Genomic DNA, 142,276 nt, shown 5'->3' with positions numbered 1-142,276 from the left:
CTCAGTTTTCAGAGGGCCAGAAACCCAGGCGGAAGTCTCAGGGTGGGAGGAGGGGGGCGAACCGGGATCGTCAGCCTAAGAAGGGCCTGAGTGGAGTCTGTGGGGCAGTAGAGTGGATGGAGTAGCCGGGTTGCAATGGAAGGGCAGGGCTCCCTTGGGGGATAATTTACCAGGGCCTAGTCATGAGCACAACCACACATGTAGGTTTGCATTGCAGCTCTCCCACTTTCTAGCTGGATGTTCATGAACAGAGTACTTCCCCGTGCCTCAGTTTCCCCGTGTAAGAAATAGGATACTAAGATACTAATGCTCACTGTTGGGGCCTCCTGAGGAAGAGGCACCGTGTGCCACTTTCCAGGTGGCTCTAAGCTGGTAGCTGTTTTTCTTCCTTTCCTTTCTCGACTGTCAGCCTGCAAGGTATCAGGAATTCTTGGTCCAGAAGCAGGGGCAGGAATGAAAAGCTCTGGAAGCCCCATCTGTGCTGTGTCTTTACAAAAATCACCATGGTAACCATATATAACCATCCAGGATCATGACGAGACCTTGGCCTATCGAATTCTCACAGCTGGGTTGTGACTGAGGCAGGACTTGAACTCGGGGCTTCCAAGCTTCACAGATCCTTCTCAGCCTCCCATGGGCTCTAGGACCCTCATTTTCCTCTTCTCAGACATGGCTCAGGCGCCTTGGCTGGCCATGCTTCCACGGGTATCCCGTGATATGTGGATGAGAGGTACTTAGTCAAGTGTGCCTGTTGCGGGTGGGGGAGCTGTCTGGCCCTGCCAGGCAGGTGACTCTACCCTGTGCTTGGCGTTTTGGGTTCAGCAGCTCTATTTTAAGCCAGCAGAGGTTAGAGTTTTGAGTATGTGTGTTTCTCAGCTTGGAAAGTCATCCGCTGAGCAGACACCAAAAACAGCAACACCCCAAGCACCCCCTCCGAGCTCCCCTCCGTCTGCCAGCTCCTCTCCCTCCTCCTTCGGGGACTAGAGAGGACCTAGTGATTTTCCTCTGACCCATGGTGCCAGTGTTATGCCCAGGGCCCCTCCTCCAGGCCCCGGGGGGTTGTTCTTCCATCATTACAATGTAGTCATAGTTGAAGACCACCACAGAATCCCCAGCTGGGCTTTGAGCAACCTTCCAGGGGTGCCATACTCCTTCCAGGTCTGTGAGTCAGGCAGGCCTGGCCATTCCCATCCAGAGAGAGAACTGAGGCCCGGAACAAGAGAGAGGGAGAACTGAGGCCCAGAACGAGACAAAGAAATAGGAAATGACGTGGGTTTCTGAGGGAGCACACCCAGGTTGCATCTTGACCAGACGACTTCACCTCCCAAAGCCTTCATTTCCTCCTCTGCTATCCAGAGAAGAGGAATATCTGCCCAGAAGGGCAGCTGCCCTTGCGATCAAATAGAAACATGTGGGGAATTATCATCCCACACCCTTCCCGCCCGCCTTCACCCGGTTTCTTCTTTCCCCCTTTCCACACTGCTTACTCTGCAGGCCTGTGGAGACCTTAAGGGACTGGTTTTTATAGTCAGAATATAGTTCAGTAACTTTCCACCAGGCCCAGGAATTTTCCCTGATAAGATCTCTCTCATTTCCCTCTGGAAAGAATGGATTCTTTTGAATGCTGGGGGCATTAGGTGTTCCTTAGTGATGGCAGCTGTGGCCTGATTTACCATTCAAGGGTCTGGGCTGCAGGAATGACAAGATTATGCCTCTGACTAATTAAATAATTGCCATTGGCAGGAATGTAGGGTCTTCCAGAATGTTTTGGGCACTAGATAACCAACCATGTGGTTTGAAGAGCCTAGAGAAACTGAACCTCTATCGCCCAGTGTCCAGTGTGGAAGGCACCCCTGTTCCCAGGAAGATGCCGGTGCTCCCTTGGGCACAGATGACACTGCACATTGTCACCTGGGCAGCGCTGGATGCCTAACATGAATTTGTAACCCATGGCATGGAGTTGCCAAGATATGAAAACCTTTATGAATCATCAATATAGGATGATTTGGTAATAGTTACTCATTCAAAAATGGTCTTCCAGTTCATTTCCACTTTGTGTTCATTTAAAGTGGAGCAAGCAGCCAGCGCTGGTGGCTCCCACCTTTAATCCTAGCTACTCGGGAAGCTGAGATCTGAGGATCCTAGTTCAAAGTCAACAGGAGCAAGAAAGTCTGTGAAACTTTTATCTCCAGTGAACCGCCAAAAAGCCAGAAGGAGAGTGGGGGCTCAAGTAGTAGAGTACCAACCTTGAGTAAAAAAAAATGCTAAGGGACAGTGCTCAATGCCCTAAATTCCAGACCTAGTACAGGCACCCAAAAATAAGAAAGAAAGAACGGGGGAGAAAAGAAAGAAAAGAAAGAGAAAAAGAAGGGATGGAAGGAAGGAAGGAAGGAAGGAAGGAAGGAAGGAAGGAAGGAAGGAAGGAAGGACAGACCTGCATGCACTGTGTAGCAACATGAGTTCAGGGTCCCTCTGGGTCTCATGGTTCTTTCTTTCCTGATCTTTTGTAGTCATTTCTTCCACACCCAATTTAACAGTATTTTTTAAGTGACTAGTCTTTATTGACTTTTCATGAAAAGAGAAATCTCGTTCTTTTGCACTCGTATTTCACCAGCTCATAGGATATTTAATCCAATAGCTTCCTTACTATAAAGACGACAACCGGCATAGACTAGTTTGGAAACAAACTCAACAGATTGTTGGCAAACATGCCCTTGGTATGGCAGAGAGCCAAAGGGAACCAGGTGACAGGGAGGGCCTGCTAGCCAGGAGCAGAAGTGTGGCATTCTGTCAACACAAAGAGCACTGGTTAAATAGATTGGCGAGGAGATGTCATGGCCACGCTCATTCTGGAAAGACTCCCAAGTGTGAAGTTGCTAGAAGATATCTCCCCAGCCAGACACTACATTTCCCAGCCTCCCTTGCAGCTGCACATGACCATGTGATTAGTCTTCACCAATGGAGTGGACTGGGAGTATCACCTGTAGGCAGGGCCTTTAGGATACAGGCCAGCCTCTCCAGCCCTGGCTGCAATCTAGACACAGAGGACACTAAAGCCCTGGGGATTAATGACATCAACACGCAAGTCCCGCAGACCACCACAGGAAGCCTCCACAGAACTAGGAGCTCCTGCTTGGCTTGTTATAGCAGCTAGCATTACCTTGCTTGACACACTTAGCAAATGGGGCTGTCATGAAGATCAAATCAGATGACAGCTGTGTCACAGACTCTCAGATGGGACTTTCCTTATGGCCTCAGATTTCCAGCAGAAGCCCCAAAGCACAGGACAAACACAGGGTGCTAAACACCCCCATATCCCAAAAGCCACAAGATTCACACCTGCAGGGCTTTTCTTAGGAACATTGTACTCATTTTCTTCCTCCTCTTCGAGCCCTCTCAGCCTACACAGAGAAGTCAAGGTTAAGCTTCTAGGCCAGACAACTTCTGTTTGAATATTATACCCATTACTTGGTAACTGTTGAGCCACTCTCTGGGCTGCAGCTTCTTTAAGATGCCATTAATAGCAGTATTTACTGATTATTAACAGTACTAATTATTAACAAACAATATTTGCTGTTGGTGAAATTAAATAACAACAGAATCTTGAGGTGAAGGGTCAAGCTTGACTTAGGCAATGTTAACTGGATAGTGGAAGTGAACCTAGAGGCTTAGGCAGGAAGGAGGGATAAGATCCAGGATGGACCCACTTATGTAGGTTCATCACCAAGTTCAGATTATTAATGAATCAAGGGACTCATCAGTGAGCACATCTTTATTCCCACGCTTTCTGACATCTAACGTTTCCTTTGATTATGCATATAGATGACAAAGTAGTATTAACAGTACCTATCTGTTGCCAATAGAAATCACAGATATTTTCATATCACTTGGGAGTTGTTGCAGATATCTCTAAGTACTGTTTATACTGTCACTACATTGGAATTATGGTAATTTTGACTAGAAGTTGTTGAATCTCATGTTAGTAACGAAGCACTGTATTGCATGCTTTAATATTTTCTGTTTGGGTTAGGATATTTGTGTTGATTTAGAGAAGGGGTTGAGGTTTGCTTTGTGGTTTGCAGAAGCGGTTTCAAACCCCTGAACTGCCCATCTAGAGAAGGGGTGAGTTTGGTATGGATGCCACACTGCTTTAATCATGGCAAGCACAGAGCAACTTTCAGGAGAGGAAGGGAGGCTATGAATGTAGGTCAGTGAGAGTGCTTGAGTGCTTGCCTACCATGTGCAAGTCCCTGGATTTTTTTTTTTGCGAGTCTAGGGGCTTGAACTCAGGGCTTAGGCACTGTCTCTGGGTTTCTTTTGCTAAGGCTAGCACTCTACCACTTGAGCTACACAATGCCACTTCTGGCATTTTCTCTTTATGTGGTATTGAGGAATCAAACCCAGGGCTTCCTGCATGCTAGACAAGCACTCTACCACGATGCCCATTTCCAGCCCCAAGTCCCTGGATTTGACTCCTAACATCACAAGGCAAGAGAGAGGGGAAGAGGGTGGAGGAGGGCAAGGAAAGAGACTTGAATGGGAGGTTTCAGCAACTGAAAGGTTCCCCCAAACTTAGGAGACATGGAGGGGCAGTCCTTGAGGTGAGCAGTGGGTAGGAAGTCAAAGTCAGCTCCCTGTAGTCAAATGTTTGGGTCTCTAGGCCTGGAAGGAGAGCTGCTGAGAGGCTCAAGCAAAGAGGAAGAGACCCAGCCAAGCTCTGAGATCTGAGCTGTCCTGATGAACAACAGGATGGGGAGCAGGGGCAGTGAATGCTCCACAATTTAAGACCAGGTTTCTCAGCCCACCTAGACACGATCGGTTCTCCCTGATGCCATAATTAATTGCAGTAAAACACACACACACACACACACACACACACACACACACACACACACACACACACACACACCCTAGTTTGGGGCCAAACCGACATCTGAGTGATTAAATAATAGTTGCTTTTCTACATCCAGCACAAGGATGAAAAAATTCTGGGCGTAGTTCTAGCACCAAGGCAAGGCTTTACCTTGTCCCAACACAGGATGCACTTCTTCATGGCGGCCACAGGAGGCGGCAGAGGGCCCCTCTCCCAGGCCTCCTCCTGCCTCTGTGAGGTTCATGCACGCAAGTGCCACTAGGGGGCAGCAGTACACTGGTGATCCTCTCCCAAACGCATCTGAAACCAGGTGTGGTAATTTTACAGATTTTCTAAGAGGTGGGAGGTTTGTAAAGACACCAATTCCACGCCCGCATGTCTAACAAGTTCCCAGGCGATGGCTAATGCTCTAAATCTGGGGACCAATCTTTGAGAACTACTGACGTTGGGTATGAGAGATGACCTCTGGTCCATATCATGGCTACTGGGAAATCCTGAGACAAGGGCTGTCAACTCCAGGTTTTCAATGATACCACATATTTACTCCTTGAAGCCCCATCAAAAATCTCCCTTTAAAAAAAAAAAAAGATAGAGTTGCTGGGCACTAGTGCCTCCTGCCTGTAATCCTAGCTACTCAGGAGGCTGAGAGTTGATGATTGTGGCTCAAAGCCAGCAGGGGCAGGAAAGTCTGTGAGATTCTTATCTCCAATTAGCAATCAAAAAGCTGGAAGTGGAGCTGTAGTTCAAGTGGTAGAGTGCTAGTGTTGAGCAAAAATGCTGGGGACAGACAGTACCCAGGCCCTGAGTTTAAGCTCCAGGACTGGCTCTCTCTCTCTCTCTCTCTCTCTCTCTCTCTCTCTCTCTCTCTCTCTCTCTCTCTCTCTCTCTCTCTCTCTCTCTCTCATTATTGTGTATTGGAAATTGACAAATTATAATTGAGGTACAAAGTAATACTGTGATACATATATACAATAGAGGATGCCTAAATCAATCTAATCAACATACCTTTCACCTCCAAATCTGATTTTTTTTTTTTATAATGACAGCATCTGAAGGGAAGAGAAGAGAAAAGAAAAACATGGAAGGAAGGGAAAAGAAGGTCCTGGGTCCAGCTGACCCTTCCAGCCCTGGGTGGTAAGTGTGCTTCTCCAATTCCAGCCTCAGTTTCTCCTCTGTGGAATGGGGATCAGTCTGGTTTTTACCTATAATCTTTGAATGGATGACCTTGGTCCCACACCACCTCCTCTTGACACACGGAGGGCAATTGCAGAGGCCCACTGCCCTTTCCCGGTGCCTTGCTCTGGGTCTCTGGGAAGGGGGCTGTGGGTCCCTTTTCCCCCCTGCCAGGTGGGCTTCAGGACCTGCTCACTTGGATGAGCTCACAGCCCCCTAGTTGGCCTCCCAGCTAGGTCCTGACCTTGTCTTTGGGCACTGAGTAGAAGGAGTCACTCCCTGGGCATCCCCACTTACTGCGCTGTTTATGCAAAGCGCGAGCACAGGCAGAACTCACCGAGGGTGACAGAAATTGTATCGGAATGTTGGTTGCATGGTCAGGATGAGGGGATGGGAAAGGCCTCGGGAGCCTCCTGAGACACTGGCAGAGTGTCACCTGGGATCGAGATGTGGAGCACACATTTGTTACCATGCATTCACCCATAAGCTCATGATACGTCTGTGCAGCTGTGGGAACTACATGTACAACAATCCGTTTCAATCCCACCCACCCCCACACACCTTTCTTTTTCTTTTTGCCAGTCCTAGGGCTTGAACTCAGGGCCTGGGGACTATCGCTGAGCTTTTTCACTCAAGGCTAGCCTCCTGCCACTTGAGCCATAGCTCTACTTCCACTTTTATTTTTGCTAGTTAATTGGAGATAAAGAGTCTCATGCACTTTCCCACCCATGGCTGGCTCTGAACCACGGTTCTCAGATTTCAGCCTCCTGAGTAGTACAGACATGAGCCACCAGTGCCTGGCTTAGAAATCTCCTTTTTACAGTGTTTTCTTTCTTTCTCTCCCTCTTTCTCTCTGTCTCTCTCTCTCTGTCTCTGTCTCCCTCTCCCCTTCCTTCCTTCCTTCCTTCCTTCCTTCCTTCCTTCCTTCCTTCCTTCCTTCCTTCCTTCCTTCCTTCCTTTCTTCCTTCCTTTCTTTTGCCAGTCCTGGGGCTTGAACCCAGGGTTTGGGTGTTGTCCCTGGAGCCTCTTTGTGCTCAAAGCTAGCGCTCTACCACTTAAGCCACAGGCCACTTCCAGATTTTTTTTTTGAGTAGTTTATTGGAGATAAGAGTCTCACAGGAACTTTTCTACCCAGGCTGGCTTTAAACCACAGTCCTCAGATCTCAGCCTCCTAAGTAGTTAGGATCATAGGCTTGAGCCACAGGTACCTGGCTAACAACAGTGTTTTCAAATTGTCTGTTTGGCTCCTGATAGAAACACAGACTATGAAGGATATAAAATGTCCATCTGGTATTTTATGTCCATTTTTTTTCTCTCTTTTTAACAATAAAAAATAGCATTGTCAAACAGAATTGCACGCCTGGCTTGGTTTATTCCGGTGCAGGCTCCGCCCCTGGGCGGGGCCTTCAGGCTCCCTGCCTTTCTCCAGGTGGGCTCAGGGTCTGGCTCACTGTGGGGCCCAAGAAGGATGGTGTTCGAAATACAGAGTGGGGTTGGCCGGTCTTTCTTTCTTCTGGACAGTGTTGTTGTTGTTGTTTTGCCTTGTGCTGTGCATAAATAATTCCACCGCGGAGTTCTTCCTGGGTGGAGAGGGGACCTGGGCCAGCACAAGCCCACACTTGCCTTCCTCCTGTTTTGGGATGACTTTGCAGAACACTTGCTGCGGCCTAGGTGTTAAAGTGATGCTCATCCATTTCCGGCCCAGGGGCGATGACCAAGAGAAGTCCTGTCCGCATGCCTGTGTGACAGTGCTCTGCGCAGGTCAGGGGCGGACCAGGAAATGCCAGAAGCCCAGTCTAGCCTTTCTGAGACGTGATTCAAAAGGGCCGTGGGGGGGGTGGGGGTGGGGTGCCAGGTGCCAGTGGCTCCCGCCTGTCATGCTAGCTACTCAGGAGACTGACAGCCTCAGATCTTAGTTCAAAGCCAGCCGAGGCAGGAAAGTCCCTGAGACTCTTTTCTCTAGTTAACCACCAAAAAGCTGGAAGTGGAGCTGTGGCTCAAGTGGTAGAGCGCCCCCACCTTGAGTAAACAAGCTAAGGAATGGCACCCAGGTCCTGAGTTCAAGCCTGAGTACTGGCACAAACGAACAAACAAAAAGGAAGGGGGGAGGGGGGAGGCGGGTGGGGGCTGGTCAAGGTCACGTGCCCGCGTGGGCCTCACACACGCACACATGCATGCCGCACACCGGGTGTCTTGTCAGCGTTCTCGTCCTCCTGGCTCTGGGTGGGGTCACCTGCAGCCCAGGATGTGAGCAGGTAGGTGTGCATCAGCCCTTGGTCCCAGCCCGGTACAGAGTTGGCTGCTGGGGACAGCGGTTCCTCATCGCCTCCCCCAGCCGGCTCTAGAAGGCACCGTGGGTGGGCTCTGGCCCCTGGCTGGTGGGCAGGGCCTGGGCAGGCACAGGCGGCGCTGGGTCTCCAGCTGGCAGAAAACGGTTCTGGTTGGACACCCGGGTGGCCACGCCCAGCCCACAGGTGGTGGAGCAGGGGCCCCAGGCGGTGCTCCATTCTGGGCAGGAGAGGCCAAGGGCTGGAAACTGGCGTCCTGGGGGTGAGAAGGTGCAGTGAGCGCTTGGAGGGTAGGACTGGCAGCCAAAGCAAGCCTGGTTGATATGCAGCCTGTACATGCCTTGGTGTCTCCCTCCCTCCCTCCCTCCCTCCCTCCCTCCCTCCCTCCCTCCCTCCCTCCCTTCCTCCCTTCCTTCCTTCCTTCCCTCCCTCCCTCCTTCCTTCCCTCCCTCCCTCCTTCCTTCCTTCCCTCCCTCCCTTCCTTTTTCTTTCTTTCCTCCCTTCCTTCCTTCTTTCTTTTCTTTTCTTGCTAGTCCTGGGCCTCTGGGCCTGGGTGCTGTCTCTGAGCTTCTTTTGCTCAAGGCTAGCGCTCTGCCACTTGAATCATAGCTCTGCTTCCAGCCTTTTATTTTATTGATTGATGTGGGCAGTACTTGGTTGGGTTGGGGTTTGAAGTCAGGGCCTTGTGCTTGCCGGGCAGGTGCTCCACCACTTGAGCCATCCTTCCAGCCCGACCTCCAGCTTTCTGACAGTTAATTGGAGATAAGAGTCCCATGAGAACGTTCCTGCCTAGGCTGGCTTTGAACTTCCATCCTGGGATCTCAGCCTCCTGACTAGCTAGGAGTACAGGCGTGAGCCACCGGGCACCTGGCCCAGCTTTATTTATTTGTATTCTTTGAGATTTGAAATGCTACACTGAATCCACGGTTCCGCTTTGCCCGGTTAAAGGAGCCTGGTGACCTTTGGCCTTCAGCACTTCTCCTCTGCACAGCCCCTCCCAGTGCCCATGTGGTCCCTGGTCGCTCCATGGCCGCAGTACCCATGGCAACGATTAGCACTGCGCTCACCTGGTCCGGGGAGGTGCTGGGCCCCCAGCCCCACTTCCTGGTCGCACACCCACTCGGGACAGCACTTGCCCGGAGCCTCCACCCTGCGGGGCCGGGGGCAGTCCCAGCTGGGCAGCCGCACGTCCTCGCGACACAGGGGCAGGCAGGTGAAGCCCCCGTCCTCGCAGCGGCAGAGGATCCGGCAGTGAGGCTGGAAGGCCTCCCCGTCCCGGTAGAGCCGCCCGTTCACCTCGCAGCTCCCATCCTCGTCACCTCCCGCTGTGGACAGAGCAGTGAGACCCCAGGACCCCGGGAGGCCGCACCTGCACCCCGTCTCCGCCCAGGCCCGCCCTTGCCTGCCAGCACCAGCAAGCCAGCCAGGGGGACCGGGTGGCAAAGAGTCACCCCCAAAATCCTGCCCGAAGTCATCAGAGGAGGCCAAGGCCTACAAGACAGTGTGTCCTGGCTCAAGGTCAAAGGAGTCACCCTGTGGATCACAGCCCAGTCACTGTGGGGCTTGTGGCTACACCTGTCTGAGGAGGACTCCGCTGTGGGCTGTCAGCTGATGGCCCTGCAGCAGGGGGACTGAGACGTGGACATGGACCCACAGCAGGCCCGCAGTCAGAGGCTGCGGTTTTGACTCCCCCAGCATGGAGGCTGCCCTTTGGCCCCAAGTTCCAGGGCCCTGATCTCCCCCATGCAACCCCCCCCCCCATCCCGCAAGCCTGCTTACCAAGGCACACGGCCCCCCTGGTTTCCAGGACCCGCCCCGAGCTGGCAGACGAGACCCTGGCTGGGGTCGCAGATGTGGATGTGGTCGCAGGACTCGCCGAGCCTCCGCGCACAAACCCGGCAACAGCCACAGCCGTCCAGCACCAGGGGCACCCCCTGCGGGCACCGGGGCGGCGGCCAAGGGCAGGCACAGGGCGTGCGGCACAGCTGCGCAGACACCTAGACACAGAAGCCACACTGGGTGACAGCTGCTAGGACGGCGAGGGACACCCTGGCAGGTGACCCCCCTCTCTCCGTGCCAGGCTGAGATTAATCAGATCAGAAATCCCAGCCAGGTGCTGGTGGCTCACATTTGTAACCCTAGTTACCCAGGAGGCTGAGATCTGAGGACCGCAGTTTGAAGCCAGCCTAGGAAGGACAGTCCCTGAAAGTCTTATCTCCAATAAACTTCTCAGAAGAAGCTGGAAGAGGCACTGTGGCTCAAGGGGTAGAACACTAGCCCTGAGCACAAAGGAGCTCAAGAACAGCACCCAAGCCCAGAGTTCAAGCCCCAGGACTGGCAAAAAAAAAAAAGAGAAAGAAAGAAAGAAAAGGAAAGGAAAGAGAGAGGGAGGGAGGGAGGGAAGGAGGGAGGGAGGGATTCCAGAGGTATGGCCCTGGGATTGGATTTTTATCCAGCTGTCCTGGACTTCAAAAGCACAGCTAAGTTTTGGGCCACCCCTCTGCCCCAGTCGAACTCCAGGTATAATGGGGAAACTGAGGGAAAGGAAAGAGCTTGACAAGTGCTCAACACAGAGCTTTGAGAGGCTCTAAGTCCTTCTCCCAAGGAGGACACAAGATCCTTGGGCCTTTGGGTGGGGTGGACCCATCCCAGCTGCACTGGCAGAGTCAAGGTTTCAACTCAGGTTATCCAACAGCCCTACCCCTGGCAGGACACAGCAACACTTCCACCATGGCCAGGGGCCTGGGACAACCTGGCTGTCCATTTAGAGGTGTAACATCTGTGGGGGACCAACAGGATCCTTGGAGGGGGGGAACTAGAGAGCCTTACATGGAAGGAGGGCTTTTGTCTTCTCTAGTGATCTCCTAACCTGTGTGGCCCAAAGCAAACCCTGATCCCCTTACCCTAGTCCTCTGTTTTACCCTAGTACCCCCAGTCCTGCAAATCGGCATTCAGGTGCCTGCAGTTCCTACCATGACCACCAGGGACCGCCCCCTAGCTGGCCACCCTGTGAGGGTGGAGGGCGGAGACGGTAGCAGCTACCACTGTCTGCTACCAAAGCCATGCAATGAACAGCCCAGCTGAGGAGGAGCCGGGTCAGAATCCAGAGCTGTGTGACCCCAGTATTCAGGCTCCTCTCTCTCTCTCTCTCTCTCTCTCTCCCCCCCCCCCCCTCTCCCCCCCCCTCTCTGTGTTGCCTATATTGGGGTTTGAACTTGGGGACTGGGCACTGTCCTTAGCTTTTCCCCTCAAGGCTGGCACTCCACCACTTGAGCCACAGTTCCACTTTTCTTTTTGCTGGTTAATTAGAGATAAGTGTCACAAAGTTTTCCAGCCCATGGCTTTCAGCCATGATCTTCAGATGTCAGTCTCCTGAGTAGCTAGGATTTACAGGAGTGAGCCATTAGGGCCCCAGCCCAAGCCCCTTTTAACCTATGCCTACCTCTTAACTCACCGAGGGCTCTGGTGCTAGCTTAGCATCTGCCTCGATTAACCATTTGTTCAAGAAGGACCATGACAAGCCAAGGGGGGTGACTTAGTACAATCAAAGAAGGACAGGGTATCGCCTGGGCCCTCCCTCCTGCCTCTTCACCCTTCCTGACCACTCTGTCCCCAGAACTTTGCTGGGGTCTTGAAGTAGGGGGTTGAGGTGGAATGCCAGGCTTGATGTTTCTAGGTGAGAGTCAGGATACACTGCCCGGCTTATGACAGGCCGGGGTTGGCTCTTTGTGAGGGGAGGCAGCGCCAGCCCCCTACCAGGTGAGTGGCGATGAGGCATGGTCACAACGTGGGCTGAGGCTCCCGGTGTGACCCAGCAGTCAGGGGCCGTGTGGGACCTGGGCTGGGTGCATCCTTCCCTAGCTGGCTGGGGCTGTGCGCACCAGGGGTGACTCAGTTCCTGGGTGTCTGTGTGGGACCCAGACCCAGGGGAGAACAAGCCCTTGGTGTCACCCCAGCGTTCCCTAGGCCTTTCCTGAGCTGGGCCTTTCTCTTTCCCAAGGGCCCAGCAACCTTGTCCAAATACCGAAGCCCCCCACCTTGGCCCCGCATCCTGCCGAGCCCCTCAAGGAGGAGCAGCAGCAAGGCTGGATGACAGCAGGCTCCTTCCTCAGCTTTCTCCTGCAAGACTGCTCAGGCCCATGCTCTCAACTCAGCCTGAAAACCCAGCAAACTCTGGGCCCATGAGGGCTCATCGCCGCAGGGCTCTGGGAGCTCAGCCTTTATTGGGGGTGGGGGGGAAGGGGATTGCAGGGCAGGGACAGGGTGGACACTACACTGCTCAGCAGTTGTGACCTTGACCCAGGTTGGGCTGAGAGGGACCCAGATTAGAGACACCCCACCCCCACCCCCTATCACATCCATTACACCTTTCCTCTATGGCTCTGACTTTTTTTTATTTCTGTGTGGCTTTGGAAAAGTTAGTGAACATCTCTGAACTAAAATGAGGGCAACTCCTTATAAGATGGTTCATTGTACACTAGAGGGCAAGGTGGCATTCTCCCACAACAATGAGGGACAAAGCCATCCATCCACAAAGGTGCTTGCTGTCCCCCTTGACCAGGGTCACTGAGTCACTGGGCACTGTACCCACGCAGAACATGAGGCTGACAGGAAAAGGGACTTCCCACCGCAGCGTGGGCCAGAGGCCAACGGGAAAGTCACACGCCGGGCTCGGAGGAGCACCGTGGAGCCCTGCTCAGGGGTCTTGGCTATCGCTCTACCCCATCCCCAGCACCCGGGAAAATGTAGCAGGTCCTGGATTCCTGGCCTTTAAAAGCATTCATTACTTTTATTCATTGTGGCAGTGGGGATTGAACCCAAGGCATCGGGGATGCTAGCCTAGCGCTCTACCACTGAGCTGCGGCTCCACCCCAAGCTTCCTTACCTTGGAGAGGAGGCAGAGGAGAGCGACGATGAGCAGGAGGCGAGCCCGGCGTGTGCCGCTCATGTCACCGTGCGCCTGGAAGGCAGGGCCCGAGAGGCGTCAGGTCCCCGTGGCCTTGAGGTCCCTTGCAGGCACACGCACGCGCATGCGCACACGCGCGCACACCCTTCCACCTCTCCATCCTCTCTCTCCCCACCCTCATGGACGCAGCCATGAGCCCAATTACCTGAAGGGGAGATGGAGGAAGCGCCCAAGGGGTGCCTGCCTGGGTGTGTGCGTGAAGCGGGAGCCCCTCTGCTGCTGCGGCCCTGTCCTGGACCCCCCACCCCACCCGGAGGGCTGCCGACACCGGAGCGCAGCCGTCACCCTCTGCAGATCCCACCCGGAGCCTCCGGAGCCCGTGGCCCGGCCTCCCGCCTGGCCTGTGGTTTCTGGCACAGAGCTTGGCAGCCACTCAGGGGTGGGTGTGACCCAGAGCAGTTTCCCTGGGCGGCCTGTGTGCTCTTGGCAACGAGGGGCCTCTCCGGCCTGCTTCCCAGGCCCTGAAGAGAGCGGGGGGCCGGGGGGGGGGGGGGGCGGGTGTGGGCGAGCTCAAGCAGACCAGACCTACTGTGTGCCCGCACATGCTGGGCACCGCCACGTGTTCTGGTCCGGCCCGATCCATCTCACTTAACTCAGCCCACTTGAGGGAGGCGGGTGGGAGCTGGAGCCACAGCACCCTTCTGGGGGTCACAGTCCAGAAAGAGGGTTGCAGTGGGAAAATGGTGGAAGTCCTGAGAATATCAAGGAGCGCCCCTTGTGCAGACCAAGAGTGAAGGCCAGCTTTCTGAAGGAGCCTCCCTTAAAGAGGGTCAAGCAAAGACAGGATTAAGATGGGTAGAATGTTCCAGGCTGATGGAAAAATACTTCACATGGCCCGAGGCAGGGGCTAGCACCATAACCCTGTCTATTCTGGAAACCATAAACTGCCTGTCAGGGGAGGGGGGAGGTTCCTGGAACTTTCTGGGCAATGGGCATTGAAGGGGTGTGTGGAAGTTAAGACACTGACTCACACCAAGATCGTGGGGCCTTACAGCGTCCCAGCCACTGGGTGCAGGGGATGCCTGTAGGATTTGGCAAAGCTGGTGGCTCACGCCTCTCATCCTACTACTCAGGAGGCTGAGATCTGAAGATCGCAGTTCAAAGCCAGCCCGGGCAGGAAAGTCCTGTGAGGCTCATATCTCCAATGAACCACCAGAAAACTGGAAATGGCACTGCGGCTCAAGGTGGTAGAGTGCTAGCCTTGAGCACAAACAAAACAAAACTAAGAGCTCAAGGCCCTGAGTTCAGCGCGCACGCACACACACAGACAGAGTGATGTCACAGGGTGGCCAGGAATGCTATGGCCCCCAACACATCCCTACATCCACCAGTACCCCAAACCTCAACGTGATGGAGCTGGACAGCAGAAGTTCCCAGCATGGCTGTTGAGGAGAAGCTTGCCTTGGATGAGACTGGGATCTGTCCAGGATCTTGGGGGTGGGGTTTGGTATTGTATTCCTTTTTGAAATGTTCTTTGTGATTGATTGATTGATTGATGGGTGGCCCTGAGGTTGCATTTCAGCTTGCTAGGCCAATGTTCTACCATTGAGCACTCTTCCCAGCCCTTTTTGCTTTTAGTTTGTGTTTTGTTTTGTTTTTCAGATAAGATATTACATGTTCGCTCATGCTGGCCTTGTATTGCCATCCTCCTCTCTCTGCCTCCTGACGGGAGCAGGAATGGTAGGCATGGACTACCATCCTCGGCTTGCTGATGCTTTAGCCAGCAGCAGGCCTCGTGTTTTAGCTTTAATACTCCCCTTTGCATTCAACCAAGTTATTTGCTGGACAAGTAACAAAATAGAAGACATAAATTTTGGATTTGAAAGAGTCCCAACTGAGAAGGTTCCATACAAATGAGTGCCCTTTGGCAACTCTGCTCATAGATGGTCCCCAAGAAACTTCTGTGCAGAAGGTGTTCGTTCAAGGGTAAGAATTAAGCTGTGCTACTCTGGAGCTCACAGAGATATCATTCAAACTCAGTGGTTACTACCGTAATTATTTAGAATGTAAACACATGCATGCTAGTTTCAGGACAGAATATTTTATTGCTGACATTATTTAGATTTTTCTGCACGTGGGGATGGTCAAAAGCAGGCAGACTCCGTATCAACTCTTATTTTATCTTTAAATTCTTGGCTCCCCTCCCTCCCACTTACTGCCTTCCCCAGGGAAGACAACCCCTTCTTTTTCATGTTTTGCTGCTGGCTGTGACAATAACTAAGATGGTTCTTCCTGGAGAACTCTGCAACAGCAGACTTGGTACTAAGTACTATTTATAAAACTTGGTGCCGGGCATAGTGATACACCCCTGTAATCCCAGAGGGACTGAGGGCAGGAGGATTGAAAAGCCCAGACTGATCTGGGCTGCAGAGGGGAAAAAAATGTTTTTTTTTCAAGTATTATTACTATTATTTTAATGTTTCTAATTCTTAAAACCCATACCTCAGTTAAAAAAATAAAGTGAAATTCAGAGAGATTAAGTGACAGATTTATCTAAAGTCACGTTGCTAGAAAACAGATCCAAGTTTTCATTGCAAATCCCAAGTTGTGGGTTTTTTGTTCTTTTTTTTTGCTATTTTTACTGCCACTCATATTGCTGTCTGTAATATAGGTAGGTGATAGAATATAAATGCACAGCGTGACAACTTTTTGTATACATGACCGAATGTACCTACCCTTGGAATTCCCCACCTGGATCAAGGTACATTTCTAGAAGATTCTCCCAGCCCCTTCCAAAACTATGCTCTCTGCCCCCATCCCAGAGACCTGTTATTCTGACTCCATTGACTGTTCCTGAGAGGAGCAGAGCCAAGCCATTTCTCTGTCTGAAGTAAGAAGGAAGGCGGATATGGTGAGCCGGGGGGCCGGGGGGGGGAGAACAAGGGGAGCAGGCGGGGAGTGCTTCCAGCAACCTCAGCAGTGGACTGCAAACCCTCCTCAGGCAGGGAGAGCGGTGAGCCAGGCCCAGGCTGGCAGGGCCACTGGCTACCCCCAGGACCTTGTGAGTCAGAGCAGGGGTTTTTCTGGGAACTTTCTCTGTAATGACAGAAGGCGGTGAGGTGAGCGTGGGCAGCGGAGGCCGTGGGGCCCGGCCAGCTCAGCAAGCATGGGCCGTGTCCGGAGTGACCGAAGGTCTTCCACGTGCAGCTCAGCCTGTGGGGAGGGTGTGCAGGAATGTCACTGCGCGTGGTTAGCAAGGCCAGGTCCCCAGAGGAGTGTGACAGTCCAGGGAACCCAGGAGACTTTGGGCTACAGCTAAGGCCCCAGAACTGACGTGGTTACCCTTTGCTTGACCAAAAACAGGCACACACTCATAAGTCAAAATGACCTAGGTTCAAATCCTGGCTCCTCACTGACTCAAGTGCCTACCTAGCACCTGTGCCACTCCAAGAGTGAGCGTCTCCTTTAGAGTGGATGCTGCTGGGTGCCAGTGACTCATGCCTGTCATCCTAGCTACTCAGGAGGCTGAAATCTGAGGATGGAAGTTCAAAGCCAGCCAGGGCAGGTAAGTCTGTGAGACTCTTATCTCCAATGAACCACCAGAAAACCGGAAGTAGTGCTGTGGCTCAAAGTTGTAGAGCACTACCTTTGAGCAAAAGAGCCCAGGGATATCACTCAGGCCCTGAGTTCAAGCCCCATGAATGACAAAAAAGAAAAGTAGCTGCCTAGGGCATGAACTGAATTCATGGTGGGAAGCCAGACAGTGTTGAGTGAATGACTACCTGATCATTTTCAATCTGAATGGCTTTCATGCCATCCCAGGTCCCAGGCTCAATGCCAGGGAGTGGAGATGGGGAGCCCGCAGTGGCTACCTGGGTAGCAGGGACATGGCACCTGCTGGCTAGACACAGGTGTATCTAGGAACCAGCTGAGCTCCCACGGGTGTGAACATTCTGTCTGTTCATTTGGTCAGCTCATCGTCTCAAATCTGCCCTCTACCGTCAGCCACACCCTCACCTCCTCCCTTCCTGTCCTTGCCCCCCAGTTCTTCCCCTAGCACTTCCGTGTGGCGCTGGGCTCTGCATTGGTGGTGGCAGCCATAACGCAGCCTCGCCTCGTCCTGATCTCTCAAGACACAGAAAGTTGCCCCATCAGGAATGTTTTTCTGTAGGTCTTTGGGATTCAAAGCTACCAAACTAAGTAACTTCTCAGACATGCCTAGCTGGCTGAGAATTGTTGTTTTGTTTGTGCCAGTCCTGGGGCTTGAACTTACAGCCTGGGCACTGCCTCTGAGCTTTTGTGCTCAGGGCTAGCACATTATTACTTGAGCCATAGCTCTACTTTCTGCTTTTGGGTGGTTCATTGAAGAGTTAGTCGCACTGACGTTCCTGCCTGGGCTGGTTTCAAACTGTGACCCTCAAATCTCAGCCTCCTGAGTAGCTAGGACGACAAGTGTGAGCCACTGGTACCCTGCTTTTGCTAAGAATTTTTAAGAAATCATAAAGACACAAGGACTTTAGCAATGCCATGCTGCACCCGTTGCCATGGCTACAGGGTGTCTGTCCCCTGGGAGGGGCTGCTCTCAGGCACCCATGTGTCTGGAATAAACCCTGATAGGGATGCAACATTACTATTTTAAACTGCTAGATTCCGCCAGCAGATATTTTATATAGTGTTTCACAATCTGTATTATTAAGTACAAGCCTAGGATTTTCCTCTATTGTGCTGTTGTGCCTCTTTTTTTGTGATCAAAATAGCATTGATAGCTTGGAGTGGTGGCTCAAACCTGTATGTAACACTAGCTACTTGGGAGGCAGAGTTTAGGAGGACTAAGGTTTGAGTCCAGCAGGGGAATTAAGCTCAAGAGACCCCCATCTCTAATAGACGGACCTAGTGGAGCATTATCTGTCATCCCAGCTAAGATGGGAAGCATAAATAGGAGACTTGTGGCCCAGGCCAGCCTTGGCAAAAGGGAAGAGCCTAACTCAAAAACAATCAAAGCAAAGGGGCTGGAGGTGTGGCTCAAGTTAGAGCACCTGCCTAACAAGCTCAAAGCACTGAATTCATTACCCCCCCCCCACATACCCCCCCCCAAATTCAAACTGCAGGAATAAAAGGACGGAGGAACAGAAGGAAGGAAGGAAGGAAGGAAGGAAGGAAGGAAGGAAGGAAGGAAATAAAGAAAAAAAGAAAGAAAGAAAAGTCATCTTGGCAGTTTCTCCTTTCTTTGAAGAAGCATTTTATACTGTTCTAAGAATTTATCTGTTTTCTCTCAGGCTGGTTTGCAATAACCTTTTTTCTTTTCTTTTTAAATTTTTTAAAATTAAACTTTTTTCTTTATTGTCAAAGTGTGGTACAGAGGGGTTACAGATTCATATGTAAGCAGTGAGTACATTTCTTGTTCAACTTGTTACCTCCTCCCTCATTTTTCCCCCACCTCCCCTTTTTTCTTTTCTTTTTGCTGGTACTGGGGCTGGAACTCAGGGCCTCTTGTTCTCTCTCAGCTTTTTCACTCAGGGTTCCTGTTCTACCACTTGAGCCATACCTCCACTTCTTTTTCTGGTGGTTAATTGGAGATAAGAACCTCATGGGCTTTTCTGCCCAGTCTGGCTTTGAACCATGATCCTCAGATCTCAGCCTCCTGCACAGCTTGGATTACAAGAGTGAGCCACTGGATCCTGGCTTCGCCATAGCTGTTTGATGACTTTGATCTCCTAGTCCATGTAAGCTCTTTTCAGTCCCTGTCTGATTTCACTTCATGTGCCAGGCAGGCTCTTTTGCTGCCATCGATCCTGACCACAAGTCTGCATTTCCATCTTCTTCCAGCAAGAGCTTTGGTTCCATTTGTTCTTTGGTTCTCTAGCTCGTTTTTGCTCCTAGAGACTGAGTGCACACAGCCGAGTCTTGTAGGTGGCCCAAAGAAGGAAGGGCTGAAGCGCATAGCCATGGCCTGCCCAGGTTTTAGTTCCTGCTCTTCAACTGGGGCCTCTCTGCCAGACAGGTGCCTGCCCACGGCCCTGACTGCCTCCTGCCCAGCTGACTGCAAATGTCTAGCCCCAGGGGACCATGGATGGCCTCTCCTTGTCACATACCTGCCAGTGTGGGCAGGAAACTCAGAGGCCTGCTTCTAGCACAGAGGCACGGGATGTTGTGTGGCAGGCAGCTCCCCAGAGACAGCTGCGAACTTGGACAGTCTAACACTTGGCTTCACTCTAGTTGGCCAGGAGGGGTGTGTAGGGACCAACATGCTCCCCAAGAAAGAATGGAATGTGGGGTTCACAGGGCATGCATGTAAGCATCTCCGCAGAATCGAGCATGAGGGTGTGAGCTGGGAGGATGCTGTGTGTGTGTGTGTGTGTGTGTGTGCAGCTGCTGAGGTACAGATGTGCTCCCTGGGGAGCTAGAAGTCAAAACAGGGCTTCCGAAATTGGCACCAGGGCTGACTGGCAGGTCTGGCGTGCCAGGGAAAAGGCCCTGGGCCTGGCACGCTGGTGCCAGGCACATGCGGGTTGCACACATGAATGGATGTGTTGGGAGATGCAGGCTCTAAGTCCAGTTTTGTTACTGTGCATACTCAGGTAAGTGCCTTAACCTTACTCGACTCAGTTTCCTCATCTGTTTCTTTTCTTTTCCTTTCCTTTCCTTCCTTTTTTCATTTTTCAGTGCTGGTCCTGGGGCTTGAACTCAGCCTTCCACTCTCATTTGGCCTTTCCCATCACCTGAGCCACACTTCTTTCTTTTTGCTGGATGGAGGTAAGTCTGGTGGATTTTTATGCCCAGGTTGTCTTTGAACTGCAATCCACAAATCTCAGCTTCCTGAGTAGCTAGGATTACAAGCCAAAGCACCTTTGGGGGGAGCAGCACTCAGATGGAGAGAGGTGTGGAGGAAGGGCCTTGAGTGTGGAGAGTCGTACAACTCAGAGATAAGAATGGCTCCCATAGACTGGGAGTTCAGGAAAGCCCACTGAGTTGGGGCCAGTTGGTAGGGGCAGGGGTAGCCTTGCTCTTGACCAGATGTCTCAGAGCAAGGAGAAAGCTGGCTAGATTATCCCCTGCCCACCTGAGAGCCTCTCCCTCGGTTAGGGGTCCCAGGCTCTGAGGACACGCCTCCCATGTGTCTAGTCTACCGGTCCACCTTTCCAGCAGTGATCTGTCCTTTCTCCCTTCCATGTTTGTCCATCCATCCATCATCCACCTATCCATCCACCCACCCTCCACCTGTCCATCATCCATCCATCCATCCATCTGCTTATCATCCATGCATTCATCCAGAAACCCTGAGTATGTAGGGTATGAAGGAGAAAAGAAGAAAAGAAATTCTCTGTCCACAGTGCACTTTCAGAGCAGAGGGAAATGGGAGGCTGGCAGATGGTGTGAGTCCTGGAAGAAGTACGAGGGGGAAGAGAGTGAGGACCAAAGCCAGCCTGAGTGGAGGTGTGTGTGTGTGTGTGCAGGGGGTGGTATTGAAGGGCTTCCTGGAGGAGGAGACATGGAGGTATAAGCAAGAGCAGGTGTCATTTAGGCCATGGAGACAGAGGACAGAGGGAAGAGAGGCCTGGAGGTGGGAAGCTGTGAACAAGGGGAGTGGGTGGGACTTGAGCAGGAGCTAGGGAGGCCCTGAGCCCATTGGGGACCCAGCTTATGATCAGAGGAGGAATGGACAAGGCCTGGGGCACCTCCTAGGACCATCTGCAGACATGCAAAAGCTCTGGGTCAGAACCCCAGGTCCCTCCCCCCCCCTCCCCCCCCAACCATGACCTCAGATAACTCTCCTGGCCTCCCCAGGCCCCAGCTGTGACATCATCACAGGTTGCCAGCTGAGCCTCCTGGGACTCTGCTGGCTATTGAGCCAGTCACATGTGGTCAGTCAAACTGAAGCCCACAGGAACATGTGGCCTGGCATGGGGTTAGCCGTTCCTGTTCCTGCTGGGCGGGGGGGAAGGGAGGTTGGATAGGGAGACCCAGTCATGGGATGGTAGATGAGCCGAGGAGCGAGCAGCAGGGCTGAGTAACAGGCCAGTCATCTATCAATCAGCTTGGGTCTTGGGGTTCCCTGATGGTGGGGGAGGGGAGGCCAGTGCCTTGTGCTTTGGAGCCCAGTCTCATATGAAATTCCTCTACTTGCAGAGTGCCGGTGGCGCTCATCTATAATCCTAACTACTCAGGAGGCTGCCAGCTGAGGATCACTGTTTAAAGCCTGCCCTGGCAGGAAAGTCCAGGAGGCTCTTACCTCAAATTAACCACCAGAACCCCTGGGTTGGATTCCCCAGCACCACATATATAGAAAAGGCCAGAAGTGGCGCTGTGGCTAAAGTGGCAGAGTGCTAGCCTTGAGCAAAAAGAAGCCAGGGACAGTGCTCAGGCCCTGAGGCCAAGGCCCAGGACTGGCAAAAAAAAAAAAAAAAAGAGAGAGAAATTCCTCATACCTATAATCCCCGCTACTCAGGAAGCTGAGATCTGAGGATCACAATTTGAAGCCAATCAGGGCAGGAAATTTTATCCAATTAACCACCAAGAAAAAAAAAAAAAAAAACAAAACCCAGAAGTGGAGCTGTGGCTCAAGTGGTTGACCACCAGCCTTGATTAACAAAAAACAAAACACAAACAAAAAACAAAGAAGCGCAAAAAACAAAAACACAAAGCAGGTACAAGGAGAATGGATCAGCAAGAAGCTGGGGTAGGGCCTGAGCTGGGGGCCCCCTTACCCCCGGTCTCACAGCCCCTGCAAGTTCAAGAGTCATCCACCTCAACAGGGCACGGGGAGGCTCAGAAACAGAAGGGCTAGCCCAGGGTCACACAGCACGTTCACTTTCTCCTTTCTGGGTTCTGGCACTGCCCAGTCCTGGGCCTGAGACACCAGGAGAGCCTAGACCTTTCCCTGCCAGTATGCAGGGCTCACTTCCTGGGGGGCAGGTGGAGGCAGGCTCAGAGACAGAAGGCCAAGTCTCAGCTGGGCTGTTACCTCTCCCAGGAATTGTGGCCACAGGGGATTGGGAGGAGGCCAACAACACAGGCGTGCTAATCACCACGAACGCACCCTCTCTTAATGCCAGTGCCCAGCCCTTTAGTCCACACAACTATCCCACGTGGAAACGGAGGCTCAGAGACGTGAAATGACGGGCCCAAGGTCACACAGGAAGTACATGGCAGGGGCCAGGACACAGCCAAATCTCTCCTACTCCTCTGAACCAACTCGACTATACTGTCCAAATGCCTGGAGGAACTAGAAGGGGCTTCTAGGCCCATCTTTTTTTCCTGCTCCCCAATGCTGGAGGTGGAACACAGGGCCTCAGACATGCTAGGTAAGGGGTCTACCCCAGGCTCCTCCACCAGCCCCCCTGGCCATCTTCTGACAATAACCACAATGAGTAAGAACAGGGATCAAAGGGACAGCCACTGGGGTCAAATGGCAGCTCTGCCTCTGCTGGTTTGGGGCAAGCTAGCTCTCTCCTTGGTGCCTTAATTTCCCCCTCCTGCAAACAGAAGGTGACAGTGATGTGGGAAGAGCCCAGAGCCCAGTGATGGGGCCCAAACCTGCAAGAGTTGGTCCAGCCCAGAGCCCAAGCACACAAGCTCCAGCCTGTGTCTTCTGGATGCCTATGCGTCCAAGCAGAGTAAGACGCTTAGCCGTGCCCACACAGTCTCTTGGGGGGAAGAAAGGGAAGGGAGTGGGCAGGAAGTCCCCCGGGGCCCCAGAGAAAACACTTCATTCCTGGAAGTGCAGCCAGGCAGAGGGGGTGGAAGTGGCGGTGTCAGGAGAACGCTCACAGGGCCAGCCAAACCTCAGCCCCTGTCAGCCAGCGGCCACAGGCCAACCACGCAGGGCAGGCTCACTGTGGTGTTTACGGAAACACGGGCCCTGAGGTTGCCCAGCTGGTGGGTTGGATTCCCCTGGGTGCCCTAGGTAGCTTGGCAGGAGCCCTCAGAGGCTGCAGCTGAGCCTTTGTTTACCTCGATGACCCACCTGGGATAGGAGATGGAGGGGCAGTCCAGTGGGCAGTGTGACGGCTAGGTCGCAGCTCAGCACGGGCTTCCTGGTACAGCTGCCCACATTGGGAGCAGGACTCTGCGGTTGAGTTCCATGGTCATCACATAAAAGCAGTAATGGAGAGTGGAGGATGGAGAATGGATGGAGATCTAGAATGAGAGTCAGATGGCACTCCAGGAACTGGTAAAGAGAGAGGGCTTCATAAATTTAAGCTCAGGGCCTTTGTTACCACCATGACCTGAAGGCAGAAGCCACTACTGGGCTGGGAAATAGCCTTGCCTGTCCCAGAGTTGCTTCAGCACCGTCAGACCCTTCTCCCTGTCCTCTGACATCAGACTGGGGACTGACTTTACCTCCCAGCCCCGCACCCAGACTCCTACCTGAAGCCCTGTGTGTGCCCCGAGGGCAGAGGGCAGGGACAGAGGGAAGAGCAAAACTCTGGGCTCCCCATTGTGGGTTCGAAGCTAGACCATCTTGGTTCTATCCTCCATCCCACCCTTTCTGCAGTGGGTCCCGGGACCAGTGACTTCAGAGTCACATGCCTCTGTTTACTCATTTGCAAAGCGGGCACGCCCATTCATTTCCCAGGGTCCCGAGGAGAATGAAAGGATTGTAACTTGTCCACACTCAGCCTGGGGCTGGGCCCTGGCCACCTGAAGTCCTCCTCCTGCCATCCATATGGAGCGGAGAAGGGGGTGGTAATCAGGGCAGCTTAAAGGGGGTGCAGAGAACAAGAAGAGCACCTTCAAGAGAGAGACCCAAGCAGGGGCAAGAGGGCCTGCCCACTTAAGTAAGGACAGCAGCCAATAAAAAAGACAGGGGGCGTGGCTCCGCAAAGGGCGTGGCCCTCTAGGGGCGGGGCTTGGGGCAGAGCCTCGCTCACTGGCCAGAGAGCCCGCTTCTACTTCCACACTACTAAAACAAAGCCAGTTACAACCTGGGTACCTGGCTTGCCTGGGACTAGAGGGAGAAAGGACCCCCGCGTGCTTCCATTCACCCATCGGGATGGAAGGTCCCAGGCCACCTCCTGAGTAGCTCAACAACCTGATGGGCTGCCCAGAACTGCCCTCTCTCCCAGATCGAGGCTGGCGGCTGGAAGAGCTGGAGTCCTGGGAGCCTGAAGGGTGGAGGCCTGAAGATTCCGGTCCACATTCCAGGGGAGCCACGTCTGGGGACCCAGGCTCCTGCCATCAGCCATCACGTTCCCCAGAAGGAATCTCTATTCATAACAAACCCCAAAGGTCACTCGTCTGGGAAAAGCGCCTTCTGTCTCCAACTCAGGCCAGGACAGAAGGGCCAGGCCTCATCTCCCCGGTGCCCTGAGGGATGACCTGCTCCAGACCACCCTGGACTCTGAGCTGGTGTCTGGATGGGACTGGAGAGCAGAGAGAGAGAGAAAGGCAGGAACCACCCCTGGAAAGTGGCAGGCTTTACCCAGGATCTCAGCCCCTTCAAGCTGGGTTCTCTTCCAGTGCCTCAGTTTCCTCTTCTCTAAAATGCAGATACTAATAGCACCTACTCCAGGGTTGCCATGGAGATTCAAGGATACCCATTCATTCAAGTTTTATTGAAGGTCTCCCAGCTCCAGGCAGTGAGTAAAAACAAATTAGTCTTCCTACTCTGGAGCATTCAAAGAAAATATCACGACTGTGATTTACTTTAGGAAATGCTGGCACCCCGAAGATAGAGGAAATACAGCGAAATGTCAACAGTTGTTAAATTCAGGTTAGGGATAAATGGCAAATGGGTGTTGGTGGTATGTTTCCAGTGCGCTTCTGCATATTGTAAATGTTTCATAAGTAACGGAAAAAGAAGAGTGAGAGAGAGAGAGGGAGGAGAGAAGGCCAGGACAATACTAATAATAGGCACAACATCTCCTGGGCAGGATTGCTGGGATGCTGTTTCCCAACACCTACACAGAGCCTGGCACATAGGAGATAGGCAGAGCTGGATTCAAATCCAGGCTCTTTTATTATTTGAATGTCCTTGAGCTTCCTTGCCATGAATCTCAGACTTTCCATCTTGCAGTGGCAGGGGGAGAGGGGCTGTCGATAGAGTTCTGGACGAGAGGTTGAAGGGCACATTTATTGATAATGTGCTAAGCTCTTTGCCTGAATTAGACACTTCATCCTCTACCTATCTGGAAGAACATGTATAACCACCTGCATGTTAGTAGTGGAGAAATGAGTGGAAGTGAATGAATAATGGAAATAAGGTGTTAAGCTGGAGAGCTGGCATCTGCACAGCACGCTGCAAGCACTGACTGCTGTGGCGGTCCCCAAGGGGAGGGGGCTGTCCTTGGGGGTCCATCACCCCCTTTCTAGCTTGCCTGTCCAAGCTGAGGTCCTATGGGGCCAGCACACTCCTGACACAGCCTCCCCTTCCCCAGATGGTGTTTATGGAAGAAGCCAGTTCTGGTGGGGGCAAGGAGGAAGTGGGGTTCCAGTATGCCGCCCTACCCTGGCCAGCATGCTTCCAACCTGCTCTAGGCCTCGCTGTCCAAGCCCATTGTATCTGCCTTATGCAGATGTCTCAGCAGCGTGCTGCTGCGTGAAGCAGCGGAGTGGACATTCCGTGGTCAGATACCCCACACCCTCAGCCTGGGTTCAAATCCCAGCTCTGCCTGCTCTCATTTTCTTTTGTTTTGTTTTTTGCCAGTCCAGGGGCTTGAACTCAGGGCTTGAGCACTGTCCCTGGCTTCTTTTTTGCTCAAGGCTAGCACTCTGCCACTTGAGCCACAGCGCCACTTCTGGCCTTTTTCTATATATGTGGTGCTGAGGAATCAAACCCAGGGCTTCGTGTATACAAGGCGAGCACTTTACCCCATATTCCCAGCCCCCCTCGCTCTCATTTTGTAATCTTCTAATGTCATTGAAGCAAGGATTTAGGACTTGGGGGCTTTGAATTGGGGCAACACTGGCCCCTTCCTCCTAGGAGGGAGAAATGCCAGCCGGCATGCCAAGTGCTCGGCTCTATGCCTGGGACTTGGGAAGGCTCAGATAATGGTCACAATTATTATTGTTTCTAGAAGTCTCTCTATGAACCAAGGTGTCAGGATGGATACCAGCAGCTTTGGGTTGAAAGGTCCTCAGGAGCTGAACACCACTGGCTCACACCTGTAATCCTAGCTACTGAGGAGGCTGAGATTTGAGGATCAGGGTTCAAAGCCAGCCTGGGCAGGAAAGTCCATGATACTCTTATCTCCAATAAGCCACTCAGAAAACTCGAGAAGTAGAGCTGTGGGTCAAGGGGTAAGTAGAACGTTAGCCTTGAGCAAAAGAAACTCGGGAACAGTGCTCAGACCCTGAGTTCAAGCCCCCAGATGGGGAGGGAGGGGGTTCACCCTCCTCCAGGAGCCTTAGAATCCCCCCCCACACCATTGCTGTTGAGCTATCCATCCCAGTCCAGAGCAGCTCTGGCAATGTGACTCTGAGCAAGTGCATCAGCCTCTCTGAGCCTCCTGCACTGTCCTGTGAGGCAGTGGGACCGGAAGCTCTCTGCACCCCTCAGCACCGCTGAGGGGCGCTGACATTCCCTGACTTCCTCCCCACAGCAGCAGGGTGTGGTTCCCCCCAAGGGCTCCGGGTACAGGCCTCTGCTCCGTGTGGAATCCAGCCTCAGCTGCCCAGAACAGCCCCTCCTGATGTCTGGAATCGCACCAGGACTGACTCAGGCTTCTGGAAGCCGCTGCCCTCTCCCCACTGACAAGTCACAGTCCCTCCAGGCTTCCCTCTGCCATGAGCACTCACACCGCCCTGCCGCCTCTGGTCTGCAGCCAGTCCCATGGGTGAGCAGCTAGGGTCAGAGCAGGAAGCAATGGGCCTGGGGCTGCACAGCAAGCCAGTGGCCACACCTTGACGCCTGCACTCTGGCTTCTTGGCCAGTGCTTCCCCTTCAGCTAACAGAAAACTGTGTTTGAAAATCTGTCTCTAAAGCCAGGCGTTGGTGGCTCATGCCTGTCATCCTAGCTACTAAGGAGGCTGAGATCAAAGGATCATGGGTCAAAGCCAGCCTGGGCAGGAAATTCTGTGAGACTCTTATCTCCAATTAATCACCAGAAAAAAGAAAAGCCATTAGTGGAGCTGTGGGGGAGTGCAAGCCTTGAGCACAAAAGTTCAAGGAAAGCTCTCAGGCCCTGAGTTCAAGCCCTAGGAACAGCACACACAGCCTCAAAAATCCGTGTCTACCATTTGCATACGCGCGTCTACGGCAGCATGACTCAAACAAACAGCCAAAACATGGGAGCCACTGAATATCCCGCCACTGGCAAATGGATGAGCAAAGCATGCTACATATACACAATGGAATATTATTCTGCCATAAAAAGGGAGAGAATTCTGACTCATACTGCAACATAGATGAGCCTCAAGAACAATGTCGCCCAGAGACTAAGGGTGAACATGAATCTGCTTAGATGAGAGATCCCTAAAGCAGTCCGGTTCCCAGAGCTGGGAAGGGAGGTTGACAGGTGGTGAAGGAGTGGGGAGAGGGTTGGTACAGGTCTTTTTTATTTTAGTTGTTTTTGTTTTTGTCGGTCATGGGGCTTGAACTGGGGGCCTGGACACTGTCCCTGAGCTCTTTTGCTCAAGGCTGGCGCTCTACCACTTTGAACCACAGTGCCACTTTGGGTTTTTGAGTGTTTCATTGGAGATAAGAGTCTCATGAGGACTTTACTTTTTTTTAAAATTAAATGTTATTGACAAGGTGATGTACAGAGGGGTTACCGTTACATAAGAAGGTAGTAAGTACATTTCTTATCATATTTGTTACACCCTCCCTCATTTTTCTTTCCCTCCCCTAGTTCAGATAAGCATATATACAACCAAAATCATATACAGTGACCACCTGGGGCACACCACAGGAAATTCACCTGGTACGTAAAACCTAACGACAATGATAAAATCCTCCTGTTTTCATGAGGACTTTTCTGCTCCAGCTGGCTGGCTTTGAACTGTGATCCTCAGATCTCAGCTGCCTGTGTAGCTAGGATGACAGACGAGAGCCATGGGCACCCGGCTTGCTGCTTTATTATTTCTCAAGTAAGTTCTCATGCTTGTGCCAGGACTGTACTCATCTCTTTTTTTTTTTTTTTTTTTTTTTTTTTTTGCCAGTCGTGGGCCTTGGACTCAGGGCCTGAGCACTGTCCCTGGCTTCCTTTTGCTCAAGGCTAGCACTCTGCCACTTGAGCCACAGCGCCGCTTCTGGCCATTTTCTGTATATGTGGTGCTGGGGAATCGAACCTAGGGCCTCATGTATCCGAGGCAGGCACTCTTGCCACTAGGCTATATCCCCAGCCCTGTACTCATCTCTTGATTCTCCCACCTTTGCCTCTCTGGGAGGTGAAATGATAGACCTGTCTCACCAGGTCCAGCTTGTTCTTGGAGGCAGGGCCATTCTTTATGCCCAGGCTGGCTTCAAACTGTAATCCTCCTATCTCTATCTCCCAGATAACTGGGATTACAGGCATGAGCCACCATACTAGCTTATGTGGTGCCTTTGGGGGCGGGGGGTGTTGGTGGTATTGGAATTTGAACTACAGGCCTCACACTAGCTGGACTTGCTTACTCTGCTGTTTCTTTTTTTTTTTTTCTTTTTTTTTTTTTTTGGCCAGTCCTGGGCCTTGGACTCAGGGCCTGAGCACTATCCCTGGCTTCTTCCCACTCAAGGCTAGCACTCTGCCACTTGAGCCACAGCGCCGCTTCTGGCCGTTTTCTGTATATGTGGTGCTGGGGAATCGAACCTAGGGCCTCGTGTATCCGAGGCAGGCACTCTTGCCACTAGGCTATATCCCCAGCCCCACTCTGCTGTTTCTTTACCAATGGATCCACATCTCCAGTAGGGATGGAGATGGAGCCTCGCAGACTTTTCCCAGGCTGGCCTCAAACTACGATCCTCTGGATCTCAGCTACCTAAGTAACCAGGATTGCAGGCATGAGTCACTGGTGCCTGGCTCAAGTTCTAATGAACCTTTTTAAGGACTTGCACCTTCCCTAATCACGGTATTTGTATCAGTGGAGACCAGCAACAACTATAAAATCTGACTCTAGAGTCACACGAGGAACTGCACAAAACTGTCCCTCACTCTAACCCTGCACCCCGGAAGCTTCTTCCTTGACAACCAAACCCTTCCTGCTCTGTCTGCCCCTCAAGATGGAGATAAAGCAATGGAATCCAGCATGGCAGGATGACCAGAAGGCCAGCCAGTGAACCCCAGTTTACCAGCCTGGGAAATGGGCATCCTCCCATAAGACACCTTGAAGACAGACAACCAGCAGCGTGGTACTTGGCACTGTCAAGGGTGTGTTTAAAGCCTCATGCAGAGTGCGGCACCCGGGCAGGAATGAGGGAGGCTTTGGTCTCCTGCTGGCCAGGCCCTCGGCTTGATCAACGCTGGAGAACCAGCTTCCTCCCGCCAGCCTTGTGTCAGGGCTGGGGAATGGGCAGGACAGGGGCCAGCAGCTACAGAGCTCCGTCTCTCGCCTGGCACACTTTCCCCTTGATAATCTGTTTTCAATCTCACATTCTTCTTTATCCACCCCCCCCCCCCGCCTTCAAATCTATCTTGCCAAGGAACAGCACGCAAGTGTGTGTCAGCTCCTGTGGCCCGGCCCACGTGGACTCCCGGGACCTGGGGCTGTCCATGAGAGGCGTGGGCGCATACCCCACCTGGGTGCCTGCGGGCCGCCCCTCCTCCGTGCTGCCTGCCACCACGTTCGACCACCTTCTGCTAGGGTCTGCAAGGGGGCCTGTCACAGCCTCGCCCATCTCCCTCCCACTGCGAACACCATCTCTCAGGCCCTCCATTCTCCCCTCGTCCACCACCGAGTCAGCAGCTCTGAGGGGATGGGATGTTTTCATCGGCAGGAGGTCCAGGTGAGAAGGTTCTTCTATTAGTGGCTGCCTTTTAGCGAGGAGTAGCAGGGATTCGAGCTCCCCGTGCAGCCCCGGAAGGAAGCACTCCCAGGAAAGAAAAGCCCTTTTCTAATCCTGGGGCCGGTGATCGGGTCTGGAATGGAAGGTTTGACATTTCTGCCCGTGGAAACAGGTGGAAACACCCCTTGCACAGCTCTTCCCCTGGCTTGTTCTCCTCCTTTTCTCCTTTTATTTCCCCATGGGTTGGGGAGCGAACTTAGGGCTGTGTACATGGCCGCACTTGCTCACCAAAGGAGCTACCTACCCAGCTCCATTTCTCCTTGTGTGTGTGTGTGTGTGTGTGTGTGTGTGTGTGTGTGTGTGTTACTGGGATTTGAACTCAGGGCCCTCTGTCAGGCAGGTCCTCTATGGGTTGAGCCACACTTCCCTTTGGCCTTTATTATCCATCATTTCCTGAATGTGTTCTCACCTTTCCTTCCACACATGCTGCCTGGCTTTATTTTTAGTGTGCTAAAATTAACTTCCTGGCTGGAGGTGTGGCTCACGCTCCAAGCCCCAGGTTGAATCCCTGGGAATTAATAAAGAAAATAAAGCTTCCATTTTCCCTCCCTCCCTCCCTCCTCTTCCTCCTTCTCTTTTCCCCCTCCCCTCCCCTCTCCTCTGTCCCTCTTCTTCTCTCTGCAGAGTGCCTATTGAGCTCAGGGACTCTTGGTCCTCCTGCCTCCCCAGTGCTTGGGGTGCAGATGTGGGCCACCGTGCTTGGCATAACGCTTACTTTCTCCACCACTTTTAAGTATCCCATTCAGTGGAATGAAGTCCAATCCTACGATTGTGCAGCCATTTCCACCCTCCCCCCACGGAAGTCCTCATCTTAAGTGAAATAGTAGAAACAGGGCTGCAAGTGGGGCACCCCAAGGCCAAGCTCTGGCCTGCATGCTTGAGGCCTTGTCCTCAACCCCCGGAACCAGAAAAAGGTGTACTCATGCGTGCGCTCACACACACACACACACACACAAATACCTTTACAATGGGTGTAATGTTGTGTGTCACATAATAGTTTACTATATGGCATCATATGCTATATATACAATATAGTATACAGACACACATTCAAATATATTCATGTATACTATATATACATATGTATTATACATATATGTATTACACAATATATAATACAATGTTATAAATAAATTGTAATATATATTACTGGATTTTTGTTACCACACACACTTCCCAATAACAGCCACCTCAAATGGTTCCAGTGCAGTTTGCAGCTCACGGCCACATGTACATCTGAAGTACCTCACATCTAGTACCAATTTTTAGCTGTTAAATACTCACACATCTTTAATTTTGATGGGCCTCACCAGACTGCCTCCCATAGCTGCTAAAGCCCATTGCAGTCCCGGCCACAGTGTATGGAGATGTTCATCACACCCTCCCTTGGGCGGCGTGACTGGTGGGTAGCTATACGCACACCCTGTGATGTTGACACACATTTCTCTTCCTGGGCACAGACAGGAGCAAACCTTTATGTTCATAAACCAGTGTGTGGATTTGTTGTCTGAGGGCTCTTTTATATCTTTTATTTCTCTGCTTCTCTCCTTGCTCCTAGTACTACCCAAGTCAGGGATTAAGAAGGGGCTCTAGGGGGCTGGGAATATGGCCTAGTGGCAAGAGTGCTTGCCTCGTATACATGAGGTCCTGGGTTCGATTGCTCAGTACCACATATACAGAAAATGGCCAGAAGTGGTGCTGTGGCTCAAGTGGCTAGCCTTGAGCAAAAAAAAAAAAAAGAAGCCAGGGACAGTGCTCAGGCCCTGAGTTCACGGCCTAGGACTGGCCAAAAAAAAAAAAAAGAAGGGGCTCTAGGCCTGGTACTTGGGTTGCAGGCTGGATGGGAGCTCTGGCCCGCAGTGACTTTGGCTGGTTTGTCATCGAGGGCATACTACCCCCTGCTGGCCAAGATGACGTCCTCCTTCTCCACCAGGTGCGGGAGAGGAGATGGCAGTGGGGAGCAGGGCCTCTGGAGGCCGGGGCTGATCTCCTTTTCACATGTCCTTGAGTAAGCCACCTCCCTAGTGTGAAGAGGGAGAAGGAGCTCCCACTGCCCTCACTCCTAGGCTCTTGGGAGGTCTGAGGTGTGGTTCAGATGGCAAAGCTCTTGCCTTGCAAATGCAAGGTCCTGAGTTCGAACCCCAAGACTTACCAAAAACCAAAGCCAAGCGACAAGTCAAAAACCAATGCCTTCCTTCCAGATCAAACTGCATGCCACCACATTCATTTCTCCATCCATCTCCCCACTCACTGAACACAAGATACAATTTAGACACAAAATGAAGTTATTAACACACGGCTACTGTGTGTAGGTATTATTCTAGGTGCTAGAACAGCAGACAGTGGTGTTAGGTAATTGCAACCAAAGTACCTTGGTTTTACAAATTTTATGAAACACATGACCATGCAAAGACATGGGAGAGTTGCTTAGGAAGGCAGAGAAAGGAGAGGGGAAGAGTCTGGAAGCCTCATTCACCTTGTGGTAAATCACCTCATGTTTAACCTCACTTCTGGCCCAGGGAGCTTTCCTCACTCGTAGTCTCCTCCTGCCCGCCAGTGTTTCATTCCCAACCTTTCACTGCTGGGTTGCACGACCTTGGGAATTCACTTTCTCATCTCAGATCACTTACATAACAGGGCAATAATGCTCCAGTTTGTTGCTTCAAGGATTAAATCAGAATAGGTTTAAAAACGCCTGCATGTGTAAGTGCCCATTGACTGGCAACCACTGTTATTGTAATTATTAGCCACAGCCCATTGACTTCCACCACCAGCTCCCAGAAGGAGCTAGACGTTTGCTCCATTTGTCCACCAGAGGGAGCCCGAAATAACAAACCTGACCCTGGTCAGCAAAGAGACCAGTAGGTTCCTCTCCGGGGCCGGCGTGCAGTGATGAGGGCAGGCTGCACTGGCCCACACGGGCTCGCTGAGTGGCCTCATCAGGCCCAAGGCCCCACGGTCCAGCCCTGACTGCATCCCCAGCCCGGGACAGTGTGGGCAAATAGCTCAGGCTGCTTGACCTGGCTTGTCACATTGTCTATGTGATCTTGGGCATCAGGTGCCTAGACCTCGCCAAACCTGAGTTACCTTTGCTATAAAAAGAAATATTATTGCTCCCAAGGAAAAGAAGTCATACTTACATGCAGAGACGTGGCCACGACTACGTGTATGGCTGTGCATTGAGGAAATGCGTGACAAGGTAATCTGGCTTTTTCCTGCCACAATGCTGTCGTTTGTTCACACATTTTATGGAGCCCCATGGGCCAGTCCCTATGTGAGTGTTAGTGTGGCAAAAATGAAGTTTGCAGTGGCTAGGGGTGACATGCCTCTGCCCCGATCTCATGCTCCGAACAGTCTGTAACGTCGTGGCAGGGAAGGGAGGGATGGGATGGAACACCTATTGTGTGCCAGCTCTTTTCATTTGGTTCTTCCTCTGTGTGGTTCTTCACGGTACCTCACTCCCTGCTTGGTGCATAGTAAGTCCTCATGGACGCTGCTTCTGTGGGCAAAAGGATAGCCGGTGCACATTTCACAAGCGAGGGACCTTGAGGCTCAGGGAGGAGCCGGGACCTGCTCAATGTCTCCTATGGGACACAGGTGGGACAGGCAGACTCCAGATTCCAAGAAAGTTATTTCCACTCACTGCCCCCTTGTCAAACCAGCTTATTTTGTAGGAGTGCAACCCAGACACCGCATTGGTCCTTAATCCCTGCTCTGTGTGTGTCTCATCCTCTGACGCACCGGGGCTCCTGGGGCCTGGACTAGGCCCTCCGCCTGGAGCGCTGCCCAGCAGGTGAGGCCTCCTGGTAACTGTAGCTCCAGCGTGGAAGTGTGGTAGCTTGGGTGCCAGTGAAAGGTGATCTTTATCCTTTGAGCCCTAGAGCCACGTGTCTGGGCCCCACCCAGGCCTGCACACACCTGCTATCAGACAGCTAGCAGCAGATTTGAGGGTGCAGGGCGAAGGCAAAAGTGGGACTTTGTCCCCTTTAACTGCACCCCGTTCCTACTCTCAGGGAGATTGTGCGTACCTTGAGCTATGAAGCGAAGTTCACATGTGTGCACATGCTGGAGACATTAGGGGGTGTGTGTGTGTGTGTGTGTGTGTGTGTGTGTGTGTGTGCCTGAGACTGTCTATGGTGCGGATGTGGATGAGTGTAAGCAGGAGCCCATGTGTATGGGCAATGGAGAAGCTGCTGGCATGTCCTCAGGCAGCTTCTGGAAGGGGACTTTGAGAGAGAGGAGGGGAACGATGGGGAACTTATCACCTCCCCAGCGCCCCATCACTCCCAATTACTTATGGTTTACTGGTTCCTTTCTAACCTTTGCTCCCAAGCTGGTATGTTGCTTGGTACCCAGTATAATGCTTAAAACACATCTGGATGCCTAGGCATGGTGGTACACACCTGTAGTCTCAGCCACTTGGGAAACTGAGATGGGAGGATCACGTGAGTCCAGGGGTTACAGACCAGTCCCTGGACAACATTGCAAGACACCCCCCATCGCAAGCAAACAAACAACTAAGGCAAAACCAAAAGTATTTGGATGTGTTAATAACCTTTGTAAGCTGTGACTAAATGGACTATAATTGTTATAATGGTGAGATATCATAGATAATTAGGAGTTCTGCAATGTCAGCCACTTATGGAGTAGCCCTTTGAGCTTCAACAGGCAGGAACCATCATAAAGGGACAAAAGACAACCTCTAGACCCTTAATCTGTTTACTTGTTCAAAGGATAATGTACTTTCTTTGGCTCTTATCTTTGTAGTCTCTCAGAAGCTTGTCATAAAACACCTGATTAAGCCATGAGCCATAATGTTTATAGACTAGGAATACTTGATGACTAAACCAATCTCAAGCGAGTAAAGATAGGCACATGGACAATGGGGATGAGGGAAGTTGTTCCTGAAGGAAAACCAAAAGGAGCTCTCCTGCTCTATTGACCCTTAGTTAACTTTAAAACCACTCATTTTGTTGGTGACACTACTGACCACTGGCCTAGGCCAAAATTGGTGTCTTCTACCCTGTCCTGAATGTTCTAGGCAGCACAAGCACTGGAAATCCTTCATCCAAGGACATCAACACAGATGATAGTGTCAGCTCAGACTTAGCAGTTTTCCAGTGGAGCACACTGCCTACTAACCCTCCACATACTTACACAGGCTTAAGCCTGTCATCCTAGCTACTCAGGAGGCTGAGATCTGAGGATCATGGTTCAAAGTCAGCCAGGGCAGGAAAGTCCATGAGACTCTTATCTCCGATCAAACACCAAAAATCAGAAAGTGAAGCTGTGGTTCAAATAGTAGAATGCTAGCCATCAGTACAAAAGCTCAGGGATGGTGCCCAGAACCTGAGTTCAAGCCCCATGACCAATAACAGCAACAAAAGTAATGAAGTGCCAGACTTTGAAGTCAGGCCCCATTTTACCACGTGAACCCCATTTTACCACGTGAACCCCATTTTAGAATCGAACCCTGAGCCAATCAGATTTGTACCTGTATCCTAATCTTGCTTGCTTGAACACCTGATTGTTGTTACTTTGTTCTTTGCCTTTATAAGCCCTGTGTAATCACAGCTCGAGGCTCCCTCCTAACCTCCGCTGTGTCGGTGGGTAGGACGAGGCCCGAGTTGCAGCTCGCTTAAATAAAGCCTTGCCTTGCTTTTGCATTTCGGAATGTCTGAGTCTCAGTGGTCTTCTTGGTGGTGGTCTCACGACTTGGCACAACATTAACTCTTAAAATCATGCCCATGACTGATATGGACAACTTCCCAAATGATAGACCTTCCCTGGCAGATCAATATAAGCTGCTGCTTCTTTTGCTTAAGTCTGTAGCTGGGTCACCTCTGGTCAGTGCCAGCTCCCTTTCAGCTCAGGTCAGCAAGCTCAAATTGAGATCTGGATAAAGGAGACTTACCTGTCTTGTTCATAACCCACCGCTTGCACTCACTTCCACTATTTCCACGTCTTACAATCTCAGCATCTATGTCCACACACATGCTCAGAGCAGAGCTACTCCTAAAACTCAAAAGATACAGCATCCCCAATGTCCACCAACTGACAGATGTATTAAATGTGCTCTAAACTGAGCTCTAGTGGCTCACATCTATAACCCTAGCTTACCCAGGAACCTGAGGTCTGAGAATCACCATTTGTAGCTAGAGCGAGCAGAACAAATTCAAGAGACACTTATCGCTAATCAATCAGCAAAAAGCTGCAGCTGGAGGCGTAGGTTAAGTGGTGGAGCGTAAGCTGTGACTGGAAAACAAAAACCAAGCCAGAGCACAAGGCCCTGAGTTCAAGCTCCAGTACCAACACTTCCTACCCCCAAAAAGTGGACGACCCATACAATGGAATATGATTCAGCAATAAATGAAGTATTAATTTATGCTACAACATGGATGAACACGGTATGCTGAGTGAAAGAAACCTATCACAAAAACCATATATTGTAAGATTCCATTCCATTCCCTATTCCCAGAACAGGGAAATCTATAGATACAGAAAATAAACTGGTTGTTTCTAGGGGCACGGAGAATGCCTGCTAATGGGGATAGGGTTTCTTTGGAGATGGTGAAATTCTGCATATATTCATCTACACACAATGTAGGAGAATTGATTGGCATTTGAATTTTATCTCAACCATGTTTTTAAAAAGGATGGAGACCTCAGGTGGCAATGGAAGTGTGCACTATCCTATCTTGGGAGCACCAGCTACGAGGCAGGCAAAAGTCTTGTCTGTCTCCTTTGTCTTTCATAACTCTGTTAATAAGGTCATTTCTCCCAGATGAAGACATGGAGGCCCAGAGCAACTGAGAACTTAACCTTAAGACCACCAGCTTCTTCGTGACTGATCTGTGATTTGAACTCATACTTCAAATAGAAGGGCTGTTGTTGTTTCCTGGGAAGATCAGAAGCTGATGCACCAGGGTGATTGGACAGATGACAGACGACAGACAGACATGCAAGAGAATGTACAAGGCCCCCCCATCTGGGGTTCCTCTCGCCTGGCCATTATCTGGCCTGGCCAGCCAGAGTTCATGGTCAGACCTCTATCTCCCCATCAGGCCTTCTCCCAGGACCCCCCTGTTTAGGGCTGCACTGGGAGAAACGCAGCAAAGGGCCACCCCAGAGGCCCCAGAACTGGTTTGCAAACAGAGCCAACCCAGTTCCTTTAAGGCAGCACTCAAGCCTGTCCACCAAGCCTCTCATAGGGCTTCCCAGTATAATCCATGGACACAAAGATGTATAGGTGGGTACCCCCGCTGCGCCCCACCACCCAGCCATGGTAAAGCTCACCGGGTGCAACCTAGGGCTCTCTTCTCAGGTGTTTGCACTTGGCTGCACTCCATCCTGGCATTCACTTCCCACTCTCTTCCTGGTCCTTCAGCCAACCTGGCTGGCTGCTTTAGCCAGGTCTCCTCTCAACTGGCTCCTTCCTGGGAGCCATGCCCAGGCTGGCGGGGGTGGGGGTGGGGTTGGAGACCCTCCTCCGCTCTCACATCTCAATGGGTCCCGCTCAGGGAGCCAATCACACACATATGTAACTGCCTACTTCCTCTCTTGGACTTGGGTGATAAGGACAGATCCTCCCGCTGGATGCTGTAGTGTCTTACCTTGGAGGAAGTGTCTCTCAGTGGGCATTCAAGGCAGGGGGACCATCAGAGAATTAACAGGACCAGAGTGTGGGGTGTAGTTAAGACTAGCCTGGAAAGTTAGGGGTAAAGCAGCTGGTGGGTGGGGGAGCTTCTCTCATTGCCTACATTATGAATATTTGTCTAGTGTCAGTAAGAATTCTTAAGCCAGTATCCATGGCTGATGCCTGAAATGCTAGCTACTCAAGAGTCTGGAAATGTGAGGATTATAATTCTACACCATCCCAGGCAGACAAGTCCAAGAGACTCTTATCTTCAATTTGCCACTAAAAAGTTGAACATGACCAGGCGCTGGTGGCCCACGCCTATAATCCTAGCTATTCAGGAGGCTGAGATCTGAGGATCATGGTTCAAAACCAGCCTGGACAAGAAACTCTGTGAGACTCTTATCTCCAATTAACCACTAGAAAACTGGAAGTGATACTATGGCTCCAAGTGGTAGAGCATGAGCCTTGACAAAAAAAAAAAAAAAAGTCCAGGGACAGCACCTGGGCCCTGAGTTCAAGCCCCATGACCAACCAAAAAAGAAAAAAAAGCTAGAAGTAGGAATATGGCTCAAGTGGTAGAGTGCCCAGCCTTGAGCAAAAAAGCTAAGCAAAGGGGCTGGGGATATGGCCTAGTGGCAAGAGTGCCTGCCTCGGATACACGAGGCCCTAGGTTCGATTCCCCAGCACCACATATACAGAAAACGGCCAGAAGCTGCGCTGTGGCTCAAGTGGCAGAGTGCTAGCCTTGAGCGGGAAGAAGCCAGGGACAGTGCTCAGGCCCTGAGTCCAAGGCCCAGGACTGGCAAAAAAAAAAAAAAAAAGCTAAGCAAAAACGAGAGGCCCTGAATTCAAGCCCCAATATTGTATGTATATACACACACACTTGCATAGAGGTTTAGGAAATAAAAATCATGCCCCTGTTCATGATCTACAAAGCCTCGCATGATCTTGTCAGTACCCATGTCACCATATTACCTCCTGTGGTTCTTGGCCCTCACCTTGTTCTAGCCACATGAGGTTTCTGGATGGTTCTCCAACATGGAGAAGGGGAGGGGCAACCATATCAATTGTTCTTCTGCTAGGCCCTAGTCCTTTTGCCTCTAAATTGGTCATCTACTCCATTTCTTTCCCCCCTTCTCCTCCCAGCCCCTCGCAGCCCATTGTGAGGGTCGGGGCCGGGGGAGCGTGCCCGGTGAAGCGTGCAGGGCAGAGCAGCTCTGAATGGCTGTTATTACAACGGCATTGAGAGCTGGGGACCCAGCTTCCTGGTGGGCTTGGAAGGTAGGGGCAGGGCAGGAGGGAGGACAAAGGCTGTCTGTTGCACTTGGCCCCAGGCTGGGCCTAGCTCCGTTGGACACATCCTGTTGTAAGGTCACTGCAGCAGCTACGGCCTGGCCTCTCATAGGAAGCAGCTGAGGCTGGGCAGGGCCTCGGCGGGGTCAGGGTCTGGTGTCAAGGGTGTGAGCCAGTCTGCAATGAGAGGACAGACCCGGGTCTCTGCCAAAGCCTCCACTTGCTTGCCTCTCAGACAGCAGTGGGGTCCCATGGCTCTAAATATCGACTGTCCCATGTTCGTGCATCTCTGCCCGTTCCTGGTCCACTTGGGGCTTCAGAAACTAGTATTTCATAGGATTGAGTCATACAACTGACCGCCATTCAGCCTTAACTAGGAAGGCCCGCCAGGCACCTCATGACTGTAATCCAAGCTAGCTTGGAGGCTGAGATCTGTGGTTCAAAGCCAGCCCTGGCAGAAAAATCTGTGAAACTCTTATTTCCAATCAATCACAGAAAAATCTGGAAGTAGAGCTGTGGCACAAGAAGTAGAGTGCTAAAGGATCACAGGCATAAACCACCAGGGTCCAGCTGGATTTTTTTTTTATTGCTAATAGTTTAGAATAATTTCCTCCAGCTGATCCATTCACTATTAATTGTGTCCTAAAATTTTGGGATTATTATCAAACTTAGAAAGAAAGAATATCAAATTCCTTTCCTATAAAACTTGGACTCACACCTGTAATCCTAGCAACTCAGGAGGTTTGAAACTAGTGTGGGCAGGAAAGTCTGTAAGAATCTTCACCTATTAACAACCCAAAGCAAAACAAAAGAACAACAGTAATGAAAAAATAAATAAAACAAGTGTGAGACAATGGCTGTCCGAGTGGATTCAGCATGTACAAAGCCCTGGGTTCTATCCTCAGCACTACACAATCAAAAAATTAAATAAATATAAGCTAAAAGGCTTTAGGACTTTTTTATGTTTCTTTGATTCTCAATCTTGAGAACCCTCTGAACCGGTGTCACGAATTAGCCAGTTTGTTGTCAGTGTGCTCTTTGTAGTGACATTTTTTTTTTATTCAAGCCTTTCATTGATGGCACTATTCCATGACAACTTCCTCTCAGCTAGATCCTGAAAATGCCACCACCCCATCGATACCCAAAAAGAGACAGCGCGTGACAGGCAGGGAAGATGGCGTCAATAGGCGGGGAAGATGGCGTGAACAGGCAGCAGTCTCGCTCTGTTACTGAACCGTCACAAGACCTGATTCAGGCCAATTCAACAGCAGCACAGGGTTCTGAATGTACCAGGTCCCACCCAGCCCAGGTCACGGGAAGGAGCTTGGCAAGGGAATGGCTTGAAGGCTGAAGCTTTGTGACTCTAAGTCTGCCTCTCCCAGAATGCAATCCCTACTCCCCGCCCTGACCACAGATTTGGCCCAGTGCTATTCAACTGATCCAAGCCACTCCTGCATCATTTCTAGCAGGTCGTTTTCAGGATAGGGAGCTACCCACGCTCCATGCCCTTGTCTGCCCTGCAGAGATAAGAGGGCACCTCTACCTAGAGCACCTTGTCCTTTGTAGGCATTGAACAGTGCCTGTCACACACACAGAGGCTGAAGTGACCTGCGATGGTCATCTAGACAGTAACTGCCCAAGCTGGAAAGCAATGAATGAATGAACCCCAGCTTTCTAGGCTCAAAAAGAGAATTTTCACTTCCTTCCAGAATCCTTCAGACCCTTGCTCCCTGTCCTCTCCAGATCAGATGCTCTGAGCCTTAAAGCAGACATCTCATGAGGAATTAGGCCACCCCATCCTCCTCTTGCTTCTCCTTCTCTTCCTCCTGCTCCTCCTCCTCTTCCTCTTCATCCTCCTTCATCCATTGCTGGGGTGGAAGCCTATTTCCAGCTTTCCACATGGGCTCTACCACTGAGCCACACCCCAGCTCTTAAACTTCAGTTTTCAAATCTAACACTATTGAGCCAGGCGGCAATGACACACGCCTGTCATCCTAGCTACTCAGAAGGCTGAGATCTGAGGATCATGGTTCAAAGCCAGCCTGGGCAGGAAACTCTGTAAGACTCTTACCTCCAATAAACTACTCATAAAAAATACCAGAAGTGGTGCTATGGTTCAAGTGGTAGAGTGTTAGCCTTGAGCACAAAGAGGCTCAGGGACAGTGACCAAGCCCTGAGTTCAAGCCCAGGACTGGCCAAATAATAACAATAAGCAACAACAACAACAACTGAGCCCTTCAAGAGAAGGAAACGGATTTCTTTCCCTGTTTTTTGGTGTCCTCACTGCCTTGCCTGGAGCAGGAGTTCAGCAGGTATTTGTTAAATGATGTTGTAAGCACATGAATAACCAAGGCCACCTTCCTACCCGTCCTTGGCCTATCTCTAGAATTGCAGAACATGTGGGCACAACCCTCTCACCAACATGTCACAGACTGCAAGCCTGTGGTGCAAGTAGACCACACACTCGTTTTGTTTAATCCACAAAGTATCTTTTGAAATTCTGCATTTCTTGATAAAATATGAAATTAGAGGCTGGAGGGAAGGGCTCCGGGGAAGACCTCTTACCTAGTATGCAAAAAGTACTCTGGGTTCCATCCCATGTGTGAATGAATGAGTAAATGAATGAATGGTCACATAAAAGCTCAGCTATGGCAGACTCTGGTAAACTTTCACCTAGCCCGAGTCTTTTCCTTCCGGGCCCAGATATTCCCTCGGGTGATATCCCCCCCACCCCCCTGCCTTGCAGGTACTTTGCCTGTGGGAACACATGGCAGCCAGTGGAATGTGGGTGGAAGTAATGTGTGCCCCTTTTGCCTGGGCTCTGAAATCTGCCTTGAAGTCCTCCAGTCTTCTCTGTCGCTATGCAGATGCAGGAGAGCCAGGGAAGGGCTCCTAGGGCCCAGGAGATGAATCGAGAACCCCTGCTAGCCCATTTTGGATCTGGGTGGTGATAGGGACAGAAAATAAACCCTGGAAAGGTCAGGCCCCATCTTCCTCCTCCTTGCTCACTCTTTGACTTTCTTCATCTTTTCTTTGGGGTGGGGAGGGGGTCTTTTCTGATGAGGTTTTGTAGTAGTAGTTGTTGTTGTTTAGCAGTATTGGGGTTTTGAACTCAAGACCACAAGCTTGCTAGGCTAGCGCTCTTAACACTGGAGCCATACCTCTGGCCCCTCTCTGACATGGCTGACATCTCATTGGCAGAAAGCAGGAGGCATGTTTTCCTCCCAGTCAGATTTCAAAACAAATGCATTTGCTGCATAAATCCCAGATTGAGGTGGCTGGGCCATTCTGGGCAGTTCTGGGCCATTGGCAGAGCTGGAGGGCACTTGGGGAGTGTGAGCCCCTCCACGTAGCTGTGTTGGGGTGTGGAGTGGGGGCAGACTCCTCCCCTCCCAGAGCCATGACAACCCCTCCATGCCTATGGAAACATTTCCCGGCACACTCAAAACACATCCCGGGACTCCTCTCTGAGACTTTACTGCTGTAGAGATGGCCGTAGGGGCCCAGGGATGTTGAGGGGTCACAGAGCACGCAAGGCTCTGCTATCTTCCTTATCCAGACCAGTCAACTGCGTGGAACTTAAGACAACTTTGCCAGAAACACAGCTGGTCAACAAGGCCCCCACCCCCTTCCACAGGGGGGACCAGATGGTTCCTTCAGCTCAGGCAGGAAAAGGCTCTCAGCCTTGATTTCACAATCTACCCGTCTCTGCCAGCCGCCACTACCACCACGCCAAGGGGAGCAGGGAGGCATCACAAGAGAGACTGTCCCTCAGCCTCTGGACTGCGTTCATGAAGGCCCCACTAGGAAGCTCTGAGAGCCCAAGGGGCTGCAGACACCTCCCAGGAGCGGTCCTCGGGGAGCAATGAGTCATATCAGATGTGTATTCACCGCGGGAACAACACACAAGGTGGACCAAACAGTTCACATTTAGCACTGAAATTCACGCGGTAGCAAAGCTCTAACTCGAAAAGGTACGCAAATATGAACGCATTCGTGTTACTTTTTGAAGGGATCGTAACGTATTGGCTGAGAATGGAACTTAGTGATAGAGCGGCTGTCTAGGAAGATCCAGGTAATCATTATGGAAAATGAACCTGGACATCCATGGATGTGTTCTGTGACACGTGCTCTTCAAAGCCCCAAACACACTGCAGGTCCCCATCTAGCTGCTGACCCCAAGCAGAAGCTCCCACAAGCAGGTAAAAGAAGGGGTTTCTTTGAGGCAAGAGTCAGTCGTCCCCCCCCCCCAAAGAAAGATGGATTCTTGTGCTCAGAATAAGCACTCTGGCTTTGGTGACAATACATCTCAGGTAAGACATAGTTATTAGTGGGAATGAAGCATCCCTGACATCTACGAGGACCTCCATTGAAATGGTTAAGTGTTCAAATAAAGGAGACGGTAAGGGGTCCCTGACAACTGTCCCCCGACCTATGTCTTACCGGGCCTGATAGAAACTTACAGACCCCTTTTCTTTATTTGTGTCTTCATTTTTCTCTTCTGATCAAGTTCTTTCCATTGAAAGCTTCGATAGTTAATTATTGATTAAGCATGTTTCTTACAAACACTCACCACTAGAGAGGTACAGCAAGTTCCTGGATCATGTCCAATCACCTTTCTGCTATACTGTGGTTCTGCAAAATATTAGAATATACCAGAGACAAGCCATTTAATCCAGGCAGAAACAGAGCAGGCACTGCAAACCAGCGAAATCTGAAAACAAAACAAAACCAACTTTGAAATCCCATTTTAGCATTGCTGAGGTCACTCAATGAGAGCATCATGTTTGAGGGAGTCTCCCAGGGGATTTAAGGAGGAGGGAGAGACATTAGTACTGATGGACAAGTAAGGTCCAAGATGAATAAGCACCCCTCCCAGGGAATTTAAGGGATTGAGAGAAAGCTTAGTCTTTTTATCCTCTGAGTTAAAAGCCCAGCCAGATTTCATCCTTGGGGATTTGAGTTGATAGGTCATAGAAACCAACAGTTCATTTTATCTCACATTAATTGTGCTCTACCTGAGACTGTCTAGTTGTGTCACAGACCTATCAATTAGTCAATGCAATGATCTCCAAGTTACCAAAAAGGTATATTTGTCACAGTTATTTCCACAAAATTCCATGAAGACCTTAGGTTCACAGCTGTTTGCAAAATGATTGAAAAGGGAATCACAGTAAAGCAATTTACGGACAAGGCCTAAGTAGTCCATGATCAAAGATCTGCTAACCATGCACAATCAGCAAAGACATTTAGTCTTTCTGTGGCATACAATATTTTAATCACAGGAATTATAGACGTATCAAATGTTTAAGAATTTCAGACAATCTTGGAACACATACTAGTAATGCATTTAGACAAATGGAAGTCTGACATGTGTCTTGTAACTTTCTGGTATTGTTGGGAGTAAAGTAACTTTCGGGTATTGTTGGTATTGTTAGAGACAGCCCAGAGAGGCCTCTACCTAATGTTTCTAGGTTCTTGTCACTGTCAGAGACAGAATTCTGAGATGAAAGCAAGCGAACAATGGGAAGGAAGTTCTATTATGGAGTAAAAGTACACTCAAGAAGGAGTGTGTGAACCAGGCACTGGTACCCCACTCCTGTAATCCTATCTACTCGGGAGGTTGAGATCTGAGATCTAGGTTCAAAGCCAGCCAGAGTAGGACAGCCTGTGAGACTCTTGTTTGTTTGGTTTTGGTTTTTTGCCAGTCCTAGAGCTTGAACTCAGAGCCTGAGCACTGTCCCTGGCTTCCTTTTGCTCAAAGCTAGCACTCTGCCACTTGAGCTACAGCGCCACTTCTGGCTTTTCCTATATATGTGATGCTGAGGAATGGAACCCAGGGCTTCATGTATATGAGACGAGCACTTTACCACTAGGTCATATTCCCAACCCCCCTGTGAGACTATTATCTCCAATGAACCACCAGAAAACAGGAAGTGGAGCTGTGGCTCAACTTGGTAGAGGGTTAGCCTTGAGCAAAAGAGCTCCGGGACAATACCTAGGCTCTGAGTTCAAGCCCCACAACTAACAACAACAAAAGAGGGAATGTGGGCTTCTCAAGAGAGATCCACTTCACAGAATTTGCTACTAAATCTGGGGGATATGGCACAAGGTTACATAGATTATTTTTAAGATCTTTTTTTTTTTTGCCACTCCTGGACCTTGGACTCAGGGCCTGAGCACTGTCCCTGGCCTCTTCTTGCTCAAGGCTAGCACTCTGCCACTTGAGCCACAGCGCCCCCTCTGGCCATTTTCCATATATATGGTGCTGGGGAATCGAACCGAGAGCTTCATATGAAGGAGGCAAGCACTCTTGCCACTAGGCCATACTCCCAGTCCTATTTTTAAGATCATTTAACAAGAAACACTGTATTATTATCTTTTTGCCAGTCCTGGGGCAAGTCATGTCAAGATGTGGTTGGAAGGGTAACCGTGAGGTCTGAAGTTCGTTTTCTTGTTACACAAGATGTTTGATGGTTAGCAGATCCTGTGCATAGATTCCTTGTCCCACATGGTTGATAGCTTGTGAGTTCCTGTTTTTTTGTTTTTGTTTGTTTGTTTGTATTTTTATGTTCTTTCTTGTTTTTATGTCTTTTCTTGGCCCCTACCTGCTTCTGATCTATTCCTATTTCTTAAGGACACTCTGGAAATTCCAAAGTTTGTTCTAAATAAAAAAAGACTTTAATTTTAGACTTGGCAGTATGATAGAGTGCTTGCCTAGCATGTGTGAAACTCTGAGTTCAAATCCTAGTACTATAAGAAAAAAAGGTTTATAAACACAAATATAAAAGGCTATGCAACTTTAACAAAAACTTAACTCTCTTAATATTAAGGTGACTGGGTTTTTAAATCATGAAGAATTAATAAAAGGTAACACAAAAATTATATCAATAAAACATACTTTGTTCCCTAGGCTAGTTGCCTTAAAAAAAAAAAGAAAAGAAAAACCTTTTAATTATTTCCTACAAGAACAAATCAATATTTTAAGAAAATTTTGTTGTTGTAACACAAGGGACTAAATTTTACTTTTGTATTAGTGGAATTTAGCTTTTTATGAGAGCTTGATTTCTATTTTTGCTGCTACCAGGGCTGGAACTCAGGGCCTCTCACTCATTAGACTTACTTGCTCAGCTAATATTCTACTGCTTGAGCCATGCCTGTAGCTTGACTTTTTGCTGATTTTTTTTTTTTTTTTTTTGCCAGTCCTGGGCCTTGGACTCAGAGCCTGAGCACTGTCCCTGGCTTCTTTTTTGCTCAAGGCTAGCACTCTGCCACTTGAGCCACAGCGCCACTTCTGGCCATTTTCTGTATATGTGGTGCTGAGGAATGGAACCCAGGGCTTCATGTATGCGAGGCAAGCACTCTTGCCACTAGGCCATATCCCCAGCCTTGCTGATGATTTTGGAGAAGTCTCTCAGACTTTTCTGCCTATGACTGGCTTGAACTGTGATTCTCCAGATCTCAGACTCCTAACTATCTAGGATCATAGGCATGCAACACTGGCCTGTTCAACACATGTTTAAATTATTCCCTTTTAACTTTAGTCAACTTTATCACACACACACACACACACACACACACACATTTTTCTTTCATAAGATTCTTCTTCCACAATCTCCTACTTGCCTAAACTGTTACCAGAGTTAGGGGAAAAGTTATAGTTCTACGAGTTTAATAGAGAAAGCTCAGCTCCCAGTTGAAGAGCTGAACAGTGGTAAATGGCGGAGAAAGAGGATTTAATCAACCTGGCCACGATGGGAAGGATGAATAAAAAGGTTCAGTGACTCCATCTTTAGGGCACTGGCCTGTGCTTTGGGAAGCAGGCAAGTAATAAGTCTGGTTCACACTGTGTCTGCTTGATCACTATCTCAGGATGGTCACGCAAGGCCTTGTCATGCCAAGTAGTAAGTCATTGCTGCCTGGAGGACAGATCTGGTTTGCCACAAGGTGTTTATCTGTCAGCTCTGTTCTGGACTCTAAGGGACTGGGGGGTAGAATGGCTCAGAGCAACAGAGGCAGAAGGTGAAGCTAAGGCACAGATGCTGCCTCTGGCCTCTAGTTACTCAGTCCCCATTGTTGGGACCAAATTAAGGCTTTTAGTAAAAGGAGTTATCATCTTCTCCCCTCCTCTTCTTTCTTTCCTTCTTCCTTCTTCTTCCTCCTCCTCCTTTATCCTTTCCTTCTTCTTTTCTTCTTCCTGCTACCCTTCCTTCCTTCCTTCTTTCCTTCCTTCCTTCCTTCCTTCCTTCCTTTCTTTCTTTCTTTCTTTTTCTTTCTTTCTTTCCTCCTCCTTCATCTTTCTCTTTTCATTTTCTTCTTGTTATTCCTCATCCTCTTCTCCCTCTCCACTCTTCCTCTTCCTCCTTTTCTTTCCTTTTCCTTCTCTTTCTCCTCCTCCTTCTTCCTGCTCTTTCTTCTCCCCTTTTCCTTCTTTCCCTCCTTCCTTTCTCCCTCCTTCCCTCCTTCCTTCCCTCCCTCCCTTCCTTTTCTTTTCTGATAGCACTGTGATTGAACTGAGGGCCTCATACATGCTGAGACAGTGCTTTTCTACTTGAGCCACAACTACAATCTAGTTTCTAAGTAGCTATTATAAAAATCACAATCTCCTTTTACTTTTTAAATCCTTAGGACAAAACTTTACTTTCCTTTTTTTCCTATAATTTTGATCATATAAAATTGTTCCTTAAACAAAAATTATTCTTGGGTGGGGTGCTGGTGGCTCATGCTTATAATCCTAGTTACTCAGGAGGTTGAGATCTGAGGATAGCGGTTCAAAGCCAGCCAGGGCAGAAAAGTCTGTGACTCTTATATCCAACTAACCACCAGAAAGCCAGGAGTGGTGCTGTGGCTCAAGTGGTAGAGTGCTAGCCTTGAGCTGAAGAGCTCAGGGTCAGCGCCCAGGCCCAGAGTTCAAACCTCACGACTGACAAAAAATATATACATATATTCTTTCTCTTTTTAGCTTTCTGGAGCACAGAGGTTTTGAACTAGGGTCTTGCACTCTGCCACTTGAGCAACACCCTGGTCCTCTTTTTAACTTTCTTCAACAAAAATATGTCCTCGAGGGGCTGGGGATATGGCCTAGTGGCAAGAGTGCTTGCCTCGTATACATGAAGCTCTGGGTTCGATTCCCCAGCACCACATATACAGAAAACGGCCAGAAGTGGCGCTGTGGCTCAAGTGGCAGAGTGCTAGCCTTGAGCAAAAAGAAGCCAGGGTCAGTGCTCAGGCCCTGAGTCCAAAGCCTAGGACTGGCCAAAAAAAAAAAAAAAAAAAAAAAAAAATATATATATATATATATATATATATATATATATATCCTCGAACTTACAACATACTTTGTGTTAGTGATTTTTTTTTTACTGTGTTGTTGCTATTTCCTTCTTAAATTCATATTTTGACACAACTTTTAGGTAACCTATGAATTAGAGTCATTCTTTTATTTAAAAAAAAAAGTGAGGCCAGAGCCAGTAGCTCACTTCTATAATCCTAGCTCCTCAGGAAGCAGAGCTGTGAGGACTGTGGTTCAAAGCCAGCCCAGGCAAGAAAGTCCGTGAGACGCTTATCTCCAATTAACCACCAGAAAACTAGAAGTAGATTGTAGCTCAAGTGGTTTGAGCACAAAAGCTCAGGGATAGTGGCTAGGCCCTGAGTCCAAACCTCAGTACTGGTGCGTGCACGCACACACACACACACACACACACACAAATTCTTCCACATTTTTCTTACAATTTTTGATCATTTTAAACAAAACATAAAAGCCTATAAACTTAAAACTCATGTTTAACAATTGATGTGTTACTATTATAACTTAATTAAAGGAAATGGACATCTAATAAATATCCCTTAATTTAATATAATATGATCTTAAGACTAAGTTTCTGAAAAAGATGTTTGAAACTACAGTATGTTCACTGATGCTCACCTATTCACATGTCTCATTTACTCATCCTTAAGAGTGCCCACTGCTTGTAAAAATGTTCTGAATCAGGCAGTTATGGTGACTGCTGTTTGGAAAATACAATGTTATTGTTTTTTTCTGCCAGTCCTGGGGCTTGAACTCAGGGCCTGAGCAATGCCCTGAGTTTCTTTCTTTTTGTTCAAGGCTAGCATTCTACCACAGTGCCACTTCTAGCTTTTTCTGTTTATGTGGTGCTGAGGAGCTGAACTCAGGGCTTCATGCATGCTAGGCAAGCACTATACATACCATTACGCCACATTCCTAACCCTTTCGGGGTTTTTTTGTTGTTGTTGTTGTTGTTTGCCAGTCCTGAGGCTTGAACTCTGGGCCTGGATGTTATCCCTGAGCTCCTTCTGCTCAAGGCTAGTGCTATACCACTTGAGCCACACAGCACACTTCTGGTTTTTCTGTGATTAATTGGAGATAAGAGTCTCACTGACTTTCCTGCCCAGGCTAGCTTCAAACCTTGACCCTCAGATCTCAGCCTCCTGAGTAGCTAGGATTACAGGTATGAGCCACCAGCTCCCAGAAGGGCTCACTTTTATCTAATTTATAAGTGCTCATTTATTTATAGTCAATTTGGTGCCATTTTGGCAAAATGCAAATGCAGGTATTGACATAACATATGGCACACATGAACACATACATAGACATATGCACATACATGCAAGAAGCAAGGACATACAACTCTCCTTTACTAGCTTCCAAGTCTCCCTCCCTCCCGTTGTTTAGTAGGAGCAAATCTGAATACCAGCACTGGAGAGAGAGAGAGAGAGAGAGAGAGAGAGAGAGAGAGAGAGAGAGAGAGAGAGAGAGAGGTCCCAGGTAGGCACTGGTGATTCATTCCTATAATCCTATCTACTCGGGAGGCTGAGATCTGAGGATCATGGTTCAAAGCCAGCCCAGGCAGAAAAAGTTCATGAGACTTTCATCTCCAATTAACTACCCAAAAAGAAGCCAGAAAAGTAGAGGTGTGGTTCAAGTGGTAGAGCACCAGCCTTGAGCAAAAAAGCTCAGGGACAGCGTCCAGCCCTGAGTTTAAGCACTAAGACCAGTACCAGAAACAACAACAAAAAAGAGTTTCTTTTGGGGCCATTGAGGAGCATGTCTAATGATTTTCGGTGTAAATCAAGTGTGCATCTCAGGAGAAACTCATGCTCAGGTTTATATATTTTTGTACATTTTGGATCTTGTATTCCCCCATAGGTGGTGTGGTGATAAAGGCTGGCTTCTCAAGGGTGGCCCTATTGGGAGGTGGTACAATATTTAGTAGGTGGGGCCTAGTGAGAGGTCTTCAGGTCATTGGGAGATGCCCTTGAAGGGAGCTGTGGGATCCCAAGACCCTTCCTCTTGCTGGGCTTCCTGAACAAAGTGATCGGCTCTGCTCCATCATGCACTCAATCCATGGTGTGCTGCCTGGCCACAGGTCCAAAGCCACAACTCATCACACACCACAACTGTGACGGGAGCTTAGAGATGGATCTTTCTAGAAGCACAGACTCTTCACTTGGTCTGAAGATGTCCAAAGGGGAACTAAAAGCAGGACCAAAGCTCAGCAGCTTTACCTCTGTGTTGTATGCATTGCCTTTGTTCTCCGCCTTTATCTTCTGTGTCCCCTGGCACTCCAGGAACTCAAGGACTTCTGGGTAAACACCATGTGGCAAGAGTCAAAGCTGTCCCCTGGCAGCAAAGGCTTTCTCCCCGAGACAGTCTGGAGATGATCATCCTTGACTGGAATTCTTGAGAGACAGACTGACAGACAGACAGAGATAGAGACTGAGACTGAGAAAGAAACAGAGGGAGATTGATTCTTTGAACCAAGAATAAGGATAGCCACTTGAGGAAACAATATTCTAGTTTCCTAGAATAAGTAATCTAAGCAACATTTGAGGGGTTTCATAGATTAAAAAAAAAGAAGAAGCCAAGCACCGGTGGCTCATGCCTATCATCCTAGCTACTCAGGAGGCCGAGATCTGAGGATTGTAGTTCAAAGCCAGCCTGGGCTGGAAAGTTCATGAGACACTTATCTCCAATTAACCACCAGAAAATCAGACCTGGTGTTGTGGCATAAGGTGGTAGAGTGTTAGCCTTGAAGGAAAAAAAAGCCCAGAGACAGTGCCCAGGCCTTGAGTTCAAGCCCCATGACTGGACAAAAAAAAAAAAAAAAAATAGGATAGTAAATTGTGATCATTGCTCCAGTCAACAAGAGGAGCAGAAGTCATCTTTTAAAACAAAAGTCATTGATTGGTTATTGTTCAGGTATATATCTAGCTAAGATATAGTGACATTCTCCAAGCTCTTGACCCTCTAGTGTTTGAGCGCGTCTATTGGAAGTAGGGTGACGAGGTATTGAAATGGTTAACTTGTCACTAGATGGTGAGATTATGGGGTCTAGAAGATGTGACATAACCACATCCGCCAGCCTGGCAGGACCTGCAAACCTCTGCATTTCAGGGGTGTGGTCTCTCCAGCCTGCTCTACCACAGGCACCAGTGGTAAGTGCTGTAAAGTCACTTAGTCCTCTGAAGTAGAACTTGAACCTGTCTTGCGCTTGTTTTACAGATGAGACAGGCAGAGAGAGGTGCAGTGACTCGCCCAAAGACATGCAGCTGGAAAGGGTTGGAGCTGCGGAGGGGACCAGGCATCCTGACTGACTCCTAGCCCACACTGGGCCGGGGGCAAGGTGGATGGTAGGCAGCTGAGCAGTGGGGGCGGTGTGCACTCAGAGGGTGTACACGAAGCATCCACGGGGGTGACCCACCATGGTGGGGTTCCCTGGGACTGCTGGTGTTCACCATGAACCCCTCATCCTATCAAGCAACTCCTCCTTCTGGCTGCTCATCCTGGTGCTCAGCCCCTACGAATCCCATGGGGAGGGAGGCTGGGGCGTGGAGATGCTCGCTGTGCACACAACAAGGCTTCGCAACCCATCGGAGGGTCTGCAGCAGTTGCTTAGCCAAGATCTAGAGAGGGACCCCAGAAGCTGGCCACCATGTCTGTCCCCAACTCCATGGCTTCCCAGGAGCTTTTGCAGACAGATGGGACCCTTGCCAGCTCCCTATGAACTTGGACTTCGTTGGAAAGTCAGTAGGTATCTATTTTGCAGAAGGAGGTTAATTCTGACATTCGAATGTAGAAAAGCCTGCCTCTTATCCCCCAGCTTCGAATGTTAAGCCTTTAAAAACTCACCTAAAAACAAATGAGTGCTTTGCTATAGGCACGTGTCACCCACCCGAGACCTTCCTGGTCCTGTGGAGATAGAGGCATAAGGAGAGGCCCTGCCCTCAAAAGCAGGCACAGAATAGAAGGAGGACTGAACCAGGCCCAGATTCAGACAGAGAGAGGGGTGGGGGAGGGGAGAGAAGGGAGAAAGAGAGAGTCCTGTGTGTGGAGTAGCCTGAATGCGATCACTACCCAATGCCCCTGAGTGCTGCGAAAGCTCGCACTTATCTAGTTCCGGAATTCCGAAGGAAATGACACACAGAAATTGTAAAAATGGACATCTGCCTTCTGGAACAAAGATGCCCTGTGAGGAGATAACAGCAGCACTGTAGAATCTGGGGAGCAGATGATGAATGGGGATCCACAAGCAACCCAAGGGGCTGAGGCCTGGCTGTTCTGGGGAGCCGGCATTGGGACACAGACAACTTGCAGAACTTCAGAAGTGCTCAGGCATCTCTAAAGATCCAGAGGTGCACGTCAGACCCCAAACCAGAAGGGCTGCTTGATTATCGCTCTGGGAGTCCATTGGATGTAGAGGTCTCCTACCCCAGCCGGTGCACACAGGCCGCGACCTCTCCCCACCATGGCAGAGGGCAGCAGCACCACCAGAGAGGCTGTGGAAGAGCGAGCCAATGTGGTGTTCACATAAGGCCCAGCACTGCCTGGTACAGACAGCTTCTTGGCCAGTTCCTGCCGTCCTTACTACATCCACATCTGTCTTGCTTTTATTTCTGTTTGATTGCAAAGAGGCTCAAAGTCAGGGGTAGCAAGACAGGTATATGGCTTTCTGCGAAATCCCCCTTCCCCCTATCCTCCCCTACCTCACTCCTAGGTTACTTGATATGGCAGGAATGGCTCATTGTCTTCACTATCTACTGTCCTCTTCCTTAGTAACAGAATCTCCCTGTTTACCTAGTCTCCTCGTCAAGTAAGCATGGCCATGTGTGACTTTGTATATACAAGTTGTAAGGAGCTCCTGGGATCTATATCTTTAAAAGAAGGAGGCACTAATGGATCCACTCTCAACTGTGGGCTGCTGGTGTGATTGGCCATTGCTCCAAGAGCCGTACTGGATAAAGGGGGACAGGTGTGGTGCGCCGGAAGTGACAGGGCAGAAAGAGGGAAGGAGCCCTCTTTGTGGCTTCACCATGACACACCAGTCATGCATTTGTCAGCCTCCAAACTTTTACATGATGGAGAAACTTCTACCTTTTCCCGACTACTACCATTCTGGAGCTTGCTTGCTCTCTTTCTCTTTCTTTGTGTTGGCGGTGGGCCTTGAACTCAGGGTACTCTCCTTGAGCTTTTTCACTCAAGTCTAGCACTCTACCACTTTGAGCCACAGCTCCACTTCTGCTTTTCTGGTGGCTAGTTGGGGATAAGAGTCTCACGAACTTTCCTGCCCAGACTGGCTTTGAACCGCGATCCTCAGATCTCAGCTTCCTGAGTAGCTAGGATGACAGGCGTGATCCACCAGTGCTTGGCTTCATTCTGGGGGATTCTATTGTGTGCAAGCAAGGGATGCTAAGTCTGTCTCCTAACTGTGAGTCAAGGGACAACGTTCTCTCCCCTCATTCTCTTTCCAGGTAGAATCAGCAGGGACCAGACAAGGCCCTGCAGTTCAAACTCCAGTGCCAAACATAGTATCAGCAGGGACTGTGGCTGATTGGAGTCTGCAGGCCCAGGGTAACATCTGATATATATATATATACAGATGTTTTCTTGAGCTTCTACAGTTGGAAGAATAAGCTGCTGTTCTAACACAGTTTAAATATTGAAACCAGAGTTCTGGCTTTTCTTGAGTTAGTAGAGGACCTGGAAAGACTGGGTTAATATTCCGGCCCCGCAGCATTTCCTCGGGGTGTCTCTTCCCTCCCTGCCTCTTATCACTCAGCTCTCCATCCTGCTAGGCTGGGTCTGCAGTCAGCCCGTGGGCCCCGCGGGCCCACAGGCCATCATGCACCTGGGATGATGCATGCCCCTGGTCCCAGAGTTAGGACTCATGTGTGTAATCCCCACTTCCCAGATGAGGAAATCAGGGCTCAGGGGGACTTGCACAAAGCCACAGAGCTGAGTCTACGCTCATCCGCATTCCTGGCCTGCTCTGTCAGCCTTGGGGTTTGCAAACCTCTCATTTTCTGGCCTTTTTTTTTTGTTTGTTTGTTTTTGCCAGTCCTGGGGCTTGAACTCGAGGCTTGGGCACTGATCCTGCTCCTCTTTGTGCTCAAGGCTAGCACTTGAGCCATAACAGCACTTCTGTCTTTTTCTGAGTAGTTTATTGGGAATAAGAGTCTCACAGGTTTTCCTGCCTGGGCTGGCTTCAAACCACGATCTTCAGATCTCAGCCTCCTGAGTAGCTAGGATGACAGGCATGAGCCACCGGCTCCCAGCCTCTCTAGCCTTTTGCTAGAGTCTCACAGAGGAAGATAACGAGAGCACAGGAGAAGGAATCACTTACTGGCACTGTCACACAGTGTCACACTGGGCCATTGTACTGTGATCAACCCCAGTGAGGCTGACTGTCCATCCTCAGTGCCTGGCAGAGCCAGCTTGGGGAACTCTGGTGCTGAATACACCAGGAGTGGGGGAAGGCATCCACCCTCCCTCAGCCACACAGGACCACAGCAGGGCCGGGGATGAAAACCCTGGGCTTCCTCAGGCATAGCTGCCATCCCATTTCTCCTGCCCTCTCCTGGTTACCACCAGAGACCATGTGCCCAAAGTGTGGCACCTTCACACCCAACCTCTCACCAACAGTGTCCACTTAGAGCCTTGGCTCCTGCCCAAGCCACGGTGTGAATTCGGGCACTGCCTCACAGGGCTGCTGAGAGGAAAGGACTGGTTAGATCACAAAGGCCCATCTCGTCTCAAGGTGCCAGGTGCACAGTAAGAACGAGCCATCGTGGTGACTTACTTCATGCAAATGTGTGTGGCAGGAAGAACCGATCTGGAAATCCTTGCCCAGATACACCCACCCACGGCACCAGAGCTGCACACCTGCCCCACTCACACGAGGAGCACATGGCTTCCCTACCGTCTCAGGACCTCCACAACAGTGGCTGGAACTGCCCACTTATCCCCCATCGCTCCCCAACTCACACCAAGCTCCTCCTCTCCACCAAGCCCTGAGTTAGGGCTGGAGATGGAGAGAAAATGAACCAGTCCACTTGGTTACCTGGTTGTTGAAGTTAGCCAAGACCATAAGACTCTCTCATCTTCTCTCTCTTTCTCTGTCTCTCTCCCTCTCTCTCTGTTTCAGTATGTATTAGTTGTACAAAATAATAAGTTTAATTAGGACATTTTTTTTTTTTTTTGCCAGTCCTGGGCCTTGGACTCAGGGCCTGAGCACTGTCCCTGGCTTCTTCCCGCTCAAGGCTAGCACTCCGCCACTTGAGTCACAGCGCCGCTTCTGGCCGTTTTCTGTATATGTGGTGCTGGGGAATCGAACCTAGGGCCTCGTGTATCCGAGGCAGGCACTCTTGCCACTAGGCTATATCCCCAGCCCTAATTAGGACATTTTGATACATGCATATAACATACTTTGATCATATTCACTTCCACAGGACCCTCTCCCCACCACCCCAATCCTCTTCCATTTCCCTAATATTCTCCTATTTTCATGTCCCCCTGCCCAGAGTCTACATTTAAGAGAAAACACGTGCTACTCATCATTTTAAGCTTATTTTATTTATTTATTTTTTTTTGGCCAGTCCTGGGCCTTGGACTCAGGGCCTGAGCACTGTCCCTGGCTTCTTCCCGCTCAAGGCTAGCACTCTGCCACTTGAGCCACAGCGCCACTTCTGGCCGTTTTCTGTATATGTGGTGCTGGGGAATTGAACCTAGGGCCTCGTGTATCCGAGGCAGGCACTCTTGCCACTAGGCTATATCCCCAGCCCCTTAAGCTTATTTTTACCTAACATGATTGTCTCCAGTTTCATCCATTTTTCAGTAAATAACGCAACTTCATTCTCACAGGACTTTTTGTGCGAGGAAGATGACAGCAGGTCTGTGGGAAGATGAGTGAAAGGACTTCCTTGGAGAAGATACACCCAAACATCCTTTCTCAGGCCCCTCTGCTACTCAGAGTGGCCATGCAGCCCAGCTGTGGCAGGCCAAAGTGACAAGCGCCACTTTTGAGCCTGGCTCTCCCAAACTCGTCTCCTGACTGGCTGGAAGAAAGACAATACACAGGATGACCTTGAGATATACATGAAATGTCCCAGCCTTGAACACAGGACTGGCGGAGAACATCCATCCAAGCAAGCACTCTGTCCTGCCCTCCCCCTCTGCGATGTATCTGTAACCTTCTGTGCCCTACAGTAGCTGGGTTTCCCTAACAACTGTCTTGAAAGCCCCCTCCCCTTTTTTCCCATCATGTAACACTTCCCCTTCAAAACTTTTAACAGTTGCCTTGATAGCTAAGTTACCAAGGCTATTGTCACAACTTAATTCTTGGTTGAACTTCAAAGAACACTTTTGACCAGTGTTCCATCCCCTTACTTCTCTATTTTCCATTTTGTTTTCTATGTTGTTGCCTAGAATCAGATTCACACCTAGATTTTGCAGAAAGGCTCCATTGGTTAGAATTCTTGCATGCTTTACAATGTATCTCTGGTGCCTTCATAAACAAATGTCATGCAGGAAGAAGTTAAGGGAAGGCACCTCTCTCCATCCCTCCCTCTAGTTCTCAGTACACACCTGCCCAGCAGGATCCCAATGATACACTCAAACTACATGATGGAGTCCAGTTTAATAAAGGAATTACATACCAAAGTGTGGGCAGGTGTCACCGTTCATAGCAAAAGCTACTTCCTGCCTTTCTGCTGCCTATGGTGTAGGCATAGGAGTAAGCTTAGCAAGATTAGTTGGCTATGCTGAACCCAGTAAGAGTATCATTTTCTGTCTTGGAAGTTGCCTTTAGCAATACTAGAGGGGATGGAGCCTAGAGGACTTGTCTAGCATGTGAAAAGTGACTGGGTTTGATTCCCAGTACCATAAAACAATGATCACACACATAATCCCAGAAGGGAATGGGTGGGTAGGCCTCCAGCTTCCTGATCCTCAGCTGGGTTAAGTCCAAGCCATATTCTCTGCCATCTCCCAGGCACTCTGTGTAGTATCCTTACTGGACTGCTCCTTACTGGACTTCCCTTCTCTGCCTTACTTCTGCACTCCCAGTCCTGGGGTTCCTGGGATCCTTCCCAAACAAGCCAAATTTTGTCTCAGGCTCTGTAGCTTCAGAATTTCTAACACAGAGAGTGGAGTGCAGGGAAGGCAGCAATGGGAGGTGGAATGAAAAATGAGAGGAGCTATTGCCTTAGATAAGGGAGAAGAGGGGACCTGGAGAAGAAGGAACCTGCATGGGGAGGTAGGCCTGCCAGGAACCAAGACCTTAGTAGAGAGACAGTTGCCCTCATGACTAAGCATGATCTGTCTATGCTCACTGCCAACTAGACAGCCAGAAACCCACAGGCAAGGGTAGGGCCCGCTCCTGAGGTTCACGGTCTAGCTATCTCCTTGTTATCTCACCTGCCTAGAAAGCAGATTTCCCTTAGTCTAGGATCTGGGAAAGGTTTTCTCAGGTGCCAGGATAGGAAACTGAGATGCAGAGATATCACAGTTCTGTGCATCAGGTGTTTGGACTGAGCTTAGCCGGGTAAGCTCAGTCTGTTCTACATGCTATTGACTGAAGTCAGGTTTCCAGCTGGAAGCTAGTCTAGAGGGTCCAGCATGGCCTGGATAACATGTCTGATGTGTGTAAGGAAGGGAGGGGGTCTGAAAGGAAAGGCTCAGCTAGACTGAGGACTTCAGTGGTTGAATGTGGACTCTTTAAGGGGAGGATGACCTCTTGTAGCAGATCAGGTTCCAAAGAGAATGTTCCAGAGACCTAAATGGAAGCTGCAGGAGGATCCCCAAGGGGAAGTAAGTCCAGTAATGTGATTTCCACTGTCAAATGGAGCCCAAGAGCTTGGGGGGGGGGACTAAGACTCCATTACGCAGAGAGGAATAACAAAGGAGTTGTTGTCCAACTTCTAATGGACTAACAAGTCATCCGGGTGGCTAGGCTCTGGGGGAACAGGCTAAGCAAGCAGTGAGACTGACTTCCGAGAGGGACCAGAATGTCACAACAGAGGATACGGTAATTGGGTGAACAACGCAGATTCCAGAGTCAGATTCAAATCCACTCACAGCCAAGCCTGCTGCTTCTTTCCCTGAGCTTTCATATAATATAGAGGTTGCTCTGTAGTGCAATTACTGTCCCCTCCCCCCCACCTTCACTCAACATTGTTTCTGAGTAGACCAGCCGAGGGTTGAGGCTGGAGTTTTCTCGGTATCACTGCTGTCTAATAGTCCATGGTGTGAATAGTCCCCCTCCTGCTTACTCACCTGCCTGTGGGTGAGCATTTTGGGCTGTCTGCACTGCTCTCATTCTGAGCAGCGCTGGCCCGAACATGTTACACGCCCTGGTAAGGGTTCTCGGGGTTACTGTGTCCCCCTCTCCCTGACTCTCCAGCCCACCGGGTGGCCTGTCATTCCTGGTCACAGAGGATGGCCGTCCTCTCCCGGGGCATGGGGGGGAGGGGGGACTCTTTGGCTTCACCCTGCAGCCCCTACCCCTTCACCGGACGGTTTCCGGCAGCCCCTCGATCCCAGCTGGGGCCTCACTAAAGCGCCCTAATTGGTCATTTCTGCCGGGTGGAGCCCAACTCGGGAGGCTTCGGAGCCGCACGGTTCCCGGCCTCCAGCTCGGGCCGGCACTCAGTAGGCGTCCGGGCGGCAGCCGAAGCGTCGTCGGGGTGGCTGGAGGAGCCGGGAGGGGGCAGAGCACAGGCGGCTCGGCCGGAGTTTTCGGGGGCGCAGCGGCCCACAAGGTCTGGGGCATCCACAATTCCAGGAAATGCTGGGCGGGGGCTCCGCCGAGGCCCGGGTAGGCGGGGCCCTTTTGCGGGGGGCGTGGCCGGGATCGGGGCGTGGTTGTGGGCGTGGTTAGTTCTGGTGGGCGGGGCCGGGCGGGCGGGGCGGAGCCCGGCCCGATAACAGAGCCGCTGGGCCGGCCTCGGTCCTCCAGGGCCCCCGGGGACGCGGACCCGACACTGCTCCGGCGGAGACTCCGCGAGCTTCGGCAGGGCGAGCCGCGCCGGGACGCACGCTGCGCACCATGAGCCAGACGGTGGCCTTCGACAATTCCAAAGTGAGCACGGGCCGGGGCTCCGGGACGCAGGAGGGTCCTGCTCCTGGGTTCCCCAGGGTCGGGGGGTCCCAGGCCCACGCATCCCCACCCCAGCAGCACGCGGGGGCTCTTGCGGGGGCTTTGGCTCTCGGCTCCGGCTCTGGCTCGCCCCCCAGCCTATTCAACCAGCGACAGTGGGGCTGGGAGCGCCCAGAACCCGGAGGCTCCGTGGCCGGCCTCCAGTTCTGCCCCGGCCCCTGTCCTGCTGCCATCTGGGTCTCAGCCTCGCCGGCTGCCCAATGGGCACCTCGTGCCGTGGCGCCCAGCATCTGTGTGAGCCCGGGCTGGGGGGCCTGACGTCCACGGGCCTCGGGGAGGGGTGGTGGAGCCCCCCGGGGCCCCCCTCCACGGGGACCCGAGTGAGAGCGCGAAAGCAGCTTTGTACTTCAGCATCTGGGTGGCTTTGCCAGCGCCAGGAAACCCCGGTTTGTGGCTGCGCCCGTGGGAACCACGAGTGAGGTTGGCAGCAGCGCACGGCTCTCCCCGGCCCCGGGGAGCTGGGGCAAGGCCCCCTCCCCACGCGGGGGGCCCTGGGCCTCCGGACACCGATGGTAGGCTTTCCTGGGAGGGGGGTGGGCATAGCCAGACACAGCCAATGGCCCTGAGGCAGAGCCCGGTGGTTTCTCCACCCACTAGCTAGCTGTAGCATCTTGGGAACCCGGGAATTAAGGAGAGTCTGGGCGCACGTGGCCGGCTTTGCGCACTTTCAGATTCTGTCCTGGGCAGGGCAGGGCCCTGGAGTCAGCCAAGCAGAGTTTATTGGTCAACAAGGTGTGAGACTGGGGTGCCCGGGGGAGGAGTCAGAGGTTGTCAGCCTCAATTTACGGTGGTAGATATAGGCTAGGCGACAGACTTCACAGTCCGGATTGATAAGAATCTAGCCCAAGAGGGAGGGGGAGTGGGCAGGCCTGGGCCCCCACTACCCATGCCCTGACCGGAGAAAGTACTCCCCTACTCCCTGAGGGAAGTGGGGCTAACCCTCTGGCCCCATCCGTGCCCCCTTACATCTTGTCTGGATGCCCTGAGACTCTTTTTTTTTTTTTTTTTTAGGCCAGTCCTGGGGCTTGGACTCGGGGCCTGAGCACTGTCCCTGGCTTCTTTTTGTTCAAGGCTAGCACTCTGCCACTTGAGCCACAGCGCCACTTCTGGCCGTTTTCTTTATATGTGGTGCTGGGGAATTGAACCCAGGGCTTCATGTATATGAGGCAAGCTCTCTTGCCACTAGGCCATATCCCCAGCCCGGGACTCTTATTAGTGCTTCCTTGCCTGCTCAGGACTCTGCCCTTGGGTGGGAACCACTTTCCCTAATGGGAATACAATAGATGGAGATCCTGGACTTAGGGAGGTGGCAGCTGATTACAGTTCATCAGCACTTGCTGTGTGCTCCCGTTTGAACCTGGGATACTTGGGGAGCAGCTCTAGAGGAGGTAATGTGACCATGACCCCTGAGTTTGGGGGCCTTGGCTAGTCCTCTCAACTGATTCATGCTGATGGGTCTTTTCTTCCCCAGAGCCTCACCTAGGGAATGGGCCTGCAAGGGTAGGTCACAGGGGTATCTGGATGCTAATCAGTGATGCTTGAACGTAAAGATAGCGTCTCCTCTGACAAATCTACTATCATGGGGAAGGAATGCTGCTTTAGCCGGCTGGGAATGTAGGAAGGAGCCACTGTAACCTAGCTAGCTGTGGGCAGTCAGCTCATGAGTGTAACTCTGGGAGTTTTTTTTTGTTGTTGTTATTTTTTAAAAATTTTTATTGTTAAACTGATGTACAGAGAAGTTACAGTTTCATACCTGGATACATTTCTTGTACTGTTTGTTGAGTGTAACTCTTTGTATCACTATCTGGAATTTACTGAAGGCCGGCTGTTCTCCTACCTAAACACAGTAACTACCTAAGTCCATTTGATCCTGGAAATGACCCTAAGAAGCAGCCAAGTGTCATCCCTATTTACCAATGTGTAGACAGACACAGAGAGCTTAGCGAGGCTCAAGATCGCACAAGGAGGAAGTAGCCAAATTGGGAGTTGAGCCCAGAGAATACTGGCTTCAAAATCTACACCCACAAACCAGTTGCCGTGGCGTAAGCCTGTAATCTCTGCTATCAGCGATTGGGGTCGGAGGATTTTGAGTTCCAGACCAACTTTAGCTACATAATGAGATCACACTTCAGGAAAAAAAAAATCCCATGCCCTTAACCATCTCTCCTAAGCTAGCTCTACTGGACTTTGGGGAATGGAGGTGCCAGCACCCACCTCCTGGGCCTTTGCTGTATTCTTTTTAGCTTCTCATATCCATTACCTGCCAAGACTTGGTCAGCTTTAAGAAGGAAGTGCAGGACTATACTCTCTATATGCCCAACAACACAAGAGATGGAGATTAGTAGGATTGTGGTTCAAGTTTAGTCCGAGCAGAAAGTAAGTGAGGCCTCATCTCAACCAATAAATCTGGGCATGGTATCACACAGCTATCATCCCAGCTACACCAAAGGCATAAAATAGGAGAATCATGTTCCAGGCCCACATGAGCAAAAACATGAAACCCTGTTTGAAAACTGGGCCCTATATTAAAAGAAAATAATAAAGCAAAATCAACCAGGACCATGCCTCTCAAGTGGTAGAGCATTATCAGCAATGCTAGTCTTGTGGTTGCTGTAGCAACTCTGACCACCTTGGGCACAGGGATGGATCCTAGGTGCCTTCAGCAACTTACGTCTGGAATCTTGGGTGATTCATCCAGCTGGGTTCATCCCCACTCACAGAACTTGAGAACTAGCGAGGTGAAGGAAGGGCCTGGCCTAAGTCTCCCCAAGGTTTTTACATCTTGGAAAAAGCTGGCCAGCTTGGGGAGACTTAGTTTCTTAACTGTCTCTTCTTCTTTCACAGGGCACCGGGGCTACCTAAAACACAAGTGTGCCTTTATTTCCCTCACATTTGAATGCTCACTCTGTACTAGGCACTGTGCTAGCTGCTTTGCATGCAGTGATGTATTTTATGCTCCCATCAGCCCGCTGGGGTATGTTCTGTTATCTTCATTTACGTAGAAGGAAATTGACTGTGGAGAAAGGGAAGTGGTCAAAGTGACAGCACAGACTTGAACCCGGATCCACTAAGCCAGCAGTTTAACTGCTTTGCTGATTTGCCATTCCTACTGTGGCTTGGAGCTGGGGGGGTGGGGGCGGGGGTGGTGTCAGAATCAGGGCTGCTGCCCTGGCAGGTATCTCGGTCTGGGCCTTCAGACAGACAAGAAGGGATTCCATCCCTGCCTCCCTGCTTGGTAACTATAGGAACTCAGACAACAGATCTGAATCTCAGCCTCCTCCTTGGCATGATGGAGTGGAGACGCCAGTGTCCTGGGGCTTCGGGGGGGAAACAGTTGTGCCTGTTGCTCTTCTCCAGTGCCTGGAGGGCGGCAGTGGGTCCTTGGGTGTGTGTTTCCTTCCTGGGGGCTGCAAGGACCCTGGCAGGCCTTGCCACCTGTAGTGTTGCTCTCCCTTCTTGGCTTCCTGAGACAAAGCCCCTGGGTGCGCCGCTCTGGGCTCTCGGTGCCTTTCTGTTACCACAGCCACCTGCTGAAGCCAAAATGCCCCTGGGAAGAGCCTGCCTTACCCATTTTGACTCATGTTTTGGGGGGAGGGGAGTGATGAAGATTACGTTTCATTGTTTGACAGAAGAGGAAGGAAGAACCAGAGAGGGTAAGAGGCCTGTGGTCACACAGGGAGGCAGGGAGGCCAGCTAGCCTCCAGGTTCAGTCTCCAATGTCAGCATGAGAGGCCCTCTCCGTGAGTTAGGAGAGACTTGGCCATCCATTCGCGTGTCTCAAGTAAGGACACCATGATGCTCTGCTCTTGGACAAGGGGGAAGAGTCCACCAGGGGAGCCCAAACTAAGGTGTGATGCTGCTTTAGGGGCGAAGCAAATCAGCCCCACGTGCTCAGAACCGCTGCAGGGTTGGGCAGTCTTTGTGGTATGCGACAGGAATTGAACTTGGGCCCTGCGCTTGAGTTCTGACCTGCTTTTTGTTTTGTTTTGCTCGAGGCTAGCACTCTACCACTTGAACCACAGTGCCACTTCTGGCTTTTTCTATTTATGTGGTGTCGAGGAATCGAACCCAGGGCATCATGTATACGAGGCAAGCACTCTACCTCTAGGCCACATTCCCAGCCCCCTGACCTGCTTTTGAAGCAGGAGAGCCTGAATGAGTTTTACTTCCCTGTACGTCAGCTTTCCCCCTGCCCCATAGGAATCATACCTGTTCTTATCTCTCAAACACCAGGCGCAGGCCTGGAGCCATGCCAGCTTGCCAGCCACCGCTGCTCTTGAGCGGCAGCAACAGTGCCAGCTCAGTACCTCGCTGGGTAGGAGGCAAAGAACCTGTCACAAGGGCGAACACTTCCAGCTTTAAGGTCACACGACTTCCTGGCTATGGGGTTCAGCAGTCTGTGACACTCATTAGTCTTTTCATGACCTAAGGTAGGTTTCCTTATCTCTCCGAGCTTCAGTCTTGTCATCTGTAAAGTGGGCTGACTGGGCTGAGTTCCCAGCTTATTGCCCGGGTGAGTTTTCTCAGGTGAAGACTTACCTGGCGGTGTGGGAGGCCTCTGAGGAGCTGATGCATAGCAGCGAGGGCCCCATCAGCCTCCCCACCCCCACCCTCCAGGAGCACAAGACAGTGGGAGACTGCTCAGCCCCTTCTACACTGCACCCAAGTAGGCCAGAGCTTGGAGGGCTCCCTGCAGGAGGTGGAGTTGAAATGTTTGTTGGCTCAGGGATGCTATTTCCTGGCCTCATCCTAAAAGTCAGCTGAGAGACCCCGGGGGCATCCAGCACTGAGCCCTGTGCCACCAAGTTCATTGCTAAGAGCAGAGCTAGAAATGGGGGTGCTGAGGGCTACAGCGGACCCTGCCAGACCCAGGGTGGGGAGGTCAGCATGGTCTCAGCCTCGGCTGATGGAGGACTGGGAAGGAGAATGCGCATTTTGCTGTGCTAGACACTGCAGGTACAACAGGAACTGCTAATGGGAGACAGACAAGTTATATAAATGAGAAAGAAGCCAGGGGAGTGGAAGCAGAACAGCAGTGCGTGCAGGGCCTGGATGCCTGAAGAGAGGGTGTCTGCTTGCGCTTGCTCCGGAGGCAGCCAGTCTTGCTGCCTGAGTCTTACCTGAGACAGATCTGGAAGTAGCTGGTCAAGGGACTCACCTGGAGATGCCGACCTACTACACTGCTCTTGGCCATATTGTGGCTTGAATTCAGGCCTTAATTAAGCTCTTGAGCAGCCCTGCCCCCAGTCCCTTTTTGCTTTATTTTTTTTTCCAGGTAGGGTATTGTAGGGTGTGTGTGTGTGTGTGTGTGCGTGTGTGTGTGTGTGTGTGTGTGTGTGTGTGTGTGTGTGTGTTGCGAGGGTTTGAGCTCAGGACCTCCCACTTGCTAGGCAGGTACTCTTCTTCTGAGCTACACCTCTCTCTCTCTCTCTCTCTCTTGCACTGGTTGTTTTAAGGTACGGATTTGGGTTTCCTTGGGCCTGCAGCTGGACCAGGATTCCTCCTATTTGGGGCTTTCCACTGTAGCTGGGATGACAGGCATGTAGCACCACGCCCACTTTCTTTCTGTTAGGATGGAGTCTCACAGACTTTTCTTCGCCAGGCCTAGCCCAGAACCTTGACCCTCCTGATCTCAGTTGTCTTCATCACCCGAGTGATAGGGGCACAGGATTGTGCCCAACTATTGGTAGGCATGGGGTCTTGAGAATGTTTCTCTTGGGCTGGCCTCAAGCTACAATCCTTCTAACCCTCTGCTCCCCAAATATCTAGGATGGTAAGCGTGAACTGCCTACCCAGCTGGACCTTGCGTTTGTGCCAGGCTGGCCTGTGACTGTGATCCTCCTGTTTATGCCTCCTGTGTAGCTGGGATGAAAGGCGTGCCCCGCTACACCTGTCGCTAGGCACTGCCAAGAAAGTTTTTGAAAGCCAAGACTCAGTGCTTTTCTTCAGTGCCAGGCACATATTAAATGTCTGGTGATCACTGAGGTAGTTAGTTTCCTGTTCACATGGCCCTGGGAGCACTTCCGGCCCTCCTCACAGCCTTCCCAGCTCTGCATCAACCGCACAGAGGGCAAGTGCCAGGGAAGTGATTCTTCTCCAGCAAGGTCAGAAAGTCACTCACGGGCTTGGCGCCAGGGCAGGGCTGTGGCTGTGGGCAAGACTTGGGCTTCGAGGTGGAAGGACTTGGATTTCAACCTTGCTCCTCCCCCTTCACTCTGTGTCACCCCGGGAAGGTCCTTGAACTCCTGTAAGTGGAGCTTAGCAAGCTCATTTCCCCATCTGCCACTAGGGCTAGTGTGCACCGTGCCTAGGCGTCTGGATTCAATGAGATCAAGTCTGGTGATTAGCACGAAGCTCTATTATTGATCATTACTACTGCCATGTTGTTCCTGTCTGTTCCTCTGTAGACAAGGAGTTCAAGAACCAAGCCTGGGTTCAGACTCTGGACTGATTGGGTCTTTTGATAATTCTTTGAGCCTCCATTTCCTCACCTGTAAAATGACAATGAAGCTGGGTGCTGGTGACTCCCATCTGTAATCCTTGCCACTTAGGAGGCTGAGATCTGAGGATCATGGCTCAAGGCCAGCCCAGGCAGACAAATCTGAGAGACTTATATCTCCAATGAACCAGCAAAAAACCAGAAGTGGAGCTGTGGCTCGAGTGGTAGAGCACCAGCCTTAAGTGACAAAGCTAAGGGAGAACACTCAGGCCTTGAGTTCAAACCCCAACATGCATATACATACACACACACACACACACACACACACACACACACTCCCTTTGTGATTCTAAGGATGAGGTAAGACATGCATAGCATACATTCAGGTATTAGAGGCTCCTGCTGCTTGTTTATACAGAATAGCACCAGGAGGGCAGGGGCCCACCCCAGTCCACAAGCTTGTACCCAAAGTTCATCTAGGGTGTGTGGGCAGATTTTTCGGTGGCAGCTTTCTAGAATGTTCTATGGGAAGCTCGCCAGAGTTCATGCCACCTATTGAGGTGACTCGCAATTCTGCCTCTCCCCCGGGTGACTGAGACCTGCGGGTCACAGTGGTCAGCACCGGAGGAGCTTGTGGCCTGCCCAGGCTGTTGGAGACCTTCCCTGCACCGCTGCCTGGGAGGCTCTGCCTGCTGACACCTACTCAATTCAGATGGGGCGAGTCTTGCTCACATGTTCAGCCCCCATCTGGACCCCTCACGAGCGCTGTCTCCTGTTCAGGATTCTTTCCAGCCAGCTCCCCACCCAGCAGCCAGGAAAAGCTTTTAAAACACGCCACCCCGATTCAAACTGTTTGTGTTTGAAGTCTTTTACTGCAGCCATGAGCTAGGTCTCTAGGCAATGCCCGGCCTGCTTCCTGATTGAGATGCTGAGCACCTTGCAGTGGCCCCGCTTGGCACCCTTCTCCCTCTCTGGGCTTCTCCATGGCTGACTCTCTGTGTCTCTTCCTCATGCACTCTTTTCCCCATTGCTCTCCTTTCCGGTGTGAAGTTCTCCAACTTGAAGCTCTTCGTTCCGTGTCTTCTTGCAGTCCTGTGACTGAGTTCAGAAAGACGTGTTTGCTTGTGCTCTGGGAATAGACAGCCCCAGTGTGAGCAGCTCCCGCCAACCTGATGCAGGAAGTCCTGGCTCACACCCGCTCATCACCAGCCTCCAACAGGGCTTCCACTTCTCATGGTCATCAAGGCCCGGGAGGATGGGGCAGTCTGTGGGGTCCTGCATGGACGTTTAAATGTTTTGTTTTCCCTGGAAGCAGCCATACAGACCTATTGTGCCCTTCAACGGGGGGCAGCTGCCCCAGTGACACCCGTCCGCACCCCCCCCCCCCAGCAACCTGACGTAGCTCCTCTGTCATCCTTCATATGTGGCCAAGCTGTTCCTACCTCCAGGAAACAGCTCTCCACACACACACCTCTCTCCAGCCTCCTTCTACGCCCTTTGGTTTGTTTTTGGTTTGGTTTTTTTTTTTTGGCCAGTCCTGGGCCTTGGACTCAGGGCCTGAGCATGTATGTTCCCTGGCTTCTTCCCGCTGCCACCTGAGCCACAGCGCCCCCTCTGGCCATTTTTCCATATATATGGTGCTGGGGAATCGAACCCAGAGCTTCATGTGTAGGAGGCAAGCACTCTTGCCACTAGGCCATATTCCCAGCCCAACGCCCTTTGTTTTGTACAAGGTAGCTCAGGCTAGTCTTGAACTCTCAAGCCTTCTGCCTCAAGCTTCCTGAGTGCTGGTATTTCAGGTGTGTGCCACAGAGCCAGGCTCCTTCCAGGCCACGTGGTCCTCATTTCAGGATAAAATTCATGAAAAGAATCAAAGCTTTTCTCTGCTTTTTGCAGGTCTATTCTTATCTTCCGACGAGGCTTTTGCCCATGTTTAGGCCTCTAGACTGATTTTCTAGACTACTGTTCTCACTCCAGACTGCATGTTTAAAAAGAGGATGGGTTTATACAAAGGTCTGGGCTTGGTGGTTCGTGTCTGTGATCCTAGCTACTTGGATGGTAGAGATAAGAAAGTTTCCGTTTTAAGACCAGCTCAGGTAAAAAGTTAGCAAGACCCTCATCTCAACAAACAAGCCAGTGCGGTGGTGAGCCTCGATCATCCCAGCTACCTGGAAGGCCAACCACGGGCAGAAAGTGTAAGGCCCTATCTGAAAAATGACTCAAGCAGAAAGGATTCAAGTGGCAAAAGTACCTGCCTAGCAAGTGTGAGATTGAGTCTAACTTCAGTACTGCCCCACCCCCAAAAACAAAGAGAGGCGTCGCTCAGTGGTAGAGAGCATGACTAGCATGCTCAAGCCCCAGGTCTAATCCTCAACACTACAAAAATACAAATACATATGTGCACACCGGGGTGGACCCAGGCACTGGGGACTTGGCAGAGTTTGCCAAGTGCGGGTTTCTTTTGGCTGCCCTCACTCATTACCATGTACCAGGTAGAGATTTATTCCCTCCCAGGTCTAGAAGCTACAAGTCCACCATCAAGGTACCAGCAGGTACCAGGGAGGAGCCTCAGTCTGCAGGGCATCTGCCCATTCCCGGCGTCTCCAGTAGCACAGGCATTCCTGGCCTGTAGCCCCTGCCTTTCTGGCCACAATGGTGCTTTCCAGAGAGATCCTCTTGGTTTGGGACTGTGTTTCTGTTTTTTGTTTTGTTTTGTTTTGGCCAGTCCTGGGCCTTGGACTCAGGGACTGAGCACCTTCCCTGGCTTCCTCCCGCTCAAGGCTAGCACTCTGCCACCTGAGCCACAGCGCCCCTTCTGGCCATTTTCCATATATGTGGTGCTGGGGAATCGAACCCAGAGCTTCATTTGTAGGAGGCAAGCACTCTTGCCACTAGGCCATATTCCCAGCCCCGGGACTGTGTTTCTTTTTTTTTTTTTTTGCCAGTCGTGGACCTTGGACTCAGGGCCTGAGCACTGTCCCTGGCTTCTTTTTGCTCAAGGCTAGTACTCTGCCACTTGTGCCACAGTGCCACATCTGGCCGTTTTCTATATATGTGGTGCTGGGGAATTGAACCCAGGGCCTCATGTATAGGAGGCGAGCACTCTTGCCACTAGGCCATATTCCCAGCCCAGGACTGTGTTTCTGGACGTAACATTTTCTTGGTGTTCCTCCCTGCCTGCTGGACCATGGGCTACAGGACAGGACTTTGTCCTAGGCATCTCCAGGACCCAACAGGGGGCTCCCCAACTTTTTGTCATGTGCAAGACTCAGAGGTGACATATATTGAGCATTTTCTCTGTTCCTAATGCTTTATGGCCATTCATGAGACTGAGCCTTGCAAAGCCCAGGGAAGAAGGGCTTTGTTCTCTGGGTAGCAGCGGAGGGACACAGAGACCATGAAATGACATGGCTTTTTCAGGTCACTCAAGCTGAGAGGGGGAAGAGCCAGGATGCCAATCCTCACTGTGAGATGCTCCCTTAGCCACAGCCCCTCCCTGCCTCTGGTGAGATCTTCCCCATAGCACTAGAGACTCAAGGAGGAGAGGCCACTCCCTGTTGCTCACACTGCTGGCTGCCAGTCAGTTCTGAAAGCTAGGAGCTTGGGCATTCCAAAATGTGCTGAACTCACTTTGAGAATTCAATATACCTTTGGCCGAGTGGGACTTGGACTCCCTTGGTCAGGGCTCTTGACAACGAACTTGATCCCCAGCTCTGATGTGAGGAGCGCTCTGTCTGGGGCCAGCTGGGTGGCTGCTTGCAGGAGAGATCTGGTTGCTCCCAGGTCTCCCCATAGGAGGCCCTGCCTGGACTGAGTTTCTCCTACAGGAAGCACGTCCTGTGGGTGATCTTGAGATAGCTTGGGCCACCATCTCCCCAGTGGCTCCTCTGCTAGCCAGATTGTTTATCTGGGTCAACAGTGTCAAGAGACAACTCCACCCTGGCAGAGACGGCTGTTGAGAGTTTTCTGGATCTCCTGGCCTGGGAAAGGTCCTGTGGTTCATGGGAGAGAACCAGCTGTACTGCTCTTATCATGGCACACATCCTGGCTGAGATGAAGGAATTCTTTCCTTAAACTATACCTACCCACCACCACTGTCTTTTTTAAATCCTTACAACCACTCTTGGACAGGGAGATGTAATTGCTTCTTGTTTTTATTTAAGAAAATTGAGGCTCAGTGAGGTTATGCAACTTGTCTGAGATCATATAAACCATTACCAGAAGAGCTGGGAGTTAAGCTAGACTCTGTTTATACACAGCTTTGGCTTTTTGGGGGGAGGTTGGAGTAGGCAGTCCTGGGGCTTGACCTCAGGGCCTGGGTGTGGTTGTCCCTGAGATTCTTTTTCTCAAGGTCAGTGCTCTACCACTTGAGCCACAGTGCCACTTTTGGCTTTTTCTAAGTAATTTATTGGAGATGAGAGTCTCAAAGACTTTCCTGCCTAGGCTGTCTTCGAGCTATATCCTCAGATCTCAGCCTCCTGACTAGCTAGGACTGCAGGCACGAGCCACCAGACCCGGCTAGCCATAGCCTTACACACAAGGTGCTGCGATGGAGCGGGGGCATGCAGGAGGTGGTCATCCCGATGCCCAAGTGGCTAGGCACCCGTGGCTATGCCTGTAATCCTAACTACTCAGGAGTCTGAGATCTGAGGATTCCGGGTCAAAACCAGCCTAGACAGGAAAGTCTGTGAGACTCTTAACTTTAACCACCAAAAAAAACAGAGTGGAGGTATGGCTTAAGTGGTAGAACACCAACCTTGAGTGAAAAAGCTAAGGTACAGCACTCAGGCCCTGAGTTCAAGCCCCAGTATTAGCACACACACAAAAAAAAGAGGGGAAAAATAATGCCTAAGTACTGGCAACCCTTTCTAGAATATTTTAAAGATCTTGTGTTGCCAAATATTGATTTCTGATCAACTAGACTCCAGTAGCACCTGCTTCTGAAAATGGATCTGATATCGTTCAATTATTCCTTTATTTGGGGCCTTGCATCTGCTAAGCATTCGCCCCCCACCATAGAGTTACATCCCCAGCCCAGAGCCTGACTGTTGTAATGCATTATAGATAGTCCCTAGCTCAGGGATCTGCCATTAATCCTATCAGTCAAACTTAAGAGTCCGGTTAGTGACACGGATGAGAGCGGAGGCTGGAGCACTTTAAGCTGGTCAAGAGCAAAAGCTTTGGGATTGGACTTGAGTGTGAATTCTGGTTCTCAATTTTTCATCTGCGATTCAAGTGGTTACTTACTTGCTGTGTGATGTTGGGCAAGACATTTCATCTCTCTGAATCTCAGTGTCCTTGTCTGTAAATGAGATAGAGTTTAACTCACCCCTCAGGTGAGACTAAAACATAGTGTGTGTGAAGGGTATAAGCTAAGGGTCCAGGAGAAGGTGGCTGTCATCATAATGTTGCTATTAGCTAACCCCAAGGGGTCTCTCTCTCTCTCTCTTTCTACCTCTCCCCCTCCCTTTCTCTCTGCTGTCTTACAGGTGGAGCTTCATGTCCACCTGGATGGATCCATCAAGGTTAAAACCATCTTATACTATGCCAAGTAAGTCCACAGACAAGACCTGCCCCCCCCAGGGTTTAGGGGGGCCTGTAGCTCCTCCTAGGGGCCCCTGGAGAATACCAGGGGCCCCCCCCCCAGGTCCTTCCAGGGGCCCTGTGGGAATCAAGCCAGCTCTGGGCCAGGAGAAATGATCTGTGGAGACACTGACTCTTGATGACTGAGCCAGTATAGACCGAGAGTGATCGCAGCCCTCCTCCTCTGGAGCTGCTGGGGAGATGAGTCCCCCTATTGCGCCCCACACTTGTGAGTGGGGAGCTGCAAGGACTCACTAGCTCTGGCACTGATTGAAACACTGTACCCTCACTGAGGATCCGCTCAGATGTTCCTGCCCCTTGGGAGGGAAGTAGTTCACTCTCAACTCCAAGACCCCCGGAGAGTTCTGGTAAGCCCACCTCCTCCAGCTTGCTACACTTCCGGTGATCTCTCCTTGCCCTTGGAAGCTACCACTAAAGTGATCGGTGTCATTTGTGTAGCACAGCCACGCCATCGGCACTTTCCTGGTTAACTGAACAACTCCTCATACCACCTACTTCACACATGCATACTTGGCAAGTCCAGGGCTGAGATTTGAACCCAATGTCCTGGTCCAAGTCCATGTCAGCACTGCAGCCAGAGGTTAGCTCAGACCTAGAACATGTCACTTAATAATTCTATGATTAATCAGCACCTTATGGCCCTAATGAGGGGCACGAAGGTTCTGCCTTATCTCTGCCTGTCCTTTGGCCACTTTGAGCTGCCAGCTATTGCCATAGGCCCTGCCAAGGTTAGAGGGGGGTAGCCAGAGGAGATCTAGTCAGAGCACTGGTGTTCAGGGGTCATGGAGCACTTCTTGGTGGGGACAGGAAGGCCAGGGTGTCCCAGGTGAGAGGAGGAGGTCAGGGAGTCACCAGTGTGGCCTGCTTTTCCTTGGCTCTGCCACCTGGTGGGCCCTGGGGGGCATGGCAGGTGCAGTATGTGCAGGCAAGGGGTTGTAAATAGATGTCTAGATGGGGTGGCCAGGAAAGAAAGGATGAGGGGAGACCCTGGTCCGTAGTCCCCCACACCAAGCCAGGCTCAATCCAGGGGCCATCTCTATCTCCATGATTTTTCACATCATTTCTTCTTTTTTCATTCTTTTTTTTTTCCAGTCCTGTGCCTTGGACTCAGGCCCTGAGCACTGTCCCTGGCTTCTTTTTGCTCAAGGCTAGCACTCTGCCACTTGAGTCACAGCACCTCTTCTGGCCTTTTCTATATATGTGGTGCTGAGGAATCGAACCCAGGGCTTCATGTATAAAAGGCAAGCGCTCTTGCCACTAGGCCATATTCCCAGCCCTCATTTCTTCTTTTTTCAGTCTCTGGGATCCTGCCCTTTCCAGGGGCTTCTTCCTTCCTCCTCAGAATCCTTTACCACGTCCAAAGCCCATAGAGTCTGGCCACCCTCCCCTCCCGTCACTGGGCCGCTCTGAGCCACCCTTGTCCCTCCATTGCCTCTGACAGGATGGCCTTCCAGTCTGCCGGGCCACAGGACTGTAGTGTGAGCCGCTGTCCTGGAACACATTGGCAGCTGGCTCCCCTGCAGCCTCTGCAGGGCCTCAGGGCCGGATGAGGCCTCCGGCAATATCTCTGGGGCCTGCTGCACTGGGAGACCCAGTTCGTCTCCATGGTCCCTAAGCAGCTTTCTTCTGTGTGCCCCATCAACCCTGTAGTGTCTTATGGGGTCCCAGCCACAGCAGGCTGGCTGGCAGGGGTATGACAGAGTGGCCTTGGCGGTGCCTATTGGGCACCTATAGAAACTGGGGCCACCAGGTAAGGGAAAAGGGACATATCTGGGGGGGGGCTAGGGAACAGGCATTTAGCAGGAAAATATTTTATTATTTATTTTTTGCAGTGGGGATTAAACCCAGTGCCTCACACATGCTTAGCAGGCGCTCTGCCCTGAGCCACCCCAGCTTCTGAATGTCCCTGGTATGAGGGGCACCTCTATGGCTGTCCCTCTTATCTTCAAGACAGTGAATAGACATCTTCCCCGCCACAGGAGCTGGGTGGAGCCAGCTCACACCCCACTTCCTGAGGCCACGGGGGGAGGCAGAGACACTGCTAGCGAGCAGAGCCCTCCAAGCCAGAGGGCCGTCCCAGCGACCTTCCTGAGCTGGGGGCTGGCATGTTGAGGGGACAGGTCCCTGAGCTAGGTGGCCAGTGTGCAAGTCCTACTCCAGAGCCGCACCCTGGGCCAAGCAGGCCACTGCACTGTGCCAGCCAGAAGGAGAGCAGAAGGCGAAGTCCTGGTGGCAGCTCCTGTCCCCAGAAATTGTGATGCTTAGGCTACTGCCCCTGGTCAACCCTGAGCGGGCACCCGTCCAGCCGGCTCTGTTTGCTGCTGGGGCTGAGGAGGAAGTGGGTGGGCTTGCTCTGGTACTTACCATGGCTCCAAGGATCAACCCACCAGAGCCGTGAAGGGCATGCGTATGCATACACGTGTGCACACAAGTGAACTTTCACCCCTCGCTGTCCCCTTAAGATATGCTGACTTGTCATGGCTTAGGGCCAGCAGTCATCCTGGAAGGATTCCAGTCCTGATTCTATTCGCCTTGGATCTTAGTTTTCCTATCTGTTGAAAGGAGGAGTTAGATGGGAGATATTGCTGCTGGGTCACAGGGTCCTTGCATCCTGTCCCATCAGGCCTGGCTGGGTCCTGGACTGGTCCTTCATCCTCAATTCTGTTTACAGGAAGAGAGGGATCCCCCTCCCAGCTGACACGGAAGAGGAGCTGCAGAAGATTATTGTCATGGACAAGCCAGTCAGCCTCCCATACTTCCTGACCAAGTTCAATATCTACATGCCCGTAATTGCGTGAGTGGCCTGCGACCCCCAGGTCGGGGGGCAGTATCCATCCCTGTGACTAGGACCAGAACTGGCCCTTAGCATAGGGTACTGCGGGAGGCTCCCTGAAAGCCCAGCCTTGCCATCACCATGCATGGTGGAACTGGAATGAAGCTCTCCACTGCCTTTGGGCCTTGTGTTCCTTTATGAAAAGTTGCTATAGTGAGCTGAAATGCATTCTACGTCTATGGAGGAGTGGCCCGATATGGAAATGGATAGATCCTAGAATCTGACTCTTTCACGGAGTGATGAGAGTATTAGTTACTTATCCCTTTCTAGGCCTCAGTTTATCCCTATGTACAATAGAGCTGTTTAACCCTAGCAGGTGCTTCTTGCTTCAAAGGCCATGTCTCCCTCCATGGACAGTAGGGGCGGGGCCCTGGTGTGCCTAGTGACTCTCGTGGCTTCCATTTAAAATAACAGAACATCTTTAGACATATAGACATATATGCTGCCTAAATCATACTTCCTCACAGGGTAGATATTGCTTTTTTTTTTTTTTTTTTGCCAGTCCTGGGCCTTGGACTCGGGGCCTGAGCACTGTCCCTGGCTTCTTTTTGCTCAAGGCTAGTAGCACTCTGCCACTTGAGCCACAGCGCCACTTCCGGCCGTTTTCTATATATGTAGTGCTGGGGAACCAAACCCTGGGCTTCATGTGTACAAGGCAAGCACTCTTGCCACTAGGCCATATTCCCAGCCCATTGCCTGTATTTTTGTTGCTGTTCCAGTACTAGGGCTTGAACTCAGGGCCTGGGCACTGTCCCTTAGGCTTTTTCACTCAAGGCTACACTCTACCACTTGAGATATAGCTCCATTTCCAGCTTTTTGGTGGTTAATTGGACTTAAGAGTCTTAGGGACTTTCCTGCCATGGAAGGCTTTGAACTTCAGTCCTCAATCTCAGCCTCCTGAGTAGCTAGGATTGCTGGCATGAGCCACTGGCATCTGGCTGACATTGCCGAGATAGAAATAGAGGTTCAGGACAGGGTGATAGCCGTCTCAGGACACACAGCTGGCCAGACATACATCTTATCACCCTGATGTCACCTTAAGCCTTCTGGGATGAGGCAGAGTGCCCCAAGGCAGGCAGGAATCAGAGATCTGGCAGTTAGGGCTCGGGGAGCTTGGTGAGAAGCCCAGGGATAGGGAAATAAGAGGCACAGGAGGAGGAAGGGTAGCCAGCCTAAGCAGGCTGGTGGGATTGATGTCATATTCAGGGGTGACATCTGAGGTCAGGTTTGCAGGACAGGGCAAGCATGGGTTGTGAAAAACCAGCAAGGAGGGTGGTAGTCCAGGGCTGTCAAACATTAGACAGGAGGGGTCCTGGCTCCTATTCAGTCCCTGGGCTCAGTCTGAAAGACATAGCTGCCCTTGCCTTGGCCCTGCTGAGCAGACAGACTGGGCCCCACACGTATGTAGGCAGGCTTCCTGTCCACCAGGGGTCCTGCATGTACTTACCATCTCTCATGCCACCCAGAGGCAGAAGGCACAGGGCAGAAGGGACCTCATGCCCTGACGGCATGTGCTGGGCCCCTGGGGCCATGGCCCACTAGAGGTCATACCATCCCACGGTACCATCGAAGATATCAAAGAAGAAACCCTTGGTCCAGGTACATTGAGGTTCAGGGAAGACATAGGGTGAGAGCAGGGTCGGAACCTAGGTCTCCTGTGCAGGGGTCCCTGCACCCCGGGTGCTCTCCCAGCCAGCGGGAGAGGCAAGGAAGCGCACCCTGCTGAGTGTGAACCCAGAATAGGTAACGAGCCGAGAGTGGCCCGCACCCAGCCCAACCCAACCTTTCGCCGGCAGTTGGACAATCAGACGACTCAGGAGAGGTTCAAGACTGCTCTCAGTTTTAGTGGGGCGGACCCGATCTTAAGTATGGGCAATGGCAGCAGGAAGAGGAGGGTGTAACATACCTAGCCAGGGGCGATGATTGGCGGTCCAAGCTGTCAGTCAAGGGCGGAAGGCCATGGGACCTCCCTAAGGGGCGGCCTAAGTACTAGCAGGACCGCCCCCAGGTTACTGCCGGCAGCCATCTTGCTGCACATGGTCTTAAGGCTGGAGGTGTGGCCAGCTAGAGCCGCCTTTCCACTTCCGGACCCAGAAGGCAGGCGGGGCTAACCGGGATCCCTCTTCCGGGAGGCGGTGCAAGCAAGCATGCCCCCAGGGACTGAGGCAGGTGGGGCTCTTCAGGGCCTCACTCCCAAAACAACCACACACCTCCGGGGCGCGGACAGGCGGGGCCAGTCAGTGTGCCCCACATCCTGCCCCTAGTTCAGGGCTTCATACTAGGAGGGGGAGACTAGAGGATGGGGTGGCAAGAGTACAGAAGGATTCAGGCCCTTGTCTTCCTGTTTTCTTATTGTGGCGGGTGAGGAATATTGCTAGGCACTGAAAAGGACCCAGGAGTGGGCACTCCAGGGTGCCACAGGGAACTCTCCTGACCCTGTGAGCCCCAAGGCTTCTCCTTGCTTCCAAACTTTTCGACATTTCCGTGTGTCCCCATGGTCAAAGTCAAGGCTGCTATGTCAGTTCACAGGACCTTGAACACAAGGGGCCTCACCTCCTGCTCTTCCTCCCCTGTCCTCAGAGGCCCATGGTGTGTTCACTCTTTGGGATGGGAGTAGACTGGGTCTACTAGATTTTCATCTATGCTGGTGCTGATGGAAACCCGTACAGCTCACTCTGTGGTTTCCTCCCGGCGCTCATACTCATTCCTAACAACTAAAACACTAGGCATTTGTCTCCTCCATGCCAAGCACAGGCCTAGATGATGTTTATGATGTTTGGCTGGTTTGTTCTCACATCTAAGGGGTGGGAAGCCACTAGGACTCAGAGGAAATGAGGGACATACTTTAGTACCTTAAAAAAAACAACAATCAGGGCTGGGGATATGGCCTAGTGGCAAGAGTGCTTGCCTCCTATACATGAAGCCCTGGGTTCAATTCCCCAGCACCACATATACAGAAAACGGCCAGAAGTGGTGCTGTGGCTCAAGTGGCAGAGTGCTAGCCTTGAGCAAAAGAAGCCAGGGACAGTGCTCAGGCCCTGAGTTCAAGGCACAGGACTGGCCAAAAAAAAAAAAAAAACATAATTGGTGGGGGTATGTATGTGTTGCTGGAGATGAAACCCAGGATTGGGAGATCGTCCATCCACAGAGCACTCCTCGCTACTGGTTTGCATTGTTAAAGGCTTGTTCTAGCCGCTGCGTGGGGGAGAATGGGGGCAGGCATAGAGACAGAAGGCAATTAGGTCCGGGGAGGGTGGGGGTGGCATGTCATTGCAAGTAGAAATGATAGGACTTGCCCAGCTTACCCAGCAGATCCCAAAGCTTGGGGCTGGGAAATGAGGTCTTGGGACCGGAAGTAGACCTGATCTGCCCAGGCTTGAGGACAATCTCTTTTGCTCAAGGATCTTGGAGAAGGTTGATCCCTCGACCCCTTTCTTCTCTTCCAGGGGCTGCAGAGAGGCCATCAAAAGGATAGCCTATGAGATTGTGGAAATGAAGGCCAAGGAGGGTGTGGTATACATGGAGGTACGCTACAGCCCCCACCTGCTGGCCAACTCCAAAGTGGACCCCATCCCCTGGAACCAGCCCGAGTGAGTGACCGTCATGGGAGGGGCTATGTGGAGGGTGTGGCTGGGTGGCCCAAGCCAGACATGGAAGTAGCAGGCTGCTGAGGGATGGGGACAGCCTGACTCTCACTTGTGGCCCCTGATGGGCCTCACTTGGCTCTAAGACAGACAAGAACCACCCCCCTCAACTTGGGTAAAAGCAGAAGGCTGTATCTCGATGCCATACTTCTGCCTGCTGTGAGGAGCATTAACCTGCTGCTGGTCTTTAACAGTCCTGCTCCACCCTATCACTGGAGTGAGTCTGGCCCATTCTCACCCACCTACCTAAACCCCTCAGATCTCAATTCTGATGTATACAGAAAGTGGGGACCACCAGGCTTTAGCGTAGCCATGCTCCTCATTCCGGGGTGGGGAGGGCTGTGTCTGACATCCCCACACCGGGGTCTAGAAGTGTCCAAACGAGTGCTAAGGAAGAAGGCGGGGGTCGCCAGGATGGGAGGGCATCTCTGTCAGTCTTCTCTTAGGAGGGCTGGAGGGAGACTTGTTCTTTCCCTGGCCCAGGCCCAAGCTTTCCTTGTGCCTCACCCTCTTCCTCTCCCCACACAGAGGGGATCTCACCCCAGACGAAGTGGTTGACCTAGTGAACCAGGGCCTGCGGGAGGGGGAGCAGGCCTTCAATATCAAGGTCCGGTCCATCCTGTGCTGCATGCGCCACCAACCCAGTGAGTACCCGCCCGTGCTGCCCGGCTGTCCACCCATGGGTCTGTGCCTGGCTCCTCTGGTGCCCCTGAAACAATACCACAGGCCTCTTAGGCAGACTCAGCACTTCCAGGCGACACTGTTCTTCCCCCAGAAAACAAGGCCTTGACAGCCACATGACCTCCAGGAAACTCAAACCCAAAGGATCCTGAACAACTGAAACGCATACAAGCCCAGTCTTCCCTGGAGACACTGGAGGCCTGGCCTCCCCCTCCCTGGGCCATGGACGGACAGGTTTCTGCATAGCTCTGCTTGCTGAAGGGTCTCCTGGCCACGGACATTGACCAAACCACCATGGCTTGAGCTTCATGGTTCTGAACCTCTGTGCAGCCTTGAGCAAGTCAGGCCACCTCTCTGCCCTTCCGTTACACTTTGTGCCAGGATGGCCTCATCTAATGTCTTTCCTCTGCCCTAAGCATGGGTAGGCATCAAAGCCAAGGGCCTGTTCCAGGAGGGCAGAGATTTACCTACATCAGAGACTACCACTGATTATTCCCATTTGACAGATGGGGAAACCAAGGCAGAGAAAGGTGAAACCTCTTGTTCCTCAACCAAGAAAGCACAAAGCTTGTGTTCATTCTTTATAAATGCATGAGTAGGGCTGGGGATATGGCCTAGTGGCAAGAGCGCTTGCCTCCTATACATGAAGCCCTGGGTTCGATTCCCCAGCACCACATATACAGAAAATGGCCAGAAGTGGCGCTGTGGCTCAAGTGGCAGAGTGCTAGCCTTGAGCAAAAAGAAGCCAGGGACAGTGCTCAGGCCCTGAGTCCAAGGCCCAGGACTGGCAAAAAGAAAAAAAAAGAAAAAAAATGCATGAGTAACTTTAGGGGCTCAGCAATATAGTGAGAGTTACAGCGTTTCCTCATCATGTAAGGGCGCGGCGAGCCTGCCCCGGGGAGTGTCGCAGGCACTGAGCGAGGAAGCAGCTTATCCGTCACTCGCTAGCCCCAGCTCTGTCCTGGTACTCTCCATACAGACCTTGGCACAGTCTCGCCATGGCCCTGGGAAGGAGGAATCTGAGGTTCAGGCAGAGAATCTGCCAAAAGCCATGTGGTTAGAACACAGCAGCCGGTATCTGAAGACGGGATGCTGGCCCTATGTCTTGTTTGGGCCTCGGGCAGTGGTGTGGGACAGCCAGCAGGGGACCAGTGCTGCTGATGGGGCCCTGGGCATCTCCCCACAGGCTGGTCCCTTGAGGTGCTAGAGCTGTGTAAGAAGTACCATCAGAACACCGTGGTGGCCATCGACCTGGCTGGTGATGAGACCATTGCAGGAAGCAGCCTCTTCCCCGGCCACATGATGGCCTATAAGGTGGGCCTGTGGAAGGGGGTTTGCTCCCCTGGAGGAGCTGGTAGGGAGAACATGCATGGATGGGCAGCGTGGGACTCTGACCCCCCTCCCCAAGTGTGTCTCTGTTGGAGTTGGGGGTCTGGAACGTCATATACAGAAAAGCCTGAATGTGGTATTGGGAGTGTTGGTTGGTACTATGTCTGCCTATGACTTGCTGTGTGGCCTTGGATAAGATTCTCTCTCCTCTGGGCCTAGTTTTCCGGTTTGAAAGTGCCATACTTCCTGTTTGGCTTTGGTCCCATTACATTTTGTGAGTTTCAATTCCCCTTTGTGTAAGATGGGTGTGATAATGTTTAGGGGTGCTAGAACATGTATACAAACACTTTCAAACAGCACCTGGCACTCAGTGACTATGTGATAAATGCCAGGGGGATCAAGGCCAGGCTGCCCTGTGCTGTTGAAGCCCAGGCTGTCAAGCCTGCCAATGCTTAGCCATGAAGTCTGGCAGAGGTGGGGACTTCCCAGAGACCCCTGACATGGCTCTTGTCCTTGTAGGCGGCCGTGGAGAATGGCATCCATCGCACTGTCCATGCTGGGGAAGTGGGCTCTGCCGAGGTGGTGCGAGAGGTGAGGAGTCACTGGCCAGGGGGCCCCTTCTTCTTGCTTCCTCCATTCCTGCTCACCCCTCTCTCTCCTCTCTGCTTCACCACAGGCTGTGGATGTCCTCAAGACTGAGAGGCTGGGACATGGCTACCACACCCTGGAGGACGAGGCCCTTTACCAGAGGCTGCGAAAGGAGAATATGCACTTTGAGGTAAGGGGCCGGGGCTGGGAGGCACTGTCTCTGCTAGACAGAAGCTGGTCCCTGAAGATGGAGAAGCAGGGGGGTGCTGGGGTTGGCCAGTGGACATTCACAGTAGAGGATTCAGAGGCCACAGCAGTAGCAGGGCCAGTGCAACCTGGCAAGAATGTGGCACGGCAGATGGCCCTGCCACTGTGGGGGGTGCCATCCGCAGTGCCAGACACACACCTGCTCTTGCAGATCTGCCCCTGGTCCAGCTACCTCACAGGCGCCTGGGACCCGAAAATGGAGCATGCAGTTGTTCGGTGAGATGTTTTGTTCCTGGAAAGCCATGGATGTGGGGAGTGCAGGGCCTGGGCGCCAGCTCAGGCTGGGTCTTAGTTCCCAAGTCTCTTTGCTTGTAAAGCAGGTGTGACTGCCCCCATCGACAAATGCTTACATTTACTGTAACTGGACACTGGCCACCCTCACCCCTCCATCCTAATTAGCAGAGCTAGGGGCTCCACAGCTCGCTCAGTCCCACAGTGGCACGGAGTGAAACTTCCACACTCCTATCTTGTTTCCTGTTCTGTGCTCCTGGTTCAACTAGGCATGCCTGGGTGCTAGCTTGAGGCTTGCCCCTGGACAGTATCTTCCAGACGACCTCATTCCATGCCATGTCTAACCAGGCCCCAGGCCCTTCTTTGTTCAGTAACTGAGCCCTGGGACACGATACCAGGTAATAGGAAGGCAAAGCTGCCTTCTGAGGCAGTAAGAACTCACAGTGGTCAGAGCGGCACTGGTCTGTCAATCAAGGCCATGTGGAGGGGCTGCGCTCTGAGGCTCTGCTGATGGCAAGCCAGCAGGCCTGGCTTAGCATGTGATGTGGTGTGGTGTGGTGTGGTGCCTGCCAAGTGGAGGTTCTTGGAGACACGTGGGAGGTGGTGAAGCGGGAAGGTCTAGGATAGAACCCAGGACAGTGACATTTAAAGGACAGAAAGAAGGAAAGCCAAAAGTATGGTGTCATAGAGATCTAGGGACAAGACCAAGAGGAGTGAAGTGTCCAATTCTGCCACACAAATCAAGGATGGAGGGAGCTAGGAAAGAGCCATTAGATCCAAGAATCCAGGGTTAGGAAGTAGAACTGTGGCTCAAAGTGGTAGAGCACTAGCCTTGAGCGAACGCTCAGAGACAGTGTCCAGGCCTTGAGTTCAAGCCCCATGACTGACCAAAAAAAAAAAAAAAAAAAAAATCCCGGGTTGGGTTGGGAATGTAGCTCAGTGTCAAAGCACTTGCCTAGCAAGTACAACATCCTGGGTTCTATTATCCCCAGTACCACAAAGAAGGCTGAGATCTGAGGATCACTGTTCAAAGCCAGCCTGGGCAGAAAAGTCGGTGACACTCTTATCTCCAATTAAATGGCTCAAAGTAGTAAAGTAATAGCCTTGAGTGGAAAAGCTCAGGGACTGTGGCATTAAGCTGTGAGTTGCTAGCTGAGTGGCTCTGGAAAAAGTCCCCAGAGTTCTCTGAATTTGTGTCTCTTCTGTACCAGGATCCAGTCCTTCAGATCTGAGGCTGCGGGAGGATAAAGGGGGCTGGGTGGTGGTGAAAGGAACCTTTCCCCCTCCCCAGGTTAAAGAACGACCGGGCTAACTACTCGCTCAACACGGATGACCCTCTCATCTTCAAGTCCACCCTGAACACTGACTACCAGATGACCAAAAGGGACATGGGCTTTACCGAAGAGGAGTTTAAGCGGCTGGTAAGTGAGGGTGGGCTGTCACCCTGATGCCTGGCCCTGGGGGGTGGAGCCCCAATGCAGGGCTTGGAACCTCAGGATTACTGGAGTCTGCCTAAAACGGTCCAAACCTAACCTGGGTCAGATGTTCTGAGTCGGGTGTTTAGGCTTTGCTTCAGTCCAGTGCCCCCACTGGACACCCTCTCCCTGAAGTGTGCTCAGCTGTTTCTATAGCCTCGGCTGAGTCTCAGTCCTGGGTTCCAGTGTCCCAAGTCTGTCCCCACATACCCCTCTGAATTCTTCCAGGGCTTGGCTGGCCTCCTGCCCACATCGGTGTCACGTGGCAGGTGGCACTGCTCTGGTGCTTGCTGCCATGTGGCTCGGGATTCCCTGCCATGTCCTGTGAAGAGTGGGGACTGTCCTTGGGTCACCAAGGGCCCCCCCCCTTGCTTTGGCTCCATGTTTCCCTCTCTGGCCCTTCTAGAACATCAATGCGGCAAAGTCCAGCTTCCTCCCGGAGGATGAGAAGAAGGAGCTCCTCGAGCGGCTCTATAAAGACTACAACATGTCTCCCCAGGAGGCTGGTATGCTCCTGCCTGGGTCTGGCCAGTCGCCTGCCCTGGCTCCCGCTTAGCTTTCTGAGACTTCTAGCAAGAGCTCTTCTTGGGCAACACCAAGAACGTGTGATGACTGCCTGGCCCTCTGGTGGCCACCTCTCAGCAGTGGCTTATTTCTGTGAAACTGTTTGCCTGAGGGGAAACTTCCCAATGGCCAGTCCACACCACCTGGGGCTGTCACCATGGCTGCCTGAAGCCAGGGGCAGGGAGCTGGGCCAGCTCCTCTGTTCCTACCTTCCTGGGCAGCCTGTACTCCCTTGCTCAAAGGCTCAGTCCTGCCACCTGTGGAAGGGAGTTCCTTCCTGGGTTTGGAGTTCTGTGATTTTTACGCTGTCCCTGGTGCTGTGCGTTGCTGACTTCTCCTTCTCTGACCAGCAGGTCAGGACCCCTGAAGATGACATGCCTACTTCCGTGGGATCAGGTGACACTCTGGCCTTTATTCCTTCCAGGAAGACTGAGCCAACAGTCAGCTCCTGATGCTCTTATAGCTGTGTGCCTGTCTGTGGACACACAGACCCCTGCAAGGCCTTGTCTGTCCTCTCATCATGTCACATGCCAAGGGCAATATGCAGCTGAAACCTCCTCCTCAGGCAACTCATGCTAAAACAAAATCTGGTGCTCAATAAAGCAGTTGGTGGCTGCTGTGGTTGCAGCACATGGTGTGTGCTCTGGGGCCTGTGACTTGGGTAGCGAAGAGAATGGAAGGGCACTGGGGATGCCACACTGGGCAGTCTGCTTGGCAGCAATGGCCCCAGAGCCCCATGGAGGCTGTGAATGGAAATTCAGAGTCTGCAAAAGAAACTAGGCCTCCTAGGTGCTGTCCACTTAGATGGCCCCCTGCGCTCTTGGTTCTGTTTGTCTTTTGCTTTTTTTGGTACTGGGGATCAAACCAAGGACATTGCACTTACTAGGCAAGCGCTTTGCCACTGAGCTACATCCCAGCCCTTGCGCTCTTGGTTCTACTCTGGGCTTAGATGGAAACCTTGCCTTTGGTGCTCGAAGTGATGGGCTGCGGGACTGGGAGGTTGAGTGGGAGAAGGGCTCATCAGACACTGAACCAGCAGTACTGTTGGTCACCAGAGGACACAGGCATCTTCTTAGGAGCACATTCTATGGAAGCCTGGGGGGGGGGGGTCAGAGAGCCCAGCTGATCACAGACTTGAGGAAACAAGGCCCAGCCTCTGCTTTCACTGTTCAAAGGAGGAGGAATCTTAAACCAGTCACACAAATCAGCATTTATTTCTCAGGGCCTAAGTGTCACTTATCTTGATAGAAAGGGCAAAGAATCGGTCAGTTAGCTTTGATCCCAAATCTTTTCCCTAACAACAGACCTGAGAAGCTCCGTGAGGGAGCCTCAGAGCTGCATAGATGGTCAGAACCCAGCTTGAAACAGCTTCTAGAACAAAAAGGAATTGATTGTCAGCTCCCTCCCTCTGCTGAAGAAAGGTTTGAAGTTTTTAAAAAAGTTTAAAAGAGTTTCTTAAAAAAGGGCTAAGGAGGTCTTGGCCCAGAAGGCTGGGGCTGGAAAGGAGGGGCAGTGTGGGACGTGGTCTGTCCCATCCAGACCGCCCACAGAGGGAAAACGGCCTGGCTGCTCACCTGGCCGACAGGACCTGACCCGAGCCCTGCCCCACTGAATAAATAACATCCTGTGGTTACAGTGTCTTTAAAGTGTACCTGGGCATGGTGAGAGGGTGGTGGGCATGGGAGCCTGTGGGTTGGGCAGAGGGCTTTCCGAGAAGGGGCCTCACAGTTTGGCCTGGCACATGGGCTCAGAGGGGAGGCTGCTGGGCCAGTACCAGGGCGCCTGTTCTGCAGGGAGGGGGACAGCAGGTCTTTCTTCCAGCCTCCACGGACAAAGGCAGGCTCAAGACGAGGTGGTCCCATCACAGCTCTCGGGCTGGCTGCTGGCCTCCTTGTCAGAGGTGCTTGCTTCCGCCTGTCCTTCTGGAGAGGAAACAAGGAGAGCAGGTTTTTGTGGGGGACTGGAACCAGCCAACCTGAAAAAGGCAGCTAAAGCTCCAGATTACGGCAGGAGCCAGACTGGGTGTAGCAGTGGCCAAAGAACATCAGCTCGCTGTCTGGTATCTTACTTTCACCCCAGAAATGCATGGGGATTTGCTAGTATAATAGAAGTCAATTGAAAGTGAGGATGGTGGACAGGTGCTAGAAGCATGGGGTAAAGACGAATGTCAAGTCCCCAGCACGATCTGAGGGCTCAGTGAATAGGAGTGTATTAGAAGGCCATACAGGACACTGGGCCAGGCCAGCTTAGGAGTGCCAGGCACAGAGCTCGCATCAAGGCACCTTTAAGGGTGCTGTGGCACATCCTGGATATATGTGTGTGCATTACATTGTGTATTTGGGAAGCCTGACAGCTTATTACTGACAGCCTCTACCCCCTTTCTATCCAAGACAACCAGAAAACTAGGTGACAGGGAGGAAAGAGGAGGGCAAGGGGGGACAGCAGCATGCAGAGAGCAACAACTAGCCAGTAAGTAGGTGCGGAGTCAGTCTCCTGACTGCGAGCTTCTCTGAAGCCTCACTGTGGAAGATGCAACGGGAGAACCTGCCATCACCCACACCATCAGCAGTGCAAGGCGAGCAGAGCACCCGACTTGTGGCCAGTCCCTACCCCCAGCAGTCTCAGTGTCCTCTTCATGAGGCTGCTGAGAGGCAGGTGGACGCCTCTACCCCGGGGCCTGGCTCTGAGCACTGCTCATCATTGGCATAATCCCTAAAGAAGCAGAGCGGGTGTTGAGGCCAGCCTGGCTTCTGAGAGCCAGCAGGGTTCTACTCTGGCTGGGCTTAGAGGGCACAAGGGACAAATGAGCTGAGGCTGGACAGGGAAGCAGTAAGAAACCCAAAGAAGCATCTATCCCACCTTAGGCCTAAGGGCTGACAAAGGGGGTGCCAGAGAGGGGTGCAGAGGACAAGTCAAGCAACTCTTAAAGCATGAAGGCTTCCTTGCTAACCATGGTAACTTGATGGATAGTTAGAAGCAAGCCACCCAAGTTCTCTGGCCTCAGCCTGTCAATCTCTATCATGAGAGGGTTGCCCTGCTGCCCTCCCGCCCTCCCAAAGTCTTCTGTCCCCATAGGTCCCTCCGGGCATCACAGACCAATAACTCTAGACTGGAGCTGCACACAGAAGGTCAAGGTTACAGCCTTGTAAGGACTGCCCCCACTGAAAACAGTCTGAAACTGCAGTGTACTGGGAGAATAGCCAGATCATGGGTCAGAGACTGACCCAAGGACTTGAGCTGAGCAGGGTCTTCTGGAAGGACTGGAGAAAGGGAGGAATGAGAAATGTCCTAAGCTATCCCTGAGTGGCATATGAAGCCTGCCATTCAGGCCTTCACTCAGCCTGTGATTCCCAGAACAAAGGTCCCTGCTTTCCTAGAGCTCAAATTTAAACAAATGAGCCTGTCCAAGAGTCATGTAACTGGGGTGGGTGGTACCTGTCAGAGGATGCATCTTGGAGGAGAAGCAACAAGCTTGCAAGTGGACTAAGGCAGGGGGAGGAGAAATGCCCAGGATGCTGGTATCCTCCAACCTAGAGCTTGGCTGGACTCTGTCACTGACTGTGACATGGGCCAGTTTAAATGCAGCTGCTTCTCTCAGAAAGCATGGGCAATCTAGGAATGGGGGCCAGCCTGGAGCTGGCAGAAGCTCCCTCCCCCCACCACTGGGATGATGGAGACACTGGCTCTGACCTGCCCCCTCAAGCGCCAGCTCGCCCATGTCTCCAGCCAGCTTCCGCACGCTCACGGCCTCTGAGTCGCCTTGGATGTCAGGGACTGCATTCCGACGGCCTGTCCGGTCACAGGAGATGAAGTCCGAGTAGGAGGACTCGACCTCCATCATGCCTGTTGCATTGCTCCTTGGGCCTATAGGGACAGAAGGCAGAGGGCCAGAAGGGAAGTGATCAAACTCTTGACAAAATGAGATATTTACTGCCTGTTTCAAGTTTCTGTTTTGCTTGAAGATAGAACAGAAGGCATGTAAAAGTACAAAGAACAACTAAGTTACTGGTAATTTCACATCCAGACAGCAACCATTCACATCCTGAACACGTGTTTAGTCTTCTTCTAAGTGATTGGTAAACACTTCCACATTTATCAACATCACAGGCGAGGCTCTGGGTGGGGCTGCGGACACAGCAGTGAACAAGTCAGTCTCTGCTCTCACAGAGCTGGCAGTCTACTGCAGGTGGCATCAAAGCATCTAGAACTGAGACTGAGACCGGGGTGCTCAAGGCTTCGGGGGGAGAAGGCAGGACACTGGAATGACTGCCAGAACCTGGCAGGGCTGGGGGTTAGGAAGAGGCACTTTAGTTAAGATCCGAGGACAAACAGCCATCATGTAATGGACAGCAGGGGAAGAACACAAATGATGAGCACTGGTCTCAAATGACTTATAAAGGAAAGGAGGAGCTAGGAGACCCTTGTGGGGGCTACGATGCGAGAAAATGGTGGGGAGCAAAGGGGATGGTGAGCCAGAGTCTGCAGGTATGGAAGACAAAGCAACAGGACTTAAGTGTTTGGCTTGTGGAGACTTTGGTTCCTTTCCCCCAAAAGTGGAAGGCATACAGTGGCTTGCTGCTGTGAGGAATGGTAGAAAGGGTATTTGGGGAGTGAAGGTTTGGAGAGGAAGAGTTCTAGCCATGCTGATGCCAAGATGGTGAAATCCCTCCAATGGGAGAGAGCCAGAGTGGGTCAGAGAGCGAGGAGGTTGAAGATCAGAGGAAAGGGAGTTAGAAAAGGAAAATGTAAAATTAAGAATGATTGCTACCATGACATGGGCTAACAGTCCTAATAACACACTTAGCAGTATGTGCCTAGCATGCACAAAGCCCTGGGTTCGATTCCTCAGCACCACATACACAGAAAAAGCCAGAAGTGGTGCTGTGGCTCAAGTGATAGAGTGCTAGCCTTGAGCAAAAAGACAGGGACAGTACTCAGGCCCTGAGTTCAAGCCCCAGGACTGGCAAAAAAAAAAAATCCAAACAGATTTATGGCTTACTCTTTGGAACAAAGGCCCTGCACCAATCTAAAGCTGGTTGTTGTTTTTTTTTCTGTTTGCAACAACATATTATTTATTAAATTTTTATGGAGTCCAGGTTATATTACTGGCATGTGTCCAGGTGCTAGACATACAGGGTGACCAGAACAATGTTTGCCTTCATGAAAAAAGTGGACCCATTACAGTGTATGGCAGATAAATAAAGGCAGGAACAGAACTGTGTGAAACAATCCCATCTATTTCCAGCAGATGGCGCATGCTGCTTGACTGTTTTCTTAGCAGCCTCCAGAGCCATTGCACTTAGTCAGCTCAAATTTTCCCAGTGGTGTTTCCTTCTGAGGGTCACAGGGTCAGGGGGGATGGCCTGTTGCAATCATGACAACAATAGTAACAACACCAAGTTTAAATTACAACAACTCTAGAAACAGTAAAGACAACATTTATAAGGTGGTTGTGCTTCACAAATGTCACTTTTAATGGCCACTATAGTTATTTAGTGGTATAACTTTATCACCATGACTCAAAGATCTCAGGCTGACCAATCTGGCTCCTGGGCTCCAGGCTCTTCTCCTACATTATACCAGCTGGGGCTGGGATGTAGCTCAGTGGCAAAGTGCTTGCCTAGCAAGTGCAACGCCCTGGGTTCGATCCCCAGTACCAAAAAAGAAAAGACCAAAAAAAAAATTATACCAGCTGCCATTGGGCCACACCTGTTTCCTCATCTCCTGCCCTCAGAACGTCAGCTCCATGACAACAGGGATTTTTAGTCTGGGTCTTCACCACCCTAGACTGAAGGTCCAATAGTGGCAGCTGAGCTAACATGCTCTGCTTCTGCTCCCCAGTGCTCCAATGGCACTGGTTAAAGGGTAGGTGCGTGCGCTGGGCCGTGCCTCAAAAGGTAAAGAGCTCACCTAAAAAGCACAAGTTCCCCACCCCCCCAAAGGAGTGCTTCATAAATACTTTTTGGATTAAATTTCTACCCATCCATCCACTCATTTGCTTGCCCAACTACCCACCCACCATTCTCCACGCATGACAGGTGGGGGCACATCCATCCTCTCTCCTTTCTCTCTCATGGGGACAGCAGGGACTCCTTGTCAGGATGACTGGGAAGGGCCTCTGTCCCCTGCCCAGCCCTGGCTTGCTGTCTCTAGGATCTGACACTGTGAAATAAAGTTACTCGTTCATCTAGAATGCCAACCTTGTGCTGGCACACACTCCCCAGGCTCTGTCCTTGCCCTTGCCCCATCTGGCCTTACAAGCTGCCCCGTAGAAAGATGACTCTTTTTGGCATGGAAAGGAAATGCTGCCAAGCTCAGCACTCAATCCTGGAAAACATTCACTGAGCCAGGGTGCTGGGCAGCCCCACCGCTATCCCGCAGGGACCAGCGGTTCCCAACAAGTCTGGGAACTCTCCCAGCCAAAGCCTCAACGCCTAGTTTTCTTCTTTGTCCACGTTTGTATTCTCCCCTCACACCCTTGGCTCTTTCCTGTCAGTAGCAAAGCAGGAAATTAAAGGAAGAATCTTTAGAACTTGAAATGTGCTAGGCTTTTCTGCCATCCTCGGGATTATAAACTGCGTTGAAGCCAGCATCCATCTTTGTTCAGTTTTACTGTTACTGAAACTGAAACCTGCCAGGACCTCTCTAAGCAGCAGCCTCGCAAGAATCCCCAACTTTTTAAACATTCATGAACCACTAAGTCAGTTTATAATAATTTTTTCTATGAAAACAATCCAAGTTATACACAAAATAAATGTAGAGATTCTCAATTAAAGACATGTCAAATGTACAATGGAAAAAAATTTAACCAATTTATGTCCAACTGAAATATCACTTAGACATTAAAGTGGTATTTGTGACTATTATAAGAAGACATAGAAAGCTGGGCATGGTGGAACATGCTTGTAATCCCAGCAATTAGGAGGTGGTATGGGAGAACCATGAGTGTGACGCCAGTATGGGTTACTGGGCAAGATCACAATAGTAGCTAAAGCTGACCTCTCAGCTATGGGAGAACTGAGGAGTCAACTCATTTCCCCAGCTTCCTTCCCTTACCCCTTCCTGATGACAAGTTGAAATATGATCCCCAGTCTCTTCCAGTCCTGACATCTCATTCATTCGTTTATTCATTCATTCACTCACTGTGTCCTGAGTACTCTGTATGACAGGCACTCTGCCCGGTATAGGGTTTACACTATAGACTAAACAAGACATCCATAATCTGATAGAAGGAAAAGGCACTGAACATGCAAACTCATCTATCATAGCAGTGATGATACATGCTGTGGAAGGGAGGAGAGGGATCCTGCTGTGTGCATGGTTCTGACAAAAGTGGCAGGTAGCATGGTTGGAAGGGTCGCCTTGGGGTGGAGGGTCTCCCTGGGAAGGTGGCTTTGAGCTAAAATTACAAGAAAGGCAAATGGAATGTGATCTACATTGAGACACCTACCAATCGGAGTCTGAGAGTTGCCACTGAAGGAAAGAAGCTCTTTCTTACTCACAGAGGTTTGGCGCCACTGTGGGGGTCTGGATGCTGACAGACACTCATGAAGGAAGGGAAAAACTCTGACTGAGAGAGAGATGGGGGGGGAGGGAAGAAAGGAGGGAGGGAGGAACAAATGAAGCCTAGTAGGTGGCTCAGGCCTGTAACTCTATCTACTTGGGAGGATCTTGAGGCAAGCCTTGGGGGGGAAAAGTTCAAAAGTGGAATGCAAAGCCAGGCACAGGCGACTCACACCTGTAATCCTAGCTACTCAGGAGACTGAGATCTGAGGATGATAGTGGTTTAAAGCCAGCTCAGGCAGGAAAGTCTGCAAGACTCTTATTTCCAATTAACCACCAGAAAACTGGAAGTGGTGCTGTGGCTTAAAGTGGTAGAGTGCTAGCCTTGAGTGAAAAAGCTCAGGGGCAGTGTCTAGGCCCTGAGTTCAAGCCCCACAAATGACACACACACATAAAAAAAAAAGCTGGTTGCAGTGGCATGCACCTGCCATTCCATCACAGAAATCATAAATAGGGAGATAATGATCTCGCCAGCCTAAGCTAAACTTGAGACCTTATTAAAAAATAATGAAAGCAAAGAAAGCTGGAGACATGATTCAAGTGATAGAGCAACCACAAGGCCCTGAGTTCAAGCCCTAGTACTGCCCAAAAATGAAAAATCAAAATAAACAGGAAACGATCTTTCAAGTATATTTGGAAAGAAATTTGGAGCTAAAATGGAATTTTCCTGAATGATGAAGATTAATGGCTAGACTTGGAACAGACTGTGTAGCTTTTGGCACAGTCCAGGGGCTCTTCCATTTCCAAAGCTGAGGAGTGTGGTGAAAACAGAGAGATGTGGCTTCCTGTGGGAACCCTGCGGTGCCCAGAGGAGCACCTGCACAGCTGTGCAGCCTGCAGCCTCAGACCTGGGACTGGACGGCCCTGGTACCAAGGAGGTACAAGGGCTCAGAGAATGTGTCCTGTCTTCCTCCTGGTTCCCAGCCTCATAACGTTATTTCTGAAGGAAGGGAAAGAAGGCAAGGGATTCTCAAGATAACATTATACAATGCTAGCCAAATTATTTGGGAGTTTCATCTGGAGGTAAAATGTCTCTGATGTTTTTGTATGAACTGCTACCCTATTCTAACTTCACAGCTTTGTAAAAGCAATTATTTTGGAGTACACATTTTTGTTTGTTTTTTGCCAGTCTTGGGGCTTGAACTCAGAGCCCGGGCAATGTCCCTGAGCTTCTTTTTGTTCAAGGCTAGCACTCTACCACTTGAGCCACAGCGCCACTTCTGGCTTTTTTCATATATGTGGTGCTGAGGAATAGAACCCAGGGATTCATGTATACGAGGTGAACACTTTACCACGAGGCCATATTCCCGGCCCTGGGGTACACATTTTAAAACTCTTACACATATTTTAAAACTCTAGCTACACTTGGGCCATGGCAGGGCAGTATTATTACTTCACACAGGGCTGGGCACAGGAATGGTGATATAAAATCAGTAATCCATGAGTCTGAACTTCTATGAAGGTCTCTGGAATGAGGCAGGATAGTCTAGCAAACTGCTGCTTGGTTAGCCAGGCATGCTGGGTCTCCAAAGACCTCCTGCCCTTTGCCAACATCTGTACATTATCGGAACTCTGTGGGGTCTCAGCTACAAAGCAAGGTTCCCAGAGAGGCAGCTTCCATCTTTGCAAAGGGAGGAGCAGGAAGGAAAAGTGAGATCACTTCCAAGAGGGCCTGCCAATGGTCGGGGCTGGGCTGAGCTCCAGTTCTGCTAGTGCCAGGTTGGGTGTCTCAGGGCAAGGTCTTCTCTTCCAACCTTAAGTGCAAAGGAAGGGGTAAACTGCCATTTTGTGTGGTCTTCTCAAACCTGTCTACATATTCTTTGCTACTCTTCCTACAATGGAGTGAAATCTAGTTTGAATTCTCTTGAATGAGTTGGCCTAAGGGACTACTATTTTCTTGAGGTACTAGAGATTGAACCCTAAGCCTTGCACATGCTAGGAAAGTGCTCTACCGCCGAGTTGTACCCTTGGCCCACAGCATTTTTGTCATGGTTGTTTTGATGTGAGTACTCTTTTTTTTTTTTTTGTCAGTCCTGGGCCTTGGACTCAGGACCTGAGCACTGCCCCTGGCTTCTCTTTGCTCAAGGCTAGCACTCTACCACTTGAGCCACAGCGCCACTTCTGGCCATTTTCTGTATATGTGGTGCTGGGGAATCGAACCCAGGGCTTCAAGTACACAAGGCAAGCGCTCTTACCACTAGGCCATATCCCCAGACCTTGATGTGAGTACTCTTGGCCTGTGATCTGCCTCCTTAGCTTTTTTGCTCAAGACTGACAGTCTACTACTTGAGCCATACCTCTACTTTTGACCTTTTGATGGTTAACTGGAGGTAACTCGCTTGGATTTGTCTACCCAGGCTGATTTTGAAGCATGATCCTCCAATCTCAGCCTCCTGAGTAGCTCACATTACAGACACGAGCACTGGTACCCAGCAGCCTGTAACTTCTAACAAATAAAACGCAGTACATGCAATGCTGACTCCTAAAATACAAGGGATCATACAGCTTCAGCCTGTCTCTTTCATGGGCTACCTGCCTTTGGAGCTCAAGCTACACACAGGAAATGGGAGGCTGCTAGGCTGTGAGGATGCCTCATAAGGTGAGCACGAGGAAGGCCTCGTTAGCTTATGTGACACGGCACAGCCAGACAGCCTCTGGTTACCCCTTACTGAACCAACTCCGGCTACTATCAATTGCATGAGAGACACAAGTCAGAATTACCTGGTCAAGTTGTCCCCAAACTTCTGACCCATACAGAGCATGAGAGAGTAAATGATTTGCTGCTGTTTATAAGTACTGGGGTGCTATGTGACACAGCAGTGGATAATGAGAGCAATCTCGTTATCTCCCTCCAGCTCAGTGCTTCCTCTCCACTCCTCTAGAATTCCACATAAAACATCCCCAAATATACTGTAGAGAATGAAACGAAACAAGATAGTATCTCTACTACATTCATTCATTCAACACGATTTTACTGATGAATCATTATGCCCTAGCTTTGAGAATTGTAGGTTTTTTTCTCAAAGCCATTCTTGTTTTATCACTAAGTAGGAACTCTTTTCAGCACAGATCCTGAAGGTACTTTTTAAAGACCCTATATTGTTTAACCCTTACACTGGATAGTACTGGGCTCAAAGAAGTATATGGACCACCCAAGATCCTCCCACCTGTTTGTTACTGAATGAGGACTTGAACGTGTGTTTCCTCATTGTGGTTCGGTGTGTTTGGTGGTGGCCATAACTGCATGTCCTCCAGTGTCCTCTGCATGCTGTCCCCTGAGTTTCAACGAGTGATGAATCCCTTCATGACAAGTGAGCAAGAAGACTCTACTGACTCAGATGACAGAAAGAAGATCCTGTGCTGCAGTGCCCGGGTTCTGCTGCCAGCAGAGAAAGACAGCCCCATGAAACTAGCATCGTCTTACTGCAGCTCGCTGCCAAAAGCCAACTTGACAGGAGACATTGTCATGCACACAGTACTCCAAAAAACCCTAGCTTCCTGCCTCTAGCAACCTCACAGCAAGGCATATCAGAGACACGCTTGCAGCTGATTAGCTAACAGCGCCATTTATGAAATATATTAGCTGAAGAGGCCCCCAAAGGGGGGATACAAGAGAGGAGAGAGAAGAAAAATACATCAGATACATTAAATTTCATTTTGTCTATTCCCCAGAGTACTGAGCCTCCCACACTATGACTCTCAGTGAGAAAGCCTCCCCTGGGGACAGAGAGGGGGTCAGGATAGGGATGGCTATAGGATTCTTTGTACAGGATGAACAGGATCCCATTGATTGTGGTAGCAAATGCAAAATTCTGAATACACCAAAAGCCACTGAGTTGTACTCTGAAAGGGTAAACTCTGTGATATGTGAATTCGATTTCAATAAATCTATAAAACAAGTCTTATCTGCATGATAGTGGAGAGAAGTTCCTCCCCTTCTCAATGAGTGCCAAGGACTACCATGTGAGGGTTTTGGCTGTAACACAGCAGTGTTTAGTATCACAACCTACAAGGCTGCATGCCCTTCACACAGCTTATTTTCTACTTTTTCTTTTCCTAAAAATGCCCTTTACTTTCATCCTAAAGCTGGAAGCTTAAGCTCACATGCTTGAGTCATATATCACTCAACAATTCAGTGGCTGAGTGATCACTAGCAAGTTACTCAAGCTCTACATGTCTCGTTTCTCCACATCAACCTGATAGGGTATTAATGAGGGTTAAATGCATACAGTATTCAGTGGTATTTCTGGAGGTGGAAGTCAGACTGAATTGCAGCTCTCAGTGCCATTCTTGCTGTTCTCAATGTCGCTGCCTATAGCACTTTTCTCCAGGCTAACTCCAGAATCCCACATAGCTCAGAATACATAGAATGTTCAGTTCACTGAGATGAAATAAGGTCTGGGTGGGCCATGTAATTTCATGACTGAACTTTGGAACACTGCAGAGGGAAATATTAGGTTATCTGTTCTCAGTTCACCGCTAAACAGAATCACGGAGAGGCCAAGTTCGATCCCCCGAAATCCTAGCATGTGGGAGACTATATAGCCAAGTGGCACACACACACTTCAGCATCTACATCTCCTAAGGTCACAAGTAAATTTAAGTAGTAGAACCAGGGTCATTGTCTAGAAAATGTGTATGGGCATGTGTGTGCATAAAGCTGTGCCCATGATCACAGGGACCTTGAATCCCACAACCCCCAGTTAAAACCAGAGCATTTGGCTCTCAACCCTTCCACTGAAGTTGGAACAGAAGACTGGCTCTCTATAATTGGCCTTGGCCAGAAAAACAGCCCTAGGGGCCACTGCCTACATCCCAGTCTCTGCAGACATCTGCATCGAGGGGAATCCCAGGGGCCTTGAGTCAGAAAAGGACTCAAGTCTCGTGGCTTGGGAAAGTACTAGAGAGTAAGGCCCAGAGGTCTTGCTGGTAAGCAGCTGGGGAGTCCTGCCCTCCAGGCAGCTTCCTGCCAGCAGTGAAGGGTCTCAGCAGAGGGGCTGGGGACAGGGAATTCAAAGGAGCTGAACCCTCTCACTGCTCCCCCCCACACACACACACCGCACACTTTTGGGACTACAAGAACTTAGAAAGAGAAATAAGGCTGGGAGGTTCTGCTCCAGTTGTAAGGAGATGAAGTTGAAAGGGGGGGGGGGCATAGCACAGAGCCTGTGGGAAGCAGGGTTCCACATACTTCTGTGTGATGTTGGGCAAATCACCCAATGCCTCTGAGCCCCACTTTCTCCACTTATAAGGTAGGGAAGCCAGCAATTTCCACATCTTAGGGTTGTTGTGAGAGTAAAGACACAAATAATGTTTGTGTGTTTTCCTTCTAGGAAACTGGAGAAGAAAGGAAGGGAGGGAGGGAGGGAGGGAGGGAGGGAGGGAGGGAGGGAGGGAGGGAGGGAGGGAGGGAGGAAGGAAGGAAGGAAGGAAGGAAGGAAGGAAGGAAGGAAGGAAGGAAGGAAGGAAGGAAGGAAGGAAGGAAGGAAGGAAGGAAGGAAGGAAGGGGCAGGATGACAAGTTCACAACTTCACCTGAGTTCAAATTGTGGTTCTACTATGTATTCAAGGTGAGATTCCTAACTGAGCCTCTTCATCTGTAGAATGAGGATGATATTTTCTGTGAAAGATTGGCTTAGGGTTAGTAACAATAAACATATAATGTCTTGGCTCAGACAACAAGATGCTCAGCAAAGGTGGCAAAAAAGAGAAGCTAAATTCAAGATGTAGCTCTGAGTAGTTGAAAAAAAAGGTGTAGAGCTACAAAAAAAAAAGAAAGAAAAGAAAGAACTGGAGAAGGGGAAGGAAGGGGAGAAAAAGGAAAGGGAGAAGGGAAAGGAGGGGAGCTATGCCACTTTCTTGCTTTAGTATTATGGCAAATGCTACAACTTCCAAGAGCCTCAGGATCCTACTCAGAAAAACATGGTTACCTAATGAGACACTGACACACTGGGTATAAAAGTATGGCCCAGGCTTGACACAAAAGCACCACTGTCTTAAGATGACACGATAACTCAGAGGTTAAGAGACAGCTCCCAGTAAACTGAATAGATTTCTAGATTTTCAGTTTTATTGAAATACAATTTAAAAGGAAAAAACACATCTATTCAAGATGTACAATGTCATAATGTGATGTTTTAACATATGTATATACTTCAAGATACTTGGCACAATCAAGGCAATTAAATATCTATCTCCTCCCATAGTTATCTTTTTTTGTGGTAAGAACACTTTAAATTCTACTTAGAAAATTTTAGGTACCTAAGGTCTCCAGAATTTATTTGTAAGTGCAAGTTTGTATCCTCTCATTCTCTCAGGCCCTAGCCCCTGGTAACTACCCTTTTATGTTCTGCATCCGCTTTAGATTCTCCATAAACATGAAATCATTCAGTGTTTCTTTCTCTGTATGGATTATTTTACTTAGGATACTATCTTCCATGTTTCAACCATGTTTGTTTGTTTGGTTTTTTTTTTTTGCCAGTCCTGGGCCTTGGACTCGCGGCCTGAGCACTGTCCATGGCTTCTTTTGCTCAAGGCTAGCACTCTGCCACTTGAGCCACAGCGCCACTTCTGGCTGTTTTCTATATATGTGGTGCTGGGGAATTGAACCCAGGGCTTCATGTATCCGAGGCAAGCATTCTTGCCACTAGGCCATATCCCCAGCCCTTCAACCATCATGTTTAAAATGGCAGGATTTCCTTTGGTTTTAAGGCTGAAATAATACTTGATTGTATATACACTGCAACATTATATATTCACCTGTCAATGGACACTTAAATTGTTTCCATATTCTGGTTACTATATATAAAATTGCAATGAACAGGGTGGGGAGTGTGGTTTAGCGGTAGAGTGCTTGCCTAGCATACATGAAGCCCTGGGTTCAATTCTTCAGCACCACTTAAACAGAAAAAGCTGGAAGTAGCACTGTGGTAGAGTGCTACCCTTGAGCAAAAAACGCTTGCTTAGGGACAGTGCCCAGGCACTAAGTTCAAGCCCGTGTGTGTGTGTGTGTGTGTGTGTGTGTGTGTGTGTGTTGCAATGAATGTGGGAGCTCAACTGGAACTGATGGCTAATGCCTGTGATCCCAGTTACTTGGGAGACAGAGATTGGTAGGCCAGTAAAGGCAAAAAAGTCCAAAGATTCCATCTCAACATCTATGTCATAGTGCATACTTGTCATTGTAGTTATGCAGGAGGTAAAAATAGGAGGATCATATTCTATTTGAGTAATAACTAAAGCAAAAAGCACTGAGTTCAAGAGGTTGAGCAACTGCCTACCAAGTCTGAGGTCCTAAGTTCAAACTCCAGTAATATATAATAAATAATATATATAAATAAATAGTCAGAAGCAGGATTCTGCATCACATAGTGGTTCTATTTTTTTTTTTTTTTGTTAGGGGGTCAGTTGTGGGGCTTGAACTCAGGGCCTGGGCGCTGTCCCTGAGCCTCCTTGTGAGCAAGGCTAGCGAGCAAGGCTAGCGGTCTACCACTTGAGCCACAGTGCCACTTCCAATTTTTGAGTGGTTAATTGGAGATCAGAGTCTCCTGAGAGCTTTCTCTGCCCAGGCTGGCTTTGAACCACAATCCTCAGATCCTAGCCTCTTCAGTGTCTAAGATCACAGGCATGAGCCACTGGTGCCTGGGAGACAGTTTTGTTGTATAACACAACTTGACATCAAACATGCAATCCTATAGCCTCCCAAGTACTAGGATTACAGGTATACAGGTATGTATCACAATGCCAAGATATTTTCAATTTTTTTTTTCACAAACTTCAACATTCCATCACTCCTATCAACAATGTACAAGGGTTTCCTTTCTCCATTTCCTCCGCAGCATCTACCACTGGACCTTTTTCCTGTGTGTGCCAGTACTGGGACTTGAGCTCAGGACCTATGTACTATTCCTGAGCTCATACGCTCAAGGCTGGGTGTTCTACCACTTGAGCCATAGCTCCATTTATGGATTTTTGGTCGTTAACTGGAGATAAGAGTCTCATGGACTTTCCTGCCTGGGCTGGCTTTAAACCACAATCCTTCCTCACCGTACTACTAGGCTGTGCTCACTTGTTTGGGCTGGGGTTTGCTTGATTTGGCTCCTCTAATCCTTCATTGGTATGAAAATTCCCAGTGTGCCCTGATCTTCATGAAAACAGCTTTACAACAAATGAGAAAAGGTGGCATCATGCCAAACATTGTTAGTAACTCCTATGTAGGAATTTCTGCTTAAGTATATGGCTGAAGAAACCCATGAAATCACTCGAGATAAACTGTGTCCCTGATGCTTGCTACCAGAGGGGGAAAAAAAACAACTCTGCAAACGGAAACATGACTGAAATTGCAATGTGATGTTATGTAACCTCTGAAATTACCAGCTTGCCTGTTACCTGGGACCACAATCCCTCTTCAACTACACTTGGATCACATTTTTATTCTTGCACACTTGTGATGCGGGGTAGAGGGATGTGAACAGCACCACTACCCACCTGGTTTAATTTCTTTTTCCTGCTTGCATCTCTTCAGACTTTCTGCTCTTGATTGATCAGTGTGGAAATTCTATGGAACTAGAAGAAAAAAGGATTAGAGCCAGACACAATCTGAGGTAACTAAGCTATCTTTTGTTAAAGTTTGTTAAAAGTTAACAATACTTAGTAAAGATATTTAATGTACACATCCTTTGAGGCAGCAGAATACTAATGAGATCATACCATAGATATGGGTTTTTTTTTTTTTTTTTCCTGTCCTGGGCCTTGGACTCAGGGTCTGAGCACTGTCCCTGGCTTCTTTTTGCTCAAGGCTAGCACTCTGCCATTTGAGCGACAGCGCCACTTCTGGCCGTTTTCTATATATGTGGTGCTGGGGAATCGAACCCAGGGCTTAGTGTATACAAGACAAGCACTCTTGCCCACTAGGCCATATTCCCAGCCCCCCATAGCTATGTTTATATGAGTAAAAAACTATTCAGTGAAACACTGTAAAGTAGCAAAAAAAAAAAAAAATGAGAAAAGTTACTAAACACCTGTTAATAAGGAAATAGTTAAATCATGGTTTAACAATGAGAAACTAGATAGCTATTTCAGAGAATGAAGGACATTTCATTGTCCTGACATGGAAAAAATCAATGCTTGATTATTTTTTAAAAAAATGTGTATTATGAAGGTGCATATATTATTGCTTTTATTTATTCATTTATTGAGCCAGGGTCTCAGCCTAAAACTCACTATATAGCCAGGCTGGTCTCAAACTAGTGTGCTGAGATAACAGGCATACCACACCCAGTTTATATTATTGTGTTTGCTTTTGTTTTGTGCCAGTTCTGGAGCTGGAATTCAGGGCCTAGGTGCTGTCCCTTAGCTTTTTTGTTCAAGGATGGCACTCTACCTCTGGAGCTACAGCTCTACTTCTGGCTTTTTTGGTCGTAGATTTGGAGATAAATGTCTCACAGACTTTCTTGCCCAGGCTGGCTTTGAACCACATGGTTCAAAAAACCACCCTCAAGAGTGGCCATGGGCTGGGAAGGGAGGTGCAAATGTCAGCATCTTTGGTTGCTGGCTGGCCAGATGCTCTCTGGCTTCTATAGTGCACAAGGCCAGGAACCCAGAAAATGGGGATGGTTTGTAAATCATTTGGACAGAAAAAGAGAGGAAATAATGAAATAAGAGACAAAGAGCAAATAGCATTCCTAACAGGCTTCTCCAGGAGAGCTACCTATGCTAAATTTGCCATTGCAGTTACCTGGAAGGTCCTCTGCTCTCTTCTGAAGGAAAGCTTTGCTTGACATTTTTCTTCCTTTCTTTTTTTTAGTCATGGTGCTTGAACTCAGAGCCTGGGTGCTGTCCGTGAGCTCTTTGCTCAAGGCTAGTACTCTACAACTTTGAGCCACAGCTCCACTTCTGGTTTTCTGGTGGTTAATTGGAGATGAGTCTCATAGACTTTCCTGCCGGGGCTGGCCCTGAATCACAATCCTTATATCTCAGGCTCCTGAGTAGCTAGGATTACAGGTGTGAGCGACCGGTGCCCAGGGCTGCTTTAACTTTTATTTCATTGATAACTATTTTGTGATAATAACAACAATGCATCACATTTCTGCAGGCCTTTATATTTTGTAACAGCTTCTTCTTGCTGCATACTTCCACAACAGCAACCACCACCTGCACAGCCCAGGCTACCAGACTTGGGTCCTGCTGCCTCTCCTTCTTTTACTTTCCACAACCCTAAACTCCTATACCCCCCACATCCCCCGGCCTCCGCCCCTCATTTCTCTTCACCAACACTCCCATTTTCCATGTTCCCTGGTCTTGGACCATTCACTGTGTCCTTCTCCCTACTTGTGTTATCGTCTCTACTCCACAGCAGCCTTTTCTCATCCCTCTTGCCTCTTAGCACCACTGCCTCCTCATCTCTGCTTAAGTGCCACCTCTTTAAGGAAGCCCCCCACCTACATGCTCTATCACCCATGCTGTTCATCAAATCCTAACACTACTATTGGTCCTAGTGAACATTATGTGGGAGGGTCCATGCCTATTTTATTTCACACTGTCCACCTATCACTGACTGGTGAGTGGCACATATTAGGTGTTCAGTGAATACTAACCAAACACATGAAAAATTGTCATCATAAACTGAAGGCTTGATTCCAAAGCCACTGCTCCTCTGCCTTTCCTCAGAAGGCCATGTCTCTCCTGGGGGACACGATCACAGGTTAATAGTCATCTGGGCCTTTTATTCCTGTCAGACTATGAGTGACTCTCAAGTCTTATTTATTCCAATACTCCCCACAGCCCCACAAACAATGCCTAACACACCCAGGTTCTTAATAGTACATGAACTCATGCATCTGCAGGAAAGTGCAAATGGAGGCTGCAGATTCTAGCAACTTACAGATGGTTCTCCTGCATAGAAGACCAGAGCCCAGACCATGACATCTCTAGGATAGGTAAACACATGAGACTCTGCTCAGGGAGAATGCTGAGGTAGTATATAAGTGAGGGCATGGAAAGTTAAGTCCTTATACTGACCGAGGCCCCTTGGACAGAATTAAGAATGCCCTAGCTGCTGTATTTCATTTGTTTGCACTCTGAAGGTCCGTTATCCTGTTCTTAAGAGCCAAGTAGAAACCCGTAATTTCTTGGGAGATAAACAAGCCTCTTTCAGTTGAGAAATGCTGACTTCCTCTGGTAAGCGGCTACATTCTGACCTTCAGCTCACCAATATCACAGCTAACTACAACTTTCAAAGAAATCATGCCTTGAAGGAGCAATGCTCAAGGCTTTCATAATAACCTGCTTTCCAAGAGCTTTAGATGATCTATCTCTCTCTTTACTTAGGAATCATGTCTGGCCCCTTCTGAATTCAGCTGATTTAATCAGGTGAGGTGTCAACTTTTTCACATAGCACCTACTATGTGCTTCCTCCTTACGTGGCTGGGCCAGGGCCTCCAGTCTCAGGATACTAGAGCCCACTTCTATTTTCTTTTCTTTTTCTTTTTTTTTTTTTTTTGGCCAGTCCTGGGCCTTGGACTCAGGGCCTGAGCACTGTCCCTGGCTTCTTCCCGCTCAAGGCTAGCACTCTGCCACTTGAGCCACAGCGCCGCTTCCTGTATATGTGGTGCTGGGGAATCGAACCTAGGGCCTCGTGTATCCGAGGCAGGCACTCTTGCCACTAGGCTATATCCCCAGCCCCACTTCTATTTTCAGTGACTGCACTGGCTGGCTGATGTGAAGTCCAGCATCAGTTGACAGGAAGCAGCTCTGGGGCTTGGTTTGTAAAGGCAACATGGCAGTTCCAAGTGACTGGTGATTTCCAAAATTGATGTGTTCAGTGAAGCCTTCAGGCTCCTCACATAAACACCATCATGTGACTGTGAGAACAGAGCTTGTGTATACTGCTAATATTCACTTTCTGAATACTGTCAGGCAATAATCCTGAGTATATATTTTTGCACCAACTTATAAGTACCTTTCATCTGCTCCCTTTGGGATAGGTATGACTGATGAGCTCCTATGACTCAGTAGGGGAGGGGATGTGTTGGGAGAGCTTAAAGCTAGGAGGTGTTAAGGGCAGAACTCTTTACTTGCTTTCTTCTCCCACTTCTCACTGAGCCCTAAAGTGACTACTTTGACCCAGACAGTGGTACTAACCAGACCTAGGTTCAGAAAGGCCCAGGCAGCCGACCAGAGAGCACAAGAGACAAGAGTGGGGGAATGGCACACAGTGCAGAAAGCTGAAGAACACATCTGACTGAGGTATTCAGATTAAGACCCAAACTCCACTCCACATCTGACTCTCTAGTTCAGCCCACTTCCTTTAACACATAGAGGAACTGAGATGGGGGAATTAAAAGTGCACAGGTAGCACATCATGCACTCTACTTCTGTCACCTGCCAGCTGTGACAGGCGAGTCACTTCACCTCTTTGTGCCTTTGGTGTAAACTGGAGATAATCTCGCAAATCATGCTGTGAAGATTAAAAGGATTCAGCATAGGCAGATGTCCAGCGCTGTGTGTGATGCATAGCTTAGGAAGATATATGCTGGTAGAGCTCAGGATGCAGCACTCTTTCACATCTCCTCACTCCAGATACCTGAAACTCTCCAGTGGGGTGGCTTGTGCAAGGGAAAGTACACTGTAACAGCACAAACAAGAAACTAAAGACTCTGTCACTGTCATAGGGCACGTGAAGGCCTGAATGGAGGTATGAGGCGTGCCATCCTTTTATAATCCCTGCCTCCTAGCATGGATTATTATAATTCAAAATCTCAAGATCTTGGGAGGAGGGTGGTGGGATGGTCCCACTAGTTGGGCCTTCAATGGAGTAGCCACTGGGAATGATTACAGCTTTAGGGTATGCCAAAGAGATGAGAGAACTTTCCTGTTAACCATGACCATAACTCAGCTTCTACATAACACACCTTCCTGTGGATTATGGTCTCGATCTCCTTAGATAAAAAGTCTTTAAGTGCGCATGTTTGTGTGTGCAAATGTGTGTACCCACCACTAACTTTTTCTTCTTTAGAATACTAAACTTGAAGAAAATCACAAAAATTCTGTATGCTACGTGGTTACTGTATATGATTTTGGTACACTGGATAGATATTATATGTATGCCTACCTGATCTAGGAAAGGGAAAGAAAAATGAGGGCGTAAGATATCACAAGAAATGTATTCACTGGGCTGGGGATATAGCCTAGTGGCAAGCGTGCCTGCCTCGGATACACGAGGCCCTAGGTTCGATTCCCCAGCATCACATATACAGAAAACGGCCAGAAGCGGCGCTGTGGCTCAAGTGGCAGAGTGCTAGCCTTGAGCGGGAAGAAGCCAGGGACAGTGCTCAGGCCCTGAGTCCAAGGCCCAGGACTGGCCAAAAAAAAAAAAAAAAAGAAATGTATTCACTGCCTTATTATGTAACTGTACCCCCTTTGCACAACACCTTGTCAATAAAATTTAATGAAAAAAAAGAAAATCACAAAAATTCTGAAGTAGTTTATTAGTGTCCTCTTACAGGTGCAAGTGTTTAACCAGTCTGGGAAACTGACAACCTAGGACACTTTGCTCCTAAAGCCATAACTGTCTGCCTCAAAGTGGAGAAATATGGCTAGTCCATTCCAATTTGATCTTGGAAATGTCACAATCATCTAGTTTTGTGCCTAAGGTCACACAATTTCCTTGGGAGGGGGGACTTTTAAAATATGGTGGGATTTTTTTTTCCCCCTGGTGCTAGAGATGGAACCCAGGGACTCAAACATGATGAGGAAATAAATGTTTTTTCACACAAGCTCCACTTCCAGCCCTGCTTTTTGCTTTTCAAAGATGGAATTGTTTCCCTTTAACTTTCCAAATATATGTAACCTGCTAGCAAGGGAGCTGAGCCACAGCATCTTGCAAATCATCTCAGGCCACCTGACAACCTTTAGCTCACAGGGCCACTAGGTAGGGAATTGGGGACCACAAGTCCCTCTCCCTTGTTCTCTCTACATGGAGTGAGTGGCTCACTTAGTTTCAAATCCTGAAAATAAACAAGAGTAGAAAGCCTAAGGGCTTACATGGTCTGTTTATTTCCTACGCATAAACAACAAATTTTTTTAAAGGAAGCAGTAAGAAGACTACAAAGCCAAAGTGAAAGATTTCTCTTCTTTCCATCTTGGAGTTCTCAAACCAGCTATTTTAGGATGTGATTAGATATACTATGAATTCTAACCAACCTGTATTCAAAATGTAACATATCATTTTTATATTTGTGAACAGAAGTATATAGAGATTCTCAATTGCCAGACATTTATTTCTAGAATGTGTAAAACTTTTTTTGTGTGTGTGCCAGTTCTAGGACTTGATCTCAAAGGGCCTGGATACTGTCCCCGAGCTGCTTCTTCTTCTTCTTTTTTTTTTTTTTTGCCAGTCCTGGGGCTTGAACTCAGGGCCTGAGCAATGTCCCTGGTTTCTTTTTGCTTAAGGCTAGCACTCTGCCACTTGAGCCACAGTGCCACTTCCGGCTTTTTCTATATATGTGGTCCTGAGGAATCGAACCTAGGGCTTCATGTATACAAGGCGAGCACTTTACCACTAGGCTATATTCCCAGGCCCCCACCCCACCGCCCAGCTTCTTTTACTCAAGGCTAGCACACTACCACTTGAGCCACAGTGCCACTTCTGGCTTTTTCTGTTTATGTGGGCCTGAGGAATCAAACCCAGGGCTTCATGCATGCTAAGCAAGCACTCTACCACTAAGTCATATTCCCAGCCCCTGTAAAACTTTTTGTACCACCTTTGCAATAGAAAAAAAAAAGTTTCTTCCCTGTACCAGTGGCTCATGCCTGTAAACCTAGCTACTGAGGAGGCTGACATGTAAGGATCGCAGTTCAAAGCCATCCCAGGAGACTTATCTCCAATTAACCACCAAAAAGCCAGAAGTAGAGCTATGGCTCAAATGGTAGCTCTTTAGCCTTGAGCATGAATTTAAGTTTAAGCCCCTTGAGTTTAAGCCCTAGGACCAGTATAAAATTAAAAAAGGGAGTAGGCTGGGAATATGGCCTAGTGGCAAGAGAGCTTGCCTTGTATACATGAAGCCCTGGGTTCGATTCCCCAGCACCACATATATAGAAAATGGCCAGAAGTGGCGCTGTGGCTCAAGTGGCAGAGTGCTAGCCTTGAGCAAAAGGAAGCCAGGGACAGTGCTCAGGCCCTGAGTTCAAGGCCCAGGACTGGCAAAAACAAACAAAAAAATAAAAATAAAAAAGGGAGAGAGAAGGGGAGGTTTTTGTGTTGTTTTTTTTACGAACACCAATTTCTGAGGGAAGATTTGTTTCTTTACCTAAATCCGGGCCAAGGGCCCACCATATCTGCTATAAGAGCCCTCGACACTCCAACAAGTTCTCCAGTAAAAAAGTAAACCAGCATTTTAATAGATCCTATCTGGGAGACTTGAGGATCTGACTTTAGCCCTAGGCAATTTCAGAGAAAGCTGTAATTTTCAGAGCAAGTTCCCATATATCATAACATAAAAATAGACTCTGTGACCAGCAGACTGGAAAGCAAGCTCTCCAGAGAGCTCTGCTTCTCCCTAGGGGTGGGGGCGGAGGAGAGAGTACAGTTCTACTTACAAGAGCCAAGTTTCCTCCAAGTCCAGAGATTCTGGGCAGAAGTGAAGGTAGAATTCAGCAACGTTTTAAGGTGAACAGTCCAGACCTGAGGTGTACGCAGGAGTCCCTCTTGCCCTTCCTCTTTCCCAGTGTCGCCTAAATGAAAAGCACTTCGAGGTTTTAGTGGGTGTTTCCCATGTCTCTGGCAAGTCCCCATTTGTTGTAATCCAATGCTCAGCCTGATGATGTCAACCACTCGACTCACTTGCTCAGTTTCCACTCTCTTTCCACAGGAGAGATCCATTTCCTTTGGACAATGAGCCAGGGGGCTGTAACTGCATCCTAGACCCGTCACATCTGCCTAACATCCTTCCTTCAATTTTCAGCCCCACAGCCTTGGTGACAAAGGGTTTCCTATCCACTCGTGTAGCCAGGGCTCCCAGCATAAATCCCTCTGCTTCTAACAGTTGCTGCTGACTCTGAGCTATCTGCTCTGCTTTGCTGTTTCCATTCATTTCTTGGTGGATAACAGAAAGAAGACCTCCACTGCATATCCATCTCTTTCTCTCTGTCCAATTCTCCATGTTGCTGAATTTCTCTATAGTTTCTTAGGCATATATTGGGTACAATGCAAGCGTCTGTCCACATAAAGAGAAGACAAGCCAGCACCCAGGAAAGACAGGCTGAGAAACAGTGGCTGGTCAGGCAATACTGGTTTATTGCTTCAAGAACTGGGCTCTATTCTTGGCCCCATACCTCTACTCTCCAGACTGAATGAATGGCCTCAAGCAAGTCATTTCCCTGTGGAATGGATCTCAGTTTCCCCAACAGTAAAATGATGGCATAATTGTCTTCCTTTCTCAAGTTCCAACAGTGAGAACCAGCAACTGCAGAGCTTTACCAACTTATGTATCCTATAGCAGCCACATACTTAAGCAGGGGACAAATCCTAGGCTTATAGGCTAGGCTCCCCAGCTTCTTTAAACCTCTTTATGATGGAACTGGAAGGTATCTCTGGGAGAAAACACTAATGAATTCACTAAATTAGTCCCAAGGGACCTGAAGAAAGGCAGCACAAACTATTATGTATGAGAAAAAAAGAGCCAGCCAGTGGCTCACACCTGTAGTCCTAGCTACTCAGGAGGCTGAGATTGAGGATCATGGTTCGAAGCCAGCCCATGCAAGAAAGTCTGTGAGACTCTTATCTCCAATAATCAGAAAAAGTGGCACTGTGGCATGAGTGGTAAGAGTACCTTCAGCACTCTTTAAAGAGCCTCAGGGATAGTGCCTTTAGTTCAAGCCCCAGGACCAGCAGAGAAAGAGAGAGAGAGAGAGAGAGAGAGAGAGAGAGAGAGAGAGAGAGAGAGAGAGAGATTGAAATTTCAGGACCCATAAGGAATAGTCTGGAGAGAAGACACAGGGAGCCACTTCGCTCCTGTGGGATGTCAAGAATGAGATTGAGTGTGCTCTGGAGCCAGAGAACTGGGGCTGGCTTCAACGTGACTTCCCTGGACTTCGTGTTCTTAACTGTGAAGTGGGGCTACTGGTGTCCTCACTTTAGAATTGTGAGAATGACACCTGTCAGGGAACTAAAAGTAGTCAGCACACACTGAGTACAAAACAGGTGCTAGCTCTCAGTGTTGTACATAATCTCACTGATTCTCCCAACACCCCAGATGAGTGAAGCCCAGGGGCTGCAATATTAATCTCCTTACTGGACACGAAAATGAAACAATTGACATGCCCAAAGTTGTAAGCTCAAACCGAAAGGGCTAGAATTAGAAACAGGGACTTATCCCTTAACGAGGTCGGCACGCATACCACATAAGCTATTTCTTAAAATGGTCACTCTACCCAGCCTGGTGAAGGAAACTTCAGGCCACCAGGTCAGAGGGGACCTTATCTACAGTACTTTCCTACCGAAACATTGGGTGGCCTAAAGCAAGTCTGGCTTCAACTCCCTGTCTCCAGGGGGCAGGTGATCTGTGTCAATGTCACTCCTCTGGGGACAGGAAGTTAGGACTGGACTCCATGGAAAGCAGCTCTTTCTAGGTATGAGTAGAGGGATGGTGGGGGGTAGTTTATGACTTAAGGCTTTTTATTTCTCAGAAAAGTCAGATGGTAAAGACACTACCTTCAAATTCTGACTTCCTTTCACCTTCCTCTGCCTCGAGGATGATGTGGTGAGGATGATAAAGACTCAAGGTAACCAAGTCAGGAAATGTCAGGAAACTAGAAGAAAACCCTGTATTTCTCCAGCACAAATAAGGAACAAAGGCCCACCCCATAGAGAGCTGCTCTCTGGGAATGTACTCAGTAGCACTACTCAGCCTTCAGGGACTGAAAGCAGGGCCATTGTTTGGCTGTGCCTTTATTCCAGAAATCTAAGTGGGAGTCAGGAAATGAGGGCTGTTCTTGGGAAGGATCAGTTTACTGACATCACCCTTTGAATCAAGATTCCATGGTTGAACAAAACTAACAGTAAGCAAGGGGCTCATTCATAAGACAACATCACCTTCTTCACCTTCTTCAACAATGCCTACTCTGTAACACTTGCCTTCCAGGCAGAATAATTCTGCAAGCAACAGAAACCAGGAAGATAGAACCCTAAGGACAAGGAACTCAGTTTGCTTCAGGCTACAACACTGGAGAAGCTGTGGGCCAGGCCATGCTCAGCCAAGCTGTCCATAAACATCTCCTTAACTAATCCTCACATCAATCAGGTGCAGAATATAGGGTTGGTATTCATTGCACACAGTGTAGCCACAGGGACACACAGAGGCTAACCAAGCTGCTAAATAATTTCTAAAAGACATAAAAATTTCATAGAAGCATGGCAGAAGCTGAAGTAACAAAGCACCACTGGGGGAGGGGGTGTGGGAGGGGCACATACCTGTAGAATCCCAGAACTCAGGGTGCTAAGGTAGGAGAATCAGTTCCAGGACCTAGCTACAAAGTAAGACCTTGTGTCAAAAAAATACAAAATAAAAAGCAAGAACAAATGCGGAGAAGGACAGTGAAAAAGAAAATTAGAAATGAGAGACAAATAGCTGTTTAGAACCCTGGGGTTCCAGGAAGACTCTAGGACTGCAGAAATGGAGAAGATTCCGAAGCAGGGCTGAATATTAGGGGATCAGCTAAAGGAAGGCCTGTGCCAGCCAGCTCTTCACTCTAACACTGTAACACATGAGTTAGAAGCATAGAACCACAGGCAAAGACAGGAAGGCTCTTTAAATAAACCGAATGAAATGAAAGAGTAGCCTAAGACTGGCTCTTTATTCTTACATTGGAAGGGCCCAGAGTCTAACTGCTGGTCCTATTTACATGCCCTGGCTAAAATCACCCCTTCCATTTGACACAGAGGGCTTCCAACAATTTCCCAGGCAGGGGAGAGGCCCATGAGGCAGGCAACCAACTCTAGAAGAAACCAAGGCCTGGCTTCTAAAAGGAGTCTTTCATTATTAATTGTGATGTCCAAGAGATATATCACAAGGCATCTGAAGAAAATCAACCGCATGACAAAGAATGTAATAAAAGATAGTCCTTATAAAACATAAGGAAATTCAGACAAATGAACTTAAAAAAAAATCCCATGTCTTCAGAAAGTCTAAAGGTAATGTTTCCATAAACACAAAGGAAATTAGCTGACAAAAATGAGCTCTTGAGACTTATCGATATGAATTAACTCAGTATATGGACTAGAAAGTAAGGAAGGGAAATCTTTAACAATAAAAGAAAAATACTCATGGGATAAAAGCAAATCTTTACAAAGAGTAAGCATCTGGGAAGTTCAACGTGATACTACATAGGAATTCCAGAAAAGAAAAAGAAAAAGAAAAAGGCAAAGGAAAAATAGGAAATGATCTAAGAACTTAAGAGAAAACTTTCCCAAAGCTGAAGGAAGACATGATTCTTCAAGCTGAAAAGTCTGAAAGTGCTAAGTCGTAGATCTACACCTTGATATAGCCTCCTAACCTTGCAGATTTCAGAAGAAAAATAGTTTCCAGAGCCGTACACAAGATTGTTTTAAAACTAAAAAATAAGGTTGAGTTTGTGGTATATATCTGTAATTCCAGCAATGGGCAGGCTGAATCAGGAGGGTCGATATATAGCCAACCTGGGCTACATAGAGCCAACCTGGGCTATATATCAAGAGTTTGTCTCAAGGAAAAAGAAAAAAAAAGTAAGGAAACAAACTGGCATTGGACTTCGTACCAGCATTAATAGTGTCAGAAGGCACTGAAGCAATGCTAAAAGGAAGGCTCTAAAGAAAACTGAGATGGAATTTAGAAGTCTATCCCAACTAGGCAAGATAAAGACATTTTTAGGTATGTAGGAACCTAAAACAAGTGTACCATTTGCCTAGAGAACTCCTGGAGAATATATATTACCCCATGCTTCAGAAAGAAGTGGGGCTTAAAATCCAAGGACACAACCTCAGGGGTAGAAGGAAGGCTAAGCATGAAACAGAGGCAGCTGGGCGAGGGGGGAGGGGCGGGGGGGTGGTAGACTGACAGATTAGTGTTTGATGGAAATGCTACTGAAAGTCTACAAGAAAACATGGAAAGACAGCCCTTTCTACCCAGCCACTAGACCTTCCTATGACATGAGTTCCACAAAGCACGTTCATATAAATTATTTCACCATTCCTGTGAAACAGGAGAGATGGGGCTTCCTGATCCTTACCCAGTATTCATTGTACCATTCTTCATCACCTGCCCTCAGTAACAAATGCCAGGAACTGGGGGTGTAGCCCATGTGGTAGAACACCTGTCTAGAAGTGTAAGGTTCTGAGTTCTAACTCCAGTAACACACACACGCACACACATGCACATACACACACACAAGTCCAATTACTTAAAACCTCTTCATGACATTTGACGAAAGAGTCGCTGCAAATGAATACAGTTTATGGAGTGTGGTGGGGAGGGAGACATTTTTTCCAAAGGAAACACAGTACTAAACCACAGACTGTCCTCAGTTGCTCCACTGTCAGCATGTGGCCTGAGATCTCAAAGGGGCTCTCAGAATGTCAGCAGCTGGATTGCCTGGCATATCAGCTGCTGGCACAGGCAGTTCTGACAACCAGTGCCACTCTTTTTGGCTCCAGAAGAAAGAAACAGCCATGCATGCCTCTGCTCTGAAAAGACAACGCCTGTGCCTCCTAAATCTGCTTTAGTCCATGGCCATGTGGCCCAGGGCTTTCAAGGGTTGCCAAGAATCTTACATAGGCAAGTTTCAAAAGCTCAGGAGTGGGCTGAGCTGCTGGCTAGTAGCAGGAGCCAAAAATGGTGGACCAAAGGGGGTGAACACCTGACCCTGGGTCACCTATGCCTGGTAGAAAAGCAGGTGGGCTGCTGCTCCCATGTGCATAATGGCCCACAGCAGCTGGGGGGAGGTGTTTACTTGAGTTCAAACTATTTATAGCACTAGCAATCTGCACATATTTGGATGACAAATCTCTGGCTTCAAGTGAGCTGTGCTTTGCTCCTGGACAATTTCAACAAGCACATTCCCTCTCCACACCACCCCCGGACCCTCTTGCTAACACATGTTGCCCTCAGGATATCATATTTAAGTTGCTAAGTTTAATTTAAAAAGATTATAAAAAGAAATCACATTTTAAGAGCATATGGCTTTAAATCCATTTATCAACTAGTTCTTAGTACAGAATATTTTTCGTTAACGAACTGAATCAGAAATTAAATTCTAATAGAGACATATTCTTTAAAAATGAACCAACATTCCACAAATACCCCCAAACAGTACCTAAGTGATGGAATGTACTGTATTGTAATGCTGCTGTGCCCCACAGGGAGAACACTTCTCATCGTACAGTTTATGTAGGATAATAAAAGGCTTTCAGAACAGATCCACAAACAATATGTAATCATATATACATTCCAAAAAAACAACAAAGTCCTATTACCAACCAATTCTGGAGCAGGAGCACTTGGGGTGCAGAGGGTTTGCCAGTGCTCTTTAACCCTACAACATGCCTCATAGAAGAACAGCCAGACTGTAATAACCTAACATGTGGAGCCTTCTGCAGTTTTCAGCCACAAAACCAGCAACAGCGATGCCAATGAATTTACTTGGGAAAATCAGTCTACCTCTAAAAGCTGCCTCATTTTTATAGCAAAGCATCTCCCTTGAGCCAAGCATTGCCTAATTCTGAAGACAGAAAGTAATTGTCAACCAATACATAGGTTGGTTAAAATGTGGAGGCTTCCAGCCCTTGGGATTTTCTTTTTTCCGCTTTGTTTTTTGCCAGTCCTGGGGCTTGGACTCAGGGCCTGAGCATTGTCTCTGGCTTCTTTTTGCTCAAGGCTAGTACTCTGCCCCTTGAACCACAGTGCCACTTCTGGCCTTTTCTATATATGTGGTGCTGAGGAATCAAACACAGGGCTTCATGTATACGAGGCAAGCACTCTTGCCACTAGGCCATATTCCCAGCACTTCCAACCCTAATACACAATGCAGGCAGGACGTGGCATAGAGAAAAGGCCAGTAAGTGAAGAGAAAGGCTTCTGGTAAGTATTTAGTTAGGGAAGGGAAAGAGGGAATCTTAGAAGGAATACTTGTTTTCTTGTCTTTCTTCTTGCTAATGTAGTTCAAATATAGACACACACACACACACACACACACACATACATATATTAAATGATTTGAAAAGCTTTCAAGGTTAGTTTGCCAATAAGTGACAAAAAAAATTAGATGGTGTTAGACATTGACGTAGGGCCCTATACAGATGAATTAATCACTCCTGAGCTACATCCCTAGCCCAGAGTATAATCTTTCATCCCATGACTGTATTTCTGGGAGCTCTAGGAATGTAAGAATATCCCTTCCATTTTTTTCATTAGGAGTTCCCCAACCTATTCAACCCAATCAACCTGTCTCACTTTGTCACTCAGTCTAAAGGTGTGTTTCTCAGTCTATGTCTAGCACTGGACACAGCCAAGCCACATCTGTAATTCAGCCTGGGCCATATAGAGAAACTTTCTGAGGGAAAAAAAGAAAGAAAGAAAGAACAAACGAACAAACGAACGAACGAAAGAAAAGGAAACAGAAACCCAAGAGCATGGTGAGAAACATGTAGGCAACCATTGAAGCTGAGTGTGAGGCAGGATTCTGAGCAGCCTCTGAGTTCCCCAAGCCAGGGACCCCCGCCCCCTCCACCAGTGCTAATGAGATAATCATAAAGACCAAGAAACCCCAGTGCTTTCTTCTCACTTCCCATGACTGACTACACTGCTCCTGGTGGCTTGATGATTATTATATACCCAGTGCGTTTCAGTGCAGTACCACAAAGTAAAAGATCAAGAGCAAGGACCTATTCAGTCCATAAAAGGACTAAAGGTAACTTCAAGCTAAATATATACCAATACTAGGATTTACAACAGAGACCATTTTTAAAGAGTTGCAAGGAAGCTATTGTGTCCACAGATGAAAACACATGCCAAGAGACAGTCCTAAGCTCTAAGTAGGACACTCTTTAAAGGAACAGCTGGCAAAAGATCAAAGGGATCCTCCCCTCCCCCTTGGAGAGGACAAAGGCTGCTGGCCCAAAGACAAGAAGACTTAAGGCAGTCTTAAAGAGTCACACAAAAAAGAAAAACAAAAACATGATATGCATGAAGGTAAATTTAGCTGCACAAACTGGAAACAGCAGGGGCAGCCTGGTACCCAGTTAGAGACTGTACACTTGTATACAGTCAGTATAGGCTACAAAGAAGATCAGAGAGGAGAGTAACCTAAGACTTCTCCATCCTGTGGACCCTCTGGAAGGAGAATCTTGTAAGATGGTGCACCAGTCACATTGCTTCTCAAGAAGGGCCTCCCCAGACTCCCAGCTGCTATGTAGCCACCTAGCCTACTACCTTTGCCCCTCAGGAATGCCTGGGCTTCCACTCAAGGACTATGGATACCTTGCGTAGATAGACTTATTGATGGGCCACAGATACAGTCCCAGAGACAAGGATAGAGCCACTGGCTAGCCTGAACGAACATTTCTGGCTGAAGTAATAAATAGATTTCTCAGGCTTTGTCTTTTATTCTCCAAACAAACAAACAAAAAAAGATGATGCAACAGCCAGAAGCTCCTCAATGAATGATTTTTGACTCAGTAGCCCAAAGGATCTTGAGGAAGTTATCACACTACCTAGGGAGATGTAAGAGGTCCAGACTGGACATCTGACCTCTTCTAGTCTCAGGATCTTCTTACACAGATAGGTAGCTCCCTGAACAAGCAAATGATAATCCTGCAGAAACTATACAGAAAGCAACTCAAAGTGAAATCATAAGACTATGCAGAAGTGAAAAAAAAAAGTGTGGATTTCTATTCTCTTCCATATCACAGAAAACAAATGTATAGTTTGTTTTGCTTTAGAGTACTGAGACTAAATCCAGGGGATAGAATCCAAGGCCTCATGCTTGCTAAGCAAGTGCTTCTATCTGTACACATCACTCAAAGAATCTGTAGTTTTTTGTTGTTTGTTTTTATTTTTGGCCTGGGCCTTGAACTCAGGGCCTGACCACTATCCCTGGCTTCTTTTTGCTCAAAGGTAGCACTCTGCCACTTGAGCCACAGTGCCCCTTCTGGCCATTTTCTATATATGTGGTGCTGAGGAATCGAACCCAGGGCTTCATGTATACGAGGTGAGCATTCATGCTACTAGGCCATATTCCCAGCCCAGAATCTGTAGTTTTAATAAGAGATTTGGAAGAGTCTTAAAAGACTGATACTGCTCAAAGTAAAACTGACAGAATTTGAACGTGTACTTGACTATTTGATATACCTAATTTGTTTTCTTAAGACAGGGTCTGGTTATATAGACATATATGTATATATACACACATTTTTTTTTAAAAGCCTTGCAATATTCAAGGTATTTCAAAATCTTGTCTCAATCTACCTGTCATGGACTGAATTATGTTATTTCAAAAACCACATGTTAAAGTCCTAGCCACCAGTACCTCAGAATGGGATGGTATTAGAAATGGAATCTTTTAAGGAGGTAATTAAGGCTGGGGGTGGCTCAGTAATATAATGCTTACCCAGCATGTGAGGAACTAGGTTTGATTCCTAGCATACCAAGGGGAAAAAAGGTCAAATGAGAAAGTATGAGATTGTATGAGGACTCTAATCCAGAATGACTGGTGTCCAGTTTGAAGCCATCCAGTGCTATATAGCAGTCCTGTCTCAAATTTTAAAAAAGAAGAAGAGATTGGAAGACAGATCAAGAGCCAACCATGTGAAGAGAGTGAGAAGGTAGACATCTGCAAAGCAAGCAAAGAGGCCTCAGGAGAAACCAAACTTGACAACATAATGATGACCTTGGACTCCAGCCTCTATTTTCTGTTGTTGAAACCACTCAGCTTGTGGTCCTCTATTATGGTAGCAGTGAAAATTAGAATGCCTCCATCAGTCTTATTCTAATGCTATCCTAGACACTCCAGGCTCTCTTCTGCACTGCTGGAAAATCACTAGTTATTCCCAGACTATTACCAATACTGTTGTGCTTCTGACTGAACCCATTGTTTCCTCTGCACAGAACAGTCCTGGCTTACACACTAGAAAATTCTTTAGTCCTTTATGACCCAGTTCAACAGTCACCCCTCATAATCCACAACTGAGTGATTTCATTACCAGGGCCTACAGTAGACATTACAGATTGGAGCTCTGACTTCAAATGTTCATTCTAATTTCCCTGAATGAAAAAGGAATAATTCCTCACACTTCCAAACTCTATAAGATGATCAAAACACTTTACTAGACACCACCCCCAAGTCGAATTCATCTCTTCATCTGACTGGGAAAAATGAAGTAAGTAGAGGTATACACCTCACACCAAAAATAACTTCTGGTAATCTACAGCTTTAAATGCATGAATGTGAAAACATGTAAATACTAGAAGAAAAAAAATGGCATGCTTTATAACCTCCCAATGGGGAAGGTCTTTTAAAGTATGATATACAGCACAAAAGTCTTTAAGGAAAATATTGCTAGGTTTGATTATGTGTAAATAAAAATATTTTGCACAGTAAAAACCATGACCATTAATGTAAAACCCAAAGGTTAAGCTGAGACCATCTGTATTTCATATCAATAAATACCTTATTTCCTTAATCTACAAAGACCATCTAGAAGCTGGTAATACAAAGACCAATAATCAAATAGCTTGATTTCAAGCCTCAGTCCTCCCAAACTGAACCGAATTCTCACCCCCAAGACCTAGAATTAAAAACAACAACAACAGGGCTGGGGATATAGCCTAGTGGCAAGAGTGCCTGCCTTGGATACACGAGGCCCTAGGTTCGATTCCCCAGCACCACATATACAGAAAACGGCCAGAAGCGGCGCTGTGGCTCAAGTGGCAGAGTGCTAGCCTTGAGTGGGAAGAAGCCAGGGACAGTGCTCAGGCCCTGAGTCCAAGGCCCAGGACTGGCCAAAAAAAAAACAAACAACAACAACAATAAACAGATGGCCAGGAGAAAGTCCACAAAATACTGGTTAGATATACTAGAATTGTGAGTGGAATACTGTATTACTAGTATATAACTTAGAACTTTTCTTATTTGTAAGTGAAATGGTCTGTGGATTTTATTTATTCATAATATTCTTTTCCATTTCTCAGGAAGTGTTTTTGTAATAGTCTTTCTCTTTTAAATCCTTAAGAATATCTTCCTAGCAAAGACATTAAGCCTAGACTTTTCTTCCTGAGAGCAAAGGTTTTAATTGCTGATCAAAGTTTTATTAAAGGGTGGGTGTGCTGAAGAGACAGTCTAGCCTCTCTCTCTCTCTCTCTCACACACACACACACACACACTCACACACACACAAATAGTCACTATGAAATGTATCTATTCACCTAAGTTTTCAAAGTTTTTGGTTTGAAATTGTTCATAGTATCTTACTGATTGATTGATACTTGAGTTTGAAGCATAGGTTCTTGCTAGGCACTATCATTTGAGTCACTCTTCTAGGCCTTGCTAGCTATCCACATGCTGGGGTTACAGACTTGTACCCCTGAAGCCCAGTTTTTCTGTCATTTTTTGTTGGTGAATATTAAATTATGCACAGTAAAGGGGCTCATCATGTCATTCCCATACATGTATGCAGTGTATTTTGATCATATTCTGTTGTCATGTTTGGCAGTATCTACTATTTTTTATCTTGACTGCCATTTCTTTTGTATAGTAAATGTAGTTTTATAGTCTCTGTCTGAAATTCTAGTATCTCATGACTGAAGTATTTTTCTTGCATATTGTTTCTGCTAGTTTGTATTTTTCCTTTGTTTTGTTTCTGCTTTTTTGTTTTCTAAGACAAGGTCTTAATATGTAGCCCATGCAGGTCTAACTCTTCATTTTCCTGCTTTAGCCTTCCAAGTGCTTAGTATTACAGATCTGTGTTACCATGGCTGGCTTCATGAAGTCTAATTTCCTTGTGACTTGATTGTTTTTGTTTTTCCCCTATGTGCTGGCCATTACACTAAAAAATCTATTTAGAGCCAGCTTCTCAAAAGAAAAATAAAAGACCCACAAAAATATGTTGAGAACTATTTTATTTTGATGCCCAAGATGATAACATGCTTCTCCAGAGAAAACGTTTACTTGCTCCTTTCAGTAACTAAACATAAATTACAGTAACCTTAGTTCCTTCCATGGTCTCTGTCTTGACCAAAAGGTGGTGTTTTAATCATTTTGTGACCCAAGTAGCTGCAGATTCTCCCAGACTTGAGTTCAAGCCACTGTTAAGGATGTTTAGGTTGTTACCCCAAACAGAAAAACACTGGCACTGATCTTGAGCCCAAATTCCTTAACATTCATATGCTTGTCTAGCATGTCTGAGTCCTGGGTTCAACTCCACCACTACAGTTTTCTGGTTTATTTGATTCTCTATCCCAACAGGCAATAAGCCATGAACTCAGTTCTCACAGGTGAAATCACCAAACATAAACTTAAACAAACAAAGGCTTTCTCTAGATCAGAAATACCTTCAGGCATTTTAAAAAATGGCTCTGACACTCAAGCTTGCCTTTCTGCCTTTGTTTGCTTCCTGATTTTTAATATTTCATGAAAACATTGTTGCCTTTGGCAAATCACTTAATTTGCCATCACTGAAAGTGAAGTTCCTACTGAATACTTACTATTCAGTAATTTGTGAGCTTTGCACCACAGAAAGCTATTATCTACTTAAATAAATAAATAAATGAATGTAACATATTTTGAAAAGTAGAATGCGGAAAGAATACAATATTGAAGGAAAGAAGAAACAGGAAATGGATTTACATTACCACATTTTCTAGAACATCTATAAGAACATCTCTGAGGAACACTTTGGGATGGGATCTCACTGCTACCTAGGCTGGTCTCTAACTCGATCCTCTTGTTTTCATTTCCTAAGTAGCTAGGATATTGGGTATTCTACTATGACTAGACAGAACTTTCTGCTACTACATTTATTCCTTTAAAACTGTTGAAACTAGGGGCTGGGAATATGGCCTAGTGGCAAGAGTGCTTGCCTCGTATACATGAAGCCCTGGGTTCAATTCCCCAGCACCACATATACAGAAAATGGCCAGAAGTGGAGCTGTGGCTCAAGAGGTAGAGTGCTAGCCTTGAGCAAAAAGAAGCCAGGGACAGTGCTCAGGCCCTGAGTCCATGCCCCAGGGCTGGCAACAAAAACAAAACAAATTAAAAACTAAAGCAAAACCATCCTGACTGCTTTAGCTAAAAGAGGATCAGGGTTTTCTGAGCTTGTCTTGGTTCTGACCAATTTCTGAACTTTGCTTTTATTTCTTGAAGCCAAATAATTATGTGATGCAATCAAAAAGTCATTTAAAAGAATAAAGTGGATCTATATGAACATTAGGGCCAGAACAAGATATATACTATAATCTCATTTAAATAATTTTAAAACAATCAAGATAACTTCTATTTATACTCAGACATGCCCAATTTCTGGTAGGGTAATCCAGGAACTTGTTAAGAGTTATTTCTACGAAGAGTGGAGGTTTGGGGAGAAAAGAAGAAGCAATTTCATTTTTTTAAACCTTTAAAAAAATTATTTTTAAGCCAGGTGCCAGTGGCTCATGCCTATAATCCTAGCTACTTCGGAGGCTGAAATCTACGAATTGCAGTTTGAAGCCAGCCTGGGCAGAAAAGTCCCAGTGAGACTTCAATTAAACCGGAAGTGGAGTGTGTCTCAAAGTGGTAAAGCACTAGCCTTGAGTAAAAAGAGCTCAGAGACAGCACCCAGGGCCTCAGTTCAAGCCCCAGTGAAACCCAATAGGACTTGCCTAATACACAAAAGAGTTGGGGTTCAATTCCTACCCTATGCAATAAAAAACCATACTATTAGCCAAAAGATATTTTTGTGGCTATTGTAACAAATAAATATCTAAATTTTAGTCATCACATATAGGAGAAGGCATTTCCTGGCTGAGACTTATAAGCAAAATATATATCTATAAGCTTAAGATATATTCAGCAAAGTAAGGGCAAAAAAATTAAAAATATTTTAAGCAATACTTTGGTTGCTCACAGTAATAACTCATCAATAAATTTTATAATTACAACCAGTCTCTCATATACCTTGCAAATCTTGGGTTCTATGACTCTAGCATGCAACAAGCATTTTCTTGTTAGAAAAAAAAATCACAAGAAACAATAAGATAATCTGCACACATACTCACCAAATGGGTAGGAGTACCAAGATGAAGAAACTTTCAGAGCATGAGCAGGATGTTTCTCGGAGGAAATCCTCAATTATCACGAAAGAACTGTGGGTGAGCTTAAATCATGTGGGCCTAAATTACTCTACAATTTGCCTAAAGCCAACAAGATGGTATATCTGAATTTAGATGCAGAAAGATATGATGCAATTTGGAAACTGATTTAATTTAAGGCCAGTATGTTCAACAATATTTGTAAGGTTGTGGAGACTGGCAAACTTTGGATAAGTAAGTAAACTTCTTATAAATATATTTTTTGAAGTGTTAGCAATAAATTATTATTGTTATTGTACTGAAGTTTAAACTCGGGGCCTCATAGTTGATAAAACACTGTACTTGTTGCACTTACTACTTTGAGGTAGGGTCTCCTTTCTTGTCCAGGTGTGTACATGACTGTGATCTGCCTCGTTGCTGGGATGACAAACTTCCACCATGTCAAGATTCTTTTGGTTGAGAAGGAGTCAGTGTCTCCCAGACTTTTCTGTCCCATACCTGTCTGGTACCATAATCCTCTCGGTCTCAGTCTCTACATAGTTCAGCATGATGCACACATGCCACACTGCACCTGCCTTCAGCTATGAGTTGAGAAGAAGGTCTTGTGAACTTTTCTGCTAGAACTAGCTTCAAACTGCAATCCTCCCATTCTCAGCCTCCTTATCTCACAAGCCACTAGCACCTAGCAACAGTAAATTATTTTTAAGCACTGTTCCTCAAAGTTTTTTTAAAGGAAAATTAGGGAGTTGTATTTCTCAGTGCATTCTTATGTTTGCTTAGTTATTTTTAATAGCAATTAAAACATTTCCTAATTAGAAACATTATCCATAAATATTTCCATTTATTTACTAATAAGCATAATCAAAAACCTAGATATTAGCAGGGTATATGCCTATAATGGCACTACTTGAGTGGCAAAGACAGGAGGGTGATGAACTCAAGGCAATTTTGGGCTACATATTAAAATCCTGTATCAAAAAAAAAAATCTAGGGGCTGGGAATATGGCCTAGTGGCAAGAGCGCTTGCCTCCTACACATGAAGCTCTCGGTTCGATTCCCCAGCACCACATATATGGAAAACGGCCAGAAGGGGCACTGTGGCTCAGGTGGTAGAGTGCTAGCCTTGAGCAAAAGGAAGCCAGGGACAGTGCTCAGGCCCTGAGTCCAAGGCCCAGGACTGGCCAAAAAATAAAAATAAAAATAAATCCAGATATCAAAATAGAACATTTAAATGTACTAAGCTTTAGTAAATCCCTAAAGCTCCCAACTGCAACAATATTTTTAATACTCTACTCTTAGAAAAGGAAAAGTCTCATGTACTTACTGTAGGCAGTAAAAAATAAATCAATAACAAGATTATTTTCCTATGCTTCATCAATTAAGTTGTAAGAAATGCTGTGTCCATGATTTTCTCCCCAATACAGGCAGCCTAGAAGTCTTTCCAGGGAGTTTCTGTAGAGACTATTGTAAAGTCTACTGTGTTCTACCTGCAGATCCTATAGAGCACTTCAAGAAGTTTGTTTGTCCTCAAAACATTGCAGAATAACCAAGATCCTGATTTGTTCTCAAACTCACAATCCCTACCCACCCTGGAATCACCACCTAGTCTCCTCCTTCTAATTGTTCTTTGTAAAAAGTTCAAAGTCCTCTTTCTTTCTTTCTTTTTTTTTGGGGGGGGGCAGTACTGGGTACTGAGCTCAGAGCCTCTTGCTTGGAGGCCCTGTACCACTTGACTACCACTTGAGCCACAGCTCTAGTCCCCAAATTCTCACTCCTGATAGGATGTTGGTATATGTATTGATCAGGAACATTGCTTTCCTTACGTAAAATTCACTTGGGTTAATGATATTTGTTTCTTTTTCTCTTCTACTGGGAGCCTTCTACTGAGGGCCTGGGCACTGGACCTTCACTCAAGGCTGTGCTCTACTACTTGAACCACACCTCTATTTCTGGCTAGAGATGAGAGTCTCAGGAGCCAAGCACCCGTGGTTCATGGCTATAATCCTAGCTACTCAGGAAGCTAAGATCTGAGGGTCATGGTTCAAAGCCAGCCTGGGCAAGAAAGTCTGTGAGATTCATCTCCAGTAACCTACTCAGAAAAAGCAGAAAGTGGCTCAAGGGGTAGAGTGCTAACCTTGAGCAAAAGAAGCTCCGGGACAATGCCTAGGCCCAGAATTCAATTCCCAGGACAAGCATTAAAAGTCTAATGGACTGTCTTGTCCAGATTGGCTTCAAATCCTGATCTTCAGATCTTAGCCTCCTGAGTAGCTAGGATTACAGGTATGTGCCAATGATGCCTCGCTAACATTTCTTGTTTAACGAATTCATTGGTCTACAATGTTCTTCCTGATCTGATAGCTACTAACTTCTACCTTGTCCTCAATTTATTCTTTGGTCACACTGGCACTTATTTCATCCTCCAGGAGCAGGTCTTCCTCCATCCTAAGGCCACCATATTCATGGCTTTGTCAGTCTTCAATCATCTCTACCTTACCCTACCTCTTCCTCATAGTTAACTCCTACTTAGCCACCAGCCTTAGCTTGGGTGCTTTTTCCTCCTTAGAAAGCCTTCCTTCTTTTCTTCATTCACACACAAAAGTACATGCTCACGTATGCAGGCTAAGACACTTTGGTGTTGCCTTGACATTTCCAGAAATATGCCTTAGATCCTAAGGACCCTGACAGCAGGCACAAAGTTTTATTATTCACTAGCATAGACCTAACACACATGTGCTGGTCACACATGACCAGCAGATCATGTTTAATGAGTGATAAATGAAGGGATATGAATATTAGTCCCTCTGATTTCACTCTAAGATGCTGTCTGAATTCTGGCTGCCATTTCTAATCTACCTGTGAAGGCATAACAACCGTATTCTAACTCTACTTGAGTTTCTTAACTCAGAAGAAGAAATGTCCAGGTTCAACAGAATTTAGAATGACAACAATTTTCAAAGAGAAAAATGTATTTACCTGTACTGTGTACACTGTTGGCACTTGATGGCCTCTCAGCCACCAGGATTGGTTTGTCTAGACAGAGTTCTATGTGTGATGATGGACTATATGGCATCAGTTAGACTGGCCACTCCTGGGTAGCATAACTTTAGCTTTTCAAGAGATGAAATCAATGGTGTGACACCTTTAAGTTACCAACTTCAGAAAGTTAAACAATAACAACAGAAAAGCCAACTGAATTCCCTAAAAACTCTCCCTTGCAAGGCTGTTATGAGGTGGTGGGAAGGAAAATGGGAAGATGAGTCAGAGTGAGTCAGTGTGAAGAAAAAGCTCTGTTTCTGGTAAACAGTTTGCTCTTTTACAGACAGGATTAGGATTACCCGACTCCCACTACTAAAAATACACAAATAACAGGTGGTATACATTATATAAGTAGTTCTAAAACACAGACTCGGATCATTGACTCTAAAAACGGAACAGTTAATCAGCCTTGGACCAGACTTTCCCCAGGGTCTGTTTCTTCTTGGAGAGGCCCCAAGACTAAGTAAACATTTCCTCTAAAACAATTAAGACCCTAAGTGTTCCAGCTGCTCACTCAAGTGACCTAAAGGAATGACTGAGTCGCTCTTACAATAACCACCACTTCATGAGCACCTATTACGTGCTGATCATAATACAATGTGCCAGGCACATCATACAACTCATCTTTATACTTTACAGTAACCCCTAACATGGATACTCTTAAGATTTTATACACAGAAACCTGGAGTTTATAGAAGTGATGTGACTATCCAAGGTTACACTGTGCCAGTGACAGAATATGAATTCATACTGTCTTAGAAATGCTTGCTTTTCTCCCTGCCATCCAAACTACATTCAGACAGATGTATGAATCACCTCCCATAAGGCAATGAATGTATCAGGCACAATAGAGATATGTGGGAAAAGAACCTATTCTAAGTTTTAGGAAAGTAAAGAAGAAAATAAAACTACCTAGGAGACCGGGTACCAGTGGCTCACGCCTGTAATCCTAGCTACTCAGGAGGCTGAGATCTGAGGATCACGGTTCAAAGCCAGCCTGGGCAGGAAGGTCCATGAGACCCTTATCTCCAATTAACCACCAGAAAACTGGAAGTGATGCTGTGGCTAAAGCGGTAGAGCACTAGCTTTGAGATGAAGAGCTCAGGGTCAGTGCTCAGGCCCAGAGTTCAAGCCCCATGACCGACCAAACAAAAACCTACTTCCAGAATCTTGAGCAAGGCTTGCCACACATGAGTTAACGGGGAGATTATAACTGAAATGTATGTGGAAGATGAAACACAAAGCAGTCAGTAGCTACTGCCATGAGTAAGAGTATGCTGTGGGGGTTTAGATTTTTATCACGATTTAAGGCTCTGTGGAAGGTTCATGAACAATAAGACATCTGAGACAGGTTTGACAAATAGACAGACAGCTACACTGAAAAGTGAAGAGATCAGTGGAGTACAGGGGGTAACACATTTGGAATAAACCTGGGATTAAATCCTTCATTGCCTATAGCAAAGCAGGCAAAGATAAAGGGGAAACAGCAGATGTAATGCTGTGGGCCTTGAGGATGCTTCAAGTCCCATTCTGTGGAAAATCACCGGAATATCTCAAATTTCCCAGTTGGTTCAGGTACATGAGGAGCACATTTAATGGTTAAATCAAAGCCTGCAGAGTAGCCTTTCTGGAACAAAGTGGCGGTGGAAGTATAACTGAGTAATTGACATATATGTACAATCATAAAACATACTTAATGGTATAACAAAAGCCCTCACTCAGTAACACTGAGTCATTACACAGGCATGCATTTTCTTTTACATTAATTTACAGCTCCCTCACTGGGGGACACATTACCTCAATGACACTCAACAGGCACAGTGTGCTCTTAGCTTTCTGGAAATGTGGGAGGAGAGGACGGCTTTCTTGCTTGTCACAATATTTGACATGACCACTAAGTGGGGTATGTTAAACAGCCAGCACCTTGTGAGGCAATCTTACAGAACAAAAACTTATGCAAGTGAAAACCTCTTTATAATTACCTAGAATTCTTTTATTTTTTATTTTTGACACATTCTCACTATGTAGCCCAGGCTAACCTTGAACTCTGAATATTACAGACTGCAGGGGTTATATGTACCCTCAGACACATATGATAAATTTAACTCAAAGTATGTTATAAAGCAGATAGGTATAGTGGTGCATTCTTGTGGTCCTAGCTACTTAGGAGTCTGAGGTAGGAAGATCATGGTTTGAAGCCAGCCTGGCAAAATTGGGAAAGACTATAGAAACAAAATTAAACAAACTAAAAGTAGGACTAAGAGGGCATGGATCAAGTAGTAGAACAGGTAAAGCCCTGAATTCAATCCCCAGAACCACAAAGGAAGGAAGGAAGGAGGGAAGGAAGGAAGGAGGGAAGGAAGGAGGGAAGGAGGGAAGGAGGGAAGGAGGGAAGGAAGGAAGGAAGGAAGGAAGGAAGGAAGGAAGGAAGGAAGGAAGGAAGGAACGAAGGAAGGAAGGAAGGAAGGAAGGAAGGAAGGAAGGAAGGAACGAACGAAAACAGAAAACCCAAGCTGAGCACTGGTGGCTCATGTCTGTAATCTCAGTTATTCAGGAGGCTGAGATGTGAGGGTCATGGTTCAAAGCCAGCCTGGGCAAGAAAAGTCTGACAGACTCTTGACTCTAACCACAAAAAGCCAGAAGTGGAGCTGTAGGTCAAGTGACAAAGCACTAACCTTGAGCACAAAAGCTCAGAGACAGTGCCCCAACACCAAGTTCAAGTCCCAGTGTTGGCACAGAAAGAAAACGAAAAAGAAAATCCAAACTTGTGCATAATTTTAGAACAAATAAATTTAGAAGAATGCATCTACCACTAATGTACAAAGAAGATTGTATTTTATTTTTATGCGTTTATTCATTAATATCTTACAGTTCTGAACATCAAACCCAGGGATGAGGGAAAAAGCTGGGAGAGAAGAATCCATCCTACCCTCATTTAAGTGGGTGGTCATAGAGGAGGTTAAGAGCACTGGGGCTGGGAATATGGCCTAGTGGTAAAGTGCTTGCCTTGTATACATGAAGCCCTAGGTTCAATTCCTCAGCACCACATATATAGAAAAAGCCAGAAGTGGCACTGTGGCTCAAGTGGCAGAGTGCTAGCTTTGAAAAAAAAAAAAAAAGCCAGTGGCAGTGCTCAGGCCCTAAATTCAAGCCCCAGGACTGGCAAAAAAGAGCACTGAATCAAGAATTTTCAGCTTTATATACCTTATTGTTCCTCCTCATGCCTCAGTTTCCCTATCTGCAATTTAAGGATAATAATAGCACCTACTTCATAGAGCGTTAGGAGGATTCAATGAGTTACTGAATGGAAGCTGTTTAGACCACAGCCTGGGAGACAAGGCTCTACTGAAGTCCCAGCTATTGTCGTCATACCTCAGGAAATATTCATGGTACACCTGACCATCTTTCCATTCTGAGTTATTTGGACATGCAAAAACATTGGGAATTGGCCGGGCGCTGGTGGCTCATACCTATAATCCTAGCTGCTCATGAGACTGAGATCTGAGAATCATAATTCAAAGCCAGCCCGGGCAGGAAAGTCTGTGTGACTCTTATCTCCAATTAACCATCAGAAAACCAGTAGAGCACTAGCCTTGAACTAAAGAGCTCATGGACAGCAAAGAGCTCAGGGACAGCATCAGAGCACAGGGTTCAGGCCCCAGGACCAAAAACAAAACAAAACAAAACCAGAAAACCACTGGGAACTGTTGGCTAAGCCATTTATGCACTGTTTTCTTCATCAGTCCCTGTTGTCCTCTGAAAGCACTTCAGACAGACCTTTGCAATGCCTCTGACAACTAACTCTAAAGTGATTTCTTTTCCCTTAAGACAGCTCCTGCCTTCTTTCCCCATCTCACCAGAACACCTGTTCTCCTATCTCCTCCTAATTCTTATTCATTCTTCTGGATGCTGGTCAAGCATCATCAGTTCCTCTGTGAGCCTTGCCACACCCAGCCATCAATTGGCTATCCTCCTCTGAGTCTTTCTCCCTGGAACTTAACACGACTGCCTCAGTTGCTTAGTTTTCAATTTGTAGATATCTCCAAAAATAGTATTTAAATTCATAGCACAAGAACTACGCCCTTCTTTGTTATATATTTTCCTAGGCTTTTCACAGCTTCTCAAAAAAGATGTGTGATGAAATCTTCTCTGAGCTAAAGCTGTTAAATTTTCCCTCTGAAGGACTTATTAGTAGCAATTGAACCCAAGGCCTCACATATGCTAGAATAGCACTCTACCACTGAGCCACATTCCCAATCTCTTGCCCTGTTTTTTTTGCTCGTTTGTTCTGTTTTGTTTGGAGACAGAGTCTTGCTATGCAATCCAGGCTCACTCTGAACTTGTGATCAATCCTCCTGTTTTTCCCAGGTGCATATAGATGCCAGCAAGACACCAAAGATAGGTGCAGACTGCCTGATGACGCAGGGTGATCTATCTAGGCCTGGCTGTAAACATTCCATTGTGGGCCCAAACAAAAATCCCACCTCCCTTGACCTATTGGCGCCTTCATTAACCTCTGCCTCCTTGCTCGGACCTCATAAAAACCCAACTCCTGTCCCAGTTCTTCGGAGTCTCCAAGCCCACAGGAAGGCTGTGTCCCTCAATGCTCTATCTCAATAAACAGTCCTTGCCTGTGGAAGATCAAGTCCAGCCATTTCCTTCCTTTCTCCTTCATTTTCCTAACACCAAGTGTTAGGAGTATAGGTGTGTAGTGTCATACCCAGCTGCTTTTTTGTTTTGTTTTGTTTTTGTTTTTTTTTGGCCAGTCCTGGGCCTTGGACTCAGGGCCGGAGCACCGTCCCTGGCTTCTTCCTGCTCAAGGCTAGCACTCTGCCACTTGAGCCACAGCGCCGCTTCTGGCCGTTTTCTGTATATGTGGTGCTGGGGAATCGAACCTAGGGCCTCGTGTATCCGAGGCAGGCACTCTTGCCACTAGGCTACATCCCCAGCCCCCAGCTGCTTTTTTTAATGCCACTGACCTAAAGGCTTTGTCCCCAGTGGAGTACTTCAATTGGTAGTTGAATTGATATTATGTTCTGTGCTAACAATGTCAAGGGTGGTCCCAATGTAATTCAAGAAAGATATGCTGCACGATCATCACAGGCCAGGGTACACTGAAGAAGTGATATGGGAGCCACCTTCTGACCATACCTTAAGCACAAATATGTGCCGTGTCCTCTTTGTCCTCCAGGTAAACCCATAAATCTGCCTACATTCTCTACCTGAAGGGCCAATGTGAGGTGATAAATGGGTGACATTCTAAATGTGACAGGGACAGAGTCCTTTTACCAAGATGGTCTCCACAAGACATGTATATAGTGGCTGTGGATATAGTATGGCAGTGCAATGCTTACCCAACATCTGTAAAACCCTGGGTTCTATACACTCAGCACAACAAAATGAGGAAATGAATATATATGGAGGACAAAAAAGGAAAATAATCATTGTAGGGCTGGGAATATGGCAAATTGCTTGCCTCGTATACATGAAGCCCCGGGTTTGATTCAGCAGCACCAAATACACAAAGCTGGAAGTGGCACTGTGGCTCAAGTGGTAGAGTGCTAGCCTTGTGCAAAAAGAAGCCAGGGACAGTACTCAGGGCCTGAGTTCAAGCCCCAGGACTGGCAAAAAAAAAATAATAATAATCATTGTAGACTGAGACTTTGGAACCAGCACCACTAGAGAACTCCATGGCCTAAGAGGGACTTCCTTTTCTTACAACTGGACAATCACGGCCATGGTGTTTAGAAAGATATCATACTCCTTGTCAAGGCATTCAAAGCCTGATGTAACCCAGGCTTTGACAGTCTCTAGTTTGAAACCATGCTACTCTCCCTGTCACTGTCACAGTCTTTGTTTTCTAACAAGCCAAATTCAACTCCAACTTGGGACTCTTATGGCTGTACTATTCAGCACCTGTGTGACCACAGAAACAGGACCAAATCACTTTGCTACTCAGTTCCTCATCCACTAAATTCAGTCATTCAGGAAGTATGTACTGCTTGACCATCAGAGCCTACGATAGGCCATGTCTGTCCTAGGCACTAGACACAAAGCAGAGAGCAATACAGACATTAAACAGTTAAATAGAAGATGTTATGGGAAAAGAAAATAAGAGTTCATATGTTACTGGGTCAAATGGTAGCATCAGTACACTGCTCTTTTGGAGTTAAAAGCATACCTTGTATTATTTTTGTTATTTGGAGATATATATAGAGAGAGATTGTTTGAATGAAGTACCTAAAAGCATAAGATATTAGAAATCACAACTGCTAGATGGCCATTTTTTACTATATGAAACAACAAAAATGAAGCTTCTAAAAAGTCAAACATAAATGGCAAGTGATAGTTTTAAAAGACAGTTTTAAAATGTCCTGAGAATTTAAGTCTACAGCACTGGCTTTTTGACCCATGTTTATGTAACTCTTATACCCAAGGGACATGACAGATGATGCTCCTGTCAAAACAAACACTGCGGAAATTTATTAGAACCATCAGGGATATTCCATTTCTCTTCCCACAGCATCCAGTTCTTATCTCAGACAGATAAGTCTCTGTGTGATTTGGTGAATGTCATGCATATTTAGAATTTTTGGCATTATTGAGGAAAAGGCAAAATATTTAAAACTTAATCTCCATTTAAAAATGAAGATTGACTTTTCTAGAGAAATTAGAGCTTTAGGAAAGTGGCTGTGCAATCTAGGGATAACAGAAGCTATCTTTACTTAGGAGTTGACAAATTGTTTTTTAAAAATGTACACAAAGATATTATTACAATTCAAAAATGGTAAAAACAAATACTGCTACAGAAAGTTTTGGGGTTTTCTTGGGTGGGGGGAGTCAGTCATGAAATCAGGCCTGGGTGCTTCCCTGAGCTCTTTTGCTCAAGGGTAGTGCTCTACCACTTTAAGCCTCAGTGCCACTTCCGGTTTTCTGTGGTTAATTGGAGATAAGTCTCATGAACTTTCCTGCATGGGCTGGCTTTGAACCATGATTCTCAGATCTCAGCCTTTTAAGTGTCTAGGATTACAGGTGTGAGCCACCAGCACCCAGCCTTGCTACAGAATTTTTCCAACATCAATCCTTAGCCAAAGACTCCTTGGGAAAACTATTTTATTCCCTTTATCAACTTGGTTGATAAGTATTTCAGCGCCAGTACATATATGGGCAAGCTATATAAAGTAAAATTGTTTTCATGCCTTTTAAACAAACATTTTGCAAGTGGAAATGAAGCTTACTGTGCTATAATCTTTATTTGCCAAGCTGATGAATAATAATGACTCTAGGGGTGAATAAAATGAAGTCTCAGAATGAAAGATCACACAAGGAATTGGCCTGACTTCTTCACCAAAACCCCAGAAGCGTGGTCTCACTAAACCAGAATATTCCTCTGGAAAATAGCCATTAATGGTAATTAACTGGAATACATTTATTTACAAGGACTATATATTTACACGGCCTATTTAACAAGATGCTCTTATTATTCTCACCTTTCAGATGAAGAAACTACAGATCAGAAAGGGTGGTAACCAAGGCCACCACAATCAGCTCTCTTAAGCAAGGCAGTGGTGGGAGTGACAGCAACAGAAACAGCAGTGGCACTTAGATAACACTTGCCGTGTACTGGCATTGTTCTTTGCACTTTCATGTGGCAACTAGTATATCTTCATATGCCTTATAATAAAGTAGTCAGGGATATCTATAGGCCACCAGCCTCCTCCTTCTTCATCCTGCTCACCATACATAACCTGCTTCTCTCCTCAGAAAACCAAATGAGGGAAGGGGAGACATGGCTCAAAAAAAAAAACAACCCTGTACTAACTACCTAACTCATGTAACTGAAACCCCTCTGTATATCACCTTTACAATAACTATTTTTTAAAAAGTTAAAATCAAATGAGAACCCCAAAGCTCTGTGGCTCTTTCTATCCTCTTCCCAAATTAAAATTTGTTCTAAAATGTTGACGATTGTTCTCTATACTACTTGTTTCTTTCTTTATGTTTGAAGCTTATAAGCTTTTTATTTTTCTTTTGCTTTAGTATGGAACCTAACTTCCTGAAGGGGTAAGAAGCCTAACAGTGAATTCAGATGGCTATGCAGTAACAAAAGAAAGTGACATTGATCCATCCACCCACTCAGACCATGAACATAAACTGAGCACCCATTATGTGTTAAAGTAGGTAAAGGTCTCCTGTCCTCACCAACTAAGAGTTTAGTAGCAGACACAAAACAAATGCAAAAGGAATTATGGAAGAGAACTATTTATGAGAAACGCTATAAAAAGAAAAGTCCAAACAAAGTGCTCTGTGTGTTGGAAAAAGAAGTCACATCAGAATAAATTCCATTACATAAAACTGTGACACAGTCCAAACTTTTTGGCATATTAAACATTATTTAAACTTAGTGAGTGACCCATAGAAGAAAGCAGCTAAATCCCAAAACAAAATTAGGTCTGGAATACCACATGCTCTCTTTTATGGTATTACAATGGTTCCCAGACTGAAATTTAGAATTATTGGTGAAAAGGAAAAGAATCCTTCTAAACTGCTTGGCAAAAATAAACTGATTAGAAAAGATTTAACTGGAAAGCTCACTAGAGCATCATTTGTAATATTTAACAACAAGAATGTACTACAGGGAGCTGGGTGCCGGTGACCACCTGTAATCCTAGGTACTCAGGAGGCTGAGATCTGAGGATCACTGTTCAAAGCCAGCCAGGGCAAGTCTGTGAGCCTTTTGTCTCCAATTTACCGCCAGAAAACCAGAAGTGGCACTGTGATTCAAAGTGGTAGAATGCTAGCCTTGAGCAAAAAAGAGCTCTCAGGGAGAGTGTTCTGGCTCTAAGTTCAAGCCCCAGAGGCAAAAAAAAAAGTACAACAGAGCTTGGTAATATTCATTTCAGTTGATGTCCAGTCATCCATCCATACATCACAATTTAAAAATGAATATAATGGAAACTTTCTTCCTGGATGCTGTGCTCAAAAGCAGAGCATTCACATGCTCATAGAAGTTCCTATAGTGATACAAATGTCCTACACCAGGGCTGTTCAATACAGCAACTACTAGTCGTAGTGGCTAATGAGAATAATACACTCAATGTTTAACCCAATTTCATCTTAATTGATTTCAAGTTAAGCAGCGATGTATGACTAGGAGCTACTACATTGCATAGTACAGTAGAGAACAGTCCACTAGCAAAGAATATCCAGAGGCCATAAGAATGAAACACTAGGGCTGGGGATATGGCCTAGTGGCAAGAGCGCTTGCCTCGTATATTTGAAGCCCTGGGTTCGATTCCCCAGCACCACATATACAGAAAATGGCCAGAAGTGGCGCTGTGACTCAAGCGGCAGAGTGCTAGCCTTGAGCAAAAAGAACCCAGGGACAGTGCTCAAGCCCTGAGTCCAAGGCCCAGGACTGGCAAAAATAAAAATAAAAATAAAATAAGAATGAAACACTATGTTTTATAGAGTGAAAGGAGAGGATCCAGTAAGCAAGTACCCATTAAGAAGCATCAGTTGCAGATTAAGTGACATGAAAAATATTCATGATATAGTCAAATGAGACATAGGAATTAAGAGGCATTACATAAAGAGTAACCTTGTGGATTTGGTCTCCAGAAGTGAAAGAGAGATGGAAAATATGAGTTTTGTTTGAAAATGGGGGGTAGAATGGCATTGTTGATTGTTGACAGCCTGACATGGTGGTTACTGCACACTGCCAGGCCTGGCCTAGATCCATTTTCCTTTTCTTGCGGGGGAAGGGGGGGAGTGGGTTGTTTTGGTTGTTCCTGGGGCTTGAACTCTGGGCCTGGGCACTGTCCCTGAGCTCTTCAGCTTAAGGCTAGCACTCAACCACTTGAGCCACATCTCTAGTTCCAATTTTCTTTGGTTAATTGGAGATAAGAGTCTCACAGACTTTCCTGCCCAGGCTGGCTTTGAACCATGATCCTGATTGCTTAGGCAGGCACTCTACCACTGAGACATGCTTTTAGCAACCTCCCCCCATTTCCTTGCATTGGATTTTTTTTGTCAGATGTGGGACTTGAACTCAGGACCTGGGCACTGTCTTTGAGCTTTTTCACTCAAGAATAGTACTCTACCACTTGAACCATAGCTCCACTTCTGTCTTTTAGGTGGCTTCTTGGAGATAAAAGAGTCTCATGGACTTTCCTGCCTAGGCTGGCTTCAAACCTCAACTTTCAGATCTCAGCCTCCTGAGTAGCTAGGATTACAGGCATGAGCTGCTGGCGCCCAGCTTCCTGTTCTTTAAAATCAAGAGATTCCTGTGTTGTTGGACAGTAACACAGAAGCTGAGGCAGTGGTTGGGACTTATAATACTTTAACAGGTATCCTTTGCTCTCCCCTTTCCTACTCAAAGACCATCTGGCTAGGAAGCCAGAAGTCTACCTGTGACCACAAAGTGACCCTAACAATGCAAGTTGTGTGACAAGGATGGAACTGCTATGTCAGCAACACTATCTACTTTTGACTTTACATTTGTTGAGACAAATATGCCCTTATTTAAAACATTGTTATCAGCCGTCAAAACAATTCCCAACTGACCAGTCAACGCAGTGAGTCCATTCTCACTACACAAAGAAAAACATCCTTCCTAACAGAAACACAATTCTATTTCTGATTGCTCTAAAAATAACTTCATCTCTCTTGGAAGGGACTTGTTTAAGAATCATGTCTAGGGTCTGGGAATGTGGCATAGAATGCTGGCCTAGCATGCACAAAGCCCTGGGTCCAATTCCTCAGCACCACATAAGCTGAAAAAGCCAGAAGTGGTGCTGTGGCTCAAGAGATAAGAAGCCAGGCACAGTGCTCAGGCTCTGAGTCCAAGCCCCAGGACTGGGGGCAGGGAGGAACAGATCTAATCCAATCAGGACATGGCATTCCCCTAGTGACAGGAACTGGTTGAGAAATGGATATATGACCCAATTCAGGCCAATGAGCTACTCCCAGTAGTTTTCTGGGAGCTTTTTTTTTTTTTTAATAATTTATTAATTAAACTAATTTTTTTGACAAGGTGTTGTGCAAAAGGGGTACAGTTACATAGTAGGGCAGTATGTACATTTCTTGTGATATCTTACACCCTATTTTTCTTTCCCTTCCCTAGGTCAGGTAGACATATATATAATACACAGTGTACCAAAAACATATACAGTAGCCACGTGGCCTACGCCAAAGGAAATTCGACTAGGGCTTTAAATGTAATGTCGACAATAGGGTTTGCTTATCCTTTTCTTATATGAACGTACTTCTGGGAGCTTCTGAAACACATTCTCACTTGTAGGAGGACAGTAAAAGGACTTATCTTCTTATTCATTAGGCCTGGCCCTGCCCAGCCCAAAGTAGGTATCACACATGCCTCTGAAGCTAAGACTGCTGCAGGTAGAATTTGGATGCTAGCCTGAGAATGAGACCAGTACTGTGAGAGGGCACAACCAAAAAAAATCTTAGGGAAAGAAGACTGCAACAGTTGCTTATGTTAACCCTGAAGTCTGCCCTACTGGTAAAGACACTTACCCTTCTATGAATCCCAAATGTCCACATTAGAAAAATCATCTTAGACATAACAGAATAGGTGTTAGGAATTATTCAGGTATTTTAAGAAGGCAAGGAAGTCAGATTTTCTAGTGGGCAAGCAAGGATGGGCATAGGGTCCTGACAATACTGCTTGCTATGCCTGTTCCACAAACAAATGTTTAGGTAGTGAGTTCTCAAATGTTGGGTTACACAGGCTTTTTTTTTTTTTTAAGTTTCTGAGTGTGTGTGTGTGTGTGTGTGTGTGTGTGTGTGTACACCATTCCTGTGGCTTAAGCTCAGGAGCTGGGTGCTTTCCCAGAGCTTTTGTGACCAAGGCTAGTGTTCTACCACTTGAACCCAGCTCCACTTCCTAGGTTTGGATGATTAATTGGAGATAAGAATCTCATAATCTTTCCTGCCCAGGCTGGCTTTGAACCACCATTCTCGCATTTCAACCTCCTGTGGCACAACTAGGATTATAGGCATGAGCCTCTGATGCTCAGCACATTGTGCTTATTTTATTTTTTTTGTGCTTATTTTAAAGGCCACATAATAGACACAGCTGACATTTTAATGTCAAGACTGTGTGAGCCCTTTATTTCATGCAATCCTCACAAGAAACAAGGAACAGTGCTTATTTCATTTATTTTACAAATGAGGAAAACTCTGAAGCTTAAAAAGGTTAAGTAGCTTGTGCAAGAAAGCAAATAGAGCCTAGGCCAACATGTGAATCCAAAAAGACTCAAGTGCCTTGTATCTAACCTTAACCTTTTACTTCTGTGGACAAATAAATAAGAGCATATCCATGACTTCCCTGAGACTACTACTTGCTTCACACTATTCTGTTCTCTTGACCCTCTAAGTACATGAAAATCAGCACAGCACAAGTCCCTATTCTTTGATTTAGAAATATGTCCACATTTATTATGTACCACACTCAACACATAGTTTGCAGAGATCATTAAAAAAAGTACTAATGGTAAAACCTACACACCTAACAGAAAGCCATATAATTATGTTTAATGTTGAAGATCAGGATCATGTCACTAGCTTTTCTTTTTTAATAGAAGTATACAATAGGTAGGTTTGTGGAATTAGGACTCAGAAAAAGGAAAGGTCACATTTATTAAGCCTTTCCTAGTGCCAAGTTTCCAGTGACTACTCTCTTTCTCTCTCCCTCTCCTTTCTCTCCTCTTCCCCCCAACCCCGTTCTCCCCCACTCTCCTCCCTTCCACCCCCCAAGCTTCAGAGCCTATTGCCCAGGCTGAGCTCAAGCTCCTAGGCTCAAGTATCTTCTACTCTAGCTTCTTGAGTGCTAGGACTACAGGTGTATACCACACCAGGTCTACAGTGGCTACTATCTGACCCTAGTGCGATACTGTATAGATAAGAGAACTTATGAAACCTTGCCCAAGGTTACTCTAATTTGCCTGAATCACAAGTTCTGGTCCACTCCATTATACAACTATGAATTCCTCTAAGTTCCAACACTTATCAAGGACTAGCTAACAGAAACAATGCTGCTAAGGCCATTGAGAAGCTAAATGTTACTAGTCTTCCTAGAAATATCATAATTAAGTTTCTGTTAATTTATTATTTTAGTTAAACAAAAAGTTCAATGATGGGCTGGGAATGTGGCTTAGTGGTAGAGTGCTTTTGCCTAGCATGCACAAAGCCTTGAGCTTGATTCCTCAGTACCACATACACAGAAAAGGCCGGAAGTGGCACAGTGGCTCAAATGGTAGAGTTGCTAGCCTTGAGCAAAAAAGCAGCTCAGGGACAGTGTCCAAGTCCTGACTTCAAGCCCCAGGACTAGCCAAAAAAAAAAAATCAACTAAAAAAAGTTTTTCTGAGCAAACACTTTATGTAGTCTTTTATTCACAGGGCATCAGCCTATTCTGGGATCTCTCCCCTAAATTTTATCATTTCCAAAGTCATCCTACCATTTCCTCTTTAAAATCTTGCAGTTTAATTGTCTCAAATGGAAAAAGACTGCTAATACTTTGGAATATTTTTCTTACATTTTCCTCTAGGGATCTCTGACTTTCAGATTTTACACTAAGGTCTTTGATCCATTTTAAGTTTGTTTTTATGCAGGAGTAGGAGTCAAGTTTAAATTTCCTTCTGGGAAATTTTTGGGGAGGATAGGGAGGTACCAAGGTTTGAAATCAGGGCCTTAAGTCTGCTGTTTGGTTAACTGCTCAGCTCGTGTTCTACCAATTGCTTGGACAACACCTTCAGCCTTGCTTTTTGCTAGTTATTTTGAATAAGGAGTCGAAGAATTTGCTGCTTGGGCTGGTTCTGAACTATGATCCTCTGGATTTCAGCCTCCTGGGTATCTAAGATTACAAGCATGAGTCACCAGTGCCCAACTTCAGGTACTCTTATGGAAATCTGATCACGTCATTTCCTTTCTTTATTTTACTTCACTTTTATTATTTTGCAGTCCTGGGAGTTGAACCTGGGGCTTCATGCATGCAAAGTAAATGTTGTACCACTGAGCTACAGGTACAGCCTCATTTCCCTTCCTTTCAATGGCTTCTCCTTGCCATCTGGAAAAAATCCAAACTACTGAACAAAGGTTCAGGTGGCTCTCCAGTCTTACTTCCTCCCTTCTTCCTAGTCTAACACTGCAGAAGTTGTTCTCTTTCCCTCCAAAGGCCAGTAGGCACCACCTTCCACATATTCCTGTCTTATCCTTACTTGCCCTCTTCCATTCAGGCTGCCACTGCCCTTCCTTTTATTCCCTCACTCTCTAAACATGATCTATCCTGTGGGCTGATTATGGAAACAACTCAGGATCATAAAAAAAAGAAGTCTATGCTCAAAAAATAATATATGATAAGAGAGGAAAGGAATAAACACTTACTCAGTATCTCACAACACAGGCATGTTTCATAGCAGCATTATTGACAAGTGCCAAAATACAGAAGTAACCCAAGTATCCAGCAACAAATAAATACAGAAACAAAATGTGCTATAAACATACAGTGGGATATTATTCAGCTTTATAAAAGAAGGAAATCCTAACACATGTTACAAAAAGAAGGATGAACCTTGAGGACATGATGTTAAGTGAAATAAGGCAATGACAAAAGACAAATATTTGCATGATTCCACTTATGTGAGAGCTCCAGAGTGCTTAAACTCATACAAAAAAAATAGAATAATGGTTACCTGCAACTTGTAGAGGGAAAATTGGGGTTGTTCAGTGAGTGTAGGATTTGGGTTTGTAAGATGATCAAGTTCTGGAAAGTGGTTGCACCACAATGTGACTAGAGTGATCCCCACCTATCTTCGCCATCTCGAGTTCCAGAGAGCCCCCTCCATAGGTGAAAATCTGCGAAGTAGCAGCATTAGTCCCTCACTTATCACTACTGTATACTCACACTACTAAACTGTACTTAAAAATTACTATTTAAAAATGTTTGTGCTGGTAAATCGAATGTGTACTTTACCACAATTGAACATTTACAAACATTTTAAAAAGAACTAATAGTCCAAGAAACACTTTTCCTATAAATATGTATACACTCAAAAAAAACAACAACCTTAGGAACATATTGTACTGTAATCTGCTATTTATACCTAAACCACATGAGGCAATATCTCTCAGCTATGGATAGCTCCCACCTAATCTTTCCTCAGTGGCTGAAGTCTTCCTCACATGATTGCATCATAATTTAGCCAGTCTGTTTTATTATTATAAAAAACATCCCAGTTGATATCTCTGCGTACTTTCTCATGATGCCTGATTCTACCATCTCTGTTCCTAGTATCAGTATTCCAATTTCCACATGGGAAAACTACCACTTTATCATCTTAACTCCCATCCTGTCTTCCTACCACCAACTTCAGCCAACCCTTAGCCTATGTGGCTAGACTAGGCATCTTAACTTTATTTCTAAGTATATGCCTTTCATGTTGCTAACTGCCATCTCATCTACAATTATCTTTTCCAACTATTATTACTGGCATGAAGAGATTGTTTGGGGTATGAGTACAGCTTAGTGGTACACATGCTGAGCATGCTTGAGGGCCTCCCTGGATTTAATACCCAGCACCAAGAAAAGGAGACACAGGAAGGGGAGGGGCAAAAGGAGGGGGATCTAGGAGGAAGGGGAAGAGATGGAGAAGAAAAAGCCTTTGCTTCTTCGTTTTGTAGCTGCTTTTGCTCTTAACCTTATCACATCTAAGTATTTTAACTTAATTCTCTAGAATTGTCCCAGCAGATGATCATACCAATGACAGGTAATTATGTCCATCGCAGTGATTAAGAGAAAATGCTCTAGACTCAGGTTCGCCAAAATACGGGATTCATTCCAATACAGTGTGCCTTTCTTTGGGTACCCTTTTTACCTTCGTTTCCTCTTCCTTAAATGGGATATGGGGGCTGGAGACATGACTCACATGGTAAATGCTTGCCTAGCAATCATGAATCCCTGAATCCAAACCCTTTTACTGTCACACACACACACACACACACACACACACACACACACGTCACACAAAGGGAGGATCATAATAGGACCTCTCTCACAAGGTTTAGTTAAAATAAAGATTACATGGTTGAAATCAGTTCAGAAAAGGGCTTAATACAATACTAGCTCAAAAACTGCTGTCTACTGATAATGAAAGCATGGCTTTTCCCCACACACACCATGGTTTACTTATTTGTGACTGCTGCATTTCATTGGTGTGCTTCTGTCAGCCATGGCCTCTCCTATACTTCCAAAGTGTGGGCTCCATCAGACTCTCAGCTTTTCTACTCCACCTTCTCAGGAAAGCTGTGCTATCTATTTCCTCTTCAGCTCCCATATCTTCTCAGCCTTTCCCTCCTACCTACTCTATGCCAACCACATTTCAGCAGTCTCTGAGGCTTTAAAAAAAAAAAAAAAAAGACTACCTTATTCCTCAATCGCTCTCCAGCCTTCTCCCCTCCCCTCTCAGCCAACCTTCTTTGAGCTGCCTACACTCTGTCTTTTTCACATCCCACTTACTTCATCCTACTGATACATTACATTGAACCTTTGGAAGCTGCAGATATTATAGATTCCACCCCCACCATTTCACCAGATCTGCTCACTGAGCTCCCCAGTGACCCCTGAAACTTAGTATTCAGATGACATATTTCAACCTTCTTACTTAAAAATATCTCCAGCAGCATGTAGCAAAGCAGACCTCTCTCACCTTTGGCCTTCATTACTACATTCTTCTGGTTTTGTTCTTCCTCAGGCCACTTCTTCTTGGTGAGCTTAAGTAAACTGTTCTTCTAAGAATTATGAAATACAGTCACCCTGCATAATCTGGGCCTTTAAAAACAAAATCTCTCTAGTTGAATGTCTTTATGTTTTTACTATTGTCTTCCCTTTCCATTCTCCCCCCCACACACAGCTAACTCCCTCAAGAACATATACCAAGACCCTTTTTGAACCTCCAAACAAGGCTGTAGTCACCTTAACATAGGCTTCCTTCCATAGTTCTCATCACCCAACCACTTGTTGGATGCACATTTTCCTAACTAGTCTGTGATCTCCACAAGGGTGGTGACCAGTTCCATTTGTAGCTGCACAGTACCCGGCATATCATAGGTACTTGCTATGGTTTGCATGCATCCTCCAGTAGTGTTGAAATTAAATCCCTATTCTGAGGTAAAATGTGTTTCAGCAGTAAGTAGAGTGCCTGCCAAACAAGCATGAGGCCCTGAGTTCAAACTCCAATACCACCACCACCAACAACAAAAAGGTAGAAAGTGAATCTGAATATAGTTTCTAGAGATGGGGCCATTAGGAGGTGGTTAGCATTAGATAAGGTAGTCAGGGTGCAGACTCCATGACTAGATAAGAGGAAAAAGGCTGGGGTGCAGCTTAGAGCCAGAAGACTGGTGTGGTATGTGGTAGTCCATGGGTTCAGCTCTAACACTTCCAAAAAAGCAGAAGGGGGAGAGAAGGTGGAACAGATGCTTCCTGTCTCTTACCATGTGAGACAGAGCCACCATCGGAATCTGCTAATGAGAAGGCCGTCCTCACAAGTGGGCCCCCGGGAACCTCCAAACCCTGAACAAAATAAAACTTTTCTTTATTAAGCTACCCTGTCTCAGTTATTTTGTCTTAACAATGAAAAAAGGCACTATTCCATTGCTAATTCCTGAATCAGTATAAATGGAAGGTTGTAAAGTAAAAAAGAAATGGGAAGAGTAATGAGATCAAAACAACAACACACACACACAGTGTCTTCATCAATGTTCTTTCTGATCAAGCACACACGCACCTCACCTCCTCCTTAAAACCCTTTAAAGGCTTCCTCGGCCACTCAAATAAAAACCAAACTCCTCAGAGAAGTCTTTCAAGAGGGGCCCAGGCTGGCTCTCCACCTCTGCCTCTCGGAACCCTGTCCCCGGCAAGTCAGCCTGAAATCCCGGTCGATCCTCAACAAGCCTGCACTGTCTCCCCTCGCCCCAGCCCCCCACTCCCCACCCCCACCCTCGAGGCTCTGTCTAAGTTCTGAGTACCTCGCAGACCTCCAGGTTTCGGCCAGTACAACAACAGGCAGCCTTCCCTTCCCGTCGCTATGTCTCTAGGGCCATCTATCTCCCTCCCCCCGCCCCCCCGGGGTGATCTCCCTCTCAAGAGATTTCTGGATATCCACCATCTCCGCTCGGATCATCGCCAGTCCTTGCTGATGATCTCCATGGATCCCTTACCCCCGCAGGGTCCCCCCCCCCCACCCCGGAGGACAAGATTCTTTTTCACACAAGCACACCCCTCCACCGCCACCCCCGGCCATCAGCCCGGGGCCCTGGCTCGCAGTGAATGCTCCGTGATGCTCCTTGTAGTAGTAGTAGTAACTATCTAAAATCAATAATAATAATAATAATTTTTAAAGCTCCCAGGCACCGAGGGCGGACCGAAGAGGCGTTCTGAATGTAAACTTACTCCGGCGATAACCTTCTCGCACAGGTCGTCCCCACTCCGCGGCTGAGGGAGCGGACGCTCGAGCCCGGCCCGCCCCAGGCCCCCCTCCCCACGCCAGCCGAAGACTCGCACCACGGACACAGCATCCGTGGTTTTAAGTTTCCTTGTCGTCCCCTAGGCAACACGGGGCTTTTTGTTAATTAAAAAAATAAACTTTCGAACGAGGCCAAATTACACACACACACACGCACACACATACACACACACACACACATCCAAGTCGATCCAACGAGCCGCCGACAACGCGCCCCACACGGCCGCGGGGCGGGGTCAAAGGGCACCCGGGGCGCCGCGGCCCGAGGCTGAAGAGACGGAGGTCCGACACCCTCCCCCCTCTCACCGACCTCTCCCCTGGGGTCCCCTGCGCCCCCATCCCCTCTCCCGGAACGGCCAGTCGACGCCCAGCCCCGGGTGCCTTTGGGCCGCGACGGCCCGCTCGGCCCTAGCTCACCTGCCGCCTCGCCGCCTCGCGGTGCCGGAGCAGCCGGCGCGCAGCGCCTCCCCGGGGGCCGCCGGGCGCCCGCAGCCCGCAGCGGAGCCGTTGCCTAGGCGACCGGGGCGGCCGAGCTCCGGCGGCGCCGGCGCTACGGCGTCTCGGAAGGGACCAGAAGGGGTCCGCGTTCCGCGTTCCGCCCTGGCCGAACCCGCGGAGGATGGCGGGG

General features: G+C 48.3%; 2 protein-coding genes and 1 long non-coding RNA gene across 7 annotated transcripts; 1 reads left to right on the top strand and 2 right to left on the bottom strand.

Moving 5' to 3' along the window:
* The first annotated feature begins 57,535 nt into the window (after positions 1 to 57,535).
* Ada (adenosine deaminase) lies at positions 57,536 to 83,831 on the top strand. Of its 4 annotated transcripts, none has more exons than XM_048349480.1 (12): positions 57,536 to 57,644; positions 71,475 to 71,536; positions 74,261 to 74,383; positions 77,869 to 78,012; positions 78,595 to 78,710; positions 79,934 to 80,061; positions 80,596 to 80,667; positions 80,753 to 80,854; positions 81,083 to 81,147; positions 82,454 to 82,583; positions 83,044 to 83,143; positions 83,552 to 83,831. In XM_048349480.1, exons 1-12 carry the CDS (start codon positions 57,576 to 57,578, stop codon positions 83,566 to 83,568), a joined length of 1,128 nt encoding a protein of 375 aa, XP_048205437.1. In that variant the 5' UTR covers positions 57,536 to 57,575; the 3' UTR covers positions 83,569 to 83,831. The 4 variants fall into 4 exon arrangements, with proteins under 4 accessions (XP_048205437.1, XP_048205439.1, XP_048205436.1 ...); XM_048349482.1 differs by having other exon boundaries at positions 57,537 to 57,644; positions 83,555 to 83,831; XM_048349479.1 differs by lacking the exon at positions 83,552 to 83,831 and having other exon boundaries at positions 57,538 to 57,644; positions 83,044 to 83,366.
* A 565-nt stretch (positions 83,832 to 84,396) lies between these two features.
* On the bottom strand, positions 84,397 to 107,462 carry Pkig (cAMP-dependent protein kinase inhibitor gamma). Of its 2 annotated transcripts, XM_048349478.1 has the most exons (4): positions 106,358 to 106,455; positions 99,248 to 99,325; positions 86,892 to 87,065; positions 84,397 to 85,123 (listed from the first exon to the last, which is right to left on the bottom strand). In XM_048349478.1, the coding sequence occupies exons 3-4, from the start codon at positions 87,040 to 87,042 to the stop codon at positions 85,044 to 85,046; spliced, it is 231 nt and encodes a 76-aa protein (XP_048205435.1). In that variant the 5' UTR covers positions 87,043 to 87,065; positions 99,248 to 99,325; positions 106,358 to 106,455; the 3' UTR covers positions 84,397 to 85,043. The 2 variants fall into 2 exon arrangements, with proteins under 2 accessions (XP_048205435.1, XP_048205434.1); XM_048349477.1 differs by lacking the exon at positions 99,248 to 99,325 and having other exon boundaries at positions 106,358 to 107,462.
* Positions 107,463 to 107,784: 322 nt separating this feature from the next.
* Positions 107,785 to 141,083, bottom strand: LOC125353813. Its single transcript, XR_007211360.1, has 3 exons — positions 140,618 to 141,083; positions 126,879 to 126,882; positions 107,785 to 109,299 (listed from the first exon to the last, which is right to left on the bottom strand). It is a non-coding gene; the product is annotated as an uncharacterized LOC125353813 (long non-coding RNA).
* Positions 141,084 to 142,276: the final 1,193 nt, after the last annotated feature.

Source organism: Perognathus longimembris, chromosome 6, assembly GCF_023159225.1.
Source record: "Perognathus longimembris pacificus isolate PPM17 chromosome 6, ASM2315922v1, whole genome shotgun sequence".
Classification (NCBI taxonomy): domain Eukaryota; kingdom Metazoa; phylum Chordata; class Mammalia; order Rodentia; family Heteromyidae; genus Perognathus; species Perognathus longimembris.
The sequence above is the reverse complement of the archived record's forward strand: the minus strand, read 5'-3'. Positions and strand labels throughout refer to the sequence as shown.

What these genes read in the sequence shown, in the direction of transcription:
- Ada (XM_048349479.1), top strand. Translation starts at nt 57,576, where the DNA reads ATGAGAGGAGCTATTGCCTTAGATAAGGGAGAAGAGGGGACCTGGAGA. An exon ending in ACCATCTTATACTATGCCAA is followed by an intron (nt 71,537 to 74,260) that starts GTAAGTCCACAG and finishes TTCTGTTTACAG; the next exon opens with GAAGAGAGGGATCCCCCTCC. An exon ending in CTGCATGCGCCACCAACCCA is followed by an intron (nt 78,711 to 79,933) that starts GTGAGTACCCGC and finishes ATCTCCCCACAG; the next exon opens with GCTGGTCCCTTGAGGTGCTA.
- Pkig (XM_048349477.1), bottom strand. Translation starts at nt 106,640, where the DNA reads ATGGATCTCTCCTGTGGAAAGAGAGTGGAAACTGAGCAAGTGAGTCGA. An exon ending in TTGGAGGAAACTTGGCTCTT is followed by an intron (nt 87,066 to 106,357) that starts GTAAGTAGAACT and finishes CTGTCCCTATAG; the next exon opens with GCCCAAGGAGCAATGCAACA. An exon ending in GCTGGCGCTTGAGGGGGCAG is followed by an intron (nt 85,124 to 86,891) that starts GTCAGAGCCAGT and finishes TTTCCTCTCCAG; the next exon opens with AAGGACAGGCGGAAGCAAGC.